Source organism: Tinamus guttatus, unplaced genomic scaffold, assembly GCF_059628265.1.
Source record: "Tinamus guttatus ecotype Peru unplaced genomic scaffold, ASM5962826v1 Tinamus_guttatus_pri_ptg000131l, whole genome shotgun sequence".
Taxonomy (NCBI): Eukaryota; Metazoa; Chordata; class Aves; order Tinamiformes; family Tinamidae; genus Tinamus; species Tinamus guttatus.
In genome coordinates, this window is record NW_028288665.1 from 1,981,255 (window position 1) to 2,125,433 (window position 144,179).

At 43.0% G+C, this 144,179-nt stretch overlaps 1 protein-coding gene across 1 annotated transcript; it reads right to left on the reverse strand.

Moving 5' to 3' along the window:
- Window positions 1-1,515: 1,515 nt before the first annotated feature.
- Window positions 1,516-110,318, reverse strand: HIVEP1 (HIVEP zinc finger 1). Its single transcript, XM_088521748.1, has 9 exons — window positions 110,301-110,318; window positions 109,095-109,233; window positions 48,066-48,119; window positions 25,847-31,797; window positions 19,210-19,343; window positions 17,922-18,097; window positions 15,682-15,786; window positions 6,106-6,623; window positions 1,516-3,251 (listed from the first exon to the last, which is right to left on the reverse strand). The coding sequence occupies exons 2-9, from the start codon at window positions 109,132-109,134 to the stop codon at window positions 2,067-2,069; spliced, it is 8,163 nt and encodes a 2,720-aa protein (XP_088377874.1). The 5' UTR covers window positions 109,135-109,233; window positions 110,301-110,318; the 3' UTR covers window positions 1,516-2,066.
- Between the last annotated feature and the right edge of the window lie 33,861 nt (window positions 110,319-144,179).

Consider the following 144,179-nt stretch of genomic DNA (forward strand, 5'->3'; position numbering starts at 1 on the left):
ACACTGTGGGGCTCGAGTACCCTTAACTCTCATTAACTTCAATGGGAGCTGAGAGTGCTTAGCAGTTCAGGTGAGCAGCCCCTCAACGTGGCTCTGCACAATACAGAATTAGATGAGCATTCAAGCCTGAATTGAGAGCAATTTCTCCTTTCTAGTATGTGTGTTTCTAATTGCGGGATTAGCACAATTGGCTGATAATCATAGTAATACACGTGATTTTTTTGGTACTGAAGTGCTCTTGCTCAAAGTTATTAAAGCTCACTCTACATCGCCTACAGTTTTACAACACACCGTAATGGAATAATATAATGAGTACAATGTGAGTACAGTACAAAAGCAGGTGTAAAATTAAAAATATATCTAAGGATATTGCTGTTCTTGACTATGAGCAATACGAAGTATGAATTACCTCTCTAAGCTGGGTACAGGAGTTACTCTGTGAACAATGCAGCCCAGTTCACACACGGTTTAGCTGCTGTTTTTTTTTCAAGACTTTCTTCCCACCCTTCCAGCTATTTTATAAGCACTTATCTTTATTATTTCCATAAAGGCAATTAGGATTTTAAGTTACATCTTCTAGCTTTCTACTGAAAGTTGGTTGTTAAAATTGTTTTATAAACTTAGTGTAATAATGTGATGTAGGGGCACAGGAAAAAAAAAACTTATTGAAAAATTATAGCACAAACCCTGGGTCAGTTTGAAGTTTTCAGGAATGCACAGCCCTATATATGATGTGAGAGTACCGACTCTTGAAGTAGTTTAACACACAGAGATTTCTTAGCAACTTTAAATTTCACTGTGCATAAACACGTTCTTATTAGCATTTTTCTGGTATCGTTCCATGTCTTGTATGCCCATAGTGCTGAGCTGATGAAATAAGGGCACGCTCACTGTACATGCAAACTTCTACTTCCCTTTTTTCTTTTTGTCTTTCTGAACAGGGCAAAAACATATTTGACGAAAAAAATAGGTTTGTCTAGCTGTAAATAGAGAGTTCCTGAAATGAAGTTTCATCAGAGGCTGCTGATAATCAGTAATGCCAAACCCTCATTACCACAGCAGCATTTTTACCAACTGTATGGCAGATCTTGCAATTAAGAACACACACAGAGTTATTCCTTTCTTGCTCAACAATATTTTAATTTCAAAAAGTGGCTTTATAGTTCAAGATTACAAATAAAAAATACTTCATCTTGATCCTTTTGCCATTTTCTCTCAGGGAAATTTTCAAGTTTTAGTTACAAAGTGGAAAAAAAAATTGGGCTGATGGATGCTCACTATGACAAAAGTTGAACCATTCCCTCTCCACTTCATCATCATTGGACGTTTTGAAATGGAAGGTTTTGCTCCAAGTGAGCTGGAAGAGCAGTTCTCTCCTGGTAGGTGAGATCATGTGGGCATACACCATCACCAAATCCTTTCAATTTGAAAGCAACTGAAACAGCACTAAAATGAATGAGTCAAGCGCCTCTCCAACTACTAGGCTGCATCAAGAAGGCACAACATAAGCAATGGTAAAGTCAGTAAACAAAATTTTACTGTAATATTCCATAACACAGATACTGTATTTCTCTTTTAAGTGTAAAGCTACCGTCTTACACAAGAAAGATGGACAGACCCTTTTCCAAGACTAATATGGATACAATAAATATGGAGTTTTACATACTAGATCTGTACACAGAAACTTTGTCCCACAGCCATAAAAATTTACATTTAACAGTGCAACATATAATTTAATCCTTTATTTATCTGACATAAGATGTTTACTTACTAGACACAAGCAACTACCTGGTTTTAATATACATATTTTATATATATATATTTTATATATATATATTCAACAATCTGTACAGGTTTCTAAACATAAAACTCCAAAAAGGCACAATCGTCTATACAACATGTACAAAAATGGCTGGAGCTGACAAGAAACAACGATTATTGGTCAAGAGTTCATGATTGCACAAAGATTAGTAATGGGTTTGTGTCAGAAAAAATGTGCTTTAAGGAAAGGAAGGTTTACCAAGAAACCTGTGTTGTAAAAAAATAAACACCATGAAAAACAAAAACTAGGTTGCTATTACAAGTCTATCCTCATCGTCACTGCTGCCATCACTAAACTGCACTGTGTTTTGCCTTCGGGGCAATCCTGTTGGCCTGTGTACCTGTCTATCTGGAGAGACAGTTCGATGGACGGGGGACTTGGTTAGAGCGTCAGAATTCACCTTTGAGCGGGGCTCTGCTGCGGAAGCCCTTTTAACCTGAACAGAAGAGACATCACACTTTGGCTTCATGTGATTTGCAAGGTTGGTCTTTTCCGCGTCTGCTTTCCCTGGACCATGAGGTCTTTCATAGTCCTTCGGAGGGGCAGGCTCTGAAAGGCTTTTTACACTGTACCGCTGGACACTGGGTGCCACCTGAGGAGAAGCAGCCCTGGCGACCTGACTGGCGTCGGCTGCAGGAAAGTTCACGGCAGGCAGCTCCTGTTGGACGTCACAGGCTTTGCTACTTGAAGCTGGTGTTTCAGAAGCTCCTTGTCCATCAACGCTGACCGGGCTGACGGAAGGGATTAATGTAGGCAACGCTATGTTCAGTATTTGCAAACCTGGAATGTGCGTCTGAGGGCTGGGATTGCTCTGTGGAGAAGCATTGGCAGTCAAAACTTGCAGCCCCACATTTAGAGTATTTAGAGTAATTCCTGAAGGGCGTATCTGTGGGGCTATGTTTGTGTTTGTCAGGCCTAAGATATTGACTGTCTCCATGCCTAACGGTGGAAGAGGCTGCAAGCTTGGTGCGCTGAGACTCTGGATGCCTGGCACGTTTATCTGACCTATGGGAATACACGGCACAACGCTGTTCACTTCGGCAACGCCTATGGGATTCGCCGTGCCGGAGACCACGCAGCCCGTGTCGCCGAGCGCGCTTGTAGTCCTGTGAATGACACTAACGGCAGGAATAGTGAGCTGCACCGGCCCCGCCTGGATGGGCACAAACGTGGAGTAGGTGGCCAGGCCAGCAGGGACCACCTGAATGCCCCCTACGGGCACCATGCCGCACGGCGCGCGGGGCGGCTGCTGCTGCTGCGAGTGCAGGGGGAGGTGGCTGAAGAGGTGGGTCTGCGGCGCGCGCCGCTCCGCCGCGGGCCCGGGGCACCCGGGCGGCCGCTCCGCGGGGCCTTCGGCGTAGGCCGGCGGGCCGGTCGTCCGCGCGCTCTGCTCCGGCGGCGCCGACGGGGAGCTGGCAGCGGGCGTGCTCTGGCAGGGAACAACAGAGAGGTATGAACACGATGGCGACCGCTGCCGCCGCGCTCAATGGAAGCACAAGGTAGCCTGGAACGCTTCCCAACCTCCCACCCTGCCTTTACAAAACAACAAACTTGTTCACAGTGTATGCTGCCCAGCTCCAACAATGAACTGATTTCCTTCCTTTCTTTTTCCAACTCCTTCCTCACACACTAACTGAATTTTCCTCTCAATTATCTTAGTTGCTTTCCCTTGAACACTAGGACTCCAAAACATTGCTGAATACTCTCCATACACGCTGCTTAAGGAGGAAAAAGGTTTTGGAGAATTGCGCCCTGTGGAAGTCATCACAGACAAGAAAGTTAAAACAAGCTGGCGCTTTTGATATACGAGGATCCTTGCCTGGAGGCATCAGTTCGGCTGCAGGAGCAGCACTGTGGAAGGCAGAGGGAACATCACAACACATTTGTCCATTTATGACTCTAATCTGGACACAGGAGGAGAAGAGATGAAGAAGGATGACAACTGCAGAGCCCTCAGAAGCTGAAGTGATGGATATTGGAGTGAGATGTGGGACCTGCATTTTACTCTCACCTCAGTTTGCCTTGACGTGGTGTACAAACCTAAACTAATAACTTCATTAATTTGCCCCCTTTCCTTCTCATATAGTCTGGTAATGGCCTAGGCCGCTGCAGCTCCTCGGCTAACACCATCTACAACACCTTACTTGCAGCTATCTCTTAGGCCTCTCTGTTTTCACACGTTACAGACAAATGACTGTGAGGAGTGTGAACTCTTTAGTTTTAGGCATATTCATAACACATAAAAAGTGGTGTGACCTTACTTATACAGACATAGGCTGTAATTCTATGGCTTTGACTAAACTCTTGAGAAATCTCTAGATCAGGCACAAAAATTAAGTACTAATAAAAGCACTTCTGAAAAGCACTACTGGGAAATAAATTGGCAAAAAGGGAAAATAATTTAAGGATTATTCAGTATCATCCCGTCTAAATGGGAAGCTAGGTGACAGGAGGAAGTCAAAGGCTTTTTCAGAGTTAGATACTGCCTGATCTCTTGCAAGACCTCCCACAGAGCTGGGATGGATGCTCCTCAAGGAACACACAGCTCCACTTAAATGTCTACCCCTTGTTTCGGTGGCTGGAAGTTGGATCCACAAACATTCCCCATGGAAACATATTGCAGACCTCAGGCCCACAACTGAGTTTTTTTGAGGGGGAAAATGAGGTCTCATAAGTAACTATAGCCTTGTATTACCTATATGCCTTTTTTTACATTAATACGGAGAATTATTAGAGCTATATTAATAGTGATAGTTTAACGTTATTGAGTGCATGAATATTTTCCCTAGCCTTTCTTTCGTGGCTCTATTTTAAGATAAGTAAATTCAGCCTTTTATTTTGTATCTATTGGCAAACAAACGAAGGACAAAACCTAAATATTATGATCCTACCATTTGTGACAGGTGTCTACAGTGGTTTGAGACTGCTGCATTTTTTTAACCTGTCACACAGCAAAATTGCTTGAACTTGTTCGCCACATGGACTCAGACACTTTATAAGTAGGCATTGACATTTGCCAAACAATGAAATACGACAATATTTTTCCTATTTCTTCTTGAAAGTAGGCAATTGAAGTAGGTACTTCAACTACCTTAAAACTTCAAAAATAAACACAATAGTACAGATTTCAAAGAAAAAAAAAACAAGCAATAAGTACTTAAACTATAATGAAATTCTAACTTACTGTTTATGCTTTTGAAAATTTCCTGCTGCTTATTTTTCTGTAACTGAACTCATGCAACATTTAAAAAATATTGCATTCATCACTGAGAAGGCAATAATCATGTCTTTACTTAAACTATTTAACATTTTGCATCACATTTTTCTAAGGATTACTCTGGAAAGTTCCAATGTGTTCATGGTTTGCAGTAAGAATTCAAAATCTTTATGAGGTACCATTGGGGTCAATGAGGTATGAGAGTTACACAGTACCCACTAAAGTTCAGCAAAATATAGCCAAATTGTGAAACACTGAGCACCTGCCAGGTCCCCTCTGTGATCTCCTCAGCAGAGTTTTACAGATACTAGTTACAAAAATGACTGAATATTCCTGCAGCCTTACATACAGAGTGACCTAACCTTTCCACAAGCTCTGAAGAGCCATATGTCTAGAACGAGCGTAGGCAAAACTGATCCTTCTCCTATTAAAATATTATTTCAGTTTGGAGAAAAACTGCGAGCACTGAGGTCTCAGTTCTGTGCTTCTCTCCCTGTTATTGTGCAAGGGAAATTTCCCAGTTTCCTTGAACATATGGTGCTCTTTCTAATTCCACTACTAAGCATATTTGGAGGAGAGATAAGCAATTGCACAATTTTTTTTACAGTGATAAGGCAAGAACCTTTGGGACTAGATTAATTTCCCAAGGTAGTTACCAATGATTCTATCTCTGTATTTCAGAGCAAAAAGACTTCTATGACTTTCTACTGAAAACTTCAAAACCACCAACATATGTTCATTCTAAAAATGTTACATTCCTTTTTTTGTAATGCAGTCTACCCACTCCAAATTTTAACGGAGATGACCATATTACATTAATCATTTCAAGGGAAAGGTAATCAAAATCAAATTCAAAAATCAAAATCACGTAATATTAAAAGCAGTATTCGTGGTGTTGCTGTTTCTGCATTCCCGCATGTTTGTGCCTCAGTAACGTCTATGTGCTTTAAAGATGCCTTAGCCAACAACCTCAAAATTAATGGCAAGCAATTCGATCTTCCAAAAGTTTCCAAAGTAATCTCTAAATGAAGATTTAAATTTCCCCCTCTCTCCACCAGAATCCTACCTTTGTAAGAGCCGCAGCTGATATCAACGAATGCCCCAAGGCTGCGTCTGGGTCTGGGTAATCCACCGACATTTGCCGCCCTGGAGATGTAGGAGCAGCCTCCGGAAGGGCAGCGCTAGCGCTCCTGGGACCCGCTCCCCGCTCCGGCGCTTTACCGTCCTGTGCCTCCTGAGGGCCGAATTCCACCGGGGACCCGGAGCTCCTGCTGCCGGACTGCACCGTGCTGAGGACGGTCATCTTGGTCAGCAGCGCTTTGGGCAGCCCGTCCATGGAGTCCGTGTGAACGCCGGCAAAGCAGTCGGGAAGCCGGGTGTCTTCGTCAACGCTCGTGGCGTCCTGCAGGCCGTGTCGCGACGGGTGATGCTGGGGGCTGGCCGTGACCGAGGGCGTTGTGGATAGCACCGACTCGGCTTGGCTGTCGTCGTCGTCGTCCTCGTTGTCGTTCTCATCCTCCTCTGGACCGTCGGACTCCTCCGCGTCGAATCCTGACCGTTCATAGCTGAACCTTTGCTTCTCGCCTGCAAAAGTGAGAACGAGAAGTTACGCCGATGAAGGGCTCGCACTGACTGGGAAAAATGTGGGAGGGAATAATTAGAAACACTGGGAAGACATGTTGCATGTGCACTGTCCAGTCACTTCCCACTGCATCAAAGACAGATCTTCCTTTTATAAAATACATGCAAATGTTTTTATATTTTTATTATATTTCTCCTATATAATTAATAACGCAGTTATATAACCTTCATTTTCCGCTCCTTCTGGAACGGCCTGTTTTCTTCTAAGCCGTCTATAACCATTTACTCAAAGTCGCCCTCCATCCCTTTGCCTGGGGAGAAGTGAACAGATTCCTGGTTCATTAAGCTCCTCGTGACGCCACACACAAGCGGCTGCCCACCCTAGCAGTGGGATATTCTCTAGCCGGTTCTGACTCATAGGTGGGTGTCCTTGTAGCTAACGTGAATCACTGCTGCAAAGGGTTTTGAAAGATAGAAACAAAAAGCCTGGAGGCTGTTAGTCAGAAATCTGCCTCGTTAACAGGCAAGAGAGACCAAAATTAGACCTTACTAGAATTTTTCACTTTGCTAGTGTTTTGAAGAGATTACTAAAGAGTTACCCAAGACGTTTGAGGAGGCGATGAGGCCCTAATCCTATAAAACTTGTCTGTGCATGAAACTTTGCTCATAAAGAGAAGCCCTACTGAATTCAAGTCTTAAAATCAAACTGGTGCAGATGCTTCCTGCTGTCTGGTGGTAAATTCATCGACAAAATAGTTCTACTGCAGCTTTTTTACCTTTTATACCTCAACTTGGAAAGAAAGAATCGTCTTTAGTAAAGAGACAAAATCCCATCTGCTGTATCTGATTCTAAGCCAGACTGTCTGGGATCTTATTTTATAAAAGTCAAAATGCTTTGGATGCACTCATATTTTATATTAGATTAAAGGTCTGTCTGCTGGGCTCTCCAAAGAAAATATCAGCACAAAAATCATTTGCAAATCTGCAAAACCAATGACAGCTGGTTGGTTAAAATTTCAGAGATCCTGTTTTAGAGAGATTTACAGAGTAATTGACCATCAAAATGAGTAAGTCTTAAAAAAAATTCAGACCTTTACAAGTCAAAGAATACACTACATGTACTTCTAATTCTTATAGCTGCTCTGTTACCAAGTACAATATATACACCTTCAATTCCAGATAAATTAATGGGTCTAACAGAGCCACATCTCAATCATTTGCTCACTGTCACAGCCTTTTTGATTTCAAATGAGCAGTGCAATGAGGAAGAGGGCTAAGAGATTCTTAAAAAAATCCCAAATTCTAATGACTTAGTCTCTCTTTGCCTGTACAGTAATTTGTATGTTAACTAAATATGGAAACTATAGATTTTCTACATTTACTATAAGAAACATGACTGAAATGTTATTAAAAATACTCTAAATTCTCCAAGTCGTTGGAATGGTGCTAACAAAAATATACATTTTTAACTTTGAATACCCTTCATTTATAATTTTCAAAGAAGAAAATATATTTTCTTGGAAAAACAAATCCAGACAGTCTACTCCTAAAACATGGTAAGTAGGACTGTTAAATGTACTATTACCACAAGCACATAGAATTATTCAACATTATTTTCTCCATACTTCTGTCATTTTTCCTGTTCACACAAAACAACACTATATTTACCATTAATGTGTAATGCAAACAAATCTAAAAAATTTAATCTTTACATATACTTGAGTCCTGAACTGAAATAATTTCCTTTAGCGCTTCTGCAGTAGATCTCGACACGCTTTTCCAAGCATTATATCCAAAGGGTGACTTACATCTTTTTCTGCAACTTTTTAGATGATGCATGGGGCATTGGAAAGTTCTGGGTCTCAGCCTGGACTCTCTGCATTTTCATCTCTTTGTGGGGATACCTTTCCCTTTTACCAACATCAAATAATTATCCTCTGGAAAACATCGCTACTATTTTTTCTCTCTCTATCTCTGCATACACAAATCACATTTTCTGTGAAAGCTGATGTCAGTCATGAATGATTATCTCTACTGGCAAGAAAACCTATCTGAGGCAATTAGACTAGCCTGTCACACCTTTAAAGCAAGGAAAATATATGAACAAACATGCCCTGATTCATAACAAGTACGTAGCTTTTCCAAATGAACATTTTAAAATTACAGGATTTACCAAAAAATCCTGCTTATGTAGTAACGTCTTGCATATGTCTCAACCTCCTAGAATAAAAACATGGAAAGGGAAAAGGGAACCATGTGTGGGATACAGATTCCTTAAATGTGGGACTCTGAGGGATATCATTTCCCTCTATTGTTTCCCTGTTTCCCTCCACCCTTTATGAGTTTGCCAGCTCCTGCTTCAGCGTGGTTACCTGCAGCCGGAGCCTGCAACGTAGGCGAGGCGAGAGCAGCGAGTGTGGCTCCCACACTCCCACGCTGCCTTCAAATATCGCAGGAAGAAATTCCCAACTCGCTCCCTGCGGCAACGCAGAAGGCAACACTCCCATCTTTCACACCTGTGAGCATGCCTGATGAAATGAGAGGTCCCCAAACTGCTGTAGGGAGCAGGGGAGCACTTTAAGCATGACTGTGAATTCGTGAAGCTGTGAGAGCTCCTGCTTTTTCCTTTTTAAGCGGAGAACCACCAGGCAGGTGACAGGCCGTCTCCTCACCAAGGGACCAAACTGCTCCTTGCGGCAGGAGGCCTTTCGGCCCTCTTTCCCAAGCTTGGACCTGTTAACCAAGGATTACTGACCCAGTTCCAACTTGGTAACTCTACTCAGCCTGCTGAAGTTCGCTGTATGTTTTAGCTGGGGAGGGAGGGGAAAAAACAACAAAAAAACCCACCCACACAATTCTTTGCTTCATATCTTGAACTATGTGCAATTATAGCCATCTGCTTAGAGATGTGACATATATAACCGGCACTGACTCAGTTGCCAAAGGGAACAAGAAAATAACTTCTGTGTTTACCTTGGTATGAGGCTATAAAGCAGCATGGGATATTTTAGAATGAAAAATATAGCATAAATTTAAAGCCCACCAGCATACAAGGAAATAGTTTTGGGTGTGAAAAGTTCCCACGTTGAAAACAATAACATTTAAAAAACAAATTTTACACATAATAAAGATGGCTCTTTTCCTATGCATGGATACGGCAAGGCAGCTGCTAGGAGTGCAAGCACCTGACAGTGCCCATGGAGCACATCCCTAGCGTGCTCTGCAAGAACAGGGAATGGCACCTATTCTCCGCCTGCTGATGCAATCTTTTCTTTTAAACTCTTTGAAAGACCATTCTTCTTGGACCTCACACTTAAGGTTGGAATTTCTCGCTACATGCCTGAACATTTCAAAAATTAATCGCAGATGGAAAATGGAAATGCTGATACCACTTTCGATTAGACTTTAGATTTTGACTAGCACTCCAATTATAATTATATTTAATAAAATTTAGTTTTCGATCTTTTGTATTAGAGTAAGTGCCTAAAAATCAAAGGCCAGAGTCTTCTTACTCTTTCATTTTTTATGTCCCTGATCCTTACTTTGTCCATCTGGTCAGTATTTGGTTTGTGGTGCTGATGAGTCTGTCAGCTAGGGCTTTATTACATTGACATTTACCCCGAAGCAGGAAAGAAAAAAGCTTAAAGTGTGTTAGCAAAGTAGCATTAGTTTGAATTATCAGCATCCTAATGTGTCCATCACTAAGATGTCTTGGGCTGATGAATCCATGCACTCTTTACCAGTCTGATGCTCTAAATTAGAAGTTGAGATAGCTCTCTCTACATACCTTAAAGTTTTTTATTTCAAATGTTTTTCCTACAGGAATCCTGACTGTACATGACTTACATGTACATGCTCACCAATTATCATTGCAATATAAAGTCATTCAAAACCTAAACTTACAGCTTTTATTTTAACTATGCTGTTATCACCAATTAGCCCATTAGATGACCAGACTTTTCAGGCCCTGATGCTACAGGCTTAGCAATTTCTGCACTGAATCTAGCAACAAAGTTCAGTGGCTTCTAACTTAATCATATGTGGGTAGATTTTCACAGGAAGAGCAGAAGGTTAATTTTAATTCATTCAATTGCAGGAAGGCAGCTGAAAAATCTAAGTCCATACAACTCAAAATGTAAGACCAGACTGCTGAAGCTTTCCAAGTTCCTAAGCAGATGGAAACAGGATTGTGTTAAGTAGCCACAGGCATCTCTATTAGCTCTGTTTATATAGATTAAAACCCCATCTTATTAACTATGTGTTGGTCTGTTAACTGTCTATATCCAGCCTTGACTTTGTACTAAATTTACTGGCATTTAGCACTTGAATTTTAATTCAAAGCAATGTTGATCAACTCGAACTGTGACTGTATCTTCAGTTACTTATTAATATAATATATGGAATAAAGCATTTAATAATAAATCAATATATATGCTTAATCAAACTCAAGAACAATACACACCATGGAAATAAAGACAGAAATACTTCTCCAGTATGTCTCCATCATAGCATTAACTTGAAAGCAAGGTCTCTGTACCATCCCTACCCTGGCCACTTCTCTAAACTGATACCCGCTTAGCCTTGTTCTTTGCATATTTAAGTAGTCGTTTAACGGACAGTGTCAGGACCATTCCAACAAGTATTCGAAGGCAAAATAAAAGAAAGCACTGCAAAACAAAGCTAATAACTGTATCTGAACTTGCCCTATGTGTCTGCCTGTCTTTTTAAGGACATTCACAAGCTTTTTTTTGACTAATTTCTATCTTGCTTCAGCTACTGTCCATCGCTCCCCATGACCAAACAGGGACTCACAGTGACATCTACTGGGTTAACTTCAGACCAGTAATGCCCTGAGCTTCTCAAAGATGAGGGAAAAAAACCTGGGGTTTTGAATTTCGAAAAATTCGGAATTTTGAATTTGCTTTTGAATAGGCACATAGTTGAAATACGGAAACTAACAGAGTAAAAGTGACAATAAAAATCTATGTTTCCTTAAAGAGAGTTAGTCACATCTAAGCCGCCTTGGGTAACCTGCATGTTGTAAATCAACCCTAACATTAGCTATTCTATTCCCACGCTGTAGGTGTACGGCTCCCGCAGTCTTAATGCACAACTAGCTGAAGATTAGACAGAGATACTAAAAACTATTTTAAAAATATTTCCTGTAAGTTATGCAGAGCCAGCTTTACATTCTCCGTGCAGAATTACGGTATTATTGCAATGATTTTCACTTCTTAAATGCAGGTGCACTGAAAACTCAGACATGATTAAGCTAATGAAGACCTATAGAAACTAATTTAAGACCTACTATGATAAATAATATATAGCTAATTATCTTAGAACCTTTACATCTTTGGAAAGGTTTCTTTAATACTGCAGAAAATGAAAGTTACATGCATACTATATGTATTTATGAATCTTGCAATTAGGTCTTTTAACAGGTAAAGTGTTGACTATTTTGGAATAAAATATCTCCATAGAGACCATTCAATGAATTCTCCCCATCTGCAAAATTCATTATTAAAAACTATCTTGTGCAAATTTCCTTGGGCATACCATAAAATTTGTATGTTAGCTTGCATATTAAATATTAGAAGTTTAGGTTCAGAACTGTTTTAACATAAAAAACAAAAAAGTCTTAGTAAAACTGCATAGCAAAGTCTTGGACCAACATGGCAATAGCAGATACCCTCAGTTGCAGCCTGTCACTCTGAACAGTTCACCTTGTCTGACAATTCAGTTCAGATATTAACATTCCTTACATTGTAACCCTGCATTTTGGTGACAAGAACATTCCACAGAGCAGAAGATGAAAGATAAATGGATGAGGAAGTGGTTTTGAATACAAAAAGCAAGGTCAGAAAGTATTTACTGATACCCAAATAGAGGCAAGTCCGCACACAAAGGAAACTATGTTAAAAGCCCTGATCACATATATTCTCAGACAGCTGGGGAACATCTCTTTTCTCTTCAGACACTAGTGCAACAAAATTTTAGCCTCTCAAATTACCAAAAACAGGCTCTGTGTGTGCATGTGTGGGCTGCTTCGGATTGAATATGATTTTTCATTCCATATTCAATATTCATGTATTAATCTGCACTAATACCCAGGTCAAAGATAACTTCTCAGTCTAAAAAATGAATCTGTTCAAATCAGTGTATTTTAAGCGTATGCTTAAAAAAAAATCCATAAAAGCAGACCTAAAATTCCTTCATAATTACGAGGTTGGTGCCTTTCTTAAATTTTTGGCTAGTTCTCTGAAAGGGCTTCTCTACCTCAAAGTCTTACCGGAGATAAATAACTTAGTTATCTTAGTTATTGAAAGCAAAGGTGCAGACATTTTTATTGTCATAAGAATAATCGATATTACAGAAGTCAGGACAAGAAATTAGTCTGAGACACACAGACATTCTGAGGGTTAGGAAGCAGGCCAATCTTTCACGGCCTAAGGGAAAAAAAGGCATTTTTTTCTGAGGTCATAATTATTTCTTATCAGATTTTCTGCACCTTCCTCTAAATCATCTCATATTGGCTTCCATTTGAAGAAAGATATTGGACTACACGGACCACTGGTTCTATGAGAGAGATCATTTTTAACAACCACTCAACTCCCGAGGTGAAAAATACTCACATTTAAAGGTGGCATGTGTTGAAGCACCAAAAGGACACGACAAGCCCCAAAACTCACAGGAGGGAGAAGGGGGAGAAAGGGCAAAGCTATAAAGCAGCAAGTACAGCTTGAGACCCTCAGCCTGTCACACTGGCTTTTGTGCATGATGGTCACGTTCAACCAAAGCCAAAAAAATACTAAGCACGGGACTTCAGAGAGTGCAGCAGAATCATCTACATTTATCCAAAGTGCATAGGCACATTTTTTTTCCTGCTTCTTTGCTTTAAAATGGGTCAACAAGCAAGCTTCTGAATATCACGAGCCACAAATTCCAGCGTGGCTAGGTGAGCTGCGAGCCGAAAACGTGTTTTCCAAGTGCACAGTTACTCCCTGGATTTACATGGACAACTGTACGTGCACTGGGGAGGCTAGACTGGTTTGACTGCAGCAGCTGGGTGTTTATGGCGAGCTTAATCACCCTGCTTCTTCAATGGGAATTTTGTGCTGAGGTCTGTGCTGCCACAGCTGCTTTGTTCTCAGTACCTGAGCCAGACCGTTTACAGAAGCTAGGAAGTTTATCACCGAGTTGCTTTTTTTTCTTATTTCTTTTTTTTTGTGTGTGTGTATTTTGGTTCATAGCGAAAAATGTGTTCTCTGATTTATTTTGAAAAAATGCATTGGTGTCTTAGAATTAAATTTCTGGGGAAATGTTATGGATTTAGACAGCAAAAATCTATTGAAGGTTTGTCAATGTTTTTTCCTTTTTTAATTTTTTTTTTTATCTGCAACATCATTTAATTACTGAAACGAAGAATACATTTCAGGGAACGTATAAAATATATATATTTATCGTACAGTTGCACACACACACATGTACACCCTATAAGTAAGAAGAGAGTCTCTGTCTCTCAGTATAACAGCCTTGGAGCCAAAGGAAAATAATCTTTCAACAACTATTTGAAATGCCTTACTTGCACAAGATGTTACAGGTAATTATTTTAACACTGGAAACATTATCATTATACTATAAGTACAAACGCAATGTTTGAGGTATATAATTGGGAATATCAGCTTAACAATCAATAAAATGTATTCAATCTTAGTAAATGGAAATATCTGGTCATCTGTAGCCCATGAAACTAAATAAAATGTGCAAAGCTACAGAACAGTGCTCAAGCAAGTTATCGCAACTCTTCTGTCATATGGAAGTTGAAAATGTTAATGAAAACTGTTCTCAAGTGAAAAAAAAAAGGACAATCATTTGCACTGCTGCTTATCTTTTGTGCTGTTTGGTACATCTTTGGCTAAGGGGGTTGTTTTTAGCTTTCCTAAATCTAACAGTGAATAACAAGGAATATATCTAACAGCTAAAAAAGGGGAAAGTTGAGTTTCCTTGTACCTAGAGCACTACTGAATCATGCTCGCTGAGTCACACTCCCAGCGTTATTTAGAGCTATATTCAGGCTGATTTGCTTATTCTGCTAGAGATTGTCATACGGGAGCAGGTGCATTCATCTTCCTTGTCTTTTATTGCTTAGATATAAAGCTCCTCACTGCTTTCATTTCTCAAATCATCATCCCAAAGCAAATAAACGCAATGAGAAAAACACAAGACAAAGCAACAGGACTCATCTCCCTGCTGAGAGATGGGAGAAAGGAGGAAATTTTACCACTACACTGAGAATGTCAAGATCCAAACCGAAGTGCTACCACAGAACCCTTCTTTTCACAGTGAACAAAACTCACACAGGCCCAATTTGTCAGTCTTCGACTGTCCTCAATCTCATCTCTTCTTCAACAGAACAGTCTTGGTATGCAGGAAATGAAGGAGTCCATGTTTTTTTGCAAATAAATTCATTTTGATAAAATGCTCATCAATAACGGAAAAGTAAAAGAGGTCAAGATGAAAAATTTTCATACTTTCTAAACTATCTGTTGATAAATGCTCAGTCATTGCGAATGTGTCAAATTTGACACAAGACTCACCTCCTTGCAAAGCCTGGGCAAGGCACTCCGCAAAATGTTTGTAATTCCCTGTTTTTGATAGCAATACAGTTTTAATGAAACAGGCATCTCAAAACTTCAACAATTTCATGCACAAACATTCCGAAATAAATACTATATTTTAGGAAGGCAGGCTATTTTTTCTAGGCAAACAGCTGCTTTTGTGATATTTTCAGTTTTGTCAGATTTGTCTGTGAAACCAGTCAAGTCAAACTGCACAAAACTGTGAAAAATTCAGCAGCAATGTATCTTTAGCATCTGCCAGTCATTTGTTTTAGTTGAAGGTTTTCCCAATATTTCTTGCTGCCTCTGACTAGCTTCTAAGATTGTTTATCACTGCACTGCTTCTCTCTAACAGAATTTAAAAGCATTGGAAAAGAAAGGGTAAGAACCTGAGATGACAAAATAAATACAAAAATGCAGTAAAGAAAATATTAAACTCCTACCAAATTCTTCTTCTCCATCCTGGTCATCTATTAAGCCTACTGAGACTCCCAAATCCATACATTTCTTGCTGTGTGCCTTTGACTTCATGTGTTTTGTCAAATTTCCTTAAGAAAGAAACAAAAATTAACCATTCTTTATACAAAAATATACACATAACAACTATACGCAAATAGATACCCAACATGTTCATAGTCTATACAGCTGTATGATACAGATAGATGCACAAATAGATACCCAACATGTTCATAGTCTATACAGCTGTATTTACGATCACCTATATAATTTTATTGTACACTTGCTAGAGCCTTTCGTAAGTTGTCAAGGGCTGTGGAAGATTTGTCATCCTGAATGTTATTAGTTCTCTGGCTACATTTTATGCAGTTCTTTACTTAGATAAAATAGAATAAAAGAGGAAACTTAGAAAATGCTATATTTTACACAGTTGCAAGAGATCTTTCGTTTATTTATGGCAAACTACATAACAGTCTGATTCAGCCTTCAAAATTACGCTGACAGTCAACGTGATTTGCAGATATTTTAGTATTCGATAGGTTCTGTTTTTAGCTTAATCATTTCCACCACAGACCTGTGCCAACAGGTTCCTTTTACCCAAAACTGGAACATGACAACATTGAGCCAAAGTGAACATGTGACTGCCAAGAGGCACCACAGACTGGTTATTGTAAGTCACATACAACGTCATAACCATAATGGCCCTTTTGAGCTCTTTTTTTCTTTAGGAAGAAAATATAGTAAACATCCTCAAAACAGTAGATCACAGAGATCTGTAAATATCACATCTGTGCAATGGATGTTATTACAAGTAACTGCTCACTTCACACTTGAAATTTGGGTTGACTCAGAGAAAACCCGTTACTTCAAGGTATTTCAGTTCAGAAAAGAACAGCTGGTGAAATATTGCTTCTTCTGCGATCATTTTTCATTGAGAATTTTATTCCTGCTCTGAAATGAACCTTGGGCTTTAGCCTAAAATTTGAGATAATTGTTATGAAACTATAAATTACTGCTGAGTGACTAATAAGGAGCAGCTTTTCCAGCTTCACAATACTATATGAAATTACTGATTACTTTGTCCTTCCATGAAGGGCAGTTTAACAGACCACCAAGCACCCACCTCTGTGACTGACTTTGCTAGCAATAATGACATCAGCAGTGCACAGTAATTGCAGAACGGGAAGGGAATACAAATATCTTCTGCAACTGAAATGCAAGAGAATTACAGTGGGCAGAACTTAATTACTTGCACCTGGTCGACATACCTACTCTGCAAAAACTATAATCAAGATCTATCATGTTCTCAGTCGGGCATTTTATCAAAACGATGGCACAACAAAGCAAGATGACTGACGACTCAGTGAGTGCATCAGCACACAGTGCTAAATTTTGATACATATGGAAGTATCTATCCGATTTTCTGCAGTTCTGTGTCCTTTCTTGGAAGCCTTGCACCTCACTACTACGCAATGCTGAAAAGACTAAAAGTACAAATGTTCCTGAGGTTACAGTTTGGGTCATTACAGCTAAATGGCTTACAAAGCCAAGAAAAAAAAATACTGCTTAAAAATTTTTATTCAAAAAGTTTGACTGTGAAATTAACCTGTTTCACTTGTTTTGAGTCCACTCTTTACTATGGACTTTACTCTTTACTTTTAAAGAGTTCCACTCTTTATTATGCATAAACAGGTTTTAAAATACAGGGGCCCATTTTGGGGTCTTAGAAGGTCAAGGGGGAGAATAAATTTGTCCTTCCACAGATTTAAAAAAATAATGAAAAATAATGATTTAATAAAGATCAAATTCTACACTGGAACAATTAGTCGAGTGCCAGTAACAGTCCAATACCAGTGTCATACCACCAGATGATATAGGGACTTGCAATTTTATCTCTGTGTTCCCATTCCTACTTGGCATGAGCAGCTGGCTATCTCATTCATCTCCATCTAACTTTTACCATGCTCCCATATTATTTTCCTATAACACTCACCTACCAAAAGTCTGGCCACACAGCCCATTCTATAAAGATGAGATTATCTAAATGCAGAAAGCAAAGGAAAATACGGAAATAAGAGCCTGCAAATATTGGAAACACTAGGCAATAAAACTCCAGGAAGACAACTTCTTTGTATTATGGGCTACAAAAATTTGTAGAAGAAAAGTGTTATACTTGAGAGAAGTAGAACAAAAAGAGGAAAAAATGTACACTGAAAACTTCCCCTACCTTTAGTTTTGAAGGAGAAGTTGCAGTAGTTGCAATGGTAAGGACGGACATCTGTATGTGTGCGAATATGTTTCTTCAGCATACTGGGTTTCTTGCACCGTATGCCACATTCTTCACAGATATACTTCCCTCTTCCTCTCCCCCGAACGTACACGTAGTCTTCGTTTGATTTATACCTAGTAACAGAATCACAAAAGTAGGGAAGTTAGTTGTAAAGGTAATAAAATTCTAGGTTGAAAACAATAATCTATCAGAATTTTAAAAATCACATAATACATGAAAATGAACGACTAAAAGAACACAAAAAATACTTTTGCGTTCATTTGTTGAACTCACATCTGTATTTTTCACCAAGTAATCAATCATTTGCTTTGAATTAATGGTAGAATCTTTTTTTTTTTTTAAAAAAAAAAAAGCTGTTATCTGACACTAAACATTTCAAAATTTCAAATTTCACCTTTGAAAGATAGACTCTAAAACATGCCAGTTTTTGGAAGGGAGTTTGGGCACCAGAAGGATGTTTTAAAAGAACATCTTTGAGGTTCTACATTTCATTGAAAGGAAGTACAACGCTAGTTATGAGCCCATTACCAATTACTAGATTCATAAATTATGCTCCATTTGAGCTCAGAACTTTTCGAAGTGTCTATGGAATTTTCTGCTTAAAAATCCTCTTTTGTGAGGTGTTGAACATGGCACAACACTGCAGCTAAAGCAACTGTTATTCATATCAGTCATCTCATTTAAAATACTCGTATGAAATACTGTGCATGTACTACTCGCCTTAATAAATATTTCCATGGTTCACTTTAAATTAGGAGTTCTCCTGCCCACGTATACCATGGAAAGCTGCCAGGGAGAGACTGGAGAGCTGCAGTGTATTGCTTTGCCCTGCCCAGTCACCATGACTATATTCTCTCCAGCTGCAATTACTTCACCTCGCTGTGGAATAGCTACGATTTATCACATAACAGAAATATAGCAAAAGAATTTACTGTGTGGCTGTATCTAGTTGCCATTACTGTTGATTAATGTTTGTACTTTGGAAAAAAAAATCTATTGCATTGCTTATTATTCTTTATTTTATTTTCTCCCTCGTATCCCTCACGGCTCTATGCTTCGGATGACTTTCCATTTTTCTTGGAAGCATAAACCAACAGCCACAGATCTCGGTATGGAAACTGTTGTTTAGGAAGAATCAAGCAGGAAGCGACATCTATGCAAAGTCTACAATCAAAAAAAAAGTTATCTTCTCAACAATATCTAGTTTACAAAGTGTAATACTTGCCCTCCATCAAAGATTTTAACTCTTCTTGGTTCAGTTTTGATAAAGGAATTTTCTTTATCATGCTCAGTGCTTGATTCAGAGTTCTCCTTATTGCTGAATTCACTTGCGATCATTTTTTTCCTGTTTAATGCTCGCTGAAAGAAAACGAGATATTTATAAATTTATCATTAAAATTAACATATTTTATGCGCCATTCAAATCTGCAAATTACTATGAATAAAAGCATCATTACTTTTGCAACCCATACTTTTAATAACTATTAAAAAAAACAAAAAAACAAAAAAACATTTTTTATTCTTTACTATGCCCTGAGCCAGCAAACCCTTGTGGAGTTTATGGTACCGTAGGAAACCAGGAATGCTTGAATTTGCTTTCAAAGATACCTCTTCATTCCTCTGGTGAAGGCACAGCTACCTGGCTCACCAATAGCCTTCTATGGAAGGATATTTATATAATCAAACCCGCTTGCTTCCTGAACGGCTACAAACTCACCCCTCTGCCCCAGATGCAGCAACAGAACCACTCAGATGGGGCTCTGCATGAGACAGTGTCCTCCACAATTTGACAAAAGCAGAGACATTTGTTAGTGCACAGCCAGTTACTGGGGCTTTTTATTTATTTTTTTGGTCATTGCCGAAATATCGAAACACTTCACAGCCCCTTCCCAATTCTAGCTCCTGGGTGTCACCCCAGCAGCACACAGAGGGTGGGGGGAAAGGAGCTTCCCTCCTTCCCCAGCTCTCCTTCGACAGCGGCAGTCCTCACGCTGCACCCTCTGACACCAGCGCCCCACGACTGCCAGAGGCACTTTTCATGTGCAGAGCAAGAGGCAAGAAAGGAGGAGAATGCAAAAGGAAGGTACTTACAGGTAATGTTTATGTTTCCAAATATTTTTCGTATATATTATATTCCAAATGTTTTTCAAAAGAGTGTTCCTGTTTTAGTGCCTGATTTGCCTGTCCTCAATTTTGTGATGTTATTAATAGGGAGTGAAGAACCCTTCTGAAGTAGTACTCTGCAGTTAATTCTTACTGCCAGACCAAATTAGAAGAAAAAGTGTACCAGTTGTCTAGCAGAACAAAAATACATTTCTCAATTTCCCCTGGTTATTAATTAAAGATTTTTTTTAGAGGAGGATGAGTTCCCCCAACATTTACCAATTAAAATCTACTTGTAGTCTAGGATATTTATAAAACGGGCAGCAACGAAGGAATGATCCAATTAGCCAGCAATTATTGCTGCTGTATTTATAAACTGTTCTACCCACGTAGCTGGCATACACACCACATTTGCTCATATTGATAACTGAATAAAATCATGAGAGAGATGAGACTGGCCTTATGTTTTCTACTCATTATAAAATTTAATGCTGTAAGCTTGAGAATTCCTGGCAAGCGAAATGACTTCCCTGGCTCACTTAAAATGACTGGTGAATCACACTGGTCATTATATACATCGAAGGGTGACATCACTCTGGCATCGGGTGCTTGCCTGTGTTCCTCCGTGGAATTTCTGCCATGGCCTTTACTTCCTGGCTGATGAGGAGGAGTTAACTCAGATCACAGGAAAAGTGACCTTGTAGATGCAAAGGCCCTAGGAATCTGCGTAAGTGATACCACAGGCTGCAAGTACTGCTCCAATCTGTACTCTTTCCTGCAGTCCTGTCATGGATTTGAGCTGGATTTTCAAGTACCTGAGCACTTCTACTGCAGCACACATGATAATTCTGCCTGTGGGTAGGAAGAAAGAAATTTCACCCTGCAGGTTGTACAGTATTCAAACAAGACAAAAGCAGGGCCAACTCAGAGGTTGAGCTTACTCTAGCGACTCTAACTCAACCATGTTGCAGACCTTATACACTATTTGGCACATGGATTGCTTTTGTTTCCACTACAAACACAGAATAACAAGATGACATTTATAATTTAGCAAGGAAAAGAGTAGCGGAAAATACAGAGTATACATAGTAAGCCCAATACGACATAAGTATTCCCAGTACTTGGAATAATATTACCCTTAAGTGCTCGATCTTTCATTCCTAATACACTAAGTATTTTTTCCACATTTACATTTCAATAATAAAAAAACAAAGGGGTGGGGAGAGGATTCCAGATGTATTTGGCCTGTGCTGTTACCCAAACTATGCTGACACATATCTTTATAATCTATTGTATATTTTCAAACATACAGAAAATAACCCAAGGCCAAATACTCCTAGATTTTCTGATTTTTTTTTCTTATTTCTTTTTTAGCATCTTACATAGAGTTATGCGCCAAGATAAGGTAGTCTACCCCAGGTGTTCAAATAATATCTACTTTTCACTGATGTACTTTAATTGACTAGCTATGTGCTACTTTTACCAGCTGTTTCAGCGATTTAACCATGCAAAATGCTGCCATCACAGAGACATTCTAATTGAAACACTATCCAAGCTGCTGTCACAGAAATCTACAGAAGTGTTCCCTGATAATGAGGAAAAAAAAAAAACTTTTTTAATGCCTAGGAGAAATTCAGAATTGATGCTGAAAAAGACTCAGTAAGCTTGGACTCTACTTATCATTCGGAGCAGCCAGTCTCTAAGCAGTACAGTTTTCTCACATGTAAATCCTCTAACTTATCTCACCTAAAGCTTAGCAAAAACACTAGTAACTGTGAAAAAGGCAGAAAAATGACAGGGTATTCTGTTCGGAGTAACAGAAAAAAATGTTCCTCTCCATAATTACTTATGTCTTCCATTTCTGACAGAGTCTCCTCTTTCTCCTACTATGGAGACACAGATCATGATTCATTTCTACTTCACTCACTTTGCTCCAATGTAGCTCTACTGTCTTCAATTATTGGTATAAAACTGGAAAGAAAACTGCTGTTAGGGCTGCCTGGAGACCAGAGTTCAATAGATACTGCTGGGGCTTTACAACATCCCTTGGAAAAAAACATGCTCAGAGTCTGAATCATCCAAGCTATAAATTTTAGATTATAATATTCATTAAACATTTTTCCCATTGGCACACAGCTACTTAGGGAAAATGTTTTTAATATTTTTCAAGTTTTACTATTTTACACATAAAAATCTTGTGCATTTTACTACTTTCCAGTGGTGAGCCGGACTGTTGTGGCACATAACCCAAGAAAGGAAAGCTTTCCAGTTAGTGGAATGTTTCCACTTTCAGCCTATTCACTCCTGAAAGCCTTCACACTGGAGCACACTGAACATTACCAACTCAGAGAGGGAGTAAAGGATCAGTGTAGAGGCTTCAGAAAGAGCTCCTGATACCATACTGATGATTTCAGGTGAGGAAGTCTGGCAAAATACATACATAAATGAATAAAAGAGGAGTAGAGAGATAAAACCAGCCTCTTCTATGCAAGGGAACCTCAAATTATATTTTAATATGCTGTATTTATTCCAGGAGCTTCCTTCATAATACCATTCTGGGGTGTTTTCTGAATCACTGGAACGTGGCTACTGCACCTATTTGATCGCCTGTGAGCACCAAACTGTGAAGAGCAAACAAAGCCCGGGCTTTCCTTCACGCTTCTGTTTTGCTCACGTGTCTATTCATTTCCCAGGACACCTATTGTTGAAAAAAAAAAAAAACCCCACAGTTCTTTCCTGATAGTGTTTAGAGGTGGTTATGCAGAAACATGAGGTCTCTGTAAAGGTAACTTAATTCTAGGGACAAGACGAGGAACAGTTCAGGGAGTTGCTTTATCTTTGTGAGAAGATCAGCAGCTGAAGTCCCACTAACAGAGCACTCCAAATCATTCTGGAAAAGGCTATGCCTAAAGGAGAAGATGGGAGGGATTAAGGCACCACATTTTTATTATTAATAATAAATTGCACCATAATAGTACTTGAAGCTCTCTGTCAGGTCAGGGTTAAAATGTGCAAACCACTTGAACAAACATCATCTGAATGACAGTCACAACCCCCTGAGATTTACAATCTAAACTGTGGTTCTTTAAGGAATTCAGGACCCCGCCAAGCTTTTAAGCAGGAAATCAATCACATTTTTTTTGGCGGTAACAGAGAATTACTTTGCTAATCTGTTTGTTTTTGTAAAAACGGAATACGAGTTTCTAAAAGGACCTCCAATGTTCTGGTTCCACCCTCAATCTCAACCAGAAATACCCAGTAGGAGAATTAGTGGGCATGAGCAGAATGAGGAATTTCTGTTTTTGTTTCCACTAACCGTGGAGTGTGCAACAAGACTAACTAGAATTTTCCAAGCTGGCATCAGCTGTGCCATTACCAGGTCTAGCTGGAGGCTGGTGATACACAGGTATATTGTAACAGCATTCTCATCATCCTGGAAAGCAGCTGAAAGAGAAACTAGACAAACTCTGGAGGTATTAGGTCACAGTACCTATTCAGGTTGTCTCAAGTTTTAATTTCTGGCATGCTAAACTTTGCTTACACAAGATACCGATTCAATTTTAATTGGTGATTTCTTGCTGTACATTCTTCCTTCACAATGGCTCTAAGTAAAGCGGATAAATCACTCCCAACTCTTCCTTTTCACCACACTAGAGTGCTCATTCAAATGTCAGCAAGAAAGACTGAAGAAAGATTAGTAACTGCGCTTCCTTTATAGAAGCAGCAGAGTAAATGCACATGACAGCTGCCTATTATGGCATTAAATACTCCTATAGCATGTCAAAATATTTTTCAGAATATTGTTATGCATTATTTATATTCTAAACAAAACCTGTTTGTAGACAAAAATTGTTCTTCCTCAGACATACAGTAACTTTACTATTGCAGAACTTCTCACAGATAGTCCTTAAATATAAAATAAACACAAGCTATGACATGACTACTGAGATGTGCTTTTCCTATAAAGAATTGCTCAAATACGTGCAATGAAAACCTAAAACAAAAAAGCAATCTTCTCCCTATTTTTTAAATTTAGCACTATTTAAATGCACCTTATAAAATACACGAGGAAGCAGGCTGAAGAATGCAATATGAGTTTGAACACGTAAAAGGAGGTGACTAATATCGAACTAAAATGCACATCAGTCAGAGCACTGACACAACGTCAGCAGTCTATATGTATTTTCAATACAGAAAAAATGGATTAAGTTTTCATCTCCAAAAAGCATGTTGGCAAAATCACCCATTGACCTCAAGAGAACTAGATTTATCTCTAATACTCCTTAGGGGTTTCAGAATATCTTCTCAACTCCCACTGCAATTCTGAAACTATTTCTTCCCTCTTACGCAGAGCTTCTCATCTTATTTCTCTTTTCCCCACTGACTTGATATCTTAGCAAAACATTTAGCAAACATAGAAATATCCCATGAGGACCTCTGACAGTAGCAGTCTACATCACTCAGCATCAAGAGAAATATATTGCTTCTCCCAAGACAGTGGTACGTTTCCTGAGGAGCAACTGGAGGCCCCATTGATCCAAATCCTCAGCCAGATGCCCAGACATTCAAGCTGCTGGCAGACTGCAGCAGGACACACTGATTAGCTCTCTAAGCAAGCAAAAAATTTGCATGTTCTGGATAATCTCTTGATGATTCTAGAGGAACTAGTTTCAAGACTCAGCTTTTGCCAAAAAAGAGCAAAAGTATATTGAAGAGAATACTGCACACAGGATAAAGAAGAAAGAAGAGCTTGAGACAACCATGTCCCTCCCAGCTCTTTTCAGAAGGCATTAGCTGTGACAGCAAAAGCAAGTATTCAATGCACTAAACAGACACTGACACTTGTCACCAAGTTATAGAGAGCCACATTTAGCCATTCACAGAGTTATCATCAGCTAGCAGGGAACAGCAGTTCAGTGCAAAGAAGCACACGGGTTTGGTCCTGTACAGAAAATGAAATCCCGATCACAAACGGGCAGCACTAACACACCTGAGCAAACGCCAAGTGACCACCCTGCTTTTCCTCATCTGACTGGGGCGTATTATGTGGAGTATTACTGCTCTGAGTATATTCCACTGCAAAAGCTTTAACAGCCTATTTGGAGCAGTAATAATCCGAGAAACCATGAATGTTTTTATGAAAGTAGTAATTTTGTTTTAAATGTTACTATTTTTGTCATTATTTTAACCCACTGATTGGCGGGAGAGGTGGGAAATTGGACACTACTCCACCCACAGCTGGATGATCAGCAATGTTGAAAAATATTTCTATAGTGTATCCATGGACACCTAACTCAGCGTGAGAGCTCTCTTATAACAGAAAACATGAGCTGATTTTGAAGGCAAAATACACAGCTATGATTTTCAATTAACCTCTTTTAAGTTAACAGTGTTTAAAGCATGTTTATCCTGGAACTATTTTTGCTATATCCTTTATATTAAAAAATACATTAAAAAGATAGCCAAATACATTTCTTCTGAAACAAAGACTTCACATAGAGATTTAAATCCAGGAACTAATTTCCGTGAAGTGGATAAATCTTTTTTTAACAGGCTTCTTAATGGAATTAATTAAGATCTTTTCAGCAGTTTAATCCTGCATACCTAAGTAAGTATATATATTGTACATGTCATTATTCGAAATCAGGGAGGAAAAAAAAAAAGGCAGGCATATCCCATTCTCTAAAACATAAGTAGGTAAGTTTTCTAAAGTACATTCTCTGTAAATGATCAATATACATCAAGCATAATTTAAATACCTTGGTTAAGCTGTTCTTCCACTTGCTTGAATAGACCAGTATGTCACATCTGGGATGAGTGGTTCTAGCTTGGGTGTATAGTGGCTTTTCAACCTTCTGTTTGGAATCAAGGAGCGAAAGGGCTACCTTTGTCAGCAAACCAAGTGGATTGGGATTGTTGGGGCTAATGGTCCACGTAGAATAGGCTGAAATTTTCTGGTCACTCTGCAGCAGATGTAGTGGTTTTCTCTTCGTGAGGTAACACCAGGTAAAGTTTGTGGAGGTCTTGAGGCTTGGAAATGACAACCTCTGCAGTTCTCCTGCGCTCGCTGCAGCCAGGGTGCTTCCAGGCTTTGCATGACCCTGGCTGCCAATTTGCTTGCTCTCGTTACCAGCACTCGGAGACCTTCTTTCTTGACTGCCACTCACAGGCTTTGGCAGAGGACTCTGGTTATTCCCTGGAGACAACTCCGATGCTTTTCTAACCGCAAGCGCTGCTGATGCTGACAACTTCGGGTCTTCCGATTCTGGCGACTCCTTTAGGGGTTCTGCAGTGCCCGTTTCGGGATGACAGTCGGGCAGCACCACGTCTGCAGCACCAGCTTGGCTGCTTTTTTCCTGCTGCGGAACACCATCGGGATCTAACGGGTGACTCTCCAGAGGCTCCGTGGTGCACACCTGTCTCACCAAAACTGGTTTCTTCTGCTTACTGGCAGCGTCACCAGACCGAAGGTTCAGGGAATGCGAGGGTCTGGCATCTGCCATGCAGGCAGCTCCGCTCTCATCCTTAACCCGTTTTTGCTGCTTTTCCATGGCAATATCTAAACTGTTGGCTGGGGAAAGCATTCGTTTACTTGAAGCTGTAGCTTCCTGCTGAGGGAAGAGTCCACTAACTGGCACTTTCTGAATAATATTCAAAGAGCTGGACAAGGGTGAATGTCTGGTTCCATTATCAGGTAGTGAGTTTTCAAATTCAAACAAATTTGGCAAAGTCCTCTGACAGTCTTTGTGAGATTTTGGCAGCTGAGTTTTACCTTCAAGCATTGGCACCGACACAGCATTTGATTTACAAGCAGATTGACTGCCTTGTTCCTGGGTCACTAAAATGTGAGGAAGGGGTGTAACAGTTGCAAAGCCATAGGATGGCATGCTGTTATGAATTCGGACAGGAACTATAAAAGGAGGAATTGGGTGCATCTGGCTGCTGCAGTTGTTAGGGACAATCTGTTTTAGAGGAGGCACGGAATATGGATTAGATGTATTATCAGACAATTTAGTCTGCATTTCAAAAGGGGAAGCATTCTGGTCTGCCCCAACCTGGCATGGAACAGTCTGAGTTGCTGAAGTATTTTTTAATAACTTAGAAGTGAATGGCTGACCTACATGCAATGTTTTAACTTGAAGCTGATACTTGGGTGCAAAGCAATCCCTGCTTTCAGCGGGGTGACATGAAAGCGGGTAGGTATTTGCTTGCTCTCCTTGGGCTGAGGTTTTAGTAGATGCCTGGGAAGGCTGCTGCAAGGATGGTTGTCCCAGATTACTCAAGACACGGTCTGGAGGCTGCTGAGCTGAAGGCAGGCTAACAGGATTGCAACCGCGAACTGCAGCGTGGGGCCTGGAGGGAGTCTGAGAATGCTGAGTACTCGAAGGGAACTCCACTGCAGACTTGCTGCAGGTTTGCAACCTATGAAACGGCACCGCGGGCGCATCCGCAGCGTGAGCAGTCTGAAGGGAAGTTGATTTAACTTGAGGCTGATGGTTTTCTGGAGCAATATTTAAAGATATTTGTCTTACGAATGGTCCCCTCCTCCTTTCTAGCAGAGGCACGTGCCCAGTAACACCGTTCCCAGAAGACGATTTTGGAGTGGCTACCTCTACAAGTGAGGCAGGTTTCGATGGAGACATACTGCCACAGTCAAAAGACTTACTCCTGTAGTCTACAACCTCCATGGATGGCTGCGTGCAGCTGATTTGCTCAGATGAAGCACGTCTCATTTCCCTGTAATGAGGACCTGGAACACCTAGTACATTAGAGCCAGCAGGAATCATAAGAAATTCCGCTGACTTATTAATAAGCTCTATTTTGGAAGGATTCTCAGCCTTGGAAATCTCATCTTTATCAAGCGAAGCTGAAAAACTAGAGGCATGGGACAAACTACTTTCCCGACTTAGACTCCTGGACAGTGTGGAGTCAATGCTCGACTCCGCAGATGAATGTTCCATCTCAGCCAAGCGAATTCTTTTCTTCTTTGGTGGAAGCTTTTCTGTGGGCAACTTTGACAGAGTTTCACTACGCTGTGGCCAGTTAAATCTTTCCGTCTTTTCCTGATCACTATATTGGTTTTCTTGGTCCCTGTCTGGTTCTTCTGTGACCAGTATTTCAGGAACCTGGATGTTGTGTTGGCGAACAAGCCTTGATGGCTGAAGTGGTGCACTTCTCTCGTGAGAAACCACCCGATTACTCTGAGCTTCCCCCCGCGGTGCTTCCGATGACAGTGGCTGATGATGCTGGGAAGGATTCAGATGACAGTGCCTATCCTCTTGGATTACAATCGTATTCAAAGAGCAGTGCTTTGCAACTTTGTTGGGCTCTTGAAAAGAAACTGGTGAGACCCTTTCAAAAGACTCTGATTTCTCAAAGGAGCTATTTCGGCTCAGTGAATTAGTATGCTGTATTACTGAAATGCCAGTCCCTTGCCTTTTCAGCTCCACCTTTTCTTGTGCAACTGAACTCGTCTGCTTTTCAATAAGTGGAGCCATCTTTAGCTCCGTAGTCTGATCTGTGCCTCGAGCCACAAGCTGAATTTGTGAACTTTGAAGAGCAACATTGCTTTGCTGCTGCGAACCTACTACTGTTGCACTGTGTTTTGACAGACTGGAAGCATTTGACGGTTTACTTTGGCTGTCTGCATTCTTTGATGACATATTTGTGTCATTTTGCTGTGGGTCATCATCATCTCCAACACTTTTCATTTTCCTTCTTTTCCTTATCTGAGGCGTCTGTTCCCAGACACCAGTTGAACCAGTGACGCGGTAGTGCAGAATTTGAGGCTGTGTACTATTGGGAACAGTTTTATGCTCAGGCTCGCGGATTGCCGCTTTGGTTTTAGGTCCGTGCAATTCGGAACAATAAAACTTCTTGTGGTTTTCAAAATTTTCCAGTTTTCTGTATCTGTTTCTGCAGGTTTCACACTCAAACATTGTTCCTCGCACTTGGGGCGACTTCTTTGCCTTTTCTAAATTTGATCCTTGCGCCAGTGACTTGCTCCGTTGCAATAAAGATTCATTTGATAAATTACATCCAAGGTAATTCTCTTCTACGGAAGAAAGATTACGTACCGACCCAAGAACTTGACTTTCACCAGTAGAAGAATCTTCTATTGCCGCCTGTCGAACAAGAGTCCGAGGATGCCCACCTTGGTTCAGTGGAGTAGCAGGTCCTGATACAAAGACATCATCATATAAAGAGCCAATTTTATCATCGAACGATTGACTTCCTCGAAGTGGATGAGGGGGAGGTATTACATTTGGAGGTACGGCTGAGTAACTGGTAGTAGGCATAGAATTACTTCTTGTTATAGGCAAACAGTCAAGGGATGGTACAGACAGAAGAAAAACTTGCTTTGATTTCTCTGTGGGCGTGAAAGGAGACTTTGGTATATCTGAGCTTGAGCTCGTCCTTCTTCCCATGGGCTTTAAATCAAACTGGAAGGAATCCTTAAATATATAGGATTTTGGTGAATCTATGCTTCCTCTTCTTGAAAGGGATGTTCTTCTTGGTTTCACGCTATCTAACTGTTTGTCATCCACAACAGCTTCATTATCAGAAATTAGCTTTGAGATACGCTCCTCGAGGGTTTTTGTTGCCATGGGTGGTCGCATTTGGCCAGAGAGAATCAGATTTTTTTCAGCACAAACTGTCTGAACCACAGATGCAACTATTCCACTCGCTCGCGGCACACAGGGCAGGTTTTTATTTGCATCTTTTTCAGAAGTCGGCAGTCCTCTTACAAGAGGCGCCGGTGGGCTCATCGTTTGATCAGCACTTTCAGAACGAGAGAAATAACCGGAATCGGTACTGCCCAAACTTCTAGGGCTCAAAAGGCATTTTCCTTGCTGATCTTGGGAACAATCAGTCGCCTGTTGTCTCTGGAGCTGAGCGTGCACGGCTCCTACTGCAGACCCTAGCTGTTCCTCTGATAGACCCATTTCTATCTTTTGTTGCTGCTTTACGTCAGTCTCCTTGAAGGAGGTTGTGTGTGCTACATTTGACTGAAGATTTGTCACTTTAAAATCTCCTTTCTTCTGTGCTGCAGCAAGCTCAGCTGCTGCATCTGTGACTTTTGGACTATCGGCCCTTAAAGGAGAGACATTAACAGGATGAACTACTACTTTTGGTAAAGCTGCCCTCACTTGTGGTTCTGTATCACATAACGAGGAATCACCCGCTACAGAGTCTGGGTTGCTCAGTGGAACAGGGCTTCCTTTCCGTAAAGTTTCTGAACTTGAAATTACTTTCACTATTTGTGAAGGCTCCAGTTCTTGCTCATCTTGTCTTTCGTCTGCAGTGCCTTCATCTTCACTTTCACCACTCTCTTCCACGTCGGAGTGAATACTAAGTGCTTTGTCTGAGTCATGAGACAAGAAGAGACCGCCAGAATCTGGCTGTAGGACAAGCCCGAGCTTGATAGCATGTGCATGAGATTTCTTGTGCTTGTACAGATTGCTTTTGGTTTTAAATGAAAACCCACATGTCACACAAGGGTACGGTCGCTCTCCGGTATGAGATCGGATATGCTTTTGGAGAACACTGGGCTTGGCACAGGCCCGATTACAGTACTCACAGACGTACTTCCCGAGTTTTTTAGGCTTCTGGTCTTTCAGGAGATTACATATTTGCTCTACACCATGATTTACAACCGATGCTATCTGGGCTGAGCTGTAGGTGGGACCTATTGACAAGTGTGTGGAACTGGACGTGTTAATTGGCAAAGGTGAAGGTGCATTAGCTACTAACTGGCTTTGAGGAAAAACCTGAGTTACCGTGGACGATGAGGTGTGAACGATAGAAGAGGTTACTGCTATACTGTAAATCTGCTGGAGTTTGGGGTTTTCTTGACTCTGCTGTTGCACCACTGGTCTGGCGAAACTCGGACACACAACAACCTGGTGATTTTGTTGACTGGTCTTTGTAATGAGGTCTTGAGAATGAGCAATTGATTGGATCTGTGCTTGTCCACTCTTAGCTGTCATTGCTACATGAACACTGTTTAAAGCACACGGGTAGTAGTGTGATCCAGCTGCCAACTCACGCTGGGACAAAACAGACGGATTTTGGACACTCATCGTATTGGAGGTGAGACTAGAAGAGGTGCTTACAGTTTTATTTGGTCTCAGCTTCTCTCCCTGCATCCCGTAAGGGGGGCACTCTTGTGCCAAGGTGTTCAGTTCAGGCTCCATAGCTTTTAGCAACACATCGAAGGCAGTGCGAGTGCATGGGGACGCAGTACTACCATCATCAAAAGGAATACATTCATTACTGTCAGTCTTTGCTTTGCTTGATAAGGAGTTAGGCTTCTTCTCCGGCGAATTTAATCGGTTTGCCTCAGAATCCCCCCCTGCCTGTTTACTCAGCTCCGAGGACGGAGGTGCCAGGGAAAGCTTCGTCTGCCCGGACGACGTCTCCAATTTGGCTGTTTCGGCACCAATCTCAGTACCAAGTGCTCCTCCGTTCTGCTTGGTACACTGCTTCCCATTCTGCACAGGTAAGTGGTTCTGCGCCTTGGTGGGCTCTGAGGCATCTGGAAGAGCCTTTAATGGTGAAGGCTCTACATTTTGTTTAATCTTGGCTTCGGTGGGGCTTCTCAAAGGCGATTTTGGTATTTTTTTTAGGTGGTTTTCAGTTACAATCTTTTTCCTTTTCACGCCCTTAATTGCATCTGAGGTTCCTCTTGTACCAGCATCTGTGATTTCTGTTTAAGCATAAAGAGAACAAAAAATATTAAACTGCATAATGCATTTTATTTTTATTTATGCTATTCTATCATCTCTTAGTTTCAGCTCTAAGAGTAGTTCATGCACTAAGCCCTAGGGCAACAAAACGGTCCATCTCTCAAGCCTCTGACATTTTAATACTAATGTATCTTCCTGAGTATCTATTTTACTTTAATCTAAAAAGAGTAATGCTTTCCAACTTATGCTATAAAACATTACAGTAGTAATTTACTATAGGAAAAGCTGCAAAGAGTTTTTTTTTTTTTAATAAAGGCTAATTGACAGGTATTTCAGTATTTATAGAAACTCCTTTTCAAATAAAGTAAAAATAATCTTTTGCACTTGTTTAAAAATTCAAATCATTATAGCAGGAAAATGAAGAACCAAGACACACATCCATTTTCATGTCATATTTGTCCGTTTTTCCATCTATATGTTGCAGTAGTCAAGGAAAGAAGACAACTTCCTCATGGTTATATCTGTAAGTGGATTTATCATGGAAATGGCACAAACCACCCACACCATCTGTCAAATACTGAATTTCAGAGCTCCAATTACTGAACTTCAGTAGCATTTCAGATGAGCAGCTACTGCAGATGAATAAAATCAGTCACACTTAAATGATTTTCCATTTGTGCATCAAGAAACAAAATAAACTAAATTTGAATTATTTCATTACTAGCTACACTTGTTGCTCATTTTAAGTAGGTATGCACAGGGAGTTTCAGGGGTATAGCGAATAGCAAATTAATTGCTATGCTATTCAGCAGAATAATTTAATAATTTTGTAGCAAGTACATGTAATAGTTTGTACAGAGTCCAATTTCCTCCAGAACAAGAAAGCCATATTGACTGAACTTCGGTTTGGATATTTAGAAACCTTTTATTTATTTATTTTTTAAATATTGACTCCTGATGTTACACACCTTCATTCATTCATCTCAACAGTATCACAGTTAATCTGATAGTTAAGTATATTTTACCTTGCTCTGAGCACACAAACACCTAGACAATCACTGCCACCGTCTCTGTGGTAGTGACTGCACAGGAAGCCGAGTATTGAACGAATGTAAATCCATCTCAAACTTTACTCTAACAACTCATTCATTTGGCTGCTAGCCAAAAACCAGACCCATCCGATTGCCACTGCTCAAAGCAAAGCAGAGTTACGGTGTGACTGGAAGGCCAATGCCTGGCTGAGAAGTTGTAGCTGTACCTGAGCCTATAAACTCAGTCCATTTTTCAGAACACACATTTTAGCCACAGCTGATCACAAAACCGTGAGGAAGCTCTCTCACCAAAGCTATTTCAGTCTATCCACTTGCTTCAATAACTCAGTTTCACCCCAGAGTCAATTATCTGTCCTGAAAGAAATACTTGAAAGAGCTTCTGCTGAAATCTTGGGTTTTCTTTCTCTTTTCACAACTGCAGCTCATTATTTACAGCATAACTTCATGCGTTTTGAGAAGCAGGATTGAGTAACTCCATGTAGCAAAGGAGCTTTTGTGCAATTCTATATAAACGCAAGCCCTAAGACAACATATTGTCAGAGTTCACAAGGGGGCAAGGGGAGAAAACATGTATTTCCTAGTGCTGATCAATCCAACAGCCCCTCTCCAGAGGCCATCAAGAACACCCCCTTGCAGAAACACCAGCTGGCTTCCAGGCTGCAGAAGGAAGGAAGGAAGGAAACGTGTACGTGCATCTGATGAGACAGGAGCTGATGAATCCAGGGTGAAATTCCTGCTCCATTTAAAGGAAATCCAGGCAACGCCTACAGCCAGTCTAGCAGAAGAGGATGCAAAGTGCCCAGCAGAAACAAGATGACAGTTTGCCCCAAGCCAGACCATAACTTGATGGGAATGCGTGCTAAGGACAAAACTTGGGCACCTGGAAGTTCAAAATCTTGCGCCAGATTGGAAGTCATTACTACACATATAGTAGTCATTCAGGGCAAAGAGATATGCTGGAGATTTCCTTTCAAAGCAAAAGATTAACACTACCTAATACATAATGTACCTGCGCCTATGGAAGTTTGCATTCTGCAGAGCCTGACATAACCTGACTTTCTCACAGCCTCTCTAGAGGAGATTTAACTGTGAAGAGTGGGATACTGTTTTGTCACATTTGGCAGTCTCATAAAAGACGCATCGCCTCTAAAATTCATCTCCAGAACTCGTGGCTTTGAATCTCAACCGTGGGGAGTTCCTCTTCATCTTGTGCACTCAGAAAGAAATCCATGCAGGAATCTTTCATTTAACCTTTAAGTGAACTTTGCACTTACTGCTTTAGTACCAAAACCTATTCATATTAGGCTGGATTTAGCATATTCAAAGCAGATCTGCCTGTTGCTTTGCAATTAAACGAGCATCTTACACAAATAAATGATCACCGATATTAATAATGGTAGTTCTGTCAAACTGCAGTCTACCATCTGCCCAGTAACAACAATTTCACATGAATCAAAGAGCGAAATCGCTCGGTAACTACATGTTGGCCACAGCTTGGCGGTCCCTCAGAAGGAGGGCCACGTTAACAGGGTGTGAGTAGCGCGGTTCCCTTCAGGACGCTCAGCTGAGGAGCCGGGAGCGCCCGTGCAACACGAACGCCGCACGGGAAGAGGGGACGCAAGCCAGGAATGTCCAGGAGAACTCATGCACACAAAAAGCCTCAAAGATGGCAGGGCAACCAAGCAAATGCCTGACCCCCACCCGAGGCCTCAGCTTACTCAGCAGCTGCTGTTCCCGGGTTGCAGCAATCCTGAGCGGAGCAGCAACCGTGCTCAAACTGGGCCCCACCAGTAAGCTGGAAATCAGCACTCCTGAAGGACTGAATGCGGCCTGAGAAAGCCTTAGACAAAGTACAGATGTGGCTCTAATCTGTCAATGAAGTGACTAAGAATTTGTATTTGTTTTGAAAAGAAGATCCGATTTTTTTCTATAAGCTATTTACTTTTATGCTTGCAAAAATACAGTCCAACACATGCAAAATCATAAAGATGTTTAGGAAATTGTTTGAAAATAAAAAAATAATAATCAAAAGTTATATATTACATAACATTCAAAAATGGGCATTTATAATCAGTGATTGTGTTGCTTCTGCATCAAAAAGCTCTTGTCTTTTTGACTCTACTGCTTACATCTCCTGTGATTTCAGAGATGAGAGTCTTAGCTGCGCACCAGTGAACCAGTCTATAAAATCCTGCAGAAATGGACTTTCTCAACAATAGCTTCACTAGGCTCAGCAGTAGCAAAAGTCCTGCGCTGTACCTTTGTCCTTGATAATATGGAAATACATATTATTAATGGAAATATTCACCTCAAGCTTACTAATCTCCAGACTTTTAGGAGAAAAAAAGGAATATTCAACAACTTATTTTCACTTACTTTCAGCTTTTTATTCCTTTTGTATAAATGCTCTTTTTTAACTTCCAATTTATGTTGAAGATATTCCAGTAAACATTTGTGAATTTACAGCTACCTGACTGCAAAGAGATCCACTGTGTCACTATTTCTAGAGGCAACAAGAAACCTGGCAGAGAATATCAGTCCCGGAGTGCTAACTGTGCTGGGCTTGGGAGCTTCCAGCTTGCACGAGGGTGGAAACTAACCAGGCCCATGGCAGGCTACCGGCTTCCACCCATCTCAACAAGCTGACCACAACCAGAGAGAACGTAAAACGTCCTGGTATGGAAAAAGAGTAAAAGAGGACTATTTCCTGCTTGTTCTGCCACTCCTTTACAGACTCTGCTCACTCCCCCGTGCTTTCACAAAGCACTTTCCCTCTTCAGCTAGTAAAGCTGCTGCAGGAAGTCCTCCTTCTCTTAGTTGGTGAGCTCTTCTCACCTTTTTTTTAAGCGCTGTCCCTTCAATCTGATGTCTACAAAGTCTTTTTTTTCATAAACTTTATTACATCAGATAGGATTAAGCGGCCTGGCCCAAGAGAACAGGTAACAAGGCCATTGGGCTCAACACCTCACTCTGCCCAGAGCATCTCTTGGCTTTCCTGTCTCTCTCTCCCATGTTTCCTTCCTTCTGCGTTTCTATCAGCGCTATTTTGCTTTCAATTCTGCTTTTTCACTAGGAATTCCGCACTTAAAACATGACAAGACTACCTGGTGTTGCTACACATGACTTTGTGCACCTCTAATTTCCTTACTGCTCTTTGCTCTACATGGAAGAAATGGAGCAAAACATCAGAACTGTGATGGTGCAGACAGCAAACTAGCGCAGTGACTCACGCAGCCAAGGCAGAGTCTAAGCACCCGGATTTGTTCTTCCTGCGCGTTCACGCGCAAAGTAGACAATGTCATGACAAAATGATCTCAATGGTTTTGTTTAAGTAACTTTCAGAGCTGCCTGTCTCGAAGCCTACGTGTTATTATAACACCCACGCTCCTTCTCTCCCTTCTAATGTGCTGTACTAAAAAAATAGGAAAAGAATAGGGAACTGAAGCAAAGCACCAAGCTGCCTTCCCTCCCCGTGCCGCTCTGGGAATTTAGCGCACAGCAGCACTGACTGCCCCCACGGACCAAAGAACAGCAATTTCCATCGTTTCACCTACTCATTTGACACAACACGGTAAGTTTTAAAACCATAGCAGGCACACAAACAAAAATCAGATTTTTCCAATCAAAGCCTGTGTGCCTAAGTCTGTACTTTGGCTCGAGAGAACTGCTGTTGAAATCGAGCCTCTTTCGAAAGTGTTTAAATACCAATTCATAAGCTCAAAGGTGAGAGAGACCATAGCTAAAGATCTTTTGGATAAAGCTAAACTTCCTGGTGGCTTTAAGTAGTCAAAATATTCTTACACTTGCCATCTGATGCTTATTTAATTTTCATTTTGCTGGAACTTGTATGCTTCAAGGAGGAATCACTCCACTGAGTGTTTCTATGAATAGAGGAGGAAGAAAATTCTGGGATAAAGAAATAAGCCCAATATGAGGTCACCAGGATTGACATTAAATCTTACTACACTTTTATTATTTATTAAATTATTTCTCTAAATATCATGCTGTCTCCTGGATCTTAATTAAGTACTATTAATGGTATTTTTCCTATAATTATGTTCTTTCCAAAGTGCAAAAAAACCATAAATACATAAATCATACATATAACTATGAAAATGTTCTCAATCAATAGACAACTTTGAACAAGATTAACTCAAATGTCATGCTTAAATTTCAAGCGCAAACAGATACGATTTAAAAGTCAATGAACAACAAGTTTTTAAGAGTTACTTCAGGTGCTAACTTCAGATTTCCTGAGAGGTCGTAAGGTGGCCACTCAGCATTTAGAGGGTGAGATGCAAGCCGACGAACTGGGCCCACTCCAAAGCAGCAGTGGCATTTGAAAATCGCTGTCACTAGGTTTAATCTAGGCTCAAATGCTTTTAGCGTTGAGGGCACCGGGTCAAACATCCACAGAGTGGCCCCTTAAAACCATGTGATCTGTGTGTAAATTACTATTAATTAATTAAAAAAGGGGGTTGACACCGGGTGGCTAAGTAACCTTGTTAAGTATTCAACTGAGTGTCTGCCCATGCCAGCAACCCTCCTTTTGGTCGTATCGGCAAATCCTGCACAGTTTCATAAGGAATGGACGAGGAGGGTAGGGGCTCAGGAATTTTTTCATATTGCCTGCAAACACATGATCATTTTTCTTGTTGGTTTTGATAGAAAACCAAGCTCTGTGCTGATGCGTAACCCACCAAGGGTACCGCGTTGGCGTGCAGAGCCGAACAGCCTCTCCAGCCCCGATTCATGGGTGGTATCACACGAAGTTTTCATACTGCACTGACTATTCTATTAGTACGTTTCTTCTTTTTAACCAGACCAGTGAAAGTCCTCCTATCACAGCTGCCACAGAAGATGCAGCTGCACCTTGGCAGCAGTACCCATGCAGGCAACTTCATCAGCCCCAGCAAGGGTAGCAGTTTTTGCAAAGTCTCTAGCAACATTGACTGCCCCTAACATCACGGTATGAGGAGCCTGCAAAATCAGTGCATCTCAACATCACGTATGAAATGTTTAGAAAATGTACCTCTAATATTTCCCCATATTTAAAAGCACCATTTCACAGGATCATAACACTACAGGGTTGAAGGGGACCTCAGGCGGCCATCTTGTCCATCCTCTGCTGCTCTTCCCTTGTTCACAAATCCAGTCCTTTTGTCACAGAAGTTATTTTATCATTATCATTTTGTCACAGCAGTTTCCACATACAAACCCGTAGACTAGCCAACTGCTTTGGTTCACGCTTACTCTCTGTCCCCTGTTTGCCTTCTGCTACACGTCTTCACCTGATTCACTCTTCTGGATCAATCTACATGGCAGCAACGCACTCTACGGCTACATGGAGAACAACATGTCTCAGGAATCCTACTTGTCTGTATTTCTTGTCACTAAACTCCTTTTGCTGTTCCCAGCATCCACCATCAGCCAAATAATGCCGGTAAACTCTGTGCAAACTTTTGCCATGAAGAAGATGAAGTAACAGCAACTCTAAAAAAAAAAAAAAAACACAATCCAAAAACATTGTTTGTTTCACATAGTGTTTTAGCATCCCTACATATATAGCTGCTATCGCTTTATATTTAAATCTATTATTTAAAAGTCTATAAATCGGATGGGAAAAATATTCGAAGAAATACCCATATTCTTGGCTACCAAACGTTAAGTCATAGTTAAGAGAAGGAAAACATTGTTTAATAATTTTAGTAGAAACTGTAAATGTTTAAATAATACAATCTACTGTTTCTACTAATTCTACAGAAACATCTGTCCGTTTTCATTTTGAAGATAACACTGCAGAAAGTGAGAAGTATTTCCTGCCTCTGAATATCATTTTTCTTGAAATAATAGACCTGGGATGAGAACGATTTTCACTTCACATTTTCCAACTAGCATGAGGGAACAAACTAACTGACGTAGAGGGAAGAGGCTCCTTAGACTCAACCTCTCAGCACCTCTGCCACTTGTATGCAAGCCACAAAGATATACTGAAACTGAAAGGGAGAGTCACTTCTTGGACCCACAAAGCTGGGCTGAACAGACAGAAATTTTTCACTCTCACTTAATCAAAATACAAATGCTTCTTTCCTGAGAATCAAGAACATATACAACGCACCACAGAAAGTAAAACAGAAGATAGCTTAAATGTACAGCCACAGAGAGAAGGGCACACTGGGCCACACTTCAAACACTAAATGAGACATGTTGGCAGCACCAGGAGAGCGGGCTGGATTAGCTTTCGCAGTTGAGCAATAACATTTTGGCAAGCAGGCCGCGAGCCTCCCTCCCCGCAGGGCGTGCGGCCCGGCCTTATCAGGAGGCCCCTTCGCGACACCGTTTCGGCCCAGCCACAAGCGCCTGCCAGCTCCTTTTGGCCTTGGGATAGGTAAAGAGCAAAAGACAAGACGCAGTCTGCGGCTGCCTTTATGACTGCTTCTTCTAACGTCATGACTACTCACATCAAGATAACTTTGACAGAGTGAATTGTGAGGGGGCGTGAGGATATAATTACCCTGCACTAACGAGACTCAGGCGGCTCTTCTTTATAGCGATATGAATCATTTTGTGCTTTTAGCTCCTTGACTTGGGTGAGGACAGCATCAAGCAGCAGAGCTTCAGCCGTAAATACAGCTTGCTTAACAAGGAGAGCGAACAGCAACAACCGTCTGATCGCTGAGGCAACACCAGAGCCTCGCTGAGAAGTGCAAATACCTGCATGTGAATGGGAACAGCATACAACGTATCACCACACCTGCAAATAAATCTGGCCAAAATCTGAAGTGAAAGGGCTTTTTTTTTTTTTTTTTCCTAAAAAGAGTTAATTTCCTGCCCAGCATGAAGCGTTAAATGAAACATGACATTTGATACTGATTGTGGCTCCCCAGCACTACGTGCACAGAGCAGAGGCAGAATCGCACAGGGTTGAGGCCCGAGTCGCCAAAAGACGGAGGAGAAGTAACACGAGAGCAGCACAAACTTACACGGGACCTATGGCCAATGCCTAAGCAGTGGCACCGTGTGTCACACATGAACATCCAAGAACGGCATGCACTATGGCTTTCATTTAACAATACTGGAAAAAATATATATATTTCATATATTATGAAATTTATGTACTGCTCTGCATTTAGCCATATGACAGCAATCAATTTCTTGGTCTGCACCAAAGCCTTTACACTAACTGTGGAGAACTAATCGCTGCCTAGTGCTCCTAAAGTAACAGCGTTTAATAGCTAATGTCACCAGCAATCTAAGCCTGAAGGGGGCTCCTTCCTGGGCATGCCAAAGGAAAAAATAATAATAAAATAAAAGCTCACTAGTAAGTTCCCAGTCCAAGACTAATTAGAAACCAGTTCAACCCAGTTATCCAAGGAAGCATAACGGCATTTAAATATAACCACTTAGAGAAAGTATGTGGCCAGAAATGAAATACCAGAGGAACACCTGGAAACCCTCCTAGAATTTCAAGCAATATCATGAACAGGTTCACAATAAAACTACTTGTTTGCAAGTGAAGGATGAAGAATTCTTACTAATAAGTTAGGATTTGGCTAATAAGTCAGACATAATAATAATTAAAGCAGGTTCTGCCCCTAACACACAGAGGGAGAAAGGCTATTTAAAAAAGATTACGAAACAGAAAGAGCAACTAATTTAGGGACTACCCCAAAGAGCAACTGCTATCTAGGCAGAGGATAAACTGCATGTAAACTCCCCAAGAATTTCCCTCTTGAGTCCCAGGAGAAAAAAAAAGAAAATGAAAATAACCAGACATTAGCAAAATTCTGTTTGCACAGAATGACGTTCAGATGGAGCAAGCTTCTTAGTCATATTCTGTGCACTTCTTTAATCTAATCTTCCATTTGAAAAGCAGGGATCCACTGGCATAATTTCCATACTGTTTCTAGCAATTACAGAGAGATAAAGAATACCAAAGAGCTCAAAGCAAACAATCATATTATTTAAAAATACAGAAGAGGAGCTCTGGCTAAGACAGCAGGAGAGCTGTTGGGCACTGGGTCTTTCCTTTAAGACTAAGTAAGTGACGCAAATGTGACAGAAGCAGAGGCCAATGTAACGGGTATCTAGAAAGCAGGGAAGTCCGAACCACAGGAGCTCCGGATGTGGGAAGGATGATCCTCCCCACAACTTAGGTCTGTTTCTGCACCAGCGGAAGCTCCTTGCCGCCAAGATCATTGAGCTACTCAAAGATTTTCCCTTTCCCCATCCTTTTCCTCTTATGCACATATTCCCTTTTTTCTTGTTCTCAGACACATACACCAATGCACCTCTGAGCAGTTTCTGATGAAAGACTCTGTCCAGGTGGTCCTGTTGTATCCAGCTTCCACACCCTAGTCCACAACAGGTGGACTGTTTATAAGCATCTGTTTATAAGACAGACTTTCCCTTTAGGAGAGGGGCAAGGGAAGTAAAACAACTCCCTAAACTAAAGGAGTATGTGGAAAGAATGAAAAACACACTCAGACTCCCAAGAAGCTAGCAAGTCAAAAAAAATTGCTTTCCACAGCCAGCTTGCTCCCAGCTCAATCTGCTAAAATTAGCAACCTCTACCAGGTACACCCTTTGAACTCGCTGGTTTGTTACCTCAGCATTCTCCCACCACAGAGCCGAGCTTGTGCAGACCTCAGACACTAGAAACTGCCAAGAAACCCTTCTATTCATTAAATCTGTGTCAACCTCAAAATGTTACTTGGTCTGAAAAGAGGCCACCAATTTTAAATACACTGTAGCCCTGTTTTGGAAGGTCCATTTTTCATTTAATGCAAGGAAAATCTTCTTTTAATATGTATTTTACACATTGGTTTCTATAGTGTCCCTTTGAAAATGACGCAAGTTGAAATTTCTTTTCCACTGAACTGTCACTCAAAAATTTTTCTATACCTGTCAAAAAAGTCAAAATACTATTACTTTAATATCACATTGATTTTACAACCAAGTTCTCAGAAAAGCTTCAAAGGATTAAATGTTCAGTTTAAAATCTGTTTGCCTGCCTGTCAAAACAATACCAGCTCTTGCCGTGTCTAGCACCAGCAGTAGATTTACTGAGCAGATTTCAGCTGCTAGAAGTCTAAACCTCAGGTTAAGCACATACTCTTAACACTGTTTATCTGAGCATTAAGGGACATGTAAAGATCTCCATTTTTATCAGTTTCCCTCCAACTAAATGGGGACATTAAGATTTACTTAACTGTTGAAGACAAAAGCAATGAAAAAGAGGATTAATGATGGGAGACACTATTCCTGCTCCCATTGAAGTCAATGGAACTTTCTCACTGATCTTCATGAGCACAAAAACATGCATCGAATGTGCCTGAACACAGGAAGAACGCGCTTTCCAAGGCATCACTGTTATGACTAGCAGCATGCAATGCTCCTCTTGTTTCAGGACACCTTAAGAGCCCATAAGAACAGAAAGAACCCCATGAAAATCCAAGATTCTGTATCACATGAGGTACTGATACTGACAGTTTTCAAGACTTCTTGCATTAAGACACTCTGTGTTGTTTGTGCGGCAGCAAATATTGTCAAAAGATAATTCGATCTTGATTTATAGTTTTACAGTTTGATACACAAAGAACTGTTTAAATAAATTACCTCTTGCATACATATATTGACATTTTAAGGTAGGTAGAAATGCTTTATGATATTAGACATCAAGAAAATGCACAACTGAATTGCATGAAATACCATTTCTAGTTTGTAGTTTCAAACATTTGGAAATAATGAGGTAGGTAGCTCCGGTGTACATCAACAGAGAAGGCAAAGAGGCTACCTAATCCTCTGACCAGCATTAAGTAGCAAAAAAGGACACTAATGTAAGCTTGCAACTTTTGAAGATTATATACTTCCATTTAGAGCAACTATATTTCTAGCCCATATGGTGGTTGAAGATAAGCACAGAAAGGCCAAAAGAAAAAAAAAAAAAAAACACACACACACTCTGAACCTTTGTATTTTTTCTTGTCCAAAAAGTAAGGTACAGTTTCCTACAAATATGAAATGTAAAGAAAGCATTGGGGCTAATGACAGTACTGCCAGCAGCAAAGAATCAAAAAAGATCACATACTCACAAACCTACAAGAAAAACTCAAGGAAACATCTGTACAGAATGAGATCACCCTAAACTTGTGGCACTAAAGTTAAAGCATTTGATTTACATTTCCAGATTTTTGTTTGATCCACCTCCCTTTCATTCGGCTTCCTATTTTCCCTGAACACAGGCATGAAAGAGCAGAGTGTTGACCGCAGCTGCTGAAACGTGCTGCGAGGAACATCCCCATGCAGGGCTCCCTCCTGCCTTTGGGCAGGGAGAGGAGCAGAGGCAGCAAGGGGGGACTCAGCAGAGCCCACGGGAAGGGCAGGAAAGGGAGTGAATCCACCCGCTCTTTTGGGACTACAGGCGGGCAAACCAGAGTCACCTATCGCTGGCATGTAACAACTCTGAAAGGGCATCAACCCTTATCAAGGCGACATATAAGTGACATTTTGATTAACTAAAGAGAACACTAGTATATTAAGGAGACCATAGCTGAAACTCCCTCTATATTTTTGTCTGTAAGGTGTTTACTTTTAATAAGAGATGTTGATAAGTCGGGTTGGAAGGAATCACAGATACAAAATATGTCTACAGTGAATCTGTAACAGGCCCTGCCTTTCTGAGTTGAAATCCCATGCTTCCATTTTAAAAGCCAAAATTCCTCACCTAAATTCCAGTGCAGTTCAATTTTCTGAAGAAATAACATTCCAATTAAAAAAAAAAAGAAAGAAAAAGAAAAGAAAAGCAGATGGGCAAACGAGGCTACCATTTCAGTTGCCTCTCCTCTGTGCCAATATATTACCTATGTGTTCGTGGATTGTCCATCTCAGAAGATTTGCATTGCTGATAAATAATCTTTCATTTCTTTATTCTTTTTTTGAACATGATGGTTCAAACATACATTCACACAGTAGGTGGTTCCACACAGTTGTCATCATGTGACATGTACTGCTGGATGGGGAGTCTCATGGCCCTGCATGCAGAAAGCAGCTACAGAACCACTCTACCAGATGCTGTGCGAACCCTAAAGATTTCAGAAACAGACACACACCCACTGAAAGTGTAGGCAGGGGCTTTGGACAGCCCCATGACAAATGCTGGAAATAAAGGTATTTTTCAACCATGCTACTGAGGTTGTTTTCACTCTTCTGGAGTCCAAACCAAGCCCTTAAATGCCTTCCCAGACTTCCAAGATGAAAGAGACTTCTCAGTGAGGTCTGTGCCTGTCTTCTAGAACAAGAGATGTTTGCTGTGTTTCTCTGAAGGAGAACCAGACTAACACGGTAACAACCATCTGAGCGACGGCCCCTGACCGCTCTGCGGTCTGCGTGGGGGCACACAGCTGCCAAAATGGAGACCTACGCTGGCAGAGACACAGTCACACAAACCATCTTGGTGTTGCTGCAGTTTCTTACCAACTCGAGCTCCCTCAGCAGTTTCAGAAGCAGAGATGGAGACTCAGACAAAAGTCTGAGCACTGCTGGTGCCAAGTATGGAGTTACCAGCCAAGTTAGTACCACCTGTACTAGAGAATGCACTGACAGTTGGCAGAGCTTATATAGCTGGGACTCAAACTGCTGTGATGGATAAAGAAATATTGGTGCGATGGATAAGAAAAGCAGATGCCTACAGCACTTCACATTGGCCTTCAGGGGCTGAACTGGTCCAAGGGATGACCAAATCACAAGTCTCTGTGGTAACCACAAGGACCTGAAAGGACTTGACTTCACCAGTGTGGAAGGGAGGACACAGAGACTTCGGATGGATTTCTTAGGAGGACGGACATTGGTAGGTGAAAGACAAAGCTCTCAGATTTGGCTGACTACTCTCCAGCCCATGATACCTACTAGGTCCTATATCAGAGCTTTCACTGTCTCCTCAAGGAGAAATTTCCTGTAGTTAAGCTCACCATTCCTTCCAGGCTTTAAGACCACCAGCACATGGAGCGCCTGCTGGGAACAAGAGCTGCCCTACGGCACGAAGGATATTGTGCACGTGTGTCTGAAGATGAAATTCAACTCCCACAGTAGGGTGTAAAATGGCCTTTGGAGACGTCATACAAGCTAAAGAGAAGCAGAGCTGCTAGCACTGAAAATTCTTAACAGCAGCTGGGCAGTTGCGAGAAAAAGAAATGATGCCAGGAATTCTTCACCTCACATACTCACCGAGCAGGAAGGAGGGCAGAAGTGACCATGGCCCCTGAGGAAAATGTTTCTAGCCTCAGATGACAGCGCATTTGTATATCCACACAAAGAATATCCACATTTCCTACCCCCTCAAGAAAAACAAACGAAAACAAAGCCTTCCAGTTATAACTTTATGTTAAATAACTGCTGATCAGACCAAATTCAAAAACTATGTCTGTTTATCTTCTACCTCCTCAGAGAGAAGGAGCTATAACTGTTTAATAGGAAGCTACTTCATAATTTGCATGCACTTAATTGCAATACTACTGCTCATGGCAAAAGGTATTTAAATAAATCTTTTTGCAGTCAACTAAGTTTATTCACAATTCCACGCATTTGTGAAGTTGTCACTGGTCAACGTACATTAGTTAGCGGAAAACCTATCATGAGCAAACGTATAAAAAATTCCTCCTTACACGTGTGGATACCTCCTCCATACCACTGACAGTCCCAGCACTGACAGAGTAGTGGTTAACTTGTGATAAATTCCATGATATTACACTCCCTATTCATTTCAGATTGGAAACAAACAGATCGGAAGTGATCTATATGAACTGAAAGACAAAATAAATAAAGAGGTCAAGTGTTTATCCATAGTTCAGGTGAATCTTCCTACATTGGAGTTGCTTAAAATAATTTATGTGAATATGTCCACATTTTTCCTTGTTTAGCTCAATAAATATATTTTTAAGACTCTAAAGCTTCATATAAATCATTTTCATATAACCAAGAATACTATGTGTTCAGATATTTAAGAAACAAAACTAAAAAATGGCGAAGGACATTTCTAACGGAAAAAGAAAACAGAAGCCTAGTTATTTCCATTATTTCTAAAACAAATTTATATGTAGACATTTGTTTTTCAACTGACAGTCACATGAATTTAGATTAGAAGCCAAAATTTCTAACAACTGAGACTTTCAAAGATGAGTGCTGCCCTCACATAAAAATCTGCAATCTCATACTTCAGAGTACATAATTTACACTAGAGTAGTTCTATTCATTTGTGCAGGATCATGAACATGTTACTGGGACATGGCTGAGAACAAACCCCTGGGAAGAGAGGTTAGTTTACTTCTGCAAGACCAACAGCAGCAGCAGTCACTAATGCTTTATACATCAAGTATTTATGGTTGAATGACAATACCCACTTAACCCGCAACCCACTAAACAGAAATGGGTCTATTTAGGAGGAGGTCTGGCTGTTGAAATGTTTGAAGCACTGCTTTTATTACTTGGTCACTTATTTTCTTTTCTCTCACCTTTTACAAATGCATAAGGAAACATCATAATCACTGTGGCCAGAATAGGCAAGTGTTTTTTTCCCTTCCACAACAAAAGCCTACTTGAACATGGCAATGCACCAGGAAGACCTGAATTCTGCTGTCTCTTCACCTCCCAGCTGACAGGGGATGTGACAAACACTAGTAGCCCAGGCCATTCAGCATCTTCACAATGTTTGCAAATCTATTCTTTTCATCAGAGGTGATAATAACTAAGCAAATTCCACAGCAAAAGAGGAAATCGAAGCCACATTTATATGGTGCTGATCTGGAAACCTGCAACTCGGGAAAGAGACCTCTTGGTCTTCACTAGCAGCTCTCTGAGAACATCAGTTCAGTGTGTGGTGGTAGCCAAAATGGTCAAAAAACCCTCAATTTCATCAAGTAGAGCGATGAGAACAAAACAGTGTTTCTCCCCTTGCCACTTCACAAAACCGACATGCCTACGTCTTGATTACTGGCTGCAATTCTGGTCTCTGCATCTGAAGAACATAGAGAAGCTGAACAAAGGACTGAGAAGGGCAACTGAAATGATGAAGAGGGTGGAGTATCTGGTATATTAAAGGAGCATAAAAATGCTGGGGCTCTTCATTGTGGAGAAAAGAAAGCCAAGAGGGGATAGGGACAAGGTTTATAAAATCATGAAGGTGGTAGGAAAGGTGAGATTAGAACTGCTCTTTAACAAACTGCACAGTGCTTGAGCTGGAGAGCACCTGTTGAACAAAGCAGGAAAACAGGAAAAAAAAAAAAGAATGCACTTTTTAGTGTGATTAGTAGTGAGCTTCTGCAAGTTGCTGCCACAGAATGATGGAAGCAAGCAGGTTAAGAAAAGAATTACACAAATTCATGGACAACAGGTCTATAAACATCTAGATACTAAAGGGACTGGGAACACATCCCTAATCCAATCATGTGGGAAGCATGAGAACAGATTGCAGAAAGTGGCCAGCCCAACATGGCATCCATAAATAGCAGGTCCTATTGCCTTCTACTGGTGAGATTTAGTAGGCAGTTTCTTAGGTTCTATGATCTTCAAGAGGTTTAGAAATTCATTATATCAAAACATAAACTCTGGTTGTATGACAGAGCATCAGCAATTTATGGTGCTGTTCACAGGCCCGTCACAGGTCAGAAGTTAGTTAACAGGTCCGCAATTCGGAGAGGTGTGAGCTCCTGCCCAGAACAAGACCAGGGACTCAAAGGGGGTACTACAGCCGTCAGCCAGCCTTGAAATACAACAACTCTCCACCAGCTTTCTCAGCTCCAACATACAGACTTAATCCGTCACAGGTCAGCTGCTTCTTAAAATAACCAGAATGATAAATCTCCTTTCAGCATCTGCTAGAAATCAGCACCCGTTGCTTGTCATGGACCAAACATGGTTATTAATGATTAGCTGAATCAGGTTATGAACCGAACTGTTAGTACAGGCTACGGTCAATAACGAGGCAACATCTCTAGCGCTGCCACTTCAGCAGTCTCACCAAGGTCAGTGCAGCTACTCGAGTGGTTAAAATAAAGCATCTGTGCCTCAGCAAAACCAGAGTGCTACAGATCACAGCACCTGATGGGCACATAGACATTCCCTTGGACCACATCCTGTACCCAGCCCAGTGAAGTCTTTTTCCCTGATCCAAAGAAAAGCTTTGGATCAGCCTGTACAATCACAGTGTGTTTTCTCTACTTCATATTGTTTTTGTTTATTACCTCTCTGTTGGTCTTCTGTTCCATTAAGTTGTTTTTGTGCTTCTTCAATTTTGTCTGCAAGAAAAAGAAATCATTACTGAAATATATATGAAAAAGCAAGATTTCAGAAAGTCATTTACTGAAATCTGTCTTGAAAAATCTGTTTATATTTAGGAGTAATACCATTCACACATAAATATGCAGTACATTATGAGTAATACTGCCATATAAAATTTTATCATGTTTTACCAGCAATGCTATTGACACATTAAATTACACAGAACTGCAGAAAGAAAAGCATTGGCATGGGATCTGCAGTCAGCAGCTAATCCCACAGTAGTTTCTTGCCATGTATAATAATTTATGCAGTCAGGGGACTCTTCGGAATAGGTATTATTGTGCATTACTGATGCGCAGAGTATTTTAATATGGTTTTGAAAAACGCTGTTAGAAGGAGACAATGCCGCGTTCGACACGGTGAGGCAAAGAGCAAACAGACCCAGTATGGGAAGGGATGGAGCCAGCGCTCCCACAGGGGAGCAGTGGGGAGGAGCAGTAGCCCTGTGCATATTCCTCTGTGAAACTACCCATAAATCGCACAGATGAGGCCGGTCCAAAAAGAGGTCGTCTTTTTACTAACTCTGTTCTTAGCACACAGCCTGTTGCCCCCCAGCACATCGGCATGGGAAAGGGAACTGTGTTTCTGCAGATGCTCCACAGAAAATCTCACTGGAAGGGTGAACTCCATTTTATAACCGTGTGTGTGAAGGAAGAAGAAAGAAAAAGGGCAACTGGAACTAATAAAACCTTGAGCTCCATTTCTTTCTGGTAGCAAGCAGTCCTCCAAGTGGCTTTGGGGAAAAGAGGTGGTGTTGATAGGAAGCAGCAGCCGCAGCACAGGCCGAGCTCTGCTTCAAACTGCGGCCTGAGACACCAAGATCTGAGCTTGGAACGGGGCTTTCAGATATAAGGGATCATTTTCCAAAGCACCTCTGAAAGTTTCCAGGTGGCGGTTATTTAGAAAACTAAACTGAAAGAATGGAATGCAACAGGATTTATCCTAAAACTCCGTGGCTGCACTGGAGCAGCCCGGGAAATATCCTGGCTGCAGCGTTTGGAAGAAGGCCTACAGCTCCGCAAATCATAGAATCATAGAATCATAGAATGCTCAAGGTTGGAAGGGACCTCTAGAGATCATCTAGTCCAACCCCCCTGCACACGCAGGGTCACCTAGAGCACGTGGCACAGGACTGCGTCCAAGCGGGTTTTGAAGATCTCCAGAGGAGGAGACTCCACAACCTCTCTGGGCAGCCTGTTCCAGGGCTCTGTCACCCTCACTGTTAAGAAATTTTTGCATCTCCCTCTCTCCCAAATGTGGATGCTGCTTCCCCTCCTTCTTAGGCAATGTGGGGCACCTACAAAATGATCCTTTCTTTGACAGACTTTATCTGAAAGCAGTGGTTTTAGGTGACTTTTCCAGTATCTATAGGCATAATAAAACTACAGGATGTTGGAACTATTTGTTCACAGTTGAAGCCTGATTCTTCAGCTTTGTGTTTCTGCTTTTCAAACCTGGCAGGACATCCCCCTTTCACACGAAAACTGCCTGATTTCTCCCCCGTAAGCAGTCCTGGGGACCGCCTCAAACCGGCTCCCGCGCACGTGTGCGGGGCACCCTCGCGAGCGGCCACCGCAAGGCCCGAAACATCCAACTTCCTCCTCCTTCCTCTCGGGTCGGGGGGACACACAGCCATATTGAACGCAGTTTTATACGCAGCTTCCTTTGCGTTGATTTACCTGCTGCTGAACACAAGCAACTCAGAGCTAGAACCGGCCTTCACTAGCTTTTTACCAACTTAATTGGAAAAAGGACATCTAACCATCTTCCTATTTCCTTCCAGATTATTTCTTTACAGAAAAGGGACAGAATAAACTACTTACAACATCTCATGATAGTTGATAAATCACATGAACACACAGGAAAAATTAAACATTGAAAAATTAATCCCGTAAACTAAGCTGTAATATTTTACCAAAAACCAGTCAAAAATATAGACTGACTATCAAATTCATTTGCCTTTTGCTGAGAAATACACCCATTATTATGATACAGAGTTCATCTGTTGAGTGGATGGAAAAGATTCGCCATCAAAATCTAAGCTGAAGTATACAAACAACAAAAGTGTCAACATTAAAAGAATTATATCTGCATATTTCACACAATCATCATAGCTCACAGAGAAAAAAAATAAATTAATTAGGAAAATCAGAAAAGTTAAGTATTTTGAATGCCTGCTACATTTGATAGCCAGAATGATTGAGTGTTTTAACTCTTTAGCCGAATTCTATTAAACAAAAAAAAAAAAGGCTGTTCCTTCAGACATTCCCAGCCACTTGCATGTCAGGCTGCAATCTTAAACAAAGAAATATAGATAACAGAAATAACAACTCGGCAAACATATACTGGGTCCACAGCCAGAAAATCTCATACACTTCCTGCATCTCCTGATACGTTTTCCCCAATGAGATGTAACTATTTCAGATATGTCTTTATACATACAGATGATGCAGCTCAGTGCAGAACAGTCCCCAGAATCCTCAACACTGAGAAATGTCATGACTGGTCGTGGCGCCTGAGAGCTCTGCTGCAGCTGACCGCACACAGGGAGCGAGCGAACGAGCGGGCAGAGGGAATTAGGCATCCAAGAAGATGCTTTGGTCGCGTTTGACGAACGGCGCCAAGTTTTAGTTATGCCTCATCCTGCTCCCAAGCTCCTGCTGCACTACTGCATTGTGAAGCCTTTGCTGAGGAGAGATTTCCAGCTGTGCCTGTAAAGGAGGCAGGGGTGCTAACAGGGGCCTACCTACCAAAACGGCACCAAGAACTCCGTACGCCTTCGGGCACCTACCTGCTCCAGCACGAGGTCACGTTTCACACCGTCCTGCCGGATCCGTGCCAGTCGCCTTCCCACCTAATACATTTTCCAGCTACAGACACTGCGTTGGTGACTTACAAAACAGTACTGTTTTCACAATTAAAAGAATAACTGGGTTACTCTGAGATGCTCCGGAGCACGTGTCAGTGGTTCACTTTGAACGGCTCATGTAAGCTAAAGCAAAACCCGGCTTCCCCTTGCTCTTTTGAAATCTCAGATGTGCCAAAAATAGCTTGCTAAATAACATAAAACGCGAATTATGTTGTCATTTCCCTCTGTCCTTCGTCTCATTAAGTTAGCCTTACATGACAGATTTTAACGCAAATAATTTTAGACTTCACGTACCCTCATCTTTCATAATTACAGATTCGCTAACAGCACAACTCCTTGAACTTTTAAAAGTAAAACCCTTATAAAAAAGAAAAACAGCTTTAAAAATCCACTACAAGCTGAAAATTGCAAATTCAAAAATTCTTCAAAAACAACCTAATCTAACAATATTAGCTGATATAATAAAACTAACTCAAAGTTAAATGAGCATTTTACAATACTAAAGGTGTTGTCAAACCTGGAATTTTACAAAGGAGACATTTCTTTACCACTGAAATGTTACTAAGTTTCATGAGGATAAGAGAAAGTAATTTAACTAAACAGAAAGTAATTTAACTAATGAAAACACCTATTTCTGATATAGCGCACTCTTAATTTCCCCAAAATAGAACTGTGTAGATGGACTGCTAGTTGGTTGTACAACCTACTCTAACATCCACAACTAGAAGCAGATAACAACTACGTGACAGGTACACCCTCACTTAAGACAGGACACGTCTCACTAAGCGCTTACTAGAGGAGAAAAAAGGTGGAATAAGAAGGAAAGAGCAATTTGGCCCCACGCTCTACTGCGCTGGGGAGAGATCAGAGGTGCCAGTAACCAACACAGTCCTGTAAGGTAGGGACACATCTGGCAGGCACTTTGAAACTCTCTCCTTCTAATTTGGGAACCTTTTATTTGCAAACAGTTCCTTGTGAATTTTGAACGTTCAGTGCTCTGACGCGTCCATGTGATGGCCGGTCCCTACCGGGTCCCAGGATTTAGTGGCAGCCATGCTTCCCACCTGCTAGCGGATTGGGAAGTGAACAGGGACACGCTGAATTCAAGAACATGTCTGCTCCATAAATACACAACCCTCCTAGTAGTGTCACAGGTCATGCTGTCAGCTCTTGGCTGTCTGAGGTAGGCGCAGGCCACCAAAAAGCCAAGAACACGGTACATGCGTATAAACAGATTTCCATCACATACATTACACACAACTCAGATTAAAATATTCTTTTTTTTTAATATGTATTAAATACTTTAAAGTATTTATCTGATAAATTTCTATTTGTTATAGTCAGGTATAAAAAAATAAAGATTTAGAAATTTCAGCAAGGAGAGCAGAAATACTGAGTTGAGCTTGTTGGGCTCACAGGTCACTGATAGATCTGAAAGGGACCAGCAGTTGCTCACCGGTCCTTCCTGATATCTATTTTTCCCTGTAGAGTGACAACACATACTAAGAATAAAGAGCAGATATTGAGAAGAGCTGCTTTTAAGCCACAATACACATAGAATCACGGAGTCATCATGGTTGGAAAAGACCTTCAAGATCATCAAGTCCAACCACAAACCCTTTGACATCATCCCTGCTAAACCATGTCCCTGAGCGCCTCCTCTACACGTTTCTTGAACACTGCTGGGGACGGTGACTTCACTGCTTCCCTGGGCAGTCTGTTCCAGTGCAGAAATTCTTCCTAATGTCCAACCTGGCACAACCTGAGGCCATTTCCTCTTGTCCCATCGGTAGCTGTTCTGGATGACAGGGTTGTTAAAAGTTTATTAAGCTTAAGGAAAATGTCCAAACACTAACAAGTGTCACTGCACAGATTTGCATGGGTGGCTCTATCTCCATAAAACGGCCTTTTTTTCTTTTTGGCTTCTTGGTGAAGACCCAAGATTTCTGCTCTAAGAAAACAAAGAAAATTAATTTTTATTTTTATCTCCTATACCTTGTTTCCTCTCTGAATAATTAGAAAATTAGCAGAATTACACCACAGTAGATGTTGAGATGGACTATTTGATCAAATCTTTCAAAATAAAATTTCCCATTTCCTTGAAAGGCTGGATTTTTATATTCGAATATTTAAGCAAAGCAGCTAGAAGGAAAATGTCAACTTTTTTTCCTTCAGTCTAAGACAAGGAAGCTCATAGACCTTCTGCCTGAGTCATCCTAAAAATACCTTCAGGACAACAGCTTCAGGCAACAACAGTTTTTCTTGTTGCTTTATAAAACACCCACTCAGTCCCATCTCACTCCATCTGAAAACATTTGAAAAATAATTTAAAAGAATCACTTTGCCTGTTTTCCAATGCAGGCAAAGGTATTGCTTTAATTATCTTTTCCTTGCACTGATCACCTATTTCAGCAGCAAAGAAAACTGCAGTGACAAAATATTCTGCAATTAAAGCACATCAACTTGATTGGTTCGTATTCGGATGTATTACCAAAAACAGAGGTTTTTTTTTTTTTTTTTTTCATTCCTGGGGATACAGCGCAAGGAAACACTGATGGAAAGTCAGAATCCTGTGTTTTCCATCGCTGCTTGGATGCACGCGGTGAGTGAAATGGGTGCTGAGGCGAGGTGGAAACTGTTCCTTCTGCAGTTTCTGGCTGCTGAATCCCACACAGCTCAAACAGCAGCAGCAGCAGCGGGTTTTGCATTCGTCTGCAAGCATTTCTGACAATATCAGGAGCAGCAGCACACCCAAAGAAAGCCACACCAGGAGCGCTCCTGTGTTTGCCTAGAGGTTCAGCCGCCCTCTCCGGCAGCTCGCATGGGACAGGGGGATACCTGAGGGCTCCCCTGCTTCAGCGGGAGACCTAGGGCAGCGGAGACAAGAGGCGGGATGAGAGCCCCAGAAAGGGGCCCAGGAGGAGCGATGGTTGCAGGGTGCTCCCAGCAGCAGGAGCCGATGGCTGAGCGAGCGGGCGCAGGAGCCGGCACAGCGGGAAACCAGCTACCCCGAGGATTGCTCTGGTGGGCTGGAATTCCCACCGCGGCCCTCCTGCTGCAACACTAAACCCTGCCAAGTTGGCAAACACCAGCAGAAGGCATAGAAAACCTATATGACAAGGCATTTTTCTTATTCAAATTTACATCTACCTTTAATTAAAAAAAAAAAAAAACTTCTGTCCTCCCCACTCCCAAGTTATTTTACTTTTCTAATTTAATGACCACTACCCAAGGCTAAAAGGAAAAGATGAACAGAGGCACAAGGCCCTCCGCAGGTTTTCCGCGTAGTTTTCCGGTGCGAGAACAGGACACAGCGCTCAGTCTGCTTCCCGGCCCCCCTTCCAGGCTGGGCCTTACAGAACCAAAGCGCCGCTGCAGACACGGGCTGAGCCTCATAACTGACTGTGTGGATGTCCCCAGCCTACCAGAAGGGAAAGGTAAAAGAGATTTAATCTCAGCTGCAGCATTGCTCATACAGCTGTGAGAAAGGTCTGTAGAACAGACCTCTTAAAATGGGGAAATGTGAATTTAAAACTCTTAACAACTACTAGGAAGATACGGGACCAGTTATCATTTTAAAAACTATTGCTAGTTACTTTTTATTTAAACATTTTAAATGAGATTTAAAGCATCTTAAAATGTTCTACCAGTCATTCTAACCTTGACTAATGACCTTTCTGATCAGGTTTTCAGGAAAGTTTTATGCGTTTTCATTTTCCTGTCAGCTTTAAATGCTCATCATACTACCTGTTATTTGCATTTAAAAATGAAAAATCCATGACAGATACTTTACATAACCCCCCTAAATATAGAAGATAAAAGTACTCTTCTTATCAATCTTCATTTTAAGAAAGAAAATTTGAACTTTGCGTATTTCAAAATATATTTGCAATGTGCAGATGAAATTGGTATCAGCAATGATCAGCCATACTGTGCACAAAACAAAACACTCAATGGAGAGGCTGGATACAAATGATAGCTTCATCCTTGCCATCACACATGTTCCTTGAGCATGACAAGGACTCCCAATGAGATGAACACGGTGTAGGTGCACAGGTTACATATGGGACCCAACTCATTCTCTGTGCCATGCTGATGAAGCAGCTTTCAGCTTGGTGAGATCCCCTCCCGCTGTCTATGCCCCTGCTCAAGGGAGCCACCACCCCGCTCCGCAGAGCGGCGCGTTCCCGTCCGCCTCACACACACGAGCTCCGACACAAGAGATGATAACTCATTTACACATTGTTCCATTTATGCAACAAAGCGCAAACACAGACAGAGATTGCCTTTACATTTGCATAGCTTCTAATTAGCAATATACAAAATAATTACTACATTGCTACGCTGATGTCTAGAGCATTGTTCTGCACCAGCTGCCAAACTATCTATACACCTAGAACAGGGTGATCACTATCACTAAAATCTGCTTAATAATTATTTAGGAGCCTCTAGGGCATTCCCTGTCCCAGGCTTAATTTCAGCCTGATGCTTTTTCTGTACCTAACCTAGTATCTTTTTGGACAACAGTATCAAGTTTAAAAGCTAAAAGAAAATATTAGAGCCAACCACAAGTTGTTCTAGTTTGCGGTCTTCTCCACGCAGCTGCTCTGAGCACTCTCATACTCTCTGTACTGAGGCAGGATCCCTCCTCATGGCTGATTTATTCTCCTTTGATCTTATGCCCCAAAACTGGGGAAAAAAAAGAAAGAAAAAAGTGTTCTTTTCATTTATTTATTAATTAAGACTGACATAGAAATTAAACAAGCACGAGTGATAACTGCAGAGCTTTTTTCTTTCTATTCACCAGAAAGATTTGTAAAAATAACAATACGCACACTCAAAAATTCTGTATTTTCTCAAATACAGGTTTCCTACCAAAGAAGCCATTAGTCAAGCCAGCCACTCCCCAGCCAAATGGGGGAAATCTTTCCATTAATCTTTCTGGTACTCCAAAAGCACTTGCACTCAACTTCAAGGTTGCTGAGGGAGGGTTTACCAAACACACAAAAAGAAACAGAACTGGTTGAACGAGTAGAGCTGCATCAGGAATTTGTGTTTCATTACCAGAGACAAGAGCATGGAGACTTTTTTCAAGTTCTCGGAGGGGTCAAACTGCTCTTGAATTTCTTCTTCAGCTTCCACAGTTCCTCAAATATAACCAAGTTTACAATGCAGAAAACAAGTAAGCAGATTAATTCAGCACTGAGGAATCTGAAGAATAACTCAGTTTAAAAACAGCCTAACTCTCCTGAGCTTAACATACCTTAAAACCTTACTTTTTCTACTGAGATCCTAAGATCTTGATGCAATAGGTTTAAATGATTAGAACCTCAGGAGGACTTCAGATACTGAGGTTGTTGCAATAGCCAGCTAATAAGATGCAGAAGAAACAATACTGCTGGGGAAGGGGAAAGGGGAAAGGGACTCTGGATGTCAAGCCGAAGTCCAGCTGAAATTTCACCTCCAGCAGTGGACAAGAGCAGAAGCCTAGAGAAAAGCAGCACAGAACAAGCAGTAATTTCTGGCCTCCAAAAATGTGCAGCCCTGATGCAAGACAGAGAACGTGTACTTGCATGTAACGGGTCCTACGATTATTACTGCATGATTTTCTCTGCTTCTCCTTTTAATCTACATGAATTTTTCACACCCATAATATCCTGTGGCAAACAACTCCACATACAACTATCTGCTTTGCGGAGAGCTACCATCTGCCAGCTTCATGCGGTGCCTCCTACATTTACATGGAGAAAGATGGTGAAAACACTTTTTCCCCCTCCATGTCACCTTCTCAATGTCTCCATGTCCCCAAGGCTTCTGCAGATCCTGCCCTGGTCCTCCCACCCCTTCTCCTCTCCCCTCATCTATCTCTTTTCCAAACTGCAAAGTCTCCTCTACTTGCTCATTCCTTACACAGGGGCTGTTGAGCAGCCTTTTAGGACCCCTGCAGCTTGTGCTATTACATTCTCTTTGGAGATGCGAAAGAGAATTCGGGAAGCGACATCACAAGTGAGCCTAGCACTGAAGATGAAGGCACGGCACAGATGTATACTGTGACAGATCAGTGCTTATGTTTTTTTCTCTACTACTGTCATAAGGATTCCTTATGTTTTATTTGCTTTTTGACAGCCAGAGAGTATTCAGTAGACTTCTCCACATAAATATATGATCCAAAGATATCATTCCTGAATGTTAACAAGCACCTCATTTTAAATGAAAAGTTAAAATATTTTCTCCTGTGGACATGACTTTATCAGAATTTATCTGTACTGAATTTCATTTGTCCTTTTATAACATGGTTGCACAGCAACCTAATGTCATTTTGAAAGTCTCTGCATTTTCATTTGCACCCTCATCTTGTCTACCACGTATAATTTCATCAAATGAGCAGTGCTGTCACCTCACTGTTCACACTCTTTCCCACCTCACTCATAAGAGCTGGAATCGACAGATGCACATTTTTATTAACTGTAAAATGGCAAGTAGTGTTTGTTAAGGAACCGGTATTGACCGCAAGTGTGTAAATATCAGCCTCTTGGCAAATTTACACACAAGAGATTTCTCAGGGTTTGCGAGGAAACGTTCACTCTTCACTGATCATCTCACTGCATGTGCTTCTGCCTCCTTCTCTTTCTTACACTTTTCATTATGCCCTGGCTGCCATATTTCATATTATACAATACTCTTCCTTCTTCAAAAATTGTCCCTAATTTCAACCTACGTTTATAACCTAGGCTGTCCAAACTGCTTCCTCCCTTCCTTCACCAGCTGGCCAGAACGTGCCTCTGGGTCATCCACTCCAACTCCTTGACCATTTTTCTCCCAGTTCTCTACAGCTGGAGCTGTTATCTTTGTTACAGCTGGACTGTCTCTAACACAGGGTGGAACCTCCACCTGGCCGTTTTTCAGGCACCTCTGTCCTAGCCTTTTCCTGCTCAACCTCTGCTTTTCTTTCTGAGCTTCTCCATAAAATATCTCTACTTCAAATTCTATGCTAGCCTGTAAACCCACTTTGAACAGTGCTGAAGAATCATATTTATATGAACAGTCTTAATGGCAGCAGTGGGTCTGAGTGTTAAAAACACCGAAACAAAAACGTTTTTTCATTATATTAAAACTTACTTGGTGAAGTTTGCAAGTTCATCTTTTCATAACAATCCTTTTTTTTCTGGTATTTTTAACATGCTGAATTAAATACTGTTATTTGCTGCAGTTTTAAAGTGAAGAACAATAACAACAGAGTCTGGATAGATAAAAAACGAAAAAAGACTTCGCAAAAACTGAAAAGGTGCCTGAAACAAAAATTAATCAAGTCCCGAAATATGACATTTCCTTATTAACAGTGTACTCCAGCTGTAATCACAGAATTAGCCATTCCAAGGGGCTTTCAAACAAAACAGTCACAGGGAGCTAATGTTTTCTTCTCTGGGCAAAAATTGTGTGGGCGGGGGGACGGGGAATAGGTATATTAAAGCTAACACCTCAATTTTGCAAGTTTCTTAACTTTTCCCTGCCCTCCTCTAGACTCTCCAAGCTGGATGTGTGAACCCCATGCAGCACTAGGTGCTTTCCAGCCCGGGCGCAGGTCACATCCCAGGCATCCGGAGCAGGGATAAAGCGCCTCTCCAGAAACTGCTCCCGCTGCGCAGGGTTGGGCTGCCACGAAACCCGGCACATCTGTGTCCTTTAGATCTGCCCTTCCACTTCAGGTGGCCGTTTTTAAGACAAGGACACACCGCACGCTCTGCTCAGGAACGCTGTGTGGGAAGAGAGGGTTTAGCAACGCGCGCAATGAGGAAGGGACGGGGGCAACACGGGAGCCGCAGCTTGGGAACCCGGGCCGACCTTCGCTGCGCTCCCCTCCGTGATGGCTCTGCGTGGCATAATGGCTCTAAACGGGAAAACATCATCCATGCAGGAGGAGGAAGAGGGGAATTAATCAGAGAAAACGAAAATCCGCAGGGCACCTGTGGGCTGATTACCCTAAATCCTCCACCTTTGCCAGGCACTGCCCAGGTTACGGCTTTGGGAGGGAGGGGCGATTTGGTTTAGATACTTAGGGGAGATCAGACATATACGGGAGGAGTTCAGTGCTGCTCGATTCAAAACTGGAAGGAAATAAAAACGAATCATATATTCACCAAAGCACTTCCAGCAAACCTGTACTCTCGAACTGCAAACAGTGACACAGCTTTATTATTTTACTGCTTTTCAAGAGCTCTTACAAACGAGTCCTCAAGTTGCAAAGTCGCTAACCACTAATTAAAGCCAAAACTGGGAGCTGATCAGGCAGCGTCCCACAACACAGGGCAGCACGTCCGACACCGCAGCCCTCCGGCTCCCTGACAGCCGGACGTCTGGCTCTGAGGGTTGTTTACCCAGCCGCTACAGCAGCTGTTGACTCGGTGCCTCAAGGACAGGTAGACCTCGCAAGACAGAGCTGTGCAAGATGGGAGCTTCTTCTTAGGGCGAGGAGATGCAGGCAGCAAGTATCCCGGGGGCTAAAATCAGCCTATGGCCTGCTAGAAACCTGTGATCCTAACAGGGAGCTGTTTTGGGGAGGGTTGTTTTTGGTTTCGTTTTTCTCATTTTTTTCTTCAAGAAAATTAGAAGATCTTAAGTGGCCTGTCCTGGGAAGCCGAGCGTCAAACATCCACGTACCATGAGGTGGTTAGCTTCTGTTTGGGAGCACACACAAGCCTTTTAAGCGTCTGCTCAGCTTTAAGCAGCTACTCAAATTATCCTGGAAATTTTAAGAGCCCTTTTCAGCCTCCTCCGCGTTCCCTTCTTGGCTTGCTCCCCTTGCCCAGGTGCTGCAAAGTGAAGGTTTCAGGCCTGGACAGGGCTGCTCCTCATTGAACCTGCCTCCAGTGCGGCCTGCTCACGCTGGGCCCTTCTCCTCCCCGCCGCCGGCCTGGCCGGGCCCAGGGTTTGGGGTCTCGGAGCCGAGCAGGGCAGGCCGGGCACAGAGGAGATGGAGAACGTCTGGGGGAGCCGAATTTGTGGAGAATTGGAATAAAACGGTGAAATCTTTCAAGACCGGAAGACTATTCCGAAATAAAGTACACCAAAATTTTCTTTTTCTTTTTTTTTCTGTGTCTGAGTTTTTTGTTATTGTTAAAATATTTGCTGTTTGCCCTGGATTCTAATCAGCATCAAAACTGTGGAAAAAAGAAAAAAAAAAAAGAAAGAAAGAAAGAAAACAAAAAGATGACTCCTGTCTCCCTTTCTCTATCTCAGAAATAAAGGAAAGTAGGCTAAGACAGGTTCTTGGCATTCCTTCTTTGATTAGCTTTCAGTCACATTTAGAATATGCCCTGGAAAATGTACTGGAATGCTTATATGTTTTTATATACATTCATGTGTGTGTGTGTGTGTGTGTGTGCGTGGTGTGAACATATACATGTATGTATATGTATACATAAAGTTACTGAACTAAATTTAAATATAAATATTTATAAAATTAAATTTAGTTCAGTAATTTTTATGCAAGATTCACTATGACTTGAAACCAAGGCCTTATTTAGTACACAAAGAAGAACAATCAAATATGACAGGATATTTTACAAGTATTTAGGTGTATTGCTAATAGGCTAATATCACTAATAATTTTGAAAAAAAACAGAGCAAAAAAGATAGATCCACCTATCTTATTTACCTCTCTTACCTGTTCATAAATCCTGTAAGAAGTGCAGTTCCTATTCCTCTGGAGCAGAAAACCACCATGATTTCTCAAAAAAAACCCAAGTATAATCAAACCAAAAGACAGCCCTAGCCCTTTGCCCTCCTTTTTTTCAGGAAACTTTTGATGGATTTGCTTTACCTACTTACAGCACATTCAGGAAGGTAATTACCTAGCTGCTTCTTATCCACCCACAACTGCTGCCACTATGCAACGCGAACATCCGCTGCGTTTTTCCTTTTTTATTTAGAACTCCTGCTCAATTTTGCATCGTCTGACGGAGGCCGAGGGGGCGGCGAGGAGCGTGTGGGAGAAGGCAGCAGCGAGCTGCCACATGCACAGCTCCACACTGCCTTGGGAAACCAACGGTTCAGCCTGGGGGGAGCTCACTCCGACAGGGACGGGCAGCGAGGGAGCGCGAGGCCTCAAATAGATCCTTGTCCTTCAACAAAAAGGGTTTTACACAAATCACCCCTGTGCCACAGTAGAAAGGCTTGCATCCAACTCTATTCACTCATTTGCAGTAAGATTTTTATGTTTTTGTTGGAACAATGGGGAGCAAGGGAGACAAAATATCAGAATGTGGTACTTGACTGAAACAATGCAAAATTGGGATAGTGCCCTGGAACTAGTTTTTGGTTTTGTTTTTAAGATGCCTGTTTGGACTTCTTTTCGGTAGCATTCAAATTCATAGCTTAAGAATCAGCCTCAAACTTTCTAAAGCTATTAAGATTTTAAATGACATTTCTCCTACATATACCTTCATCTGTTTGTCTCAGTTTTAAAGATGAGATTTCTTACCCATTTACAGAAGTATTTTCCTCCAGTTTCTTTAAACAGTTCACTTCAAATAAATTTCTGCTCAAAGTTTCCCTTTTTCAGAGAAATGGTATTGGAGGAATACCTCAGGAACACTGCAAAAACAAAGGATGGATGAAGGAGAGAACAAAACCAACTGGACCGTCTTTTGCTCCTTAATTTCTCTTTGAGGAGGTTCAGACCTGCTCATAAACCCTTGGCTTGCTGAGTTTCCCTGTCACAGGCACCTGGAGCTTTGCTGAAAGAAAATGTGTAGCCAACTTCTCACTAAAGCTCATGAGAGCCCTACTGTATTTCAGAAATGTTGCGACTGAGCCTAAGAGACATTATACAAGGAAAGTGGAAAAAGTGCTGGAGGAGGAGGGAGGCTGATCCCAGCGTTCAAGCTGTTACTTCTTGACAGTATCTTGTGATGTACAACACAGATGCATCATTTTTCACCAATGCAAAACTGGCAGGAGAAGGAAGAGAGATTTCAGGGTGCTTGGCTGCTCCTCTTGCTGCTACAGTTTGGGTGTCCTTTTCCTGGATTTGCTCAACAAACCACGGGACATCTCCTGTTGAGGGAAGCAGGGCTTCCCTAAGAAACCTACTTTTTCCAAATTCACCGTTTGCTGTTCTAGACTGCCAGGAAAAAAAAATGGTGAAATTATTAGATTTCAGCACATAAAAAAAATAGCAGATGTAAGACCGGTCTCAGTGTTCATAATCTCTGTGCGACTTCCTTTCCTGCCGCTGCCAGGGCAATGCCAAGAACCCACGTCAGCGAGGCCTCCCCGTTCCCTTTTGCTGTCCCCAGAACCACCCAGCGCTGCTATTTAGGGCTGTGAGCGGCAGGAAGAATTGGGCAACCCCCGCGCTCGGATGTGGCGTTCCCTGCGGGAGCGGCGGCAGCTCCGGCGCTTCCGGCATCCCCGGCGCTCGCTCGGGAGCGACCTGCTGCTGCGGCCGGCTGGAGAGAGCAGGGACGAGCGGTTTGTCCAGGGCTGAAACGGGAGAGCGGGGGGAACTGAGGAAAACAGAGTAAAAGGCATTACAGGAGGAAAAAAAAAAAAAAGTACAAATAAGGTTTTTTTTTTTTTTAACGTTTACTCTGTAGACATTATAGAACAGCCCATGACAAACTGAAAAGATTTCTTTCTTTCTTTCTTTCCCCATGCCCTAAGATCAACAGATCCGTTTACAGTCAGAGGACTCTACACCTAGGAAAAAACATCAGGAAACAGGAAAGTATTAGACACATGATTTCCTATTTCTTTTCCCTTGCAAATAAACATTAGAGAATATTTTATTGGTGCCTGAAGTTAATTAAATTAAAGTTAATTTTGCAAGAGATGACTTGATAAACACATAGTGCTTTCACATCTTTGGAAATCCTTCTGTCTAACTTCTCATTTTCTGTAGTTAAATTCATAATCACAAACAAAATTTAAATTATTATTGTATGCCTTAAGATTAACCATTTGCATAGGCAGCCTGGTATTTGGCTTTTGACTTCATGTTTTAGAATAAATTTTAAGTGTAAAATGTTCCATACAAGGTCTCACTCTATATTATATTTCCCTAATAGATTTGTTTTCTTTCCTTTAAAAATAAATCAGTGTACCACCATTCATGTGAAGTTTGTGGTGCTGGCATTTAAATACCTTAGTTCTCATTTGTTTTATCCCCTTAGTAATTACCTCCAACTGTCAAAACCTATGACTGTTATTTTTAAGAACCTCCATAATCTAGTTTTTACTGAAGCAGAATACAAGTGTTCATTAGCAACTCAAACCAGAACTCCATTGCAGAATCTGACCTTAACTACTAATTATCAACTTGATAAAGTTTACACTTTCACACTCATAGTAAGCAATTTTAAAGATTTTTGGTGCTGCAATTTCATAAACTCATGTTATAGTCAACACAAGATTTGGAAATTGTTACTCGAAATTTAGCACAAACACAAACCTCATGGTGCTCATTAGAAAATCCTTATAAAATTGGGACTGAAATATGGAAAAATAGATACCATTTTCAAATTATTAAGTATCTGGCTTAATCCACTATTTAAATATAGTCTACATATTATATGGCATATTATATGTATTTTTATGATACCTTTGGAAATGCCTTTTTATGGAACAGTAAAGACTCCACTTGTACATTAGGAGCCTAAATGATGGATTATAGAAAAATGATTTTATCTGGAGGGCTATATTACAACAAACTTGCTAAGGAAAAAGCCATAGCAAAACACTGAAATACAGACAGACAGAAACCCACCAAATGCCATCAACAGGCTGCAAATTAAATGCATCCATGGGGAAACTGACCTGCAGTTATAGATGATCCTCTTAATACATAAGGTTTATTCTTGTTTGTTTTTTGATTTTTTTTGAGGGGTGGGGAATGCTCTTAAACAAGTGTTGGATTCACTAGGAAAAATATAGACAATAATGATGCAACTACTTACAGTTGCTATGAGGACCATGCTGCGTCCAGGTTGCCTTATCTTAAATGGAAAATAGCAGAAATGGAAAAGGTGCAAAGAAGGGCAATAATTCTCAGAAGTCTGGACAAGATGCAGAATGAGAAGAGTCTAAAAGATTAGAGCAATTTAATTTACAGAGGGGTGGAAAATATTTGACATAATCTAAGTATGTAAAATAATAAATGTTATAAGGAAGGTCAAACTAGGCACTACTGGAAAAGAAAGACTAAACCAAAAACTCATAAATCTTATTTCTGATATCAAGATGTGGCCCTTAGGAGCTGAACTTCTCATAAGCATAATTTTACCAATTTGTCTCAACTCTTATTTCCTCTCTGCTTCCAGGCAGATATTTAGGATACAAAGGCTTTAGAATGAACTTTCCCACTGCAAATGAATTTGTTGATCAATTCTTCTTGAAAACATTAAAAAGAAATCATTTTGAACACAATGGGAAATTAGCTCTCGGGATCCTGCTGGGTAACACTGCAGACGCGCACAAAAATGAATCAGTACATTCATGTTCTTGATAAATATCTATCTCAGCACGGGCAAACGGTTGCGGTGTCAAGAGGGATCAAACAGGTTTTTCAGAACAGCAGCTAGTCAAGAATTGTGTAGCATTAAGGGCAAAAGGAAACCACGGTTCACAGCCATTTCATGCCAAATTGCCCACCATGGACTCCTGCCTTCTCCCAGGAAAGCACCAGGCCCTGTTAGACAGGACACTGGTGAATCACCTTGGTTTTGCTTTAAAGAAGTGGAGGAAAGAGTTAAAAATAGTTCTGGTTGTTTTAGAAACTGATATCCTTTGTTTTGTTTTAGCTGAAATAACATTACACGCAGGCAACACAGTTCAAACCACAACTTCACTAATGCTGAAGCTTATTCTAAGAATAGCCACCCAAAAAGAAATCAACACAGACTTACAGTAAGTTTTGCTGTAGCTCAACTGTTTCTGGTTTGCAGTGACCTCAGTGGAACCACCAAAATATTACAGTAACTCATTGCTCACTGATTCAAGAACAGCAGCGACAAAAAAGCAACTTCAAAAAAGCAAAAAACCCCAGCAACTCAAAGCTATTTATCAGATTTTCAGAAAAAGCAACACGTAAAGCAAATGATTAAGATAACACTTCTAATACAAGAACATTAAAATACTGTTGAAATTTAATGATAAAGCAAAAACTATGAGCCAAATTTCCCTTTAGTTTTAACATGCATTTTAGCTCTCCTATTTCATTTGAGACCCTCATGTCTGAGAGGCAGAGGAATACCTTACCACCGAGGATTGAATGATTCATTTAACCAATGTAGATTTAAAAACTTTAAAGTTCCTTGCCCTTTTTTTTTTTCCTCTCAAGTTGGCAACACTCCATCTAAAACCATTTTGATTATTAGAATTCAAACGCAGCATGGATTTTTTTATCCATACAATTGGGCTTATGAGGGATTTCCAATATTTTACTCTACAGAAATCCATTTATTAGTCCATTTGTGCTGAGCCACCGCTTTCATTCTCCCCAGTATCTGCTCTCACCCCTAACAGTGGCTGCTGGCGACATGAATACAAATCATCACTGCAATCTGCCTTGTGCATCCAGTAAACAACATGCATCACTACTTAGCATCAGTGACTTCTACATCATTTAAATTTACTGGAGTTACTAGGCACATTGATAATCAAGTAATACATATGATAATGTACATCAACACTTCTATACAGTATACGATACTACATATGCTAACACATAACATGACTCAGAAGGCTCTGTATTTATTTATTTATTTAAAGATTGCTCCAACTCAAGCTAAAATTCAACATCCACAGGCAATACGAAGCCCAGCAATTTGCAGACTGCCACCTCTCCCTCTACATGTTTATGAATAAACAGGCTTTTCAAGGATGGCTACCTAACTGTAACAAAATATAGTTCTCCAGCACCAGAAAGCTACAATACCTACATGAAAAGCTGAAGCCTCCTCACAGTATTTGCAAGACTAAAGCCACTGAAGTTGCTGACATTGACTGTCTGCACAAGAACGATTAGGTTCTCACCATGAATTAAGTATTCAGCCATTGAGTTAGTGCGTGGAAACAGCTGGTATCCCCTGTGTCGTACAACATTGCTAAAATATACAAAACCATTTATGCTGCGCCCATTTATAAACCAGAATAAAGTGCAGGGCCTCCATACAGTCTTGTAAGGGTGATGTGGGAGGACAGCTTGGATTGGGATCTTCCAACTCTAATGTTGTTTAAAATTCTGTCTATTCCCACTAGTAAGACAGCATTTTTGCTGCACTGTCAGCAAACAATAACTGCTTTGGGTTGTTTTGTTTTGTTTTTTCTTTTTCTCTTATTATTTTTCTTTTTTTTTCTGCTTCCAAATTTTAACTTTATTTATAATCACAAAAGCCAGTAAAAATCAAAGACCTGATTGTAAGAAGCACTACAACCAGACAGATCTGAGATAATTTTATCTCATTACCTGTAAGGTTGTTTTCAAAAGTCATCTAACACATTGCCATTGTAAGAAATTAATTCAGCAGTATATTTTTGACAAGCACAGTGTCTTTTGACTCAAAGGTCATTTTTCTAAAATAAGCAAAGTGTTAAATATCTTTGCCGTTCTGCTGCACATCTCAAACTTAACTCATGAAATGTTTTGATAGTAAAATCAAGTTACATTAGGCAAAATAAAGTTTTGCGCACATTTCAATCTGATGTATGCACCACAAGCAATGTAAGCAAACTGTAGGCCTGTTCAGAAGTTTCATAAACCACGTAACCGGGAAATAGGAATATTTGGTAAATGCAGCATAGCCTAGAGAAAGGATTATTTTTCCCTCCAGAATGTTTCCTTCCTTAAAAAAACTCACGTGAACCTACACCAATAAGCACAGAAGTTTTAGACCTGGACCTCGCTGCCTCCCCGTTTTAGACTTGCTTGGGTCTTCCTTGCCGAAGGAGAAATGGAAAATTAGGCTGTCTAGGTCCTGCTCTACCTGCTGCCTCTGTCCACATCCATCCCTTGGCTTACTCGAACAGCACCAGGAAAGGAGCTTGAGGCTTTGCCTCCCGCTCCCACTCTGCTTCCACCCAGGGCCCCCCTGAGCTCATCCTTCCAGCAGCAGAGAAGCCTATGGAAGACACTGGGATCCCACTTCTCCCACAATGGAGAGAGAAGTTCAGCCCACAACACTGAAGGGAACAAGCAGCTCCACGGTATAAAAGCGGGATCTCCTCCAGGGCTGAACAGGCCTACCAAAGATGACTTCTCTTTTAAAGTGCATGCGGTGCAAAGGACAAAACGTCCCTGCTCTTACACCTACCAGAGTGAATTTTCTACCACGTCTTCCTGACAGGCTGGCGTTACAGGAGTGTCTTCCCTTATGTAACTTCACGTCTTGAGTACAAAATTACCCAACACTAGGCAGGCCAAGGTGCTCCTTTTCCTCTCTCTCTCTCTCTCTCTCCCCCCACACATGCACACACACATATATATATAAAATAGTTTCTCTCCAGCTGGAACATTTCTCCAAGGCTAGCTCTGTAAGCAAAGCCTCAGTGCGGCATGCCGAGACCCTCGGTATCCCAGTAAAGGATGAATTAACTTCTTGGCAGTGCATCCCTCGCTATGTACAGGAATGTAGGCTGAGCTCCGGGCTTGCAGGAGACCTTGACATTCACAAGAACCTCCTCCACTGTTACCTCTGCACCTTCCTCCTCCTACAGCAGGTCGTCTAATTTCTCCTGCAGACTCTTACGAAAGCCATAAAAACACAGCTATGGGTGCCAGCAACCAGCCACCGGCGAGTGCCCGTCTGCCACTGCACAGAGAGAAGCAAAGAGCACCTAACGCTTGCAGCATCTTCCCTCCTCAGTGAACAACTCAGAAAGGTGGCAAAGACCAAGGGGACACACCATTATAGCAGTATCTGCAAGTGCCACCGCTGGGCCAGGAGATATCTGCAGTCAAGGCAAGGCAGCGTGTTCAACCACAGGAAGGTGCAGAAAACTGAATGGTCACCAGCAGAGTCAAAGGCAGCTCTTCCAGGTGCTATATCCATACACATCACAGGAGCATTATTAGTGGTATTTGTACTAGTCACAATTTCCTCAAAATATATTCACCTTTCTAGACAGGTAGGTCCTCAGTCAAAACTATGGAAAACTTTCTAACACGCACGCAACAACATGCACCAACCATACCATACGCACACCATACGCACCAACAAGCCAGGAAGATACAAGGAATATCCATCACTGATACAAACAGTATCCATCACTACTAGATTGGGGCCAGACTGAAAGTGGCAGAGATCTCTCACTGCACAGAGGCAAAAATAGAGCTTTTGAAATGGCTATTTGAGTGTTTAAAAGCACGAAGGAATCCAAATGCTGAACTCGCATTATCATCAGACGGGTCTGAGCATTGCACAGGCAGGTTGCTCCTATTTGTATTGCCTGATATATGAGTAGGATCAGCATCCTCTACCTGCCGAGCAGCATACTGAACACAAATAGAAGGTAAAATAAAGACGAAACATGTTCTTTTCCCAAAATGTTTTAATGAAATATACTATTAAAAGCCCTTATTCTATTTCACATGCACTGCAAGCTCCTGAAATGCCTACCTGTGCTAGCACTCCTAAGCAACATTTTGCATGCTCAAACACACTGTTTAAGCTTTTGATAGTTGAAAAAAAATTGTAACCTTTGAAAATAAAGCCAGTCATTCAAGTTCACTAAAACACAAAAACCGTCCTTCATTTTGGATCATGCTTTGAATATATCTGTGCTCTCTGTATGACACCAGACGTTACTTTATATTAAAGTAACCCATCCAACCACTACTGTGGCTGCTCAGGTAATCTCCATTTTTCACCCCATGTGTTACTTTTAATCATTTTATCCAAAAGCAAAGCAGTGGCACTTTACAAACGCACTGTGCTTGGAGGAATTCTAAAATGTCCTCACTTGGGCCCTGTGTTGTGCATTTTCAGAGCTGTCAGGTCTGATACAAAGCAGTGGGAAGCCAGGAGAAAACAAGACAGAGAGCGCCCCTGAACCACAGGCTGCTCTCCGCAGAAAACGGCCTTGCTGCTCAGGGCTTGGCCCCAAGTCCACACCAACTGCTCAATTCCAGAGGCCTGGGAGCTACCAGCACAAGGTGACAGAGCTTCGGAAAGCTGAGGAGAAATTGAGTCTAGGGGGTTTCAAGACAGGTTAAGAAAAAAAAAAAAAAGAAGGTATGACTGTTCATGGATGAGTAACACCACACATGCTGACATTTTACTAGGTCTTTCTTCCCTTCTCTCACACTGAGCTTAGAAACTAAATTTTGGAAAGCTTGCAAGGTGTTTTGTATGGACAAAGAAAGGTCTCAAGACTGCCATCCTAATCTGTATTGACTGTGATATATTTTACCTGTTACGAATCTGCAGATAGACACGCGACACAGAAGTTGGCGCTGGCATTTCAACCTCTGGCTACCTCCTCCACTGCATGAAGATGCAGGAACACTTTTCCACATCTCCCAGATACAGAAGCAACACCAAAACCATCAACTTTAAGAAACATTGACAAATATTTGTCTTTGTCATCATCTCAAATGGAAGAAAAATATTGTCTGAGGAAAATTAAGCATTTTAATAGAGTCAAGAACAAATATGAAGTTGTTGGGATTTAAAAATGCTGTTTCCATAAAGCCTTTTATATTTTGCTCTATAGAGCCAGTATTAAAAACAAATATGCTTGAGTGTTGTTGAAAGTAAGATCTATGAGACAGAGCACAGTAAGAAATAACGCATCAGACTGTCAGGCACACTGTTCATTGCTGAAGATACACAATACATACCATACAATTTACCATGATTTAGGCAGCAGAGACAAGAATGTCATTTGCAACTGTTATTTCCTAGTTTAGATTTGAGATGGCTGGCCACTTTAAGTCAACCAATTTTTGTGTTATGAATAGATCATGTCTAATTCATATCTTAAAGGTAAAACTTAAACACTGCAATTGTTGAATTCCTTTAAGGCATAAAGCCAGAAAAGAAAAGAAAAAAAAAAAAAAGAAAGAAAAGAAAAAAAAAAGGCTTTTGTAAACCACACCAGTAAATGTATTTTGGAAATACCCTACAAAGGCCAATAATAACTCCTATGTTGAAGAATTACCAAAGCGGTTTGGAGTATTATGCTGTAAGTCCTGTATAATAAGAAATGAATGGAATATATTAAAGTATATACTGTCCATTAAATTTGCAGTATAAAAACTAGGTCATAAGAAGAATGGATTGGCATTGTATGTCAGTATTGGAGAGCACAATGCAGCACATTATCCTCACAATTATCTCCAAAACAAGTAAAGTACATCCATAAAAATCAGAGCAAAAGAAATTGAAGCACATGACAGTTGGGAAATGCACTGTTAAGCTACTCATGCAACTGTAACTTGTCCCTATTAGCACAGGAGTCAATATTGGTACTTTCATTAAGACAGTGAAGTACTCCGAAACCCCAAATAAATTTAAATTGTATTTAATGCTCTACTGGGCATTTCTCTGCATTCCAGTATTACCAAAGGGTGCAGCTTGCACTGTCTGGATGTGGTAGCTGTTTAACTTTCCATAGTTTAAAAGTGGCCTAAGCTGGGCCCACGCCAGGCTTCCACAGGAAAACTGTAGACGCCTGAACTGACAAGGGGATGCAGGCAGAGGGAATTTGCCAGAAATCTTTTTCCATCAGAAAATTTATTACAAAATCCTAAACCATTTGTGGTAAGGATGAGTTTCAGCAAGTTTCACATTCTCAAGTATGTTGTGGAACGACCAGTTTCATCTTTTCTCTCACTTGAAAAAGAACATGTTCAAAGTTTTGTTCAAAAATCTTAGTTAATATACACTAAGAAAAGCCATGTGGACTTTAACAATTAAGTACACTGATTTAATACATAATTTTATTTGAAATAATAATTTTGTTTCAAATTATAGAAGTGACGAGGTTTTTTTTTTTGAGATTTTGTTGTTTTCACATTAAATACAGCTATAAAGAAAAACAAAGGTAAACTTAAAAATAATGTCAGCAATGATCTATGAATCGAATTTAAATAAGTTCCAACTGCAGATGTTTGAACAGGCTACAGATCTTCTATTAAGATCACCTGAGATGCCCGCAAGGACTGACTTGGCGTATACTCATTGAGCACAGAATTAAAACCCATTGCTCACTCCAATCGGGTAGCGAATGCACCAAGTTTCAGGGAATTCATTCTGAAAGAGCTGAAGTCTTGAATACTTTTAATAGGGATATGTTTTGCTTTTCATACATGCAGTATTGTGTGTACTGTGAAACTGATTACGAACTTGATTATTGGCATCTTGAACTGTTGATACTTCTCCTTGACACATGAACTTGCCCCTTACAATTTTATATGGGTGAGCTGAGTTAGTTAAATATATAGCCTGCCTTTGCTGGAAGAATGGAGTTCATCAGATCTAATCCAAGTCCCTTTCCCACCCCTGCGCTCAGCACTCAGATGAACATTCTCCTCCTCCACCAGTACATTAGCAGTGAAGGACAGTGGATAAACAGCTAAACATTTCCATGGAAAACCTAAGTGTCAGAAGCTTGTTAACTCAGAAACCTCTGCGCTGCTTCCATGGTCTCTGCGCGAGACCATGCTCGAGCCGACATCAAAGCTCCTGAGCATTTTAAGAGAGGCAGAGTTTCGTTTTACAGTTTTATTAGGAAACCAAACTTCCTGGCACAACCGCACAACATCCATCTATCTGTGGGAACTCCCTTGTTATTACTTCCATTCCCCTGTGGCAAAGGACTCTGTAAAGCAGCCAAATCTCACACGAGTGTCTGCTTCTTCGCAGCTCCTCTGGAATCCCAGGGTGTGGAGGGAAGGCAGGACTGGCTGCACTGGAAAACTTCCAGGCATGGAGCAATGCAAGCAGGTAGCAATATGCCCAGGAGCAGTGCAAAATGCCCTGCTTCACGGAGCACGGCAGAAGGCTACGGGATACTTGGTTTGCACTGCACAGTTCACAAAGGGAGAAGAGAAAATGCAGGCTCACTTTAGGGAGGTGGGGGTAAAACGACATGGGAAATATAGTAGGACAAAAAAAATATGGTCTTGGGTTAAGAAACCTGCCTTGGAGTATCTGTGCTCAGTACTGGCTTCTGCCACTAACTTCCTGTGTGCCTTAGCTCCAATCCACAAAACAACATTACCACACTGCGTGATTTATCATAAAGATAAGTTAATTTATGCTTCGGAGGAACACAGCTTCTGCAGAAATTAAGTCTTATACAGATATTTACACAGTTTATTGCCAAGCACTTGAACAGCACATACTCTTGAGTTAACCCATTAGGTGTCCTCCTGAACATCTCTTCTAGTTTATGGGTGGCTTTTTCCAGTGGAGCACAGAAAGCCAAAGGATTTGGATTTGTTCCTATTTCTCCTGCATCTGGGGAGTGCCACAAGCTCCCTCTGCCTTTACTCATTCTGATGGACCTAAGCAACTAGGCAAAGCAGCTATCAAGTAAACCATGGCATCCAGCTCCAGTTCTCCTCAAACAGCAGGGGACTCTTCCCGCGTTTCTGGAAATCAGACTCTATTACATTGCCTAAAACCAGGTCCACACAAAGCAAACTGCCTAATACGCTTCTGCAAAATCACCTTGCTTCTACACATGCCTCCTAAATGCAGCGTAATCTAAATATTGTACACACGATGCAAGTTTAGGGTAGTTCAACAACAGCCTCTTCCTCCAAATTGTAGCAATTAATTCTAACATAAAAAACCCTTCATGCAGTTGAGGATTTTCAAAGACATTGTGTTGGTGGCAACAGGCTCAACTCACTTTCCTCCAGTAGCCAAAGGTAAAACTTCTACCTGGCAAAACAGCATTCATCCATCTGGGAGCTTCCAAGGGCTCCTGACAATCCCGCTTATGGCTCCCAAGTCAGGTAACAATCTAATAAAATCTTGTTGAAAGTGCTCTGTAAAAACTTATTAATAATAATAAAAATCAACATTTACTTTGCAGTAATAATAAAAACCTGTAATAAAGCATTTATATTCAAGCAAATAAAATCTTACTGTGCTCAGCATCAAATAGTTTGTGCCCAAGCACTTCATAACATCCAAGTCTCAAACAATATTCCCTTTGAATGAAACATTAACATACTAACGCAAATAAAATACATTATATATAAAAAAAGGCACACAGATATTCTGCTAAAACCAAATGGACACTCTGGCTACAGCAAAAGTAACCTGTGCATTACCTTAAAACTGGCTCAACCTCCCACCTGACAATTTCCCCCAGGCTTGCCAACAGAATGATCTTTGTAAAGAGAAAAGGATCTAAGATGCTTTTTTAGCACAATCTCAATCCCCGCATGTCCCTCTTTCTAGAAGACGACTTGCAAATTTTAGGATTCTTCCTGATGAGAGGCCCTAGCTGAACTTACACTGAGAGATTTTATATTATGAAAGTATTTCCAGATCTATAAACAAGAAGATTTGTGCTTGGGCTTTCTTTTGAAGTCTCCTTCTAAACAACCCCCGGGTGTCTTCTCAAGGTGCTTTCACAGTGCAAGCCAGAGCCGGATGACCCAATATTAACAGCTGATTCTCTTGGCTCTGTATTGGCTCTGTCATCCATCATCCTCAATGCCATGGGGCACTGCTGGGATTTTTAATCAAATCGTAACACACAAAAGGCAAACGACCAAAAACTCTTCCTAATTTATAATGTCATTAATGCCTGTGCAGTTATATTGACTTTACAACCTGTCTGTCATTTTTAACTGGTGCACAAACATTTCATTCCCTTTGACAAGCACAGACACACCAAAATAAAGATACGGAGATAAACTGACACTACTTACGTGGCACGGAAGTGTAAACATCCGAAAGACAAATCTGCCCAACATTGATTACGACTATTCATAAATCCAGTGAGCTTCAGAAAGGCTCTAGAAACAAGACGGATGACAGGCCATGTGTCACTTCCTTCCAAGAGGAAGTATTTACTGAAATCCTACACTGTTAAAGGTCGCTGCCAAAAGAGCAGCAATTAATTCTTTCAGCTGCATATGCCCAGTCTATCCAAAATAATTTTAAGGTCAAGCTTCATCCATCTTCATTTATGTTTATTTTTGCCAGCGTGACTGCGATTAACTTACCAAATTTCAGGCTGAACTACCTCGGGGTCAGGAGAGACCAGAGGGAAAGAAAGGTTAATGCGAAGTCATATGTTTGCATTATGAACCTAAAAAAATAACCACTGGTGATGCATTGTAGTATTTCAATACCACATTTTAAAGCGAATAAAATCCTATAGTTGAAATACTAGTTACTCTTAGGAAGTATTCGGCAGTTTTGAGGAAAATTAAATATGTCAAAAACAAGAATTCACGAATTTCCTTACAGAAGAGCAACCCGGGCAGTATTTCCAGTTGTTATCTGTGGCAGCTGAGGCTGCAGTACAAACGCAAGCAAAGCTGTGGCGCGTGAGCACCCCAGCGGCCCAGGCAGGGCTGCTCGCAGCCACGCAGAGGCAGCGCCAGCCCGAAGGCTCCTGCGACAGGTAGCAGCCCCGCGCTACCAAAAGGACGTTCAGACAACAGCGCGAGGCAACGAATCACGCCCAGAAGAAACCCCTGGCCCCGGCTGCACTTCGTGTTGGTGGCAGCCTCCCCATTGCCCCCCGGCCCCCGGCGCTCCCGTCCACGGCCTGCTGCGCCCACGGCCCGCTCGGCCGGCTGCGTGATGGCGCCTCACGAGCGGCGACGCCGCTGCCTCCCGCGCCGCCCTCAGCCCGCTGCACACAGAGGACCTCTGCCACGTACGGAATGCTTCACTAACCAACAGCAACGCTGCTTTTACATGTTTGCATCCCGTAAATACTCAGCTTCCACAAAACCGGCTTAGTGCTGGGGTTTTTCCCCCCTCCCCAGTACAGCTTCTAGATAAAGCTGTTGCGACAGCTGTAAAACTGATGCTAAATCCACAAAACAGCCCAAAATTAGGCTTTGCCTGCTTATACAGCAGTGTCCTTACTTTAATGCTATAAAAATCTGCTGGTCCTTTTTTGCCTTTTTCCTACAAGTAGTATTTGCAAGGCAAAATGTGGTTGTTCACATATACCAGAGAGAGGCTTTTTCCCAGTAATAGCCTGGAAGTTAATAACTATTTTAGAGCAGTTCTAACAATGAAATGCAGTTATTGGCTGTTTATATAACAGTGAATTAACCCCCACCGATACCTTTCAAGAATCCATAACCGTAGCATACAAAATGTGCCTTGCAAGGGTTTGTTAACGTGGTAAGTGCAAAAAGCTGTCTAGATTCGGCAGACTCTCTTTCAAAGCGAGCATGCTTAACCTGGTGTTTCAGTCATAGAAGAAATTACTCAATTAATTGCAGTCAACAAAAACAACAGGGTTATAACTAATGTACAGTAAATGCTCTGTGGGTGTAATGCAAGCTCATTTCCCAGTAGCGTGCTCTCTTACACCCTAACACATTTCTACCCTTACTGCTGTAAAGCAGTTTCAATACATTCAGATTACTTAGATTTGTGTTCCCCCACACACTCGTTTTCTGGCAATGGAATACAACACAGCATTACTATTAACATTAAGCAGGGCTTGTTCTCTTAAGAACTGTTTGTATGGTATAGTATTTTTCATGCCTTCATTACCTTTTCCGAAGTTAAAGCCAAGCATCAGAATTTGCAAAGCTTTTTGCCCAAACTAATGCTATTCTGGCAGCAACAGAAGATGACACTACGATGACAATATTTTATAACCTGCTTCTAGGAACTCAGGTCAAGAAAGGAGGGGCAAAAAAGCTCCAAAGCACAAAAAAAGACCTGTTAATGAGAACTGCTCCTGTTCTAATGCTTAGTAAGTGCTTGAGTAAAACATTAATAATTAAAAATAACTGAAAGAAAACTTACCGAAGCAGACATTGATGCCTTCTTCTGTCATTCCTTCATGTTAAAAATATCTGTTAATGCCTTGCTTCTAGCCTACCCTGGTAGCTATCAGCGTAGGGTTAATATTTACTAATATAAGACTGTTTATAAGACTTGCTGCTTATAGATTCTCAGGATATATTTATATGTACAGATTCTAGCTTGCAATTAAAACAATAAAAACTCACTGTGAAATACACGATGAAAATTAAGAGACTCCAATTCGAGCATATGACAGGCAGTTCTCAGCAGATGCTAGAAATATTTCTAAATATGCATGTCTATCCTTTCCAGTAAAACCAGCCAAACACAGCCATCCAACCTCGCACAAAGTGTTGCAACATTTTTAAACGTAGCCCCCATGCAAATAAATATAATCCTCTTACTCCCAAAGCTAACTCGCCCACACAGCTTTATTTTGTTCATAGACGATGCCTGCGCTAATTAAGGCTATTTTACCAGTCACATTACCAGCCAGCTGACAGGTCATCCCCCGTTATCTGTGCCACGGCACACCTGAATTACCCTGCCACATCACGTTACATTCAGAGGGCAATTTTAAGACGTAATCTCTTCCCGGCTTTACAGATCCTAGGAATCCTCCCCCGCTATCTCTCCATGGCAACAGTAGCTACAGTAAAGACAGTCCGGCTCTTACGCAAGAGGAAAGAATATGAAGCGCTGCCAAAAGGCCACAAATGTCAGCAGTCAAAACAGCGCTCTCCTCCCTCCCGCCGCGCGGCCGCCTTAAAGGAGCCGGAGCCGGCGCTTCCTTCCCGCGGCGGATCCGCCGGGATGGGACGGGGCGCCCGGCACGCGCGGGGCCTGGAGCTGCGGATGAAGCCCCGGGGGCCGCAGGGGCACAAGCTCCCTTGATTTTCTCACAGAACAGGGTATGGCAGCACAGCGTTGGCCTGGCACGGCAGAGCGCTTAACAGGAAAGGAGTTCAAGAAGCCTGTGGGTTGGCAGCGTTTTGGATTTTTTTTTTATTTTATTTTACTCAATTGCTGGACAGTGATATTTTAGTGGATTAAATGCTTATCTAAATAGCACAAAACTAGCAATAATAATGCAGTTTAACATGTTACACTTTCATTTTATTTGCAGCTGAGTTATTGGCACAGCAGAAATTTTATGTCCGACTTGTTAAAAGAAGATCTCGTAGCCTCAGAAGGCAAAAAATAAGAGATGAAAAGCAAGGTGTGGACTTTGGTCGCGCAGCAGGATCCATGGGGGAGGCCCCCGGCCCCTGCAGGGCTCCGCTGAAGGTCAGTCCGGGCTGATCGGATTGCAGCCTCTGGGCCACGGAGAGCGAGGCAGAGGGGTGGAAAGATCCATATTCCAGGGTATGTTTCAACAGCTGGAACAAAAGTTTGCCTCTGGCAGCGGCCTTTGGGATAGAGGTGAATGAAGCCATGATAACGCCTACCTAGAAAATGCTGGTCTTCCCTGAGAAAGGCACTTTAGCCTGTTCCTAAACCCAGTGCTCTTCTGGGCAGCCCCTGGCGTTTTGCTGAAGGTTAAGTGTAAGGATTCCTGTTAGGGAACGTTAAGTACTGTGCTGGTTAAGATGTTTCTCCCCACCTCCCCAGATCTGAGCCCTAATGAATGAACAAAATTAATTACTCCCATGATTTTTTAATATTGCCTCTGCACTTCTCATGTGGAGCAAGCTCTCGGCACGCGGACGAGGGATTGCTCGGCTCCTCCGGAGATTCCGGAGCTCCCTGGAGGGACCCCTACAAGCCAAGAAAGGCTCACACGCAGCAGGGTATACACACGTGTTCTCATTCACTGCTCCTCTTCTGAAGCGAATTGTAAGACGCTGCTGACTGTGAATGTAACCGGGGCTGCTTCTCTCCCACACGGCGCTCCTCAGCGCAGACAGCTGCCCGTTCCTTACACGGAAACTGTGCCGCTGCGTGGGGGAAAAACCTCACCAAGAAGTGAGGCAATGGTTTGGCCCTTTCCCAAAACTTTTCCCCTTACTGTCATTGTAGGAATATTAGCCCTAAAAGACTAAGATCTTGGTTCATTCCCTTTATTTTTCATATACACAGGAAATAAACAGACCTCTAAAAATAGTTTGTGGCAGCATCAGCCTTCTTTCTGAGCTAAATGAGAGTCTTGGTTGAATTCTCTAACATATATATATATATTTAAAGGCATTTTTACCTAACTCTTCTGTTTCTTTTTTCCCTTTTTGGGAGTCAGCCACAGTAGGAAAGCTTGCAAGGGGCTGTCAGGTCTCCTAATGCAGCATCTTGAGGCAGATACAAAGCGCCCTGGCAGAGGACGACGTGTGGATCAAGGTATTCTGCATTCTCCCTGGCCATATCCAAATGCCATGGGCAGGCAGAAACAGCATCAGGAACATCATTATCATTCACCTCCAGGACATTTCACCTCTTCTCCTCACCTGCAGTAATTCTCACTACTGAATTCTGAGCATTAGGCACCATTATCTTGCTGAAAACCTTGTTGTTATCAATGGAAAAGAACAGAGAGATAGAAAAGAACCTGCTTTCATGAACAGTCATAATAATTAGATGCCTGTCCCTAAATGAGTACTTTACCTTTCAGGAAATAACAGTCTCGCCTTATGTCTCTCTTTAGATTCTTAACACAGGAGAGAAAACCTAAGGTAATAATCTTTTTTCATTAAAATAATAAACTTCAATAAAAAGAATTAAGAGAAAGCCACTACCACAGTGCAAAAAAATGAGGCAAATGCCTATGGAAAATAAAATCACCTGACGAACAAGGCTGCAAAAAGGGAGCTGCAAAGAGGGGAAGAAATTTGATGATCAAAGCCCATACCACTGATTCTCACAGTTTAAATACCTATGTGCATTAACTTAACACAGATACCACAGAAATGAGTAAAATAACTGCAATCATCACACTGTGCAAAGAAGCTTGAAACAAAAGGAAAAGAAAATGGTCTAAGTTTGTAAAACAAACCGAGAAGGAAGTATCTTACTATTTGATCACAGCAGGGCCCAAGTGTCTTTCAGACAAAGTGTACCTGAACTACGCTCTCAAAACTGAATGCTGAAGTCAACTAATCAATGCGTTTTCACTGAGAAGTGGGATAGTCTCAAAAGCATCCCCTGAGCAAGAGCCACCTGCTTCAGAAACAACAGGTTGAAGAGCCGATAGCACGAGATCACTATGGGACCCTCTCCATCGTTCCCGCAAAACAGACGCAAACTGAAGGATGCCATTTTCAGCCATGAGCAACTGGAGGTCACAGCACATACGTTTTCCTCCTCCCTTGGAGTATTTTAACAATTTATTTTAAAAAAATTAATCAGGAGGGAAACAAAAGTATATTACAATGTGTCCTTCTCAATTTTCTAGTTGAAATGTCAATCTCTTCCACAGATGTGAAAGTCCAAGTGATGAAATAAGCCTTGAACTCTGTCCTAACTGTTCACCTGCCTAATCACCTTTGTAACCTACATCCAGCACAGGAGCTACCGAGAGCGCCTCGCCCCGCACGGCGAGATCCAACAACCCAGCTCTGCACCTGCCCTGAGGACAAATGTCGCAAAGCGAGAGCAGAGACCCTCCGCAGGGCCAGCACGGGCCTTTCCCGGATCCACGTCAACGGCCGGAGTCGTCCTGGCGAGTGCCAGCGCTGTTACAGGAATGCTAAGGCAGCCCCTTCCCGGCAGGCAGCCGCGCTCCCCGCGGCGGCACCACTGCCCAGGGCTCTCCCGAACACCGAGCAGGCGGAGAGATGCAAGGGGGAGGAACGGGACAGGGGATGGGGATGACAAGCTGTTTCACGTGGGCAGCACAACTCGGGCTGCTCATCCTGCTAATTCATGCAAGAAAAAAGAAAAGGGGGGGGGCAAAAAGAAAAAAGGGGGGCAAAAGAAAAATATATTCTACTTCTAATGTGCAATGTGCAACACAGCTGTCAAGTGATGGCACAGCTGATACAGGAAGAGAGAACATTTTATTTAATTATTTTTTTCCATTTTTATTTCAGGTAATACCATAGGATAAATCCTACAAATAACTGGCGGCAGCAGAGTTTCCTGGGCTATCTCGTGTTCACCCTAAGTCAGACTGCAAGGTATATTATAAAAGGATAGCACTACTTTGGATCACTCTAAATATGATTGATAATAGAAGTTCCTACCTGGGTTTGAAATGATCTCAAATATTCTTTCTAATGCTATTGTCCCTTGAAACATTCATTCTTGAATCATACTCAAACACAGGATCTCAACAAATTTAAACTGTATTTAAACCACAGTATTTTTAGTACCAGAGAAGCCTAACAAAGCAATAGCATACTTCGAATACCTGTCACAGTGATTGAAAGAAGCCTACAGAAGGAATAGCAAACATTTATTTTCTTTTCAGAGATGCTGCCAGTCTAGCGAAGCAAAGCATCAGTAAAGCAGTTTGCTTCTCAGAGGTACCTCACTCTGGCCTGTCTCCTCCAGAAAGATGACGACTAAAATCTCCCGTGTTGTATGTCCTTGCCTGCCTGCTTATGATTAGCTGCCATCCCTGTGCCAGGAAGGAGAAGCCGCTGGCCTCAACGCGCCCGAAGTGCTCCGATGCGCAGCGAGGACGCGCGCGGACGACGTGGCGAGGCGGCCGTGCGGGGCGGCCTACGCGGCAGCAGGCCCCGCGCCTCAAACCACCCCGACCAAACTCCCCCGGGGCCACGCAGGGATACGCTGTTTGTCACCACGTCTCGCTGCTGGCCGGGCAGCAGCCGCTCCAGGCTGGCGCGGCGAGATAAGGAAACCGCTCCAGCGGATTTAGGGGGCCCTCACGCACCACGAGTTGAGTCCTGCCCGTGTCCAACTGGTGTTCAACACCTCCATGGGCAAACCCTCCTCACAGCTCCCGGGTGCCCCGAGCAGCTCGCAGCACCAGTCCCTCACTACATCCACCCTGCGTAACTCCCACGGGGCCTCCAGGGCTCTGCTGGCGTCCTGCTCTCCCTCGCCTACCCTGCAGTCACACAGCGCAACACGAAAAAAATGTTAATTTGTCCAAAACTCAGGAGCCCTAACTAATGACATTCAAAATTTATTATTATTATTTGCTTTTAATCAGCTATGCAGCTCGACTTGATCCCCAAGACATGGGCCTTCTAAGCAAAGCTGTCCATCACACAAGGTCTTCTGCAGAGATGATCAAAGCCAAGAGCAGCATTTAACACACAGCTACTCAGCTACTCACTCTAATTCTGGTTCTTCCAGACTGATACCAACAGTGCTTGCTCCTTAGGTGGTGAAAATCAGGTTTTTTCTCTACAACAGTGCACAGACTGCCTGGTCAAAGCACGCTGAGGCATTTTCCACACGACAAGGGCCTCTGTGGCTGCACAGGGCTCCCTCTCAGCTCGTAGCGGCAGGAACTGAAGCTCCCAACAGCAGCAGCAGAGCTCAGAGCAGTCACCGCGAGCGCCTGGTGTGGTGCCATGAGCTTCCCTGGGCTCAGCCGTGGGCGCCGGGCGAGCAGGATCCCCTCTCGCCGCCACCACGCAGAGGTTACAGCCACCACCGGGGTGCCCGCGCGCACTCCTCTCCCCGAACGAGGACCCATCTGTGCCCGTAACACACAATGAGTCAGCCCTGCTCGAGGAGGAAACTGAAATTACTAGGGTACGGGCATGAAATGCCAGTCTTAAATTCCTGTGCTGCTCAAGTAAACTCCAAAAGAGAGTCAAACAAGGGCAGAGGTACTTGCATATTCATATTCATATTAAGTGTTAGAGTGAATAAAACCAGCTGAGCAAACAATCATGGGATTACTGGGAAAAATACAGTGGTGAAATTTTGCAGGCTTTTAGCCCACTACAAAGACCCACAGTTTTTGTCCAATCTGGAAAACAAACTGTTCCAATGAGTGAGGATTTCTCCTCTTTTCAGAAAAGGAAAAGCGCACGGCACATGTGTGGCACACCCCAAAGAGGCAAAACCATCACAGCACTTCCCTGCGCACGCACCCTCCCCACGCAAACACGCTGCACAAATACCTGGGCAACCTAAATGTAGTATGCTGCAGAGCAGGGACAGTTGTCAAGTGCTGAGCACTGCTTCTTAAACCTTGCAGAATTACTAGTGTTCACAAGCAAATTTGTCTGGCACTAGCTGCAAAAAGAACAGAGTTTTTTTTTTTAAAAAAAAAAAAGAAAAAACGGAAAGGTCACACAGGTCACACACCATTTGGGCTACAGAGAGTGTTCAGGCGCCTCTGCAAACAAGCAACTGAAAGTATTTGTACTTTTTAAGAAAAAAAAAACAACACAATATTATGCTTTTGCATAATAAAAGAAAAACAGCTTGCTTTGGCTTTCTCCGAGCTTCAGTCAGGTTATATCCTTGACATCCAAGCTAAACGTCAGCACATTGATGAAATCTTTTTGGCATTTGATATAACAAGTATGGAAAAAAATACTTATAAAAGCGGTCCAAGGTTTTGTCTCTCTCTCTCTCTCTTTTTTTTTTTTTTTTTTAATTCAGTGAAGTATTTCTACAGCCTCTTTAGTATTTGCCTCTAAGCAATTGTTGTCCCTTCTTCCACTTCCTTATGCTGATCCGGCCCCACAACCAACCTCCTGCCTCTCGTCACCAACTTCCGTCCTCCCAGCTAAGCAGAAGTTCTGCAGAAGGGACCTAGAGGTTATAGCGATTAACAGGCCAGACATGAGTCAACAGGATTGCACTCTTGCAAAAAAGTAAACACCGTGCTGGGGCATATGGACTTTACTGCCGTCTGCAAAACCTATGAGGTAACCTTTCTGCTGAACTTTATTGAGGTGTCAGCACGAGCGTTTCGGCAATCTTTGATTGCTGCGCTCATGAAACATATCGACAAATTAGAAGATATTCAGCGAAGAGGAGGAAAAAAAAAAAGAGTTGTATTTGTAAACTTAATCTGGAAGAAGACATACTGACAGCCTTCAAATATATAGAAGGATGTTGCAAAGAGAAGAGGAAAGAGAAGAGGAATGCTTTGTTCTCCTTATCCATTGCAAACAAAATAAGAAATTAAACTGCAGTAAGAAAGACTTTACCAGGAGAGTGGGAAAAGCTTCCTGCCAGAAAGAGAAGCGCTTGAAGAGAACACATACATAAAACACAATGCAGAATATATGTCTATATGTAAAATTCTTTAAGAAGCTAGTTTCTGGCAGAAGTAACCGAGTCAATGGGGATTGGTAAGATTATTTCTTGGAGGTTGTTTTTGGCCCTGTGATTCCACATGCGTGCAATCCACATCACCCCTTTCTCAGGACAAAGTATCCACTGCAGCTGGGGAGCGGCCCCCTTAGACTTTAAAAAAAAAAAAGACAGAGGCTTTAATCTTGCTGTCCCTGATAATCCTGGCCAAGGGTCAGTGTAACCTGGCCCACAACAGCAGATCTAACGCAGAGCAGTGAGGGATGACGCAGCAACAAGTACTACCGCCGGTCACCTGAATTGAGGGGAGGGAAAAGTCTGTGTAATCATCTACAGGAAAAACAGAAAGCAAGAGTTCACAGTGAGATCCTGCGAGCTCTACAAAAAGGAAAGGACAAAAATCTGCTGGAACATCACCTTTGATTTCTCCATGCAAGCAGATGATGCATGTTCTGTGCTAACATTGGCTCCCCTCGCCCTCCTTCTAAACATGTCTTTTTCCTCTCTATTTTGTCTATTCAGATTATTGCAAATTCAAGGTGAAAACTACTTTACTTATTCACAGCACTCTGGCACAAGAGGGATCTCTCGCAGTTGGGTTACAAACAGTCAGTATCCATCAGCTGTCCAAGCAACCAAGTCACATCTCCTACCTCTGTGCAGTTCGATTACAGCCAGAAGTTTGGGTTCAATCTAGGAAAATGAAAATATCTTTTCTTGTTCTCCTAATACTTAAGATGTTCTCATCTGTCTTTTTTTTTTTCTCTTCATTTTTGTCATTTTCCCCTTTCTTACCTTCTTTCTTTTCTTCTTCCATTTCCTACAAGCTACTTTTCTCCACTGCCCCTTCCAATCCATAATAAAGACAGAAAAGAAGGGTGCAAATAGAGGGAGCCAAAGAAAAGCGATGGGATGGGCAGGTTGAACTCCAGAAAACAGGGACCCTGCTGGGTTGAATTGCTTAATCACTTAAAAGCTCCCGTTGCTTTAAAGCAGAGGTCTCCAGACTTCACTGATGCATGAAAAACAGTGCAACTTATAATGAAACACCAGAGACAACATCAGATTTTGCTCTTTTTCAGTCATCGAGGTTGACTAAATCAATAAATATTTCACATATAGGGAAAGAGAAGAAGGAAGAAGGTGCAAGAGACTGAAGATGGATACACAGCTTAGGCTGACCTTGTGGGTGACATGAACACCCATGGAAAAGAGCTCCAGCTATCCCTTAGCAAAGATAAGAAAACTTCCTGCTATTTCTATGCCCATCAAACTTCAGTTCTTGGGCTACAGGGAAAAATAAATAAATAAATATCAATTAAAGCTCATAACTGAACAAAACTGTGCAAGAACAGAGGCACTACATTAACGTCCGAGAAGACCCCAACTGCTGCGCCACTAAGGGACACACCACCAGTCAGGGAGCAAAACTGTTCTGTGCTGTCCTGCTTCTGGACCGCTGTCAAGTTTGGAGGGGCTCTGCTACAGCTTGGATACCTGTAGCCTCCCTACCCCTGCGACGCACTGAGCGCTGCCTGCCAGGTGCTAACGTCCTGACGACCCTGACATACTTTTCCTCTCTTGTACACCATGACTTGCAACAGGAGGCCAGAGTTCAGGCATGTTCTCCAAGCAGGGACATTGCAATGACCCCATTAAAACTGCTCTTTTATTAAAGATCTGGTCAAGGTCTGCTGGTAAAGATCTCAGCCACAGCACACACATGTTCCTCTCAAAAGCCTCCCCAGCCATAATTCAGACCAAACTGAACACACCTCAGTGATGACTTTACCGTCATACTCGTCATTAACCAGAGCCTTTATCTGCATAACTTCTTTGAAGTTTCAGGAACTGATTTAAAGAGTCACATCTCACCCAAAACAATCACCAAGTCAAATTCAACAACTTTTTACAGTCGTCTGTTCTTTGGTAGTACAAACAGGACCTAAGGGTGCTTTGACTGAGTTTCTTTCCTTCTGCTGTTCCATGCAGCTCCATCAGAACTGGTAAAACACTGGGCTTTGCTTGATGGGGTACTTTATACATGCATATATATCCCACACATGCTCAGCACTCCAAAGTCCACAAAAAACAAACAGAACTTTCATCTGTGGCCATGCTTTTATTTATACTGGTCACAGCAACCCTCATTTTTTTTTTGCTGAAGTAGCCAAAACCTTAAACAAGTGAAGAGCAGAGAGGCCCTTTGGCTTCAGCACACACACCCGAAAGGGAACACCAGCTGCTATGGAGAGCAGGGCTTGTGCTGGCCAACCATGCCAGGAATTAAATAACTATATATATGTACACACACGTATACATATACATGCATCAACAAAGCTGTTCTATTACAAACAAAATACACTAAACTCCAACAGAAGGGCAGACACCCTACAGTAACTGCTTTATCAAAAAGCAGCATCTAATTTGGAATAGCTGACTCCCGTTTCCTAGCATTGGTATGAACAAACTATTGAAAATTAATTTCCATGAAAAGAAGAGCTACAGTCCGACTATATGAAGTGCCAACTACCTCACGATTTCCACTGATATCACCAGAACTTAAGTACCACCCAGAAATTAATTTGAATAACTGTATTTAACTGCCATTTTGAAAATGCCGGCCCATGGGCTTCATTACATGACACTTTAAACCGAGTTTTGTCTTCTATATAGCATTGGCGATTATAAAATGTATTAGTAGGTCTTTAAATACATAACCTTAGCAATGTTTGGTGATTTCTTACGGAAGTTGGCAGAGTAATCAAAAGGTTACAGAAATCTCAGCTCTTCTTCTCCAGTTCCTAACCCTCCCAATGGCATAACCACACGAAGCAAGTGAATTCGAAAGTCTCAGACAGCAGAAAGCATATAAATACACTTCAAGATACTTTTTAATTATTAAAATGCCAAGCTGTTTAAGCCAAGTTCGGGGAGCCCTGGCTCAAAACTCCATACCTGGGGTTGAGAACGATTAAGTATAAGCATTTTGTAACCAACCTCCTAATTTTCTGCTGTGTTTAAGCTAGCAGTTACTAGCTGAGTTAGCTCCTGAAATCAGTGCTTCCCAAGTTTGGCAACAAGGGCTTTTTTTTTTTTTTTTTTTGAATACTGGGGGAAATTTCGATCTAATTTCAATCTATGCCAACACACTCCAGCCCAGCCCAGCCCTGCTCTGCTCATCGCTTGTCCCCAGCTGCCAGGGGAGGGAGGAGAGTCCAGCAACTGCAAAATGGGGCTTTCTTTGCACACTGCAGCCTTTCCAAGAGCTGCTTGAGCATCATTTCCCATTCCTTTCACAGAATACGCATTCTAGAGGACTTGACAATTTCGGGCTGCCTTTATTACCTGAGGAATACCAGATATGCCAAGGACTGCATGCCAAAGAACGGCTTCTCCATAACAATGGTGCTTTAAGAGGACACTTGGCTTTACTTCCTCAGGATATAACTATTGCCTGTGTAAAGAGATGGACGAGTGGTTCCAGCCACATAGTAGTGCCCTGCCCTACTAGGAAAAATATAAACGTCTCACAAAGGAACAGTTCTCTTTCCAGCATAACAGTAACTCAAATCCAAAAGGGAAAAGGCATGCTCAGGAAAACTTCAGCAATGGATTTTTCCCCTCAGCTTTTCTAATATATGATATATGTATGTACAGCAATATTCCTATATCAGGAGGTGTGGTGTTTGCTTTCCATTAGGCATTATGAAACTTACTTTAGAAAATGTTTTGTGGGTTGCAATCCATAGCTTGTTAACCACTATATTCATTTAGGAACTACACATATGCTTTTTCGAACACAGACATAAGGGGAAGTTAAAATCATGCCAGAGAGCATTGGTTAGTTCCCAGGAAAGACAGCATTTAAAATCTGGCAGCCTTCAGACACGAGAAGAACAGAAACAATCAGAAACCAACATTTCCAGGAGTGTGTGCATACCATTTCTCTTGTATTGGTGATCAAAAATATGCTGCAAGTTCTGTCAAAAAGAAAAAAACATCCCTGCAATCAGCACTGCCAGATAACAGAAGTTCCCCTAAAATGTCCCCTGCAAGAGTTCCCTCCGGAGGACGGCTTCCCTGCCCTGTGCCACAGTCCTGTCTTCTGGTTCCCCCTCTCCTCCCATGTTCGTTGGACTAGATGATCTCTAGAGGTCCCTTCCAACCTTAACCACTCCAGGATCCTGTTTCCCACCCGTGCTTCCCAGCCCGGCTCCTGGAGGGCAAACGGCGCAGCGGGAGAAGGGGCCGTTCCGCACACGCGGAACGTCAGGTAAAGGACATCGGGGAGGCCGCGGAGCCACGCGCTGGAAAGGCGGGAAACGCCAGGGCCGAGGCCGACAGGGCAGCCCCACGTCACCCTCCGCTTCCCCCGGCTGCTCTGGCTCTCCGGGCCCTGCGGGACGGGACGGACCCCACGGGCGGCCCCGTCTCTCTCTGCTGCTGCCCCTTGGGCTGGCGCTTCGTTCCATTCACTAAGAAACAGCACTTAAAGTAAACTCTGGGTTTTTTTATTATTATTATTTATTTTTTTAAACAGCAGTAGTTAAATATCCTCTAGATTATAATGTTTAATTGACCTCAGCTTTTGGAAAATAATTAGACACATGGGGACACATTCAGCATTCTAGTCTACTTGAAAGCTGTTCAGGGGAAATATTAGCTGATATATATGTTGCTGAATCTCTCTGCCAATATTCGTTATCTGAGCAGTTTTCCCTCCTATTGATGTGTGAAAGAAACAGTCAACTAGTTCATTAAACAGGAGGTGTTAATTACATATATATTGTTATCAAAAGCACAAACTACAATCTTTTTCCCTCTCAGTTATAGTAATTTTAGGTGCTTGCAAAACAAGAGGACTAAAGTGCTCAGCCTGAAATCTGATACTTAAAGAATACTTGGAAAACGCCTCTTCAGGAGGCCAAACAAAACATGCAAAAATTTTGCACACTCAAGCCTAGCAGCTCACAGTTAGTAGCTATTTCTGAGTAAATGTTCCATTTTTAAAACGGGTAAAGATAAACAGATAGAGAGGGCTTTTTTATTTTACAATGTCTATGAAGCTGTATAGTTCCTGTATTTTTTGTTTACATCTCCTTTAATTCCAATTAGCTTTCAAACACACAAAGGTCTGCATTTTGCTTTTTTTTTTCTCATGGAAACACTACTGAAGACTTGAGTATAGACATAAGGAGTGAATGCTGCTTTCTAATAAACTGATTCAACTGGGTATTCTGGATTTTATAGGCAATTGAAAGAAACCCCCCCAAAACTAGGATATTGACACTTTTCGTTTGTGCATAATTCATTAATACCTCAAACTATACTTGAAGAACTAGAATCTCAAATTATTTCTAGTAATTCACCGTCATGATGATTGCAGCCCCCCAAATTGAATATTGCAACAGACAACTGGCTGAAGATTCAGAAATATCACCTTCCAAGGCCAAGTCTGTCATCTATTAATGCATCAAGCTTGGTCTCTAAATAAAACTATCAGCAGGTTAATATCATACGTAATCTCTATGGAACATCATAGCTCACAAAGACAAACTGCTACGCAATTCAATAAAGTTCTTCCGGAATGTGAATTAACTGCGTTCTCTGGAGGTAGAACACAAGCCCTTTAAGATTCCTTCTACTCATCAGCAAGATTTGCTTCCAGATAAGCTTACAGAAGATGACACTACCAGCATCTGGATTGCCACGTTGCTAAAGACAAGAATACACAATAAAGGAGTTGCCAAGATCAACAGAAACATGATCTTAAATTGTCTTCCTTGAACTCCACAAACAGGTTCACCTTTGAAAGGGAGCAGTATAAAGGCAGAGGACACTTCCGTGCCCGGGTGCCTCAGATTTCCGCGGGTATCAAACACCTTGGACAAAATCCTCCAAGTCTTTATTTTTATGCTTTACTTTTATATACTTATATAAGCAAAAAGTCAAGAGCTTAACCCATTCCTTGTGGAAATAAAACTGGTTCTTACTTTAACTTTCTCCAGCATCTGCAGTCCCTTGGCAAGGCCACATTGAGGACTAGCACTGTCAAATGCCAAGAAAGAGGGAGCTGTCCTGCCAAGAGGCATCACCCAGTGCCTCCCTGGCAAAAGGGCACACAAAACGTGGGCCATCTACAATGCTTGCAAATGTCTACTTTCTTTCTTAAGTCCTCCAAAAATAAAATACAAAACACCTTATTTTAGCTGATCAAAGTCTGTGCTTTATACATGATTTCTTTGTCAGATAACATTCAGGATACCAATGCAATATTTTCAGTATCATCAGCTCCTGATGTACTTCAGTGGTTCTTTTTTCCTTTCAACTTTCCATTGTAATCAAAAGTGTTTTGCTTAGCAGACACATTTTCCATAGTCATGACGCAGAACATTAATCACAGAAGGCAACTGGATTTACCTCCAGTAAACACAATACATAACAGTAGGAACTTGGCAAAGTTCAGTGACCAAATCTTATCGTTTTTCCTCCTGCAGCCCCACTAACACACCACCATCACACCAGAAGGCTGGCAACTCGGGCACTATTTTCTGGATTTTTTTTTTTTCTTAGCAGATCATTAAGTGCATAATTCAAGAAATACATAAGCTGACACTAGGTTCATAAAGGGTGAAACTGGGTATGTTTGTGCAACTGAACATCTATTCCACTCACTCGCTGCGGCTTCTAGCACTTATCATATGACGTTGTTAAGGGGCTTCAACTCAGCTTCACTTTGAGGGCCTTTCCCAGCAACTGACTGAAAAACGGTATTTCCTCAATATCTGCTACAACAGATGGGTATCCACGGCCAACATTTTTCCGTGCAACGTCCTGAATTATACCACAAATGGTTTATGTAACAGAGACACCATGTACACAGCTAAAACAAACTACTTTTCACTACTGAATGGGGACTTTGTTGCTGAAGCCTCGGCCAGTTGCGCGCATCGCTGTCGCTTCTGCTAATGCTGAACGGGGACAAAGGAGATATTCTGTCCTCTGTGGCAGCACAGCGCAGCTATGAAGCCATCCCTTAAAGAAAGTTCAACACACAGATAGCAGGATCATCACCACTCTCTTACTCTCAGTGGCAATACTGAAATGCAGCAGAGTTCCTCACTTTGTGCTGAAATTAATAGGAAACAGAGGGATAAGCATGGGAGAGCCTTTCTGCAGCTAAAGAGCGTAGATCCCACTTCCTCCATCTGGATCCAGTTTGGTTGGCTTTTTGCATCAAATATCTATCCTTGTTCCTACCCTTTCTTCTTTGTATGATGTTCAGTCACACCAGTACTTTAAAAAAGAATTGTCTCCAGAATAGTGTTGCCTATACTCTGTGACAATCTGATCGCCAGGCTCCGGTAATGCTGCATCGCTCTCTATTATCTTTTCTTCAAGCAAACAGAAATATCAAGTTTGTGGAAAGAAGATCTTAGAACGCTAAATTTATTCTTAGACTTTTCCCATGCAGATAAGTGTCTTACACAATTCTGATTCCTTCATAACGCCTTGCTGTACTCCTATTCTCTGCTAGACCCCGCCAAAATAGTCATATGATTCAATGTTCAGATGCTGCAGCAGCTGCAACGAGTCTTCAGTCTGTTACTAGAATTCTTGAGCCCAGACGAGCCCCTGGTTAAAAAGCAAACATACAAACAAACAAAAAACTCCCAGACTCCCTCTTAAAAAAGGCAACCTGGTGTTTCACGGAGGCTATTACACTAAAATTCCAGCAATGTTTAGAAATCATATCCAGACCAGGAAAGTAGCAAATGGAACCTTATAGACAGGAATAAAGAACCAGAGCTCTCAGGTCAACAAGATGCTGAAACAGATGTTTCACTTTAAATTCAGGCTATATGCACATGTAATCAGAAATACACACAGGAGGAGTCACTCCCTGGAAATATGGGCAAATATGACAAGCTCAAGCACACACTGCACTTGGAAAAATATCCAAGTTTTCCTTTTCCTGTGCTCCCAAAGGAAGCAGAGGATTTGGTGGAGGCATCACCCTCTGCTCAGAAGATGACCTCTACGGAAGTTCAGACAAGCAAGCAGCTGATCATAAATAAAAGCTTCCTAAGACAGAAGCAGCATTCAGGTCATCCCGCAGCCTAAACCCACACTCCACAAAAAATGGTCATAAGGAGTGTTTTTTTCTGTTTTTTTTTTTTTCCTCCTCTCTCTCTCTCCAGCTTTCGGGTGTTTGCAATCAGGCACGCAGCGTGAACCACGCCACTCCTCAGGGGCACACAGACTGGATAACAGGTGCTGGTGCAAGCAGTGTCTGCTGTCAGCTTTAACCTAGACACATTACTTGGGAAACAGCAGACTTCAACGACTCTGGACCATCAGGATTGCTGGAGTGTCCATGGTTGGTGCTCACAGGACTGCAGGAGTTGTTCAGTCACTTGTACCAAAATCAAGAGAAAACCCTAGAAGTGCCATGGATTCCAAGCGTACTACATGGTGTTTGACACACGTATGTATTCCACATTCTGTTTGAAATTCTGTATTACACATGAAACCATTCTGACACAGAAAGATACCGATGAAAACAGTGCAGTGAAAGCATCACTCTCATGAGCTTTTCTCCCTAGCACATGAGCAATGAGTCCAGTGAACGAGGACAGCTGCCTCCACTGCTCTGAGCAAAGAGAAAACTCAAGTGTTGGTAGGAGCACCTCTATGAGCAGGTTCAGGACACTGCATGCCTGTTTCCAGAGAGATTTAGTTCAGAGATGGGCACTTTCACAAGAACCTCAGCAATTACCTGACCAGCCTCTTTCCAAAGAAAGCACTAGCCAAAGGCTCCTGCCCATTTCCCCAGCTCCTCCCCTCTCATTGAGGCAGTAAGACACACACCTGTAGTCACAGATCCCAAATAATTCTTTGGAAGCACAAGACCCAGCAAAGCAGAAACAAACCTGTCAGCTTTTCTGGGCTATAATCACCACAAGCGTTCACTTCATACTGTGAACACTTGTGCGTTATAGCTCAAGTACCTCCTGCTGAGCAGCAGCAGGAAAAAAACCTGTGGCTGTTGTTGCTGTGTAAACACCCCCATACCAAGAGCGCACAGGAGCGCAGACAAATGCCTGGACTCGTAAGTTCACTAACTTTCTTGGTAACCTTCCTATTTCAAACTAGCAGCCACTGAAACTTCTCTTGCGCTGAAACTAAAATGAAGCATTTTAGTTTCCTCCACACAAGATTTTGTACCACTTTTAGAATGACTGCTGCCTGTCCCATACCCCCTTCTATCCCCTCGCCTATTGCATTTCAGATTTGCCATTCCTTTATTAAGGGTTTTGCTTTTTCTTTTCATTATTTACTTACTGAAATACTCACCGGAAAGGAAACCGACAACAAAGTTATTTATAGAAACCAAATGACATTTCAAACAGCCGGTAATTCACACACACGTAATTTGAAGAAAAAGTCTAACTACTCTTGCTGACATGCCTTGACTTGCTCATCTGCCTTCTGCAAGGTCATTAAGTGGTAGCTGCTGTATCATCTATGTAACACACACAAAACCTCTCAGCCTGCAGCATCCGTCGTTCTGTAGCATGACTCTTTCGCACGACCAAAACCATGTGGATTTCAGGTCAGAGCGGATGAGCGACACCTGCGATGACACGAGCGCCAGCCCAGCGTGGCCCCCAGCACCCACTGCTGGGAGAAGCTCCCTCCTTCGCTGCGGCTGCGCTGCTCGACGCACGGGGCGCAGGAATTGCTTGTGGAAGCACTCGGTGTTTTAAGGCCCTGGCCTCCCGGTGGGAATTCCACATGGAAAAAGTATCATTTACTGCACACTCCAGCTGGTCGCTGTGGCCTTCACTGTGAATTTGCATACAGGGGGTACAGGGGGAATTGTTCAATTATAAACTGTAATTTCCAGGAGTGTTTAAGCACCCGCTGAAAATAACTAGGAATTATGCTCTTGACAGAAGTGCACGCTTCTCCTCCCAGCAAAGTAAAAGCCTCACTAAAATACTAGGCAAAAGCATGCATAAAATGTATCTATTTTGCATAAAAAGTCAAAAATCTGCTTTCCTAGCTTCCAAATTATTGACTATCAAATGTGTCCTTTAAATCCACCTTCTTAAAAAGTAGAGATACTTTTATATCTTTTTTTTTCTTGATAAAGAGCAAGCAAAATCACCTCCGAGGAACAACACACAAAACCGCTTCCATGGGTGTTAAGTATGAACGGAACAGGATCATCAGAAACAGCAGAGACGATCCAGCCCCACTGCCTATGCACCTCCTCCTTCCAGCTGCGCGCTTCAGCGTTCACACAGGGTTCACACAGGTACGGACAACGCTCTCCTCCCCTGGCGTGCTGATGCCCTTGGCTGCCACCGAAAGCCTTGTTGTTACTGCATCGAGCGCTTTGCACAGGGCGAGCTTCGGAGCGTGGCTTCACCTCCTCAGCGTGGCTTCACCTCCTCACCACGGAACGAGCGCGGTTCGTATGGGAGGAATGAAACGATCTGACTTGGAAGAGCATTCCTGGGGCAATTTCTGAGCCTAGTTTCTAAAACGAGAAAAGCTGGGATGGGGGGGGGGGATTAATCTCTGGAAAAAACATAAAGAACCTTTTTTCCAATGGACTTTTTTCTTAAAGCCTGTGCTGCCTGTATGAGGTATGCTAAATAATCAGTATAAGAAAACAAAGCGAGCAAGGTAATAGGCATATCAGGAACATTTTTTTCCAGGGAATAATGCACCTAGAGAGCTACAGGCGCCCTCCCTCTACCAGAGACCCCTCCTATAAGGCTCACACACAGCTGGTCATGTTATATGCAAGGCTACAGCACGGCTTCCTCGCCCTCACTGCATCCTGGTTGGCCCTATGCAGCACAAAAATAAGTGTATGTGCGGCTCCCACGTGGGGATTCCCATATGAATCAGGAGTAGCAAAGCTGGCATTTTTAAACTGAGCTACCAAATACGTTTCTTCACGCAGGCACACGAAGAATATTCTGCGACAACTTGCACTTCGCAGGCTTCCCAAGCACAGTAACAGCGAGAGTTACTAAATTCCTCAGCACAAAGATTACCACAACCATGGAGAAAAATATTTCCCACCTTTCAAGAGTCAGAACCTCGTGGTTTGTCCATAACACAGACCAGGCTTCCCTGACACTTCTAGACTGAGTGCTTCAAAATTTACATTTGTAGTCCAAGGCTTAGTCCTTGGCATACATAAAGATCTATACAGTCAGAGACGTCTTGGCCACACATTGCAATTGTCTGGCTAATCTGAAAAATTAAAAAACGTAGGTGTGGGGACACAGGGCAGGACTCAGGCAGTACCACAAGGAATTAATTCTCACTGGTGGGACATCCATTTGTTCATTACTTCTCAGTGTAACTGTATCTTGAGGCACATCATCTCTACAATCCGTTCACCATGAAAAGCCTCCACCAAATCACAGACGACAACAGCCCAAAATCACAGGAAGCAAGAGCACATGGAACAACCCTGGGGATTTCGACAGCTTCCCACATCGTGGTGCCCCACGCGTGCAGGGCAAGGCAACCTCTGTGGATTAACACACCAACCCAGCCACAGCAGAGCGGCACAGAAACACAGGGCAGGAGCTGGGAGCTGGAAGAGATGAGGTGGAGAGGCCCACGCAGCCTACAGAAACGCGGAGACAGGGCTGCAGGAAACACGACGGGTTGGCCGTGAAAACCGCTCTCCGGGATCGCCAGGAAAGACCCGGCTTCCCTTGCCAGCGTGACCCTAAATGACCACAGCAGGGCCTGCATCCAACAAGGCCTTCAGACACACGGCGTGCTGACGCTCACAGATAGATGCTGCCTGTCTGAAAAACTGGGCTCATCTCTTGCTACTCCGCGGTCTCAGCTTCTTTGCTTGACTGTGCAGTAGGCATAGCAGTAATTCCTTATACTTTTCAAAATAAGGTAAGAAGCACAACAACAAAAAAGCCCTAAATGACAGTGAAAAATGTTACTGTTTAATTGCTTTGATTTTAGACTAGCTCAAGGATAGAGAAAGATGTCAGGGTGAATATTAAAGTCAGTTCTAGTTATTTTCTTCAGTTTTCTCAGTGGAAAACCAGCTGCACAAATGGTACTTCAGTGCTAATATAATTGTCAGACAAGGAGCACCAAGGAGTCCGGGTATCACACATGCAAAGAGACTGACAACTGTGAATTACTTATTTTTGTATTGCTTAGGTAAAACAATTTTGAAAGCAGTTGAGGCAGGAGGAAAGAATAAAAAGAGTAAACGTTTGTGAAACAAAATAAGTTGGCATGATTATAGATTTGCCTGCTAAAAGAAAAAGTAATTGTTCATTTCCATCCCTTCATGGCTCTCCAAGCCCCTGCCTGTTCACCAAAAGCAACTTGCACAGACAGAGGCATTCTGAATTAGTCTTCTGCCTGGACTTACAAAGTATTTTAAAGCACACCAGAACCAATACAGCAAAAAATATATGGGCTGGGGAAAGAGGGGTGAGTGTAGCCAGATGGCACAGAAAAAATAAATTTCCCTCAGATGACTATACAGGTTCAGAAAGAAAACAAACTCAAATAATCTCTTCCAAAACTCTCTTTCAAATACCAAAGTGCAGTATGTTCTCCCTCTTTTTGGACAGTTGCATTAAATGGAAGAGGATGGAATGGCTTTTCAGAAGCTCCTCACCTTCTCAATGGCATCTCTACTTGAATACTGTCTTACAAAGCTTATTCATTTTTACCTAAAAATTGTTTGAGCAACTGTTTGATATTTGTGTATCATTCTTTTTAAAGAGTAAAATTTGTGGCATTTAAAATGCCACAAATGAGAAGCAGTCAGTGTAGAAAAAGAGAGTCATGGGAAAGCAACGGAGGGAGGAAGGGAGGGAAGGGATTTGGGTTTGCCACTCCGCAGAATTTGTTTTGATACAGTCTCCCTGTTGCATGAATTTTCCATATGCTTGTGTCAGATCCACTGGTTAAAGCCACAGAGCTGTCAGATGCTCGTTTTTTATTGCGTGCTTACGTGGCAGGCCAACCTTTCTGTTGAATCAGTCAGCTTCTCATCGGCCAGGTTGCAGGCGGGATCTGCAACCCAGAACGATGCAGATACTCTTCAGGTCAAAAGTCTCAATTTTGCAAAACAAGTGAAAGGACAAAGGAAACCACTATATATCATGGTATCTAACAGTCACTATCAGAGTCACTGCTATTATGAGCAAGACAACAACATTATGGGCACACAAAAAAAAAGCAACTCTTCTGCTACATATATGAAGCAAATGTTGCAATGGAAATGCAGATTTAAATGAGCGGGTAAACTAGTAATTCCTAAACCAATTCTGAAAGGCATCTCAAACTTTTGCACATGCTCAGTTTTCACTTAATCTTCGACAAAATAAGGGGGAAGGAGGCATTTTGCACATTAACTTCACACTCTAGTTAAAACATAATTTGAACTTCTTCCAGGAAAAGCAGAAGTTGCAAAAGAAACTTTCTTCCTTACTCGTATCTGATTAAGGAACTCTAGAATTCTACCATTAAGTGAAAATATCAATCATACAGATATCATTTTACAAGGATTCCTACCCCAGGGTGGTAGGAAAGGGGGAACCGTCTCCTGTGCGCTTCCCCCCACACACGCACGCACAGTCTTCAGCTTTGGAAGGATTTTCTCCATTCCCCACGCCTCAAACCCTGCAAACGATGAACTGCATACTTAAATGCTGTATATGCCCAGGGTATAAACACTGAAATAACAAAATGCAGTTCTGTTCATGAAAAATGATTACTAGCTTCCCTTGTATTTACCGGGGGTTCTCCGGTAAAATTTTGTCTTAGTTACTGTTGCCAAAACTGTGTTTCTAAACCCTCATGGAATAAAAAAAAAAATGATGACTTACAATATTGGCTCGAGAGAAATGTTTGACATCACTGTTTACCAGAAAAACAGGATTCAAATTAACTCGCAGATAACAAGTAGGTGACTCTACATTTGCATTAACTCTTTTTGTGAGTTTGAAAACAGGCGGCCTCTTCCCTGCCTCTTTTCCTCACAGCTGGAAATTTTAAAGCATTTCAAGGTTTGATGTCGCCACAGAAATAAGCGGTTAGCCAGAAGCTTCCAGCTCTGGAAAACACTGGCCCCTGCATCCCGTCCAAGCTGTCCTTTTCTACCAACAGGGCACTAGCACTTAGACTGCACCCTGTATCTAGGGGTTCTTAAGTAGCCCATTACCCTTAACAGGTCCAACAGCAGCAAGGCACCGCCGCGGAGCTGCGGTTACCACAGGTCCCAGAGACATATCTTGTTAATTTTATTTGTTTCCAAAGCTTCATTGTGTGAGGCCTGAGTCGATTCTGTAGAAATACTTAAGAACGACATAGGGGTTTTGTGGAGACAAAACATACAAGGTTTTAGCCATATCAAAGATTTGGGAGAGCGAAAAGCAGGAGAGGAATAAAACGTTAGAATGAATTTTCCTGTTTCTTAAATACGTTAGATTATTTGTAACATTATGAGAGAACAGAAGCAATACCCATAGACGGTGAGAACTAGAAGTCATTCTCAAAAAAGAACAAAGCATGGAGAAGGAAGAAAACTACAAAAACATCACCTGAAAAAAAAAAAGAGGGAAGAAAGAAAAGCTCAATTGAAAATCTCAATTCCTGAAAAGGAATGTTTTTATTTTTTATCTTTTTTTTAAAAAAAAGGTATGATAGAATTCAGCCGCGAGATACTGTAAAAATATTAATAATTAAAACCAGTTTTGTGTCAAGGCCATATCTTGCCTTGATGTCTGTGAAAACGTCTCATGAGCCGCGAGACAAGCCCTGATCTGTTTCCTTGTGCCTTTTCATTCTGGGATGCGGGATCCCTCAGGCAAAGGCCACGCGCAGGAGACTCCAGCTTGCTGCTTTAAGGAATTTCACAGTTTATCTTTACAGCGCTCTTGCGTGTGCAGAGTCAAGACACCTGAAAGCTTCAGAAAACCATAAACTGTTAGACTGGCTGGAGAGCTTCGGAGCAAACCTAACGACAAGGTTATTTAATGACCCTAAAGGAGAGCAGACCCAGCATCCAAACAGCAAACGAGATCTGCGTTTAGCAGCCAAACAACAAAAATTGCCCTTTCTTTCTACCACTGACAGCCACAGGCTTCCTGTCCGTGATCGGGGCTATTGAGAACAACAGGCAGATTCAGCAACATCAGGTATTTCATAAGTCTAACAGAAGTAAAATTATACTGTAGCCAGAATAGTAATTCCTCATATCTCCATAAGTTACATCATTGTTTGGGGTTTTTCCCCTCAAAATTCTGGAGATAAAAGAAAAAGGCATATAAAGAAAATACTATTTTGAAATGTACACATTCCGCATGTGTGTGCGTCCATAACATACATACTCTGTGTTCTAAAATAAACATGAGATTTTATTCGCTTAGGAATGCACTTTGTTTAAAATGAAAGAAAAACACCAGGGGAAAAGATCAAAATGCTCCATAAAGCAGCGTCAGGGAAAAGGGCAGCCTCCCACTCCCCTCTCAAAAACCTGTAGAACTTGAGACAGATTCCCCAGACCCACCATGTACATCGCACAAAAGATGTGGTTTGAAAATTATTAAAATATCCCTGCAATAAAACTCAGTATTTTCAAAGTTCTTAATCTGCCTTTTTGTCACAAAAGCACCATCTTTATACAAAATAAAGTAACTCTCTTCTGAAACTCACCTCATTATTACAACAGACATGCTTAGCTTGGCTAAATACAACACATTTTGTTAATAAAGAGATAGGAAGGAGAACATTTTTTAAACTATTGGTACATATATCACTGTGTTCTCTCGACAGACCTGGCACCTAAATACTCCTTTCTATATAAGAAATCCCAAAGAAGGGACAAGGGCGAAACAGATACCTCTGCAAAGCAGGAGACGTGGATTCCTCCTCTTCAAGAGGCTGCTGGTGGCTCTGTGCAGGCAGAGAATAGCCAAGCCACCACAGAAGTTATATTTTAAGTGCCATTTCTAAACACATTTTTTTCCTGGCTCCACATCGTGTCTGCACTGCAATCTTTAGGGAAAGAAGTAGCATATGATCTCCCATATGACTTAACAGAGCTCAGTTGTTAAAAACAATACTGCTCAACATTAACTTATGCCACTTCCCACCCCCAAAAATGAGGCCAAGAACCATAGGAAACCATGCGGAGTGCTCTGGATATTCCATGACTACCACTCCTGGCAGGCCTCGAGCCACATATTTCATAGGTAACCAGGAACACACACGGTTGTTTTGGAGCTCCCCGGTAGCACAGGATCCCACCACGCCGCTGCGTCTCCTCTCGGCATCTCCCCCCAGACCTTGGAGGATTTCAGCCCACCGGGACTCGTGAAGGGCCTTGGACTCATCTTGGCTTTTGAACAGAGACGAATTTCAGCGGGGAGGAGGAAGCTCACCAGGTATTCTACATTTGAACATACAGCCCTGTTTAACATGCATCGTCTACTCACTGCTCCTGCTGGTAATAAAAGATGTTAAATCCAATTGGCTGAATTAACCAGAACCAATTATATCTGCATCAACAAAATCTTCAGTCCAACATGAAACCCAAGTACACAGACGTCAGCTTTGCCATAACAAAATGTGGATCATTACAGACAAGTTTCTTTTCCAGTCTACCTCCAAGGGTCATAAGGGAATTGCAAAGTCAGCATATTTTCCGAGCAATCTCATTCTGAAGGGAGCATTAAGGATATTTTTAAAGTACTTATATAAAACAAACAGTACTGCCTAGCCTACCAAACAAGAACTTCCCCCCAAAATGCCACAGAAGACTCCGAACATCTGCTGAGCCTTCCCCAAGCCCCCCATTCTTCTTAGCGTTATAATAGATATAAGTAAGTGGAGGGAAAGACTGCAGTCTGCTCAGCTCATCTGACTGGAAATTTAAATCTCACTGGAAATTTCAGTTTATTCATCCTGTTTTAACATAGAAAGGAAAAATCTTACATTTCCAACTGGAAGAGAGAGCTTGCATTTTTATAAGCACATAAGCCATTACTGAATTTGAATCTCTGCTACAGAAGTCCAACATACGTCTGAATAAACAAGTCTACGAAATACCTATTTGCATAACTAGCTCCTTCAAAAATGTGCAGATCTGGAAATTCTCCTTTATATTTTCCCCTGTAAACATTTTCGGTATTTTGAAGTTGGAAATGAAATTGTTTGAATACAGGAAACTTAAAACACAGGTCTTCTGCACTGCAGGCGAACAGCTTTTGGATTCAAAATAAACAAAACTCGGAAAACTTGTGTGTTCCTAAGCTGAAGCACCCGAGGCTGGACTCAGAAGAGGCCGTTTGGCGACAAAGCAGGACCGTGGTTAGAGTAGAACAGCCCTCTCCTCCTGGGCACCTGCATGAAGCATCGGGGCAAGCGGATGCTCCCACCTGCCCCTTGAGCTGCTGCTGCTGCCGCCGCTGCAACAGGCAGGGGCTTAATGCAAACTCTCCTCCAAACATCCCAGTGAACATCCCAGTGTGGTCTCCAGGAGGAAGAAAAGAGCACGCGCCAGATTCATTTGTACTTTTTTCTTCAATGGAATTCATTGCAATGGAATTCATTCTGGTAAAGATGCTCCTGGAAAATTTACTGTGCTAGGTATAACAAAAGAGCCATGCAATTATATAGCATAGCTTGGTGCAAAGCCTGGGCAACTGATACATGTAAAGCCTGCAAACGCCGACAGGACTGTTGAAACTGAGTTTTTTTAAATAGGAAAAAGGTAACTAAGGAAAACATGAGACTATAAACGCAGTCCATTTTTCAGAACACACATTTTAGCCATAGCTGATCATAAAACCGTGAGGAAGCTCTCTCACCAAAGCTATTTCAGTCTATCCACTTGCTCTAATAACTCAGTTTCACCCCAGAGTCAATTATCTGTCCTAAAAGAAACACTTGAAAGAGCTTCTGCTGAAATCTTGGGGTTTGTTTCTCTTTTCACAACTGTAGCTCATTATTTATAGAATAACTTCAATTTATTTTATGTTTATGAACATTGGTGCTTGTTCATCAGCAACGACACAAATTCTACAGCATTTCTTAGTGCATGTTCAATTAAGAAGCCCAAAGACACAGGATGCGAGGGTGAGACCCAATTATGTATCTGTGCTGTTTCCGCTTCACTTTATTCGCACAGAAATCTCAGTGGTTTGTACAAACCTTCAGGTCCCAGTTCATTGCTGCTTTTTTGTGTCTGCAGGCATTCAGTTTGTTTTAACTCTACCCTTTACTAATTCCTTCTAGCTTAAGCTTGATTCTAATTGCTATTTGGATGACGTCTATGACATAGAAATCAACAGATCTGCTCTTTCCTACCACCAAGGGAACAAAACCAAACTCCTTCCTCCATTCTTCTGCTTCTATCAAGTTGTTCCTGTCAATATTTCCTTGCAATACCATTCTTCTATCCTACTCCTCCTAATTATTTCAATTCTCTCTGAAAGCACCTACTGTTGTCACTGTATGTATTCAGCAGATTCTATTTCCATTCCCATTTTCTTTTTTCTGATCTTTAGCATGCATATGCAGAAGTCTATAAATACATATTCAAAGCTGACAGTGCCAGCTACGATCACATTAATTTCTTAAGACCTTTTTTTAATTGCTTAAATCTTAGCCAAACTTCATCCATTCTGGAAGCGAAGCTTTCTATGCCAGATTTCTTCCTTTTTTGCCCCCTTAATTAATGTAAAGAAATACGGAAAGCTGAATTGCTTCCTTGCATACCAGTACTAAGGTTCTTAAAGCCATTCATTAAAAAACTCCAGTACCTCCCACTTTTGAAATTTGTCAATAGAAGGGAGTACAGAGAGGGAAAAACAAGTAAACAAGAAATAAGAAACAGATTGTTTGCTATCCTTACAAATTATATACCTGCCTTTGGACAATTTAAAAAGCTCAAAAAAGACTGCTGCTTATACATGGCAAAGAGCGGTTTCCAGCATAGTTTCACAATGAGTTCAAGCTGGCAAACATTAGCACAGGCGCTGAAAAAAAAAAAAACAAGAAATCCTGTAATTCTACCTGCTCCAGGCTCCTTATTTCCATCTCCATACCTTTCACACCAGCACAAACATGTGTGAGGCCAAATGACAAAGCTGACACGACTGACACGACCCGAAGCGGCTGCAGTTACGGCTGCCTTCGCGCTGTCCCTGCCCGTCTGCCACTGCCACCCCGGCAGCAGCGCCGTGCACTGCAGCGGGGATCCGACCCACACCAAAATTGACCTCCCCCTCCGTCAAACGAGCCCAGCTCCTTCATTCTGGCTAAAACTGTACCTCGCGCTGCAGGACTAGATAACACACGTTATCTAGCAGGACTAGATAACACACGTTACGGTGGCACGAGCAAGGGGAGCAACACGCGGTGGGGAACAACAGACTGAGGGAGAGAAAGGCCACTTCTGCCCATGGTGATGGCCTCAAATCATCTTGAAACCCAGTCATGAAACTATGGAATTAAAGATATTCCTCTCTAAGGATCTTTCCGGCACCCTTCACTGTCAAGTCTCTCGACATCAGCTTGAAACTCTGCATTATTATGCCACACTTAAGAATGAGGATACTACAGAAAATGGCACAAATGTTTAAAACCTCTAAGATATTCTCTCCCAAGACATGAGCAGCTTTCAACGCCAGGAGCAAAAGCTGCCGAACTCACTGATGGGATCTGCTCCTCCAGCACTCCCTGCTGCTCGGTCCACACAGGGTATGTCAGCCCCTCGCACGGTAAAAGCCTCTGTTGCGCTTGGAGGCCGGTGAACTCCACTGGGGTTCAGTGTGATAGCATTTCTTGCCTTTTTTCTTTTTTCCTGTTTGCTATTTAAAAGATAGGAAGTAACGTATAAGAGCTCCTTTTAAATATTAAGGCTGTGAAGCAAAGCACTGAGAGGTTAGAGAAAATTAAGGCTGTTTCCACAAAGCCCTTCGGTGTGCAGAACGCATGGTACTTACTGCTGGCTCCGGGCCACATGTGCTGCGTACCTGGAGCTGAATCCAAGATTACCAGTTTCTTCATCACCTTTCCTGTTATTTGGCCACAGCAGCATCTGATCACTTCACAACCTCAGCCTCTGAACCCTCAGAAGCTTAGGTGGTACTGGGGTCTCCAATATACAGGCAAGAAACAGGCACAGAGAGATTAAAAGATTTACCCAGGTGTTGGCTAACCTTTGGTCGTCAAACCTTGAGGCACATAGAGCCTGTTTTTTCAAAGAACCTCATATTTTGGGGGTACTTTACATCCAAACTGTACCCAGAGCAGACAACCTGTAGCCAAACCTCAGCTTTTTTGTATCAGCATCTCAACCTGGGGGCACACGGCGGCTCAACAGACTTGCTCAGCCTCACTCGGGAAGCCCTGAGGCAGAAGCAGGAATGCAAGGCAGGTCTTCCAGGGCAATACTAAACAGCCTTCTCCCTCCTAGCGTCCTTTCCTGCAACCCACTGCCAACCAGCATTTTTCCATCACCTGTGATCCAGCCACGCTGCACACTAAACAGGACCAGAGCTTCTGTTCCAAGCACATATGTGATCAAATTTACAGACACATAATAGGGAGTCAGGGCCAGGCCAGGTGAAGAGAGGAGGTAACAAATTACAGGTTTAAATCCAGCCTAACACTGCAGAGTATTTTAGACTTTCTTTTCCACGTGGAAACATTATTAGATGCAGTATAACATACACACATTATTATAGTAGCATTTAAGATAATCTCTTAAAAATGGCCAAGATAATATCTAACAGGCAAAATGCTGGACATTTGCATATTAAAAACAATTATCAGCCATAAAGATATTGCTTAAAGTCTAAATGGTCAAGACAGAAGACAGAGATGGGATAAAGCAACATTGCCATCCCAGACAAGAAATACGAGGCATGGACTGACTACTCCTGCAGTCTGCAAGAGATGTGCTCTACACACACATGCAGATCTTCTGGTACTCAGGCTAGGGATACATGAACAGAACCAGGCGCTCGCTCTGATCTCACTAAGAGAGGTTTTGTTCTCAAGTGCAGTTTCCACAAGAAGCAATATAAAAGTAATCTGATCTACAGACACAAGAACTGCTGCCAAACCAATGGATACTTCCAAAATAGAGTCACCAAGTCAGAGCTAGGAGTCCCTGTGCCATGCACACACACCAGAAGCTTGAGCAAGATGCATATCTGAGCCTCGTCCACAACAATCTTACAGATGCAGACAGGTACATCGCAGAAGGCAAAGCACAAGCACTTCTGATGCGCCACCAATAGCACCCCATAAACACAGCAAAGAGAAGCAGACACAACGCTAAGACCCAAAATTCAGGGGTTCTCCTTGCACCCTTCTTTTAAGCTGAGCAAGTACAAGTCACTAACATGAGTTCTGTGAAATCTTTGGAAGGTTTTTAGGCACTTCATGATGCAAATCATGAATTAAAGCACAGCACAATGACTGACTTGCAAGGTAAATACAATACATGCCGCACACTAGTAAGAAATATCAACCTGCTAGCTTTTAATGTAGGGAGGCCTATGAGTGCATCGAAAGCACATTATCATTTTAAACCAGCTCAAAGAGTTTTTGCTAAGCTACAGTTAAGATGCAACAGATGCCTAACTCTTCTGGAAGTCACAAGACCCAGAGTGTCTCCAGCTTTCCAGTTCTGTTCTCAGGTTACAGCAAAGCCATCAAGCAAAGCTACTCATATTATGCTCACATTTCCTTAGCAAATACAAAGTGTTAAAAGATTGACAAGGCTGTTGAACTTTATGTGCCCATCCATCATTTGTTTCAAATGGAAATATGTGATTGAAAAGGAAAAACAGAAGCAGCAACAATTTGTTTTTAAAAATACAGAGCTTAACTATAGACAGATTAAGATCAAGATTTTTTTTTTTTTTTTACATTTTTGTACTTGTGAAATAGAGCATTGTGCTAAATGTTGTACAAATAATAAATAAGTTTTCACTTTTAAGCTCTGGAATTGGATATGTCTAAGTAAACACAAACAGTTGTTTTTTCATTCTATATCCTCGCCACCATCTGACAACAACCCAAGCCCGCTCAGCCCCACTAAAAGCGTGGTTCTCTAATGTAACTGTACTTCTGGGAATACATTACTGCTTCTGTGAAATGTTTGTTACAGCTGTGTAGTGCTTGGCCATGTAAACACTCAGAGCAACTGCATGGAAAGCAGCCGTTTGTCAGCTAGCAAAAACTTCAGGTGACAAATCAAGCAAGTTTGGAAGTGGCAACCATTGGATACTTGGGAAATGGCAGAGAATCTAATGACCTGGGTGGGTTTTTTTTCAGCCTACTTCCAGAGAGATGGATGTTTTCCTCTTTCAGAGCACACACGTTCAGAGGGATGATGCTGCTCTCCACCAGAAACACGACACTACTGAAATATTCAACAGGCCAAGACAACGCCAGGACTACCTGCTGACAAACGCCTGCTCCAGGAGCCTAACTTACAGCGTGCCTTTGGCTTTCATTTCCGAAACAACTACGTATTTGGGGGATTGTATACATTCATGGCATAGCTCTTTGAGACCTGAAGAAATGTAACTTTTCCCAAATTCTAGCCACTCAGCCCTGCCACTGGAGATCACTACAAACGTTAAACTGGTCTGGACACCGCGTTTGACACCGCGCAGGACACTGCTGGCTAAAGCAGCCACGTTGGTAACATTTGTCATGTAGGGACCCGTTTGCAGTAAGAAGCAAGACGGACTGAGAGGACAAAACAAAACAAGGACACAAGCAGAGTGCAGAGGTGACACCCTTCAGATATAACACATCGTTCAGCCCCACTCAGGCGCTAAAACTACAGCCATAGTAGTCAGATGGTCAAACTGATTTTATTTTCTTATTTGCAAAAGAATTCTTCCTACAACCTCTCCTCTTGATACAATTCTTTTCCTTCTGCAATCAGTTAGCATAGCACTATCTTGGCTCACCCATAAAGAGACAGTGAAAGCAGAGAAGGGGGAGAGGAAAGGGGATCTTGGCAAAAAATAAAAATAAGAAATTTGGTTTTCCACAAAGAATATTTTAGGGACACTGATAGGCTGACAAAGGCTAAAGCTCTCTCAAAAGTATACAAAATCACTATAATAGAATCATGTCACAAAGAAGAGTCTTACAGCCTTTTGCCAAAGATCTTATATTTACTTGTAAATACTAAAGAATGGCACTTTGTTTCACCCAGACTATTAAAAAAAAAAAAAAGTAGATTATTGTAAATGCACACAATATGAAAGCCTTTAAAACTTCTTCCTATGCTTCAGGAAATCCATGATTAACTAAAATATTTATTTGCCATTTTTTTCCCCTTAGAAAATGTACATACATGTATACATTTTAGATTCTTGGACTCAAATATTTACTTGCTGGTCTGACTTGGACAGCAAGTGCAACCCAAGCAACTCCTCTCCCGCGCAGCAGAATGGGCCATGTCACGGGTTGCTCAACAGTGATCGCTCCAAAAGGTTAAACATTGAGGGGCCCTGGACAAGTCCAGTTAAACCTACTGGCGAGCTGCTCGCTGTGGGGCAACCAGAGAGCAGAGGAGTTGAAACAAGGTGGAGAGAAGCCAGGTTAAGGCCATGGAGTGTTCTTTGTCCATGGTACGAAAGGTAAGTTCAGTTCAGAGAGATTAAACATACCTTTTATCCTAAAAATGAAGTTTACCTACATCTTTATCTTCTGAAAGTTATATAATTCAACAATTCATGGAGTTTCATCTCAGATCACAGACAGTTACTCTTTTGCAAATCTAGTTATCTTCACTAATTATCATAAATTACATCACAGATGCAATACACTTTTAAAAGTTCAAATGACTAAAGACCATTAGCTTAAGAGTGGACAAGCTTTACATGAAAATAAGCTGTCAGAAACAAGACCTAAGGAAGCTTTCAACCTCTTCAAATCCCAGCAAAAAAAAAAAGGGAGGTTAAGCAAATATGTTATGCAATATTCTCAGAGACTGATAAAATGACTAAAGAAACTGAAATCCAGTTTTCCTCATTATCTAGACTAAAAATGGAAATAGGGCATAACTAATTAGAAGTAAACTGATTTTTCAAATCACTTCACCTCTAATAACCCACAATGGTAGCTATACATGCTCACAACATGTTGAAGTTTGCAGCGCCTGTGTATTTTAACATCATCTTTTACTATCAACAAAGTTACAAATTCTGGCTTCAGCTTATCCCTCTATTTACCTCCTCAATATTTAATCCATCTTAATTTACTGGTAAACTCCATTAGTGGTAGAAGAATAGCAGTTACCATCAGTTTCTGTTTCAGGAGGGTGATAATAGCTAAATGACGGGGAAAATTACACAAGAAAAAAAAAACTAAAAAGGCAATTCATTTCTTGCACAATTAAGTGTTTAATTACATTATTTATTTTTAATGCATTTACTTAAGTGAATACAAAATTGCAAGAAGCTTTACAAGAGATTTATCTTTCCTCACATTGCTTTGAACTTAGGAGGAGTTATCAGACAGGGCACTAAAACAAGATTATTTCCATATCTGATTGAAAAAACATAACACAAGTCAATAACTTGGTAAGCAGTAATATTGTGAATCAGGATCAAAATTCACCACTTCATGTTCAACAAGGAGGGGAAATGGCAGCTCCTAAATTTAAAGCACTCCAAGGTGCCCATCACTGCTTTGGCCCTTCCCTGACAGGGGAATCAGGGCGCCAGGGGCTTCACTGTCCCATTGAACAAGGCCGCTCAGCACTTCCTCAACATAGACACTGCAAAAACATCTTCAGTGACACAGATTCCTGGTAATACTGGCACCCAGTCCATGCACACATAGGTTCTGATAAAGCTCTGCATACTGGAACTTAAGAGCCTTTTAACTTCAACTGAAACACCCTTTCTTTTAAAAAAAAAAAAAAGAGAGAGAGAGAGTTGAGAATCAAATGCTGTCCTGCCCCCATAACTTTATGCCAATATTTGCAGATTTTCAGTAGTTTTAATTTTCTGAAGGCATGCATACATATTGCAAGTGTGAAATCTAGATTAAAAAAAAATGACAAGTACATACTGGTAGGGGGAAGACATGCTCTCCCTTGGCACCTAATTCTGCTCTTGAACTAATTTGTATTTTTCCCTCATTTAATTCCTCTGGGGCTGCTACTACCAAGAGAGTAATAAATAATCATATGATCAGATTCCTCACATTCATCTGCCAGTCCCGCGCTCTGTGAAGTGCACTGGGGTTTTGTCCAGGGAAATGCCTGCACGTGTGAGCTCACCCGCCGGTGAACCAGGTCACTTTCGTGTTTGTTCCTCTCTGGAGCCAACCGATTCCTGCTCAGCTGCGTGAAGGCAGCGCAGTGAGGAAACCAAGGCCAAAGCCAGACCTTGCTGAGGAAGCTCAGCTGACAGAGGTGATACACAGAGCACAGGCTTGCACAGGAGAAGGTTCTGATCCCCTCCAAAGCAAGCCAAACTGATTGCTGCCCAGAAAGAGAGCCCAGTCTCGTGCTGCTTCTGCATTACACACATTTGCCTCTACCCTGTATAGTTCAGGGTATTTGGTAAGGAAGCTATATCTTCCTTTGCATTTTTGATGTCTGACGCTAGTTGCTCTTACAAGCTGGGTATCAGGAGTGTTGTCAAGCACACAGACTATAGGAATAAGAAAAGAGTCCCCTTATTTCTCTCCAAATCACAGTAGTCACACAGGTTACTCCTACAGCTTGTTCGCAAAATAGTTTTGGACCCAAACAAACTTCTTTGGCACATATTTCACAAATTCAGTAATTGAAACTGCAACCAAGTTGCCCAAGAGCTTTTCTTTCTTAGCTGAGCGCTACCTACCTCTCAGGTTTCTGGGATGTATCTGCTTTGTCCGAGGCATTTTCCTCTAATTTCCTTTCTCCTCTCAGGAATGAAAAGTGCAGCAAGCAGAGAGCTGGCAGTTCCATACACTTGTCAGAGGAGTCAGCTAATCCATGTGCTAAACAAAAAGAGAGAGAAAGAGAGGAAAATAGTTAGAGATGTATGGAAATGTATGCGTTAATATGGAAAACACAGGTATTATTTGCTCCGTCTCCTCTTAAAATGACTACAGGAACTGTAGACAAGCAATAAAAACCTCTATACCTATCCTGTACAGAGTGAAATGTTCCAGCATTACAAGAAAATTAAATGCGGCTCAAACTCCTTTTGGGGTTACTCAGGAGGCATAAGAAGAGTAAGACACTTTTCCATATTTGTCAGCTGTTTTCTAGCCAGAAAACATTTTCCAACAACTTGTGTTCTTAGCAAAAAAAAAAAAAAAAAGGCAGACCCACAGAACAAGAGAGTCCCATCAAGCTTTAAAAGAGCAGACCTTCACTTGTATAGAGGGGAAGGGCTGAGATCCGCCAAATCAGCAACCATCTTTCCCATTGGTAAGATCAGCCATCCCCACCGCTTCCTTACTTGGACTGTGCAATTTTAACCAGTCCCAAAGAGCTCCCCGGGGGGCTCCACTGAAATATCAATTTACAGCAGACACTCGACCCAGGTACAAGTCGTTGCAAAGCTCCTGTACCAGCATGCAGCATTCTCTGTGTTTGCACTGGAGTGCAAAGCACAAGTCTGCACAAACCTCAGAAGGTTTTAAGAGCTAATGGCCTTGTTTTCTATTGAAGGGGACACAAGCCCAAATTTGCTTTCCAAACTTCCACTTTTTTTTAACCAAGTTAACAAACTTTATTACTTTTTAAGTATTATGGTTTACTTCCCAGTTAAGCAGTATGTTGTATAGCTTCTGAAACCACAGAAATCCTCCTGTACTGAAATCCCCCTCAGAACTATAAGAACTTAAGTGACTGCTGAGACTCCACTATTCCAGCTAAACAAAATGAAAAGCCAACCACTACTCACACAGTAATACTACCGCAGATTAACAGCTTTCTTCTAATCAACACCATGAAGATTTTTTTTAATGTATATAAATCATACAGTAGCCCTTAATATGGGCGTATTAGCAAAGGATTAAAAAAAGACAAAACAGGAAATACGATGTAAAATCTTTACCATTTAAGTATTAACTCAGGGTTCTGATTATTTTTAAGACAGACAACAGCAACGTTTTTGTTAAAGCGGAATTCAAAACCACTTAAAATAGACTGTTGCTTACAACCACCCCTTCAGCCTACAGACTGTTGAAGGAGATAATCATTAATTTTTAATGTTCCTTTTGTCTGTTGGTGCATAAAAGACACAAACGGGAGAAGAAACTGCCTGGGACCGACACAAAGGAAAGCTGGACACACTCTTCCTGAGCGATGCTTCTTGGCTAGGATATTACCACGTTAAGGGCAAGGAAACGCAGCGCAGGGCGCGCGCGGAGCGCGCTCCACGCGCGAGCCCCGCGGAACGGGACGAGCCGCACGCGGAGCGGGGCCCGCGCGCGGCCGCCGGCCCCGCGCCCGGCGCGCGGACACGGCCGCTTCCCGCGGGCGGCGGCAGCAGCCGCCCCTCGGCTCGGCGCTGCCCGCAGCCCCCACAGGGCCCCCGAGCGCCCCGCGACGCTCCCGGCCGCGCGCGGAGGCCGCCTCGCTGGGCTCCAAAAGCGGCTTTTTCGCCCCAGCACCGAGCTGGTTTCTCCGGAGCGGGGAAGAGGAGGGACGGGCCCTGGGGAAGGCGCAGCGGGGACCCGCGGAAAAGTCGCTGCCTCGATGTAAATCACTGAAACGGGGAGCTAAGGAGCCCCCCGCCAGCAGAGCCGCAAAATACAACTGAGCGGAGCGAGACGGGCGCCCCGCAGCCCGCGGGGCAGCCCGGGCCCCGCGGCTGCGGAGGGCGCCGGGAGCGGGCGGGATGAGAAGGACAGGGAAGCATGAATGGATGGGCAGGGAGGCAGGGAAGGAGGAGCCTGGAAAACCCCCTCCGCAACGCGGCGCCGAACAAAGCGCGGCGCGGGGGGAGCCGCCACCCCCGGGCCCCGCTGCGCCGCGGGGGGCGCGGAGCGGCGCGGAGCGGAGCCTACCTGGGCCGCGGGGCGCGGGCGGGCGCGGCGGCGGCGGGCAGGGCGGGCAGGAGGCAGGGGGCGCCGGGCCCGGCCTGCTCGGCGTCCCCGCAGGACGCGCCGTGTTGTGTCTGCCGCAGCTCCCCCGCGCGGGGTGGAGGGGGGGGGGTGGCCGGGGGGAGGGAGGAGGAGGGAGGAGGAGGAGGGAGGAAGGGCGGGACGGAAGCAGCGAGGACGCGCCCCCCCGCCCCCCAGCCCCGCTGCAAACCTGGCGGAGGGGCCGGCGATGGCGGCGGGAGCGCGAGCGGAGCCTCCTTCCCTTGACAACCCCCGGCACAAACACGAGCCGGGGCCGCGCCCCCCCCCCGCCGTGTCCCCCCCGGCCGCCCCGCTCCGTCCCGCCCCAGCGCGACATGGCCGCTCCCTCCGCGCGGGGAGGGCCCGGGGGGGGAACTCCGCGGCGGGGGGGCGGGGCGGGGCGGGGCGGCGCGGGGCTCCCCTCGGGGACAGACCCGCCCCTCCCCCTCCCCCCGCGCGCGCCCCGGTCACGGCGGGGGGAGGGGAGGGGCGGGGCGGGGCGGGGCGGGGGGGGGGTTTCACCTTCCCTCACTTTCTATTGCAGGAAGCCGGGCCGGGGCAGTGACGTCACCGGGTCTCCCGGCCCCGCCCCTTCGCCTCGGCGGCGCGCGGCGCGGCGCGGCGGGGGGGGAGGGGTCACCGAGGGGGTTTCCTCGGCGCCGCGGCGGGGGCGGCGCCCGCGCGGGACACAACAAACGCCCCGCGCGCGCCCGCGCCCCGCGCGCGCCCGCGCCGCCCCGCACCGACACCGGGCGGCGGGGAGCAACGGCCACGCAACGGCGGCAGCGCGCGGCCGTTGGGGTCGCCGCGAGAGCCCGCCCCTCCCCCCTGCCGAAACAACCGCCGCGGCCTAACGCGCCCGCGCAGTCGTTCTCCCCCCCGGCAAAAAGGATAACGAAAACCAAGTAAAATAGGATAAAATAAAGCGCAAAGTTACCCCGCGTCCGTCCCCGCCGCGCCCGCGCGCCGGCCAGGGACAGTCGCGCTCCCCCCTGCCGCGGCCCGGCCGCGGGGCAGCGCAGCGCGCACACGGCGCCGCCGCCGCCGCGGCGGAGATGCCGGGGGCGCCTCCAGCGCCGCGGCCGCCGGGGCGGCCTCCCCGCCGCCCTCCCGCCCGCCCTGGCGCCGCCGGGGCACTCACCGGCGCGCCGCGCCGCCCGCCGCAGCCAAACTTTCCATCGCGGGCCACAAAGCCGCGGCGCCCCCCTGCCCGGCCTCCCTCCCCGCCGGCCTCCCGGCCTCCCTCCCCCGGGCGCCTGGGAGTGGGCGGGAGAGGAAACACGAGGAGGAGGCGCCTGGCGCGGTCGCCGCCGCCGCCGAGCCCCTCGTTTGGCCCGGGCTGCGCGGCGGGTTTTGCCGCTGGGGACTGCGCCGCCGTTTTGCTTTCCTCCCCCCCATCCCCTCCCCACACACACACAGGAGCGTTTTTGCGACCGTTTAGGCGTTTTCAAGGCTCGGGCACCCAGCGTTTCCCCCTGCCCGGCAGCCACGGAGCTGCTCGCGAGGGAGGTGGCAGCCCCGAGGCCGCCACCCCCGGCTTGCGCTTTTGCAAGCCCCCAGTAAGGGTGAGAGGCAATATCCATCATAAATGTATCAATTGGAGAGTGTCTGGGGAAAAAGGAAAATGAGACCCTCGCAGAGCAGCCCCGGGGTGTGCACGGAATTGCGGCCATCTCCCCGTCAGACAAGGACGCGATGAGCTTCTCAGGAGGGACTTGGCTTTTGTCTCCCACATCTACCTCAGGCTCCAAGATCTAGAGCCCTGCCTTGTTAAGCAACAGAAACGCCATTAACCTGAATACATTAACATGAATATGACCCTGCAGGTGCCTTACGCTTAAAGGAGTTACTGATCTGCCCTTCGCTAACCCAAGATCAAGTGCTCTCTCTGCTTGTTTTACCCGGCTCTCCTTTAGACCCTGTCCCTTGGGTCTTTGCAAAACACCTAGTCTCCTTCCTCTCCACACGCTGTCTGAAAGCTTCGGGCTGCTGCCACCCGCTTTGCAAGGGAGGAAACTTCAGAGCATGCCCTTCCTTAAATGATGTCTGGGAAAAGGGATCCACCGCAGCTGCCAGTGGTGCTAAGGGAAGTTTTAGGTCCCCCGTTGCTTTGCAAGGACCCAGATACGCACGAAGCAGAACTGAGTTGACACAAAGGACAGCAGGAGCCCTGCGAAAAGCCAAACTTCATCCCACGCAGGAGCACAAACACGTGGGGCACGTCAGAGCGGTGCCCGCTGATCCCCCCGTGAACATAGGAACAGCAACCTGGAGGTTAGTTTGGGTCAGAGAGAAAACAGGGAACTGCAAGTCCAGCCCAAGAGGTTATTGCTGTTCCCAGCCTCGAGCTGCAGTCCAGGAGGCCGCCAGGAGCTGGTCACACATCTGAGCTTGCTCATCCAGGAGCTGGTCACACATCTGAGCTTGCTCGTCTCCCCGAGGCGACGGCAGGGAGGCCCCCGAGAGCTGCCCCCGGCCCCGCTCCGGGTCTCTCCAGCAGGCTCATCTTCCCACCAGCAGGAAACCCGGCCGTAAAGGCAGCCCTGGGAAAGCTTGCACAAGATGATGGAAGGAGCTGTTCACGGCCGAGCTGTGCAAGCCTGCAGACCGCTTCATCTTCTTCTGTCTCTTTTTCCATCAGCAAAAAGGAAGCGCGTACCCACTCAGCGAAGCACTTTGGGAAAAGTACTACATATGATTGCTAGTTGGAGGCGTAGAGTAACCGTCTCAAACCTGCAAATGAGGGAAATTAAAAAGAAAAAAAAGGAAAAAAACCACCAAGATATAAAGTGCCACATCAACGGGCACATTGAAGATATCCTCCATAGCGGAATTTAGATACTTCAAAAATTTTATCTAAAATGAATCCTACAGAATTTCCCTTCAAATAAGCATGTCTTTTAGAAAGGGGAAGATTAAGGATTTTTTTTTCTCCTGAAACTCCACTGTGTTTTCAGGAGGACACCTATTTTTAAACACCCGCTAGATTTACACTTGAAACCCTGTGCTCAGAAAATAGCATATAATGGCCCAGAGGTATTTTATGTATAAATATATACACATACACACATTAGGCTCTCAGGAAACCATGATACAGTAGGTACTTTTCAATAATTCTTTGTTGAGCACCCCATGATAAATCTCTAGTTGAATAGCATGCAACTTTACAAGAATGCTTGATATATACCGAATGTGAAGCACTGTGATAAGTCTGGCTATGTTGAACTATATTGATCAAATAGGAAGATATTTTATATTAAATATTATACACCGACACACAACTGAGAATCTTTGTTAACAAAGCTTTAGGGATTTTTTTGAGGGAATTTCTGAAGTTCTGAAAGGGGGAAAAAAAGAGAGAGAAAAAGCACCATTTCTGCATAAAAGTTGAAATTTTCTCAGAGAAGGGAAATTCCATAAATAATCTGTGCTGAATTAACAGAACGATTTTGTGAGAAGCATTCCTGTCTGCTCGCTGGTGCCCCGAGGCTCTGCTCTGAGCACGGCCCAGCCGCAGCTCACTGCGCATCCCGGCTTGCTCCGTGCGAGCCGCCGCTCTGAGCGTTTCCAGGGCTGCCCACGTCCCACGGGGGCCGCGGCTCCCTGGCAGGGAACCCGACAAGCTCAGCCCGTGACTGCTGGCCTGTTCCTGCGGCAGAGGGACAGGATTCCACTTTGCTAGTCCAAATGGGGGGAACCCAGCTGCTCTCGCTGCGGCCAGCGTGGGCGTCTAGGATGGGGAACCGCGAGAAAGCGGGGAGGGAAAATCCTCCAAGAGCTGGGCTTGCTCCCCAGGCAGGGCAGGAGAGATAGGGCAGCAGCCGCTGCTGCTGCTGCTGCTGGGGGAGGTCTCTCTTCCCACTGCAGCAGTAGCTGCCACCCCCGATACTCGCTGCTCTCCCTTGTCAGCAGCAGCCAGCTGCTTTCCCGCACGGAGGCGAGAGCTCCTAGGGCAGGACACGGCTGGGGCGCTTTGCAGGGCAGCGTCCAGCCCCAGCACTGAGGTTGTCCAAAACAGGGGTTGTTTCAGTGTTGTCCCCAAAACTGGTTCAAGTGCCCAAACATCCTGGTTTGGGCAAACTGGCATTTTGTGTTGGGAAAATGTTCCGCTTGAGAATTTTAGGTTGACTTACTTTTTACTCTACCCATAGACCCAAGCTGTGTACAGAGTCACTGGTGCAGCCCCTGCAATATAGTGGGCTCCTACGGCCAAAAATGTTGCATGAACTCCAAGCTGAACAGACCTGAAGGGGCACAGGGCACAACTTCCCAAGAGCACTACAAACTTTTTCAGATATTATCAACCAGACTTTTCCCCAGACATTTAATGAACTTGTTGAACACTGATGACGTATCTAGTTACCGACACTACGTTCATTATAATATCAAAGTGTCTCGCATGAGAGTACTTCTGATTAAAATGCTATGCTAAAAATCACTGTGGTGAGTGTTTGTCCTTCTCTGCCCTTGGAAAAGCGATGACTGCTGCAGCGTTATCCATGTTTAATCATGGGAGAGCTTCCCCAGCAGCAGCTCCTCCAGGTAAAGGAAGTTCTACCTGAACTACTGCTGCAGCCGGGCATCATTTTTGTTTTCTCCCAGCATATGAGGACTCGTATGGCAAGACAAAAAAGGGCCATAGAGCTGGTGGCGCTGTGGGAGACACCTGCCAGTAGAGCCCCTTTGAGGTCTCCTTCGGGACCACAAGCTCTGGCCAGACTCTCCGCGTCAAGCAGGACATGCCATTCCGGGGGCAGGCTTTGCCACCCGCAGTTATGAGATCCGGGATGGAAGATCCAGCAGGGAAAGGCTCGCCCGCCCTGCGGGGCATGGCACTGCTGCAGCCAGACTACAGGAGGCTCCCAGTCCCTTCCCTCCATCTCCGCTCCAGGAGACGGAGCTCACCCAGAGCCCCAAGGCCACCGGTGTCCAAACCCGAGGCAAGTTTGAGCTTGGGCCAGTGCTCTGAAGTTAATGTGGATGAAGCCATGAACAGCATTTTCTGGAGCTTCTGACATTGAAAGTTGCTTCTGCCTTTTCAGAAAGAATCGCTGCTCTGTAACGCAGCAGGTTCTGTGCCCTTGCAGCCATTTTACTCCTTGCATCCTACTGATGCATTTTTTTTCTTACTCTCAGCTGAGCTGAGCAGGTTTCTTGCTGCCTCTGAACTTTTGCACAAAGCTGCTCATATTTTCCGCTGCATCTTCTTCACTTCAGCTCGCTGGCTCATTCTAATCTTTCTTTTTCAGTAGCCCTAGGTCAAAGCAGTTTATTTAAATACAGTGTGGTTTGCCAGCATTTTTTTTTTCTCCAAAGAGCTTTATTTTATCTGTTAAAAAAAACAGAATACATGCACGCTTAACAAGTTCACCTTGCTGAGATGTTTTCTGGGGCATGCTTCTTTTCATTTAAATTCTGCAGACTATTTAATTGTATCCGAATGATTAAAAAACATTTTGTCCAGGGGACTCTCTTGGAAGTATTTCTGCCGTTCAGTGGCATCCTGCTGTCAGGTTTGCCATAGGCATACCTGAGAGATGTCTTTTAAGTACCACATTCTGAGTGCGTAAGTTAGCTTCGCAGCCCAAAGGTTGCAGGGTTAACATTATTTTGCTTGTTTGCTTACTTTTATCTCTGAAAAGGCTCCCCTCCTGCTGTATGGATGTGCTAACAAAACATTTCAAAAGAGGAAAATATTCCCATTCTACTAAAAATCTCTCTCAAGCTAAGAACATCGCTGGTTACTGCGACATTTACTTTGCCAGTCCCACTGGGAAGCGTCAGTCACAGATCAACAGGAGCAGCTCCAGCCGCCTGAGCCCTGTTTCCCTGTTTGCAGAGAAGCCGGCAGGTAACACAACAAAGACTAGTTTGTAATGGTGCATCCCAAGCCAGACATCCAGCACCTGTTGTAAGTTATGATATTTTGACATTTCAAGTCATGCAGGGCCCCTTAAATCCAAACGGCTACACAATAACTAAATGGGTGTTTTTGCTTTGAACAATCTTGCTGCCTTTGTTAATAGCTTCGCTATGTAATTTTCCCTGTTTGTGGGGCCTTCCAAGAAATCAATTCCTCCAGCTGCGGCCAGTGATTTTGTTAAACCTTTCTATTTTTGTTTAAACTAAAGCTTTCCTTTTAAAGCTCTGCATGTCTAACAAGTGGCAGGCTCTAAGGCTGAGGAGCGCAGAAATTTTCAAAATAAATCTTTGCAAGCGAATGCAAGTTGAAAGCACGGCACTCGCACTCTCGCAGCTGTCCCAAGATTTCACAAGGACCACAGCGTAAAAGCCATGCCTCTCATTTTCCACAGCGCTATCCCATCAGCATGACCGCATTGTGCACCCATTTTCGCACACAGACAAAAACCTACACAGCGTAAAGGAGAAGGGAAAATGAGGCATAAGAAAGAACGGAAGCAGTGCAAATAAGATACCTGGTTCCAAACTAGCTTGTCACTTCAGTAGGCTGTACTGATGAAAAAATAAAACAAGGTTTAGCTTCCGCACCTCCCAGAATGGATGAAGGATGCCAGGCAGCTGCCAAAGCCACCGCTGAGCCTCGTCCTCTCGTTGGGCTGGCGCTGGCGCCACGCGGGGTGTCTGCTCGTGCGCGGTTCCTGCAGCTCCGGCTGCAGGTTGTGCCTCGGCTCCGGCACATGCCAAGTTCAGCTGCCGAGGTTCTTCCCTCTGAAAGGGGTCAACAAATTTCAAAACCGATTGCATCTGTTTTAGCAGTGTGATACCTGAAAAAGCAACATCAAAATACACTCCAAGTTGCAAGAGCAACCCTAGAATTGCTTATCTGTTGGCTTAAGAAAGGCGCAACAGAAAAAAAAAAAAAAAAAAAGCACAGTTCATTTCCTTTAGAGATGAATCACTCCCCAGCCCCCTCTTTATTGCAAGTGCTGAGGCCGTTTCCATGTGACAAAAATATGGCTTATATTATACTTTGATCAAATTGTGAAATAGCCACCCTGATGAATTAAGTGTGCCCGTGCAGGGAGAGCAGAATCTGATAACGACGCACGATTAGGCTTCCAGATAGGCTCATGACAAGGCAAGGAGAAGCGGCAGTTAAGACAGCAGCTCCTTTGCTGCTCAGGCTCCTCCGAGGCACGACTGCAGCACAGGCGCTGCAGGAATCCCACCGGAGCCTGCAGGAATCCCACCGGAGCCTGCAGGAATCCCACCGGAGGCAAGGGGAGCAGCTGGCTGGCCCGTAAGCCTCCTTCAAGCAGGGCACACACATACCACTTAAAAGCACTACAGGCGGCAGGGGTGACAAACGCTGAAGTCCACCAGAAGACACCAAGCACGGGGGCCAGGCTTGCCCAGGTAAAACGGCCCAGGCACACGAGGAGACGCTGGGCACAGGCAGGAGAGAGGGGCCTGTGGAGAGTGACACGGGCGCCGAAGGCTCAGGAGAGCCGCGTGTGGAGAGGGGAAGGAGCAGGGCACGGCGGTGGATCCCCCTCCTTGGGAATGGGGCCTCCTGGAGCAACTCTGCCTCATCATTTCTTCAGGAAAGAATTTGGGTGGCCACTAAGCGCAACTAGTGCCAGCGAGCGCACTTCGGAAAGGCCCAGCCAAAGGCTTCCTGCATCAAGGTTTACTGGTGCTTTTTGAACATGTGAGTTATCCCCTTAGCTTAGTGGGACCATTCATCTGTGAAGCCCTTAATGTTTCTTAATCTCAGTTTTTGAATCCGTAAACTTCCAGGGGAAAAGTGAACGTTTACTTAAACAAGAAAAAAAAAATCGAGGATTGAAATATATCTGAAAAACAAAACAAAACATCAGGCTTCATTTTGTGCATCTGATCCCGCAAACGGCTTGCATAATGCGACGGTGAGATCGATGGGGTTACTAACAAACCACAGGTTATGCTTTCTGTTGAGCCAGAGGCAATGCATGCAAAAATTAAGAGCCAATTCTGCAACGCTCCACTAAGCCCCATCTCATCATGGAGAGCAGTGCCGTCGAGGTGCGGTGCTTCAGAGACACTTCTCCAATGAACTCACAGCTCTGCCTGGCTTTCCTGGCCTGTTACACAAAAATGAAACCACACACAAAGCTGCCTTAAAAAACAATCACATTAAAAAAAAACAAAGCAGATGCCAAATATAACACTTTAATCACACAAAACAGGAAATGCATTCTTACCTGCATTGCTATAAGCTATAAAGTAAGTGAGATAGTGTCTCAGCATGGTGTATAGAGGCCAAGTAATGTTACCCACTTTTGCATCCCCTCTTTCCTCTCAACAAACTTTCTCCAAGCCACAAACTTTCTCTCTCCTTTTACAAGCCGCATGGAAATATCATTTCCATTTATACACAAACTTCACCATATCCCTTCATCTCCTCCTTCCATTGTCAGGCCTCATCTCTCTGTTGGTTGCCTTCTTTCTTTCTCCAGTTCCTTCTGGAGCTTTTCTCCCATCTCCAGAACATCCTTTCCCTTCCCTGACTGTACAGGCAGACATTGTATTTCTCACCTATTTTCCCCAAATGGGGTGTATTCGCTGAGAAACTGCGAGTTAGAAGGACAAAGGACTGAAGTTCCCTTTCCTCCCTTCCCTCCCTTCTCCTCCTTTGGCTGAGAATCTGGTGCACCAGTGGGAGCACAGACAGTACAGAGGGGCATGTGGCTGTTCTTTGTATTCAGATCTGGGTCCCGCTACCCTGTCCTGTTACTACTGAGGCCAAAAACACTCCAAACTCTCCTTGATATTGGGAAATTTGCTGTATGCAGTGACAAAAAGCCATCAAAAGCTGAGCATGACAAACTATTGTGGAAATACCTCCCCCTCCTTCACATTCAGCTGTTAGCCTCAATGGTAAAACTTTCAAAGGAATTAGGAGTCCCATGTATTTTGGGGGAGATTAGTTTTTGAGAGAGAACAACTTTTGAGAGAGGAGTGGGAGGGATTAACTTTTGAGAGAGGAGTTACACTTTGAGTAACTAGCCACAAATTTGGGGTTTGAGAAGGAGTAAGTGCAGCATCTCCAACACGCGCCCAATCGAAGCTTCTGCAGAGCAGACAGGAATCACCATCTTCTATCATTTGGGCGGTGATGGTCACGCGAGTTCCCTCTTACACACACTTATGCTTAAGGAGAGAATGAGCAAAAGAAATTGCAAAACATGTGGAGTGTGTATTAACATTCTGAGTCTCAAATCTCCTCTCAGTTTCCGTGAGTCTGGCTTATGATTTTTGATCCTCTAGGCTTAGAGATAGTCCTCAGCTTTAAAAATGTATCAGATGCCAAACAGCCAGAAAAAGAGTGAAAGAGAAGAAGTTAAAGAAAGACACAACTGCCATAAAAGGATTGCAAGTACTTTTAAATAAAAACTCCGTGCTGAAAATAATATGGCTTGCATTCAAAATTACATCAAGGCCACTTCAAAATATCTTCAAGGACTTTTTAGATTGCCTTGTTACAAATGATTAAAGTGCGGGAAGGACTTTTGCACTTCCCACATTCTTTCTCTCTCTTTTTTTTTCCTCCATTGCCACTTTCTATGCCTGCTATTACCAATAATGTTTACTTTCTGAACTGTTTCCCCTAAGTGATTCTGCCCCCGATCCTTTCAGTCCACACAAGTAACCTTTGCAAACTTCTGTCTATTATTTGTGGTCTTCAGCGGTACCTGCAGTCCTTCTTAATCAACTGAAAAAATAATTCACATGCTGTTTACCTTCTCCCTCCTCTCTACTGACTTTTTGACACTAGCCTGGGCCCATCATTGATCCCTGAAATAACCTGAATTACAACAGAAATTTCCCTTCCCGAGCCTCACCTTTGCAATTGGTTGGGTTGTCACAAGCAGGGTAGATGCGGCCATGCAGGACAGAGTTCAGATACCACATTTATTCCTCCCTCTCCACTGCACATTTCTGTAATTCATTCAATTTTAACTTAGCTTGTGTTGTAATTATTTATAATTTAAAATCACATCCCTTTCCAGCAACGCCTCCACCAATGATACAGGTTGACATGAGCAGGATTTCAAGGCTGGATGACAAAGGATGACAGATGTCTTGTCTTTGCTCTACCTTTTTCAGATGTGTCTGGATACACCAGTGTCCCAGGAGGTGTTTACAGATCCTGCTCTGCCATCAGAAGGGACCGTGTGGATGCTCCCTAAGCAGCTCCCCTGCATGGGGGCTACCACAAACTACTTTCTGTGCTGGTTTGGGTTAACTTTGCAATGAAGCAAATGGCGTGTGCAAACATATTTCCAGCTGCTGGTAGACTGGTGGGAACGATGACCTTTGGCACGGGAGCAGCACAGATAGCTTGGAGTGGACATATCTTCACCAGCAGAGAGATTGGCAAAGTAAACATGCATTTGTGACACAGTTCACCTGAAGCCAGGAAAGCAAGAATACTGCAAAACCTTTGAAAAGAGAGATAGGGGTGGCATGGAGGAACGCCCCCCTGCATATGGAAGTTACGGGACACAGTGAGCAACTGCACGGGATAGTTCTCTGTGGGGCCTTCTAAAAACACTGGAGTGAAGCCAGATAAAGCAAACCTTTCCAGACTGCACAGATGACTCCACAGAAACTCACAACCATTTATACAGAAGAATTAATCAAGAATGATTTACATTCATTGGCAGAAAGCGATTATCCAGGAAGAGATTTTGAAACAGCTTCAGAGGAGCTAAATCAGATCCATGCTGAACTCTGGCCACCAGGAGCAACTATCACATTCTGAACCGTAGAGACGGGTGGTTGCACAACACATTTCAACAGATAAAGTTTGAAATGCTTTAGGGACCCCAGAGTGGCCTGTGGCTCCTTCACCAGCAGCTTCACATATGCAGAAGGAAGGCCTGGACAGCCATGGTGCTGCAGCAGCTCACTGAGGACCTCCAGCTAAATACACCCAGGAACGCTCGACACACTGGAGTAAACAGGGCCATACGGTGGGCAAAGGCCTCATATCTGAGAAACCAAAGCTCAGGAGGGCAGGAAAAGAAAACCATACTTGCTGGAAAGCACTGTTCTTGCACATTGGTGTCCAGGTAACTTCTTCCAAACTTTGCCTCCTCTATAGTGATGGAGAACTTGCCAGGATCCAGCCCACCCCCACCAATAAAAGGCATCTGTTTTTGAAGCAAAAACCAGCACTTAGTTTGTAACAGTGCAGAGTAACTCTACACATTAGTGTAGAGCAGGAAGTGAAAAATGCCTTTTCTGACTATGTTATAATGGCATTGTTAGGTAGATGGGACACTAATGGTGAGATGCCAAGCTGGATGTTGGCCACCCTGTTGGATTTTCAGCAGCCGCTTTGCTCTTTGAAAGCTTTTCACAGGCTGACAGTGCTTCAGAATGGGCTACTTTTGCCTGGGATTACAAAAATCAATTGCAGCACTTGCACATGAAACAAACTCTTAAGGTGTGGACAGTCCCATCAGCTGATAGACATTTGTTACAGGTTATCATACCCCAAGCATCTTAGGAGGCTTTTTCTAGCGTTACAGTGCTTTTTATCGAGAAGCCGTTCCCATTTTTAGGCTCAGTTTTCTTTTTCAAAGGAGAATAGGTGATTTTTCTCCCCACGGGCAAAAATGAGTTCCCTCAGGGAAGTCTGCATTGCTGATAATGTGCCTCAGGCCCTCTTGGGCTGCAAGTCATCTGAAGACCTGCCTAAGAGATCTGTGTCTCTGAAGTGACACAACCAAAGCACCTTTGGTTGTCTATTTAGAGCTTAAAAAAAAAGAGTTCTTAGATTTCCTTCAGGCTGAAACACACGCTCAATTCTTTTTTTCAGTGAATAGCCATTCAGTGGGTGGAAATTTTACTTCTGTCCATGTTAAGCTTCCTTTCCATTGGGAAAGCTTTCTTAATCAACATAGAAGCATTTTACAGATGGATTTTACTCAAGGAACAGAAGATCAGAGAAGCAGATTTGCCATCTCAGCCTAGGCCTGCATTGCAGCCTTGTGGAATAACAAAAATAGTGCAAATGGCCTGAAAGGCATCCCACTCCACCACAGGGGAATTGCCTAGCTTGGTACTATGAAGTCTTCACTGAGGACAACAAAAGGATTAAGATAAGAACACCTTCACATCTGGTCGATGCTTGGTTGCTCTACTGGACCCAATTGCTTCTCATCCCTCCTAAGCTGTTCTTCAGTGCCACTGGATGTTGGAACAGGCTAAAGAAACTTCAGGCTCCACTTTAAGTTGGGGGACTGGTTTTGCCCACAGTTGGCCTAAGATTCAGAGACAAAACAAAAAAAACCCAAACACATTTCCCTTTTCCACTTCCACCCCTTAATTATGCCTTGCGCTGCCCTGCTGCAGCCAAAGCCTTGGGCCACACTGCTTAGCAAGTCCCTGGCGACTCAGACGTTACACAATGATTCGATTAAAGGAAGCATTCCTCCTCAGCTGAGGCACAGTTATGTCATGGATCTGCACAGAAAGCTTTCCAAACTATCGCTCATCCAGCAGTCCAGCGCAGCTGTTAGTACTTAAGGAACACTAGAAGTTACCAAATATCACTCAAATACCTATGGAATTTAAATGCCCTGTATGAGGTCTGCTCGATAGACTCATCGTGATTTTGGCCGTGTCATAGGGCTGTTGTGTCCACCCCTTGAGCATTTGCTGGTGCGCAGCAAAGAAGAGAGAGCAAAAAGATACACCCTGCTGTGAAAAGTCAGACACGTGCACAATACACATTCTTTACACAACCTGTACTTATGCACAAAAAAAATGCTTTGAAAACATTATTAAGACTGTAAAGTTCATAACTTAGGAAGCACCGAAAGAAAGGCTGCCTGTGCAGTGTTAGCTCAGCCCTGAGCAGTGGATATTGGAGACTGGCTTCGTGGTGCTTTCTCTGCATGAACCACAGCATCCACTCACTGCCTGCTCCTGGGGCCAGGGACCCAGAGGAGCAGGCTCACCAACAGCCTCATCACAGCTGGTACCAGGTAGAGCCCATAGCCCTGGCCCCACCACCAGCTTCTCCTCACCTCTCCTCGGACAGGGATACAGTCACACTTTTTGGTCTGTCAGCGTGGTTACATCTCTAGTCCTTTCCTCACTCCAGTTCTGTCAAATGATTATTTTCCTCTCCTTTTTATTAAGTGGTGGAAAAACGTCGCTACTATGTCAGATCATTTTCAGCAAGCTTAGGAGTAGCTATATCTGCAGTTCTGCTGACAGAGCTGCAGGATCAGCAACCTATGAGATAGGATCTACTACAGCCAGAACATTACATCTCATTGTGCCCTTAAGGAGCTCCTGTTCAATATTTCTTTCTCAACATATTGCTCAAGGCATAGTACCAAAGCCTTAGTAATAGTACCATTGAAAGCCTGTGGTGAAGACAGAATTACTAATATCTGTAACACCCAGCACTGTAATATCACAAAAACCCATTTGTTCATTAATTTTAAATGCCTGGGTTGATTTTTGAGAGGCTTTATCATTATACAACACTTCACTTGATCAGGGAACAAGTTATCTTGATTTTTGTTGTAAGCATAAGCACCAGCATCTCAGGGTTAGAATATAGAAAATAACAAACACACACTTTTTGATAAACTGTGAAAATTTGATTAACATCATATATCAACTGTAGCAAAACCAAGAATAAACTATTTTCCAGGGCAGGATGCAATGCTGCGAAGTTTTGTTCTTCAGTCCTTTGTGCCATGCAATATCCATTTGCCAATTTGTATATCAAGAGGAGCTGGAGGCCCTCTATATCCTGGACCCACTCCAGAGCATATACACCCTGCACCCTCAGCAAGGAAGAGGGCTGAGGAAAAAAGAATTGCTGTTGTCTGTGTCCATGCAGACATCTTAAGCCGATCTCATATGTCCTGCACGTGCCTCCTACGCCATGGAGGACCTCAGCTCCGCAAACAGAAGTCCCCAGCTCACTTCTGGTTTCAGATACAGAGTTTGATCTCTGGTCTTCTGGAAATGGTAGGTCAGACTTCTGGAAACCTGGCATTTATACTGTTATAAAAGTAGCCCGGACTATCTTTGTCCTTCTGAAACATTACTATAAAATATATCTTGAGTTCCAGTTGTCTCTTCATACTTCCATCAGATACAGAAGAATCAGTTGCAAATAGTTTACAGTCTAACATTAGATTAACCAATAAATGGAAGTACCACGGTTCGGACTGTTGCTTTAGCACCAGTTACTATACTTAGAGCATGCTAATAGCTTGCTCTGCAAAGCCATTTACACGGTGCTCTGAAAATTCCCCAAGGTTTCTTTGTGAGTAGAAGCTGAGAACCTAGAAGGCTGCACTAATGAGCTCCCACCTGAACCAAGGAGCTCCCACATACTTGCTTACTTTGTGATGGAAAAACACTGCTTAGATACTTCGCATTCACCTTCCCCTTCTCCACTGCTGTTGAGCCAAGGGAATCATTCAGACAACTTTGGACCTACCTTCCCAGTCGGTGACGTATGTCCACGCTGGAGGAGAGGCTCAGCGGAGCGCTCTGCCAGGGTCTCTGCTGCTTCCTGGAGCTGGAAAAGAAAAGAAAAAAAAAAAGAAGGAGAAGGGAAGCCAGGGCCTGGGCGGGAAGCAGCAACAAAGGGCTTGGGTGGGAGGAAACCGAAATGGGAGCCCATGGGCAAAGGTGCAAGTTATCCACTGGGGACCGGACAAGCAGGAAAGGATATCAATACCCTAGTGCAAAAAGGCTCACTTCAAAACGCTGGTAACCACTGGCCTAGAGACACTGGCAGCTTGCAGCAATTAATGCGTTCCATTACCTCATGGCTTTATGCTTCACATGCAGATTAACAGAATTTGTTCAAAGGAGGAATGACATCATGCGCATAAAATCCTCTGCAATGTTATACAGGACACAGTGGCCTTCTGATTATTGGTGGTCTGCTTGGCAAGTGACAGTGTTTCAAATTTTGTTTTCTGATTTAAACAAGACCCCTTGTATTTAAGTTTGCTTTGCAAGGATTCTCCTAAGGGAAGAGGGACACTGCATCCAAATAGTTCTGGTTATCTTCTCCTGCTCCTTGGGCCTTCTCCCTGTGTTATTTCTGGGCATTTATATGGTTCTCCTCTAATCTGCTACTTTAGCAGTGCTTCCAGCATGGCCATTTGGGGTGACTATTAGCTATAGCAGTGGGGCAAGTTTATGCAGTTGCTACTGAGGCTGTGTAGGTTGGGCATGAACCTTGACCAAGGCCATTACATCTTGTAGGTCTATTCCTTTCTCCCTCTCTCACTAAAGCCCGTGATTTCTTTATCTCCCACAGCTTCCTCTCTTCAGTAAGAGAGCAAGAGATCTCTACCTGCCCTTCTCATTCCTGAAGCAGCTTTACTGCCTGTGTGTTTCAGGTCTTCATCCTAATAAGGATAATCTGAGGGCAGATCACAAGCTTGCGGGGACCTTTCCTGGGGGGAAAACAGAACCAAAAGTCTCCTTGTGCACCACTCTTCTCTGCAGGCAGTACAACCTTGAACCCTCCTCTTTCTTTTGATACCACAGTCTTGGGAAGCACAAATAATCTCCACAAATGGTGGACAGGGTGAAGAAAAGAAGACAGAGAATATTCTTTGGATACAGGAGAGTCAATCTTCTATCCATGCACAACCCAATATCAAAGCAGCTTTTGAATTTCAGAGAAATATGGCCTTGGCTTAGCATTTTCACAAAGCTTCCATTAAAGTAGGATTCATATACATGTGGCAGGAGGAAAATATACCCAGGAATATTTATAAAAAGTGAATGAGTGAGATAAATTCTGAAGATTTCATTGCTTTGTCTTTTCATTTTTCAATCCTTTTCTAATCTGAAATGTGCAATTAGGAACATGTTGTGCTCTCAGAATCAATAGGCAGGGTTTACAGATAGCTGTCAATTAACACAGAAGGTGATGGGAAACATTCTGCAAAGCTCTGTCTGCGCTATGCAAAAAAGAAATCACAGCTGCAGCTAAGCAAGCAACATCATAATAATTACCCTGAAATCATCTGCTTGAATTTTCAAATGAGTTCACCATGAGCAGGCTCGGCCTCAAATAGTATTCCTTTTCTGGCAGCTTTCTGTCAGTTCAGTAGTATAGCTTTTTGCAGAAAAGACACTTTTAGGGACTTGGAGCAGAAAAGTTTTTCTGGGTGTCTGACTTTTGTCACCTGCTGTAGTTGGCTGGCACATTATATATGATATTATAGACAAAAAGAAAAAGCATAGTCTTAAAATAAAAAAAAGAAAAAAGGGAAGCAGAGGAGGAAGGGGTAGACTTCTTTTTAATTACCTTAGAAAGTTACTCCCTAGTTAAAAACTTCTCATTTCCAACTTGAGCTTTCCACAGCCAACATTATCCCTTAGCATAAGCAATCTTTCCACTATTTGCTTAGTATTTATATACCCATAACCTCTCACAGCCTGGGTTTTGCTACAGTAAATAAGCTAAAATCTCCTGGTCCACTCACAGAGAATGTTTCTAGATTCTCAAAGGAAAAAAAAAAGAGTTACGAGTCTACCGTGTATATATGTGTGCATATGTATGTGTAATATAAATAAATATATATATGTATATACATATACACATAGCTTCCCATAAAAGGTCTGCCACCATTCAAAATAATGTACCAGTTTTGTCCTGCATGGTTGCAAGAAAACAGACTCTCCCATGGCAGCAGAAAGAGGGAAAAGACTGCGTACTTCCTAAGCTCTTGGCTAAGGCCCAGCTCAACCCAGTGCCCATTAGGCCTGTTTTCCAGAAACGCTGAGCACCAGCTCTCTCTGAGGCCACGTAGAGCTGAAGATGCTTGCACCTGAGCCTTAAAAGCATGATTTGGCATCTCAGGTGGGCATAGAGCATGCTTCCATTCATACAATATTTTAATAGAGGCCTTAATGTCCTCAGGTACAATCAAAATGGAGAACGATGGCAACGTTTCACATCCTTAGAAAACTTTTTCCCTGTTTCAGTCCCTTCAGCCTGGCATGCTCCATCTCAGAGTGAATCATAAATATGACACTTAATAGCTCTCTGTGGTCAGAAATAGTCTGAAAGAGGTATTTTCTCACTGTGGGGGAATGCCGACTCGTGTGCACTGAATGCTCTGAAGAGGCTCAGGGAAAGTCCAGTTGCTGCCTGCTATGCAGCCTTGTGGTTTAGGGACCTTTCCTGGGTCAGTGCTCGGACAACGTGTGGCTGGATGGAGAAGCATGCATGTACATGAGAGAGAGGCAAAGGTCCATCTTAGGTAAGTAGCCAAAACCATCGCTGAGATTTACAATGGGTCTGGAGTTTGTGATAGACTTGCTAACGACAGAGTGCCAAGCAGCATGGTTTCTGATCGTCTCATGTTCATATTGGATGAAGGAAAAGGGCGGGGACAGAGCACACACAGAGAAGGAAAAATTGCTCTCCCCACAGCTATAGAAAGTCAGATCTAGCCAATATGGTCCAGGAAGCATTCGAGACTGTGCCAGCGTGGTGAGATGATGAAAAAACCGAGGCATAATATGGCCCATAGACAATTTATGGTTTTATCCAGCTGTGTGTCTCTTGTGCTGCCTAAAATAAACAGCGCTGGGGGGAGGGAAGGGAAAATGTGGTTGGAAACCTTTGCGAGGGCTACACTTCAGCTATCACATGTCCCAAAGAGGCAGGCTGCCAGAATCCCCCCGGAACCAGTGCTCCGGGAAAGGGCTTCATTAGGGCCATTAGGGCGTCGCTGAGACCCAACACCGGCCTCGGGATCCACGTCAGCGACAGCAACCCAGGACACAGAGATCGAGTTCAGCACTGACAAAGATGGGGGCTGGCACCAAAGACAAGCCAGCTACCCTGGTTTGCACCTAAGCTTGGCACCACACCTCAAAGCCCTGCCGAGCCGGATGCCAAGGTTTCAGTTCACCGAAGGGGATGCTCAGGGGGGATCTGCACTTTGGGAACGTGCCTGGAAATCCAAAGTCATGAAGCAACCAAGCAGACAGAGCAGCCCAACCAGGCAGGAAGGAGAGCAGAGCAGGGTCTGTAGCACCAAGCTCTCCTGATCTCGCTGCTCTCCCAGGAAGGGGGAGACCTCTGGGTTTCGGGCTCCTCCGTCCCCATCCTGCCAGTGATGCAGGAAGGTCTGGGCTCAGAGAGGCAGCCTCCCTTCTCCAGCAAGCTGCCAGAAACACAGTGACCCCAAGGGTTTTCCCTTTCATGGAAAATTGTGAAATTTAGCTTTCATTCCAAATTGGAACAAGCCCAAACTTTGCAGTATCAAAATCCTCCGCGAAATGAAATGACTTTTCGTGACGCAGCTTTACTGACAGATGCAGACTGCGTGTAACCGAGAAGAGCCTCCTAAAGGGCCGTTTCAATCAGAATTTCCTGCTCTGTCACCTCCAAGAATACAATTAACTGCACAACTGACACTTGCAATTTCGCAGCGAGGCCGAGAAGCAAAGCGGAGCCGCCGCAGCAGCAGAGCGAACGCCGTGTGCCGCGGCAGGCACAGCCGCCGACCTGCCGCTCTCGCTGGGGCAGCGCGTCCGCGTGTTTGTCCAGACACGCTACGGCAGAGAGCTGCTTCCCCGGGCTTGTCTGGTTGTTTTAATCGCCATGTATTTACCTGTAAAAGTTCCTGATTTACGAGGAAGCACGAACTGAGGATGGAGGACTTCTGCAGAGGAAGGAATTTTGCACTAAATGGCTTTTCCCAATAATTACTTCTCTTTATCACCATTAAACACATGCACGTGGCTGCAGGTTTTACAGCGGTTGCCCAGCTCACCTACTGCATATGAATGATAAGACACTTGACTGTGAAGCAGATTCAATTAATTCTGCTCTGCAGTTAGTTTGGCAAATTCATTTGATGCTCTGATCTGAATGAGGCAGTTTTATTAATATCTGCAGGCACAGGAGACTGCTGTGGAGCAGTATTTCTGAAACAGAAAAGCTCTGAGACATGATTGAGACATTACAACTTGTCTCTTGTTGCATACAATGACTACTTTAAGCTAACTTCCCGTGATTTAGCAAAGGCTGGAGGCACTAGGAGGGGTTAAGAAATATTTATTTTTACTTTAAAAAATACTATTAGGAGAAGATTAAAAGAGAATGAACATGAAGTTTAAAACATCTATTTCAGAAACTATGCCTTATGAAACAGAGCAACAGGCTTATTTCATGTATTGAACTCAGAAAGAAATCTTAAGGTACACGTGCATGCATGTTTTCTGTATGTTGCTAGTAGATGAATTTATTCATTTGCTTCCAGCGCCGACAACATAAGTGGACATTTCCCAAAGAGAAAAGCAGAAATAGTTACTCCTGGAAGGGATTCCCAGTCTACAGGAACCCAGGCACAATCTGTTTGTCTGAGTTACGCATTCACAGGGAGCACAGATTTCTGGCAGATTTTAATTATATAATCCACTCTGATTTAAATTCTTTTAAAATTATTCTTGTAACAGCCAGCCAAATAACAAACTGTTCCAGATCCATATTAATTCCACATCAGGCAGTCAGTAGGTGGTTATTACTGCAGCATCCCCCTTCTCCTGGTGTCCAGGCTGCTCCTTTGTGTGTCCAGGTATGAGCTTGGGCCATGGGTGGTGACTAAGGAGCCTGTACATTAGGCTCTACTCCAACACCCCACCAATATAAGCAAGGGCAAGACAAAAACAATGTTGCTCAGCAGGGAGGTCTGTGTGATCGGAACTGAAATTATTTGGGAAAAGGGCAGATATGTTCTGTACAATATAAGAGAGAAGAGGTGTTTTCTTCTTAATTAAAAAAAGAATATTCTCTGGGAACATCACCATGTCATTATGCTCTCTAATTACCAAAGAGCCTTCATTCACAGCAATACGGATGTGTCGGAGGGAACAAAACTAGTGGGATCTTTTTGTCTTCCTTTATCCCCGAAGAAGGATCAAGTTTTAAGAGCCACATTTGTTACAGGCATACTCTTTCCTTTGGGAAGCGTTACATATTTAATCCACTTAGATGCTTTCTACCATGACAGGGACTGTTTGGAGCAATACATGTCTCCTCTGCAGAACCTGCCATCTCAGTTAACCCTCAAAACATCTACAAAAAGATCAGGACAGGATCTCTTTGGCCTAGGTTGTAAGGCATGCAAAAACCAAGGGCCTAGCTATAACACACTCCTCCTCTATCCTACCAGCACCCATAGCCGTAAAAAAAGTAGTTGTAATTAACACAACAAGCTCATTTTTAACACATGTGAAGAGTTTCTAGGAATAATTCCACTGACCTGCTCTTTCATGCTATACATCTGTTCTCCTCCTCAGGCCGCAAGTTGATCAACAGTCAATAGTAGCTTACCCTGGAAAAGTAACACTTGGAACTTAATGGAAAAGTAACATTTCCCTGGCATGGGGGTCTCTGCACAGGTGATGGAGGTCTGCTCCTAATCCAATGAAGACGTTTTCAGGAAACATCTATTAGCTGCTTCACTTAGTAGCACTTCACCTGGCAGGAAGGAGCACCTGGTAGGCAGCTCTTTAACTTATTTATCTTTGTGCTAAGGGCAAAGCCAAATAAACAGCTCTCATGGAGGTCTAAGGAATGAGAGATGAATCTGGGATTGCTTTTTTTTTTTTTTTTTCTTAAAAAAAAAGGGGGGGTAACTGGTAACTCCTCTCAGGTGTGCCAGTAAAAATGCTGGAGTAACCCAAGTGAAATGAATGAAGTATTTCCACACAAGAGTGCAAGTGTCAGTTCAGTTCCAAGGGGCTCATCAAAGGAGAGGAAAGTGCAGGCAAGAGTAAGGAGGATGGCGTATAGCTCTCCCATAGAAATATAAGGAATAAAATACACAAACTGATTGTTTAACGAACAATAAGAATTAGTCAACCTCTTCCAAAGTGTTGCTGCAACACTGTCTAATGGGTCCTCGTTATATATCACTCAGATGAAATGCTCTGCATTGCCTTATGGGGTGTGTATGCCTGCAAAGTTCAAATATTTTATGTGGGACTTATCTGGCCTGGAGGGAAATTCCTGGTGCCCCTATATATAACTTGTATCATAGCAGGCCAGTAAAATTCCCCATGGTTTTAACTCTCTCAGTAATGACTGCCCAAAATTAGCTGGCAGCTTTTCTTTTTTTAAGCAGTGTAAAGCTAGAGTGAGGAATCTTACTAGATTAAATAATATTTACTCTGTGCTAAAGTGGGATCCCTCTAGAGAGGAGCTCGGCCCTTGGCTGGAAGGGGGTGTGAAGGGCAGACAGTCCTTCCCGACCCAGAGCAGAGCAAAGGGCACTGCCAGGATGGGCCATGGCCAGCAGGGGCCTGGGGATGCCTCCCTGCTCTCTGCGGGTCAGTTGTACTTGGAGATTTTTATATTGCAGCGTCCCTGGGTGCCTTAACCCATACAAGAGCAGCACCATGCTGGGCTTTGAGAGCCAAGAAATGGTTTCTCTCTCATCAGGGTTCAAGCAGGGAGTGCTTAAGAGCAAGAGCAGTCAAGAGCAGTGGGAACTGCGCCCGCCGGAGCCCGCAGAGCGGCAGCAGGGTCCCCACTGGTGCTTGTGTGCTGCAGGGAGGCTGCAACTTGGGGGGGGTTACCCCTCTTGCTGCCAAAGCACTTGGTGATTCCTGTGGCAGTAGTGGGACAGCTGCAGGTGACAGGGACAGAAGAGCATGTTCTACATCCGCAGCTTGTGCTGCTCCACATCCTACCTACACTCGTGTCACATATTCAGAGTTGCTGAGGGCAGGCACCATCTGGTCCACCCCTCTGCTCAAGCAAGGTCACCTAGAGCAGATTGTCCAGGGCCGTGTCAGGTTGAGTTTTGAAAACCTCCAAGAATGGAGACTCTACCTGGACTCCAGATGAATTCTGTGCCACCGATCATAACCCTCTGAGTCCAGCAGTTCAGCCAGTTTTCAGTCCACCTCACTGTCCATTTATCTACTCCTTCATCATCAGTCATCTCATTGAAGAAGGCTATTAGGCTGGCTGAACATGGTTTCCCTTCTTAAACTCATGTTGGCTGCTCCTGATCACGTTCTTGTCCTTAGTAAGTTCGGAAATAGCTTCTAGGATTACTTGCTCTGTCACCTTCTCTGGGATTGAGGTGAGGTTGACTGGCCTGTAGTTTTCTGGATCCTCCTTCTTGCCCTTCTTGAAGATAGCAGGGACATTTACTTTCTTCCAGTCCTCAGAAACCCCACCATGACCTTTCAGAGATGATTGAGAGTGGCCTCTAAATAACCCCAGCCAGTTCCTTCAGCCCTTGTGCTTGGATACTCTCAGTTTCCACAGACCTGTGTCCTTCCGGTTTGTTTAAAGGAGGATTGGAGTTGCTCCAAACTTGCCTTCTGGTCTCAGGGATTTGGGGTTCCTGAAGGCCCTACTTGCCAGTAAAGACCGAAGCATTGAGTACTTTGGTCTTTTCCATGTCCTCTGTCACCAGACCCCTGACTCAGTCAGCAGCAGACTCATAATTTCCCCTTCCTTCTGTTGCTGGTGGACCTGTAGAAGCCCTTCATACCCTTGAGCAGATTCAGCTCCAGGTTGGCTTTGGCATTTCTAATCCAATCTCTGCATGTCCTGCCAGAAAACCTGGCTCACCTGTCCCTGCTTCCACTTCTTGTGCATTGCCTTTTTATATTTGTTTGGTCAGGAGCTCCCTGTTCATCCATTCAGACTTCTTGTTGCATTTGTTACATTTCCTGATTATCTGAACGGAATGGGCCATTTTTGAGCTTGAAGGTGGGGATCTTTAAAAATCAATCTGATCTCCTGGACCCCTCTCTCCTCAGAGCTGTATTCGGTGGGACGCTTCCAAGCGGGTCTCTGTACAGACCCAGATCTGCTCTTCTGAAGTCCAGGGTTGTGAACTTGCCTTTTGCCCTGTTCCCATCACTCAGGATGCTGAGCTCCACCATCTGAAATGGTAGAGCACAGTTTTCCAGCACCAGTTTCCAGCTTGGGCTCTGGCACAAAACACATACCAAAAGCCAATTCTTCATGTGCTTGAGTGGGAAAAATTTTGAATCTAAAAATTACAACAATAATAAAAGTGATAGATCTTCCTTTGGAAATGCTGGCTGAAACATTTGTTTTTGTCTGTGTTTTCTTCCCAAATGTCTTCTATGGGCATATTTCTCAGTGCTTTTACATAACATTTTATACTGTGTTAAATCACTGATTAGATGGCTTTGAAGAAAACCCTTGCAGGGCTTTTGCAATGCTAGGAAAAGAAAAAAAGGAAAGCAGATACTTTTCTTTCTTTCCAATTGAAAAAGCCAACCCAAATCAATAGGGAGATGGTTTAATTTCAGACTCCTGGAGCAATTTTATAAACACTGGCAAAAAGGAGAAAAAAAAACATTTTAAAAAGATACAACCAATACTTCACTTTTGCTTCTGAATGTTTTGCATTTTTCCCTGTCTACTAAAATTGTGTGTGTGTATATATATATAAATATATACACACATATATATATAAAGATGCGGATTTGAAGAGTTCAACTTAATCAGAGCCATAGTTTTTGTCTGCAAAGAAGTAAAGGCAGCAATTAGCTGCTTGCATTCCTGTGAGAAGACATGGAGCGAGGGATGCAGACTGACACCATGGTGCTGCCTATTGCCCAGCCATATTTGCACTAGGGAATTTTCTAATTCTTTCAATGGGCAAAGGCAACACTACGCACTGTGCAGGCCTCTTAAAGCATGTACACCTAATTACATTTTAGCCAAGCATGATTTGGAGTCAGAGTCCTACAAATAATTGTTAGCTGCAGAGTGGCTTGGCTAAAAATTTTACAGAAGTTTCTGGAAAGTTTGGCAGTTTGTGGAGTATATGCCAAAACACTGGTGAAGGATTTTTTGTATCTGTTATACCAAAACTTTTCAAGTTCAGATTCACTAGGTTATTTTTCCTTTTCTTCTAACCTCGAGGAAAAATGTAGGAACATCTGAGAATACAACTGTCCTTTCCATGCAAAACTCACAATTCTGCAGCGCAGCCAGAGCACACCAGAACAGGGGAATATCCTTTAAACCGGTGATTTGAGTGACTGACACCCCAGAAACCAACTCTGCCTCTTATTGCCCACTCTGACCCCTTGGCCGTATGTATACAAATATGTATAGGTGTCCATTTTTGTTCATTGCTTTCCAAGACTTCTGTGCAGACTATTATCATGTAAGGTCAGATGAGAAGTACTCATCTCCCAAAATCTCCACCAAAAGACATGGCTGGGCTTTCAAAACGGCTGAATAGCTGCTCTCTAGGGGAACTACTGGGCAGCAAACGTTCCTCCTCCTGTTGCCCTCATTTAACATCTTTACCAAAATGTCCCATCAGCGCTGGGTAGGGGTCCTTAATGAGCACCCTCAACCATCTGGCTCTCTAGTTGTTTTGAGGCTTATAATAAAAATAAATATAAACCTATCAGGTTGCAAATTTATTTTTATCCAAAAGCAACTCCCAACTTCAGAGGAAAAGCCAGTGTTCTTCATGGGGTAAGTCACCAGAGCTGCACATTTCAGCATAGATGAATCAAATCTCCATTGCATTAAATAGAAATAATGAAACACAAAGAATTCCACTTACAAACCCTAGGAGATTTTCTTGCATGAAGCCAAAGCTGCTAAATTTTAACAGGATTAAAACTTGCAAAAATATACATTTACAAGCAAAACTATTGCATAAAATACAGTTTTAAATGTTGCCATCACTTTAAAATAGTGGTGCCTGTTAAAATACAGGCACATTCATGGCAGGCAGGCATTCATACAGTCACATCAGAGTATACCCAGTAGAGTGTAAACTGAAAAGCCATTGCATTTCATTGCACAATAGTCAGAAGCAAAAGTGATGGTGCGTTCTAAGCATTCATTAAATCTAGAAATATGCACTGAGGATGTAAATGTTGACTAGGCTCTCAGGGAAGTACATCATTTATATTCAAAACTGAGCTTCATAATAAATACCCAGCTTCAAATCTCTTTGGACAGTGGCTCTCAATAGATTTCTAAAAACGTACATTTATGGAGTAAACAGAATATTTAATGGCTGCTAGCCGTATATCAGATTTGTAATGCTTACGGGAGCTCTGGTCATCAAATATTCATGCTGATGGCTCTTATGCAATGCTGACAGTTTTCTAACTTGTGAAATAAATAAAAGGTCACTGGGAATTGATGAGATAAGCAGACTGCTTTATCTGAGAAGGGTGACCAAGCTTTTCCACGAGCTGGGAGCAGTAGGGAGACAAAGAGGTGCATTCTCAGAGCAGGAGGGTAAATCGAGAAGTGTTTTTCTTCAGCTTTCATATCAGATACCCCTCCTGGTCTGGCCCCGTATGTTTTCTCTCTCTCTCTCTCTCTGTCCCAGCTCTTCTTCTTTCAGTGGGATTTGTTTCCTGGTGTCAGGGTCAAATAGTGCAAAACTGACTCATAAGTTCCTGGTATCTGAAGAGCTGGGCTGAGACACTAGGTCGTTTGGGGGCAGCTGGGAGAATGGCATTAATAGCACATGTGCACTCCAGCTCTGCATTTCCCATGTGGGCAGAACTTTAGTTAGGGTAAAAAGGTAAATGAAGATTTTTATCTCTTTAAGGAACTTGGGAGAAGGTCTGTAAATTAGGTTAATTTGGAAATTAATTCTTCAATGCTAGATCTTGAATGTTGGCACAAATTTAATATATGGTCAATGTACTGCTACTAAGCAGTGTACCTCCGTTAAAATAATGAGGAAAAAATGCAGTGTAAAAAAAATAAAGATTAACCTCATTTAACTGTTCCACAAAATAAAGTCACTTCCAAACAGATGCTCTTCAATCTATTAATAGGTCTTTATTTTATTTGAAAGTGATTGCTTGTGATTAACTGGTATGTGCAGGGGTGACACATCACTAATGTTGTCTGATCGCAGGGTACAGCCTTAAGCCTTCCAGTTCCCAGAATATCTTTATATGAGTCAAGATAAGAAAAACACCTCCACACTAGTCTGGAGAAACAATGCTTGCCCAGCACATTATAGACCACACCTGTGTCTTAGTTGCCAGTTATGCTTTTCTAGATTTAAATTGGTGTTATTAGGCACACAAAGTAGCTTTAATGTCTTTCAGTATGAGCTTTTCCATCTTTGGGTCAACACAATAGGATTTGGGATCTTGCAGATTTGTCTTGTTAGTTGTATTAAGTGGTAAATTTCAGAACCTGCACGAAAGTAGTTCAAAAAGTCCAGGTATTACACGAGAGAACTTTAAGCAGAAGTATGTGTACAAGTCAAAGTGTCAGTCTTCAACCACGAACTAAAATGTTTCAAAACATAAGCAGCTTCTAGTGCTCTTTCCAATCAAAACAAGTAGCAAACTTATACTGAAATCAAGTAGAATTATATCTGTGTTCCCAAGAATGACTTGCCTCAAGTACAGATGGCAGTGCAGAGGACCCTGAGAGTAAGTCCAACCTGTTATCACAGACCTTGAAAGATAAGAATGTTATCAAAAGAAGGAAAACGCTAAACCTCGGAGCTGGTCTCAGATTCATCATAAAGTCTGAGTAATTCAGAGCTTAATCTTGCTTGTTTAACTTGAGCAGAGCTCAGAGGACAGTCAGAGCAGTAACAGTAGAGGATTCTCTACTCTTACTGAATCTCTACTTTTTGCCACATGAGACTTTCATTGCAGCATTAACCATAATTCAGTTGAATCATACAGAATTAAAAGTCTGCATCAATATTCCTTTGGAGGAAGAGATCAGCATGATCTGCAGCCATCTACTGCTCTATCTTCCAAGCAAAAATAAACAAAAAAAAAGCCCACAAAAAAAACATCCAGCTTTTGAAGTACTCCCAGTTCATTGAGCTTCTTTTTCCCAAATGTGAATGCAGGGGAAACAATCAGCTGATTTCCACCATTCTCACCAATACCAGCTTAATGCAGTTCTGCAGCCTTTCCCCAGATTCTGCTTTTCTAGGGTTCCATACTGACTCTTTGCCTTCCCTCTCCAGACTGGGTGAGGTGGCAAGGGTAGATCAGCAAAAGCATATACACAAAATCACAAGTTAACACAGTTTGAAACGCCCAGACCCCAACAGTATGAGCTATTTCACAAAGGCCTTCTTGAAGGCCAGCTGCATTCTCTCAGCTCATTCTCCACCATTTCATAAATCTTCCTTTTGCTCCCAGTTATGATTTCCTGTTCATCATCTCTCATAGACTCATCTACTTACTTATCTAATTACCATGACTTCCACTGTTTACTCATCATCTGGAGAAAAAAAAAAAAATCACACCGGAGTCGGTGCCCACTGCCTAACTCAGTGACCTCGATACATTTCTGAAGTGATCCTTTAAACTCTCTGTGTCCCAGACAGCTCTATTCCCCTGCCCTAAGAGGCATCTCAGTCAGATCTGGAGATGTATAGAACTTCTTTACTTTTTGCTTATTCATCTCTCTTTTTTTTATTATTTTTTAGAAAAACACCTTTTAAGATGGGGTGTAGCTGGGCTAAGATAAAGTATATTTCCTTGCCCAAAGATGTAGAATGTAATTCCTCTCTGGCCAAACACATTCAACTGCCTGGGTGAAGCTAGCCTTGCGCTGTATCAGTTTGACAAGGATACGACCACCACTTTTCAATTTAGGGCACCTGAGAATTCTCCATGGGCTCCTGGTTCCCCCAGAGTGGACCACAGCTCTTTGCCTTCATCTTCCATTTGCAAAATGTGCACAGGCAAAAGTCAGGCAACTTCCAAATTAGCTTTTGCAATGAGAATTGGTACTGGAAGGAACCTGGTTCGTGCTGGGACAACGGCTGGCCCTTCCAAGGCACGTTGCAGTGCATGCACACCTTTTCCCAGGCAGAGCTCTACTTTTTCCTTTAGCCGTTTTAAGGGGTTACATAATAACACGTTTCACGTGTGAAAACATTTAGCTAGCAATAAGACGTGAGGCTGAGTTCATCAACGCAATTGTGAAATGTAGCTTACCCTGCATCTAATTCACAGATCCGTAATTACAGCTCTGCAAGTTTGCAAAAGCAGGGAGCCAGCTTCCCACTTTAGGCTCCATTTTTTACCTCTATGTTTAGCCTAACTGTATGAAAAAAAAACTTCTTACAATCTCAGGCAATATCTTTTTTCTTTTCCTAGAAAGACTGAGCAAATTCAGGCAATATTAAGTTGGCTTATCGAGGTCTCTAGAAATTCTGTATAACCACATTAAATCATTCTTAAGTAAAGGGCTTGTGGAAGGAATGTTGTAACAGGAACATGAAAATAAATCTGATACAATGCAGATCTATTAGCAACTTTTGCAGTGCACAGACTGGTTCTCCCCTCACTTAGATCAATATCAGTCAACTTATTCAACTGGAATTAACAGAATTACAGAGCACCTTTTTATGTTATAGTCCAGAGTGAGTGAAGTGCTTGGAGTCCTGCCACCCTAACATCAGCATTTGCATGTTTGTATGGGATGCAGTAATATTTGCATTTGTGTTTGATGAGATGCTATAAGGAGATGCCAAAGACACTGGTCCTGCAGGTCATTCTGACCTAGCTATTGCCACAGCTCTGCTGGCAGAACAGCTGGCCCATCTCTTCCCAGAAAGAAACCCACAAGCTCTTTCCAAGAGGATTTTAACTGTTCTGTGCTGCGTTAGCTGAAAATACTATAGGACTGCATACCAGAAGTGAGTTTTCCAATCTGCACATGCCTATCACTCTTTGAGCAATGCATAGTGTGGCCCTCCTCCCTCTTTGGGTCAGAGGGATGAAGCATAAAGTATACAGCAACATATCTGTACATTACATTTGTCAGAACTATTTGCAAATACCTAGTTCATTGGAAATCCCAGTGGCTGAACTCTTTTTCTCTGCACGCTTCTGTTGCAGAGAGGCAAGACAAGCTTTGCTGAGCTTTCGTGGCTGGACTTTCCATCAGTGCTGAAGACTTTTGCTGGGATACATGGGGCCTTTGCCATGGCTCCTGCTTCCACCACGTTGTGCAGTTGTTGCAGCTGTACCATATTCACCCCAGCACCTTTCCTGATTACTGGTAAGTCCTTCACTGAACACCCAGAATAGAAACAAAACAGCAAACGAAAGCCAGAAAAGTGACAGCTAAGCTGAGACATTTCAGAACTGCGGCCCATCATGAGCAGAGTCAGAGCCCGGCCTTAGTTTTGAGCAGGCGAAAAGTCAGAGGGCCACCAGGCAAACTATGATCCCTGGTGACCTCCCGCTGCCTGATCCCCGCGCACACAGGCTGCTTCCCGACCCACGGCGCCGGGTGCTCCGCGGTTGGCATCTCCTGCGGCTGGGGCTGAGCGACGGCTGCCTGCGTAGCCACTGAGGCAACCGCCATCTTGCTCTGCCTGTAATGGCGGTAGTGCCTCAGGCACAGGGTCGCTCATGAAGGGCCTCCCAGGGGCTGGAACAACAGAAATAAAGAGTAATATAAAAATCACAGCAGCTTTTGGTGCGTATTTCTGCCAAGAGCCATATTAAGCCCTAGCAATCAATGTTAAGGTGGATACTAATAATTTTCTGGCTGAGACTCTTAAAAGAAGCAGCTGGCAACCTCTGAGATCTGCAGGAAGCAAGCACAGCCGAACTAAAATAATTCAAATACACAGCGATGTGCTGTAATACTTCCAAATAAACAATCCCACTCTGCTAAATGGAAAATGAATACAAATAAACCAGCTGAAGCACAATAATGTAAATTATTTCCAAAATGCCGAGGAGAATCTAAAATGCTTTAGTGGGGAAGAAGAGAAAGAAAGAAAAGGCAAAAAAAAAAAAAAAAAAAAAAAAAGAACTGTGTTATATGCAGTGGCTTTCTCCTGCTGGTGAATTAGATCCAGCCCATCCTTTCCTTCTCCTCTATCTAAATGCATTAGGACAATAAAGCTGCAACCAAAGGAAATAAACGTTTAATTAACAGTCTATGAAAGAATTAACTTATCCATAGCATACTCAGATTTCTCAGTATGATCATTCCCTCTTCATCTGTGTTCTACATCTACATTCCCATCTTCCGTATTCTTCATTTCTCACTTTTACGACTCAACTCATTTTTAAATATGACATGAAATAAATACTATTTCAATATGTGTGAGTGGCAATTACAGCACTTACTAGGTCAAGCATATATAAGCTATTGTGGTCACTGAATGCCTTCTCTGTGTGAGCACATCACAGCCAGATCTCAGATGCATTGCCAATTTTTCATCTCTTTCTTCTCTCCCCCCTGCCATGGTTTACTGTTAATTTTTTTTCTTCTCTCTGATGTTTTATATCCTCACTGAATATCGTTTCTAGAAAAATTCACTAGAAGGTAATTATTAAAAAGCCAGTTCCACACACTTTAGTTTCCAGACAGAGAATAGAGTAAGAAAAACAACCACTATATCACATGTATAGATGATCTGTGTTTCCAAACAAATTTTAAAATATTATGAAAACAGAAGAAGTAATTTTTGGCTTAAGGCAATTATTTTTAGTGGAAATAGATTCAAATAGCTAGAACAAATTACTGTAGCCTATCGAGATAAATCATGTTGTTACCAGCAAAATTTCTTACTTCCACAGATTGATCCTGCAAAGTGGTGAGCACGAAGCCAAAACAAGCTATGCACGTGATTAACCTGCGAGTCTATAGCTAGCCCGGTGGCTGAAATCCTTGAAGAAAAGGGGCTGTCAGCGTGATCTGGAACCTCATGCCCTGTTCTAAGGTCTGGCTGAGGGAGAGACACCTGTCAGGCTTATGTGACACCAGGAAGTTTCCCATTTGTAACATTGAAGGATATAAAACCCTTTTCCTGATAATGGCAGGGAAGGTAGTAGCATTTCTCCCCTACTTCCCAATAATGCCTCTCCCTGAAACCAGTGACAACCTGCCATCCCAGGGAAATGAATGAGACATCTGCCTGCAGCAATATCATCTTGAATTGTGAATTAATCAAATCTCAGAAGTTGAGCTTAGGTGTTACAGGCTTCTCTGGGGAGCTCAAATTTACCTGAAAGAACTCAAAGAGTTTTAAACAAAATTATAGCTACAATTTAGCAAAGAAAATGTGTATAGCTATATTTCTTACCACTGGAGTGCTGCAAAATTGAAGTGAATTTCCAATCTGATTAATTCATTCAGAATGATTCCTGTTGAGTAATTATCTTCAATAAAGATCTGTCAATACAATTTCTAGCTATTGTCATTTTATATCAAATCTAAATTAGACAGTATAATGAATTCAGGTGCACCTAAATTCAACGTCAGATTAAATCCTTGTATGATAATCAAGTGATAATAGCTCTAGGAAGGTAAAAACAAAAAGAGTAGGGTAATAGTGAGATTCCTTCTTGTTTCTGACTTAAGATAGCATGAATGACTGTGCAGAATTATTCGAGATGTACATCCCAGCTAAGTTAAATCTGAAAATGCTTTTAGGAATTGATGCCTGAAGAAAGCGGAGTCACTATTTTGGCTGGTGTAAAATAGCATATCTTAAAAATAGATAAAATCATGTCCGTTTAGACCAGGTGAAGGCCTGGCATATAAACACTAATTTAAACACTGGTTTGTTTAGGTATTTAGACAGAGCCAGTATGGCCGTAAACACCAGACTGACACTGCCTGAGGGCTGCAGTTACATGCATTAGTCATTCCAGAGACGCGGAGGGGATCATTTAAGCATGCTTAGGATAGGGCCTCAGCAGCTGGCACACAGCCGGGTGCCTCTGAGTGAAGATGAGAGTTTCATGGCAGCAGTGGTCCAGAGAAAGGACACGGTGCCAGCCAAAAGCCCCCTGAGAAAGGCAGGGGGGTGATTTGGACCTTCAGCCTCACTCAGCAAGTGCAGTACTGACTTACATTGGAGCAAGTGAGACTTGCAGAGACTCAGTATCTTTGGAAATCATTCTGCCCGGGGTGGATTTAGGAGCTAGACTCAGAGGCAGTACCTGGAGGTTTGACTGACCCACCTGGGTCCAGCGCGCTGCAGAGTGCCCCGTGCTGCGTGCTGGCTGTAGCTCAAGATCGAGGTGTTTCAAGCACCACCCTCGTCACTCCCACACCCCGTGTTTCAGTGGGATGGGGAACACTGCTTGGGGATGAGGTGCACCCCCGCGTGTTTTATCAAATCAAAATCTGTTTGGGGAAGCATAAAAGCACAGTCGTTATAATCTCATTTAAAGTATCAAAAGACTGGAACATTATTTTAACACCTACTCCAGGGCTGAAAGTAAAGAATGTTTTTAAGGAGATTCTAAGTTTTAAGTCCATGGATTGCTATTCTCTGTTTTTTTTTAGTTTTTTTTTTTTTTAGTTTTTTTTTTCTCTAATCCTTTGTCTGAGTGCTTCTCAAAGGTAGATTGGCCATGGATATTTTTAAAATTTGCCTTAATCTGTAGTAGCCAGAACGTCCCTGCATAGCAACAATTTATTTAGTTTCTTTATAGAAAATTAAGATGAAGACCACTGCTTTTATGGGGGTACAGTTAATAAATAGAGTGAAAAAAGTAAAGAAGTGGCACTTTTAAGGCCTTTCTTTACAGACACCACAGAAATTGAAGCATAGATCATCCAAAATAGATAAATCAGCAGCCTCAAGCAGTGCTATATGGAAACCGACGTTCAGATTATACAATACAGAATAAAAGTTACAAAGAGAGTCCTTTTCCTAATGCTAAATAAAAGGAAGTGGTGATAATGGAGTCCTAAAACGCAAATAGTTGTTGAGAAGGTCTTGAATTTTTTTCAAGTCGCTAATAATAAATCTGTTTTAAAACTTCCCGCTAAACGTGGTATTCTCCAGGATCTCTTTCCTGTAAAGTTTACACAATTACACCGCAAACTGTCAAACTCTTATAGGTATCTATAGGTTTATGGTCACTTT

Coding starts and splice junctions, on each gene's coding strand:
- HIVEP1 (XM_088521748.1), bottom strand. CDS start 109,134: ATGCCTCGGACAAAGCAGATACATCCCAGAAACCTGAGAG. Junction 48,120..109,094: donor ACATCCCAGAAACCTGAGAG/GTAGGTAGCGCT, acceptor TTTTTCTTGCAG/ACAAAATTGAAGAAGCACAA. Junction 31,798..48,065: donor AACAGAAGACCAACAGAGAG/GTAATAAACAAA, acceptor ATGCTTAAACAG/AAATCACAGATGCTGGTACA.